The 144,179-nt window shown below is 35.0% G+C and overlaps 3 protein-coding genes across 12 annotated transcripts in view; 1 reads left to right on the top strand and 2 right to left on the bottom strand.

Annotated features, from left to right (window-relative positions):
- Positions 1-32,546, bottom strand: part of LOC138308888 (uncharacterized) — a 49,687-nt gene extending 17,141 nt beyond the window's left edge. The window contains exons 1-3 of the mRNA XM_069249933.1: positions 32,285-32,546; positions 19,742-19,850; positions 1,384-1,534 (exon numbers count right to left, since the gene is read on the bottom strand). Coding sequence (XP_069106034.1) covers positions 1,384-1,534; positions 19,742-19,850; positions 32,285-32,396 — 372 coding nt within the window. The 5' untranslated portion in view covers positions 32,397-32,546. The remainder of the gene's footprint in view (positions 1-1,383; positions 1,535-19,741; positions 19,851-32,284) is intronic.
- Positions 32,547-70,974: 38,428 nt separating this feature from the next.
- Positions 70,975-100,401, top strand: LOC138309271 (monocarboxylate transporter 12-like). 10 transcript variants are annotated; one of them, XM_069250442.1, is made up of 9 exons: positions 71,010-71,130; positions 74,067-74,190; positions 74,764-74,818; positions 75,191-75,276; positions 77,002-77,145; positions 77,772-77,915; positions 79,340-80,128; positions 86,892-86,959; positions 100,264-100,401. In XM_069250442.1, exons 4-8 carry the CDS (start codon positions 75,219-75,221, stop codon positions 86,939-86,941), a joined length of 1,185 nt encoding a protein of 394 aa, XP_069106543.1. In that variant the 5' UTR covers positions 71,010-71,130; positions 74,067-74,190; positions 74,764-74,818; positions 75,191-75,218; the 3' UTR covers positions 86,942-86,959; positions 100,264-100,401. The 10 variants fall into 10 exon arrangements, with proteins under 10 accessions (XP_069106538.1, XP_069106535.1, XP_069106542.1 ...); XM_069250437.1 differs by lacking the exons at positions 86,892-86,959; positions 100,264-100,401 and adding an exon at positions 80,821-81,579 and having other exon boundaries at positions 70,975-71,121; positions 74,067-74,182; XM_069250434.1 differs by lacking the exons at positions 86,892-86,959; positions 100,264-100,401 and adding an exon at positions 80,821-81,578 and having other exon boundaries at positions 70,975-71,121.
- Positions 82,774-143,637, bottom strand: LOC138309273 (1-phosphatidylinositol 3-phosphate 5-kinase-like). Its single transcript, XM_069250444.1, is given in 48 exon segments — positions 82,774-86,137; positions 87,118-87,177; positions 87,515-87,676; positions 96,732-96,828; positions 97,422-97,550; positions 98,441-98,544; positions 98,742-98,821; positions 99,187-99,283; positions 100,278-100,382; positions 101,697-101,843; positions 102,711-102,763; positions 103,123-103,200; positions 104,988-105,083; positions 105,841-105,952; positions 107,026-107,199; positions 109,453-109,593; positions 112,478-112,522; positions 113,371-113,509; positions 114,143-114,230; positions 115,172-115,259; positions 115,539-115,650; positions 117,777-117,885; positions 118,353-118,472; positions 118,593-118,771; positions 119,279-119,465; positions 120,449-120,520; positions 121,006-121,106; positions 121,528-121,656; positions 122,055-123,146; positions 124,871-124,959; positions 126,321-126,456; positions 127,844-127,990; positions 128,414-128,593; positions 129,158-129,338; positions 129,880-129,987; positions 132,244-132,258; positions 132,350-132,431; positions 132,872-132,988; positions 133,486-133,594; positions 136,056-136,170; positions 136,743-136,900; positions 137,529-137,649; positions 138,544-138,736; positions 139,175-139,364; positions 139,846-139,982; positions 140,544-140,675; positions 141,841-141,969; positions 143,472-143,637. Coding segments are annotated over 47 exon segments (6,537 nt in total). The 5' UTR covers positions 141,950-141,969; positions 143,472-143,637; the 3' UTR covers positions 82,774-86,015.
- Positions 143,638-144,179: the final 542 nt, after the last annotated feature.

Here is a 144,179-nt window from a genome sequence, read left to right as displayed (position 1 = left end):
GCTAAGACTCCAAATGAAAGAATCCCTGTGACTATATATAGGATTGGTATAAATGCCAACTCGGCTCTGCTCTAATTAGGCACCGAAACTTCTTAAGAGTACATTGGAATGGTTTCATTTACACGTGCAGCAAACCAAGAAAAAGAGGAGAATGAATGCATGTATGGTAGGCTGGGGCTTACAATAATCCTTTCTATTATCGTGTATACTATATTTTCTTTAATTTGTAACACTTTCGTAAATGCATTAATTCCCAATTAAGAACATGATATTATATCAACATTTTGTAAATACGTTTTACACAACTATTCATGAAACATTTGAATTCGGGTTCGAGCGTTTGAGCTCTCTAGCGAAATCATGTGAATTCTTGCATCTAAAAGTAGTTTGTAGCATCTAATGAAGATTTTCTTTAGGGAGAGAACTCATATAGGCTATGCCTGTCGTTCAATCCTTTTTCAAATAAAATTTGTTGAAATTGAAATTGAATGAAGAATGTAACCTTAACAAAGAACATTAAAATTAGCTCTATTCAATAGTATCCCCTCTGTTGGTTAACACACTACGTACGTGTATATATATAATCATAATTTTGTCTATGCCCACAGCAACACTACGATTTTAGGCTCAGGAGATACTAATCTACCTATCAGTGTCAATATGATATGAAACATTATGAATGATATTCACATTCTTCAACAGATAAAGATATGCTGATGTTATTTTTTAAATCAAATATGATGGGGATTAAATTACTTCGTGTTTAAATGCTTAACTAAATCACTATCCGATATGTAGGAATATTGTTTCCATCCTGAATGTGCATAATGTTGGATTGTAGCGCCTGCATGTCTATTGGCCAACAGGAATGAGCTAATATCAGTGTGTTTTCCTCTTGTTACTGGAAAACACTATGATGTTTTTGGTACTTACAAAGGCTGTTCAGAGATAATTCTTAACGTCAATTGCTTGCATCACGTTTTTATTTCTTCCTGTGAAAGACTAACTTGACTGGAATCTATTGTATGATGTTTTGGTACTTACAAAGGCTGCCTAAAGAGAGTTGTTGACCTCAAATGTTTGCATCACGTTTTTATTTCTCTAGTGAAAGACCAACTGACTGGAATGTACTGTATGATATTCTTGGTACTTTCAAAGGCTGACTGGAGAGAGACATGTTAAAATCACGATTGCTTGCATCACGTTTTTATTTCTTCTTGTGAAAGACCAACCTAACTGGAAAAATTATATGATATTTTTGGAACTTACAAAGCCTGCCCAGAGAGACATGTTAACGTCACAATTGCTTGCATCACGTTTTTATTTCTTGTTGTGAAAGACAAACCTGGCTGGAATATATTTTATGATGTTTTTGGTACTTACAAAAGCTGCCCAGAGAGGCTTATGCACGTCCATTGCTCGCATCATGGCCAGGCAAACTTCTGCTAGTTCATCCATGCCCCTGGTTTCTACACACTTCCTGTCCACGCTGACGTCAGCATACAGGCTGTAGGCTAGGTGGTATCCGTCAATTCTGTACCAACATATCAACATTAGAATTTTTTGCCATTCTTATATCAGTCATAAGATGAAGCTACTTAATTAGTATATGGTATTGTCCAACACTTTGAAATCTTTTGTGTTTTCTAATATAACAAAGTATATCGTGTTGAAAATTCAAATCCATTCAACTGCAAGTTCTTAGTTAGGTTTTTGGGCAAAGTATTATTTTTATGTATGTTTGGATTTGGAAAGTTCCCAAACATGATTGCCTAACGTAACATTAAACAGACCCATACAAAGAAATATTGACTGTCATTCTCATCATTGAGAAAGTACATGATATGTTGATTTTTATTTCATGAACATTTTAACAGCTTAATTAATAAGTATTTAGTAAATGAAATGTTCATAAAATGAAAAAGATATGCAGTGGACCCACGATAATACAGACGCTGACAGTCCGGAAAACGCACAATCCAAATGCAAATATCAGAGAATGAATTTGATTATTGATTTAGTAAATGAAATCACGAGTACGTCAAATTTACAATTTGGTTTGGTTCTGTTTGGAATTGGAATCCATTAAAGTATTCCCCATTAAAGTATTCAGATTGCTGAATGTCCATTGTAGTCCATCAATACTTATATAATTAATGAACAAGCAATTGAAGAGGAAAGTAGGCTCATCTAGACAAATGTGGACATTCACAAGAAAGGTCTACTTTAAACTAAATACAGATAAAACCTATCATTAATTCATTTTTTCCAGAAAACGCCAGTAATATCTTTGCTATTTAAGATTTATTGTTGTCTGTCTGTAAGGCGCCCTGCCATATATATCAATATCAGACAAAGAGCTTTCTGGGGGACCAATATTGTATGGGTACAATTCCATTAGCCCAGATAACTAATGGTTAGAGGTTATAGAAAACAGAAACCCCATAATGATGACATGTTGACAGCTTAAATCCCTTACATATAGATAAAGAAGAGCTACAAGGAAAACGCACAGATCAGCATCACCTGGGTTCCGTAAGTTTATGGATTGTTTTGTCCGTACGAACTGTCTACTTATCTGGCAGTGATTTTAGACCGCTGTGTCTATAGATCGCACAGGCTGAGATAATAGAAGGTTATACAGAAGTCAACAACGGAATCGTGGCTCCTAAAGGTTTTATAACATATCGGTACTTTCTTAAATAGTTTAATCATTGCTCTTAAGCTCAGGTTTTTATTTAACTGTATAACATGCAATATTCATGAATACTTTCTTTCGCATTATTTCTCGCTCCTAAAGGTTAAGGATTTAAGTGTGGTTACTTACATTCATGTAGATAGGAATATTAAAAACATTATTAAAATTTGGAATATGGCTTGGTTATTTTTGTCTCTACTATATTTTATATATGTCTGATAACTAAGTGGTATTAAATCTAGTATATAACTGAGAAAGTACTATGCCTTGCTTCTTAGGTTAAGTTTTTATTCAAGCATTGATGTTTATTTTTTAACTTCACCGGGGTATGAAAGAAATTTGTTTGGAAACTGTGTGAATCTGCGTTGCTTATAATTAATATTTCAGACAATTTGACACACAAAATATATATCTTTAAACGTACGATTCCATTGATTTTCCAATGAATTGTTTTATTTTGCAACGTTGTCATCTCTTATGTGATGTCATGATAACGTCGGGGTTTCGTGCCATTCTCTGAATTTTTTCTTCATAGTATATAAAGTATTTCGTTGGTAAAAATACATGTATTCCTGGTTGGCTTATAAGAGAGCAATTTCAACAACCTAAAACAACAATTTGTTGATTCGGATAACTTTTTTGAAATGTGTTAATTGAAATGTTCCCTATTGCAAACAGGAAGTCATTAAACTTATTTCTGTAGGCATACCTCATTTTTATCTCAATTCTGACTGACGCAATATGTTTTTAATTTGTCCTTCGATTCACCTTTCTGTGAAATACATTAAGGAAATGCGTAGACACTTCATTTGATGGACTCTATTTCACTACAGATCTATTAAAAGCTGTGTGCAAATCAACAAGGTATTTAATATTTATTTTCTGTGTTTTATCACGGAAAACTACACTCTGATCTAGTGGTCCATTACAAACATTCATCCCTGAAATTGCATAATGGACTGGTCCAGTCTTTCATTTAGAATACTTCAAATTGATCTTTAGGGATTAATGAGAGAATAACATCAAGAAATACCACTTCCCAAAGGTATGAAACTATCAATAGCAGGAAATAACACCTCCCAAAGGTATGAAACTATCAGTAGATTTGTCCGGAAACACATTGATTATTACCGCCAATCCAATTGAATTTTTTTCTACGTGTAATATCAGATCGCCGCACAAACAATGCTGATGTTTGTACATGATTACTGTGTATGTCAATATCAATGTCTAAAATTTAGGTCTCTTACTTTATCAGACCCTTTTCTAAAATACATAACACATGGAAATTCTATTAGGCCTATATAACCATTTAATGTCACATGCAATTCCGTTCTGCCAACGGAATATTTGATGTCACAGGCAATCACATTGGTCCTGCGGAATATCTGATGTTGCCACAAACATGGCAATATCTCAAGGACAATATTGTGAGCTCGTGATTACCACTACAAATCTGGGATTGCCCCATGCACAACTGATATGAATAGCGTACAGCAAGGCATGGTCAACGACAAGGGAAAGAGTAATTCAGAATAATGTATGTTACCTCATTCTTTCCCGTCATTTAATTTATATCAACTTCTATAGCATTCAAAGTCAAGTTTATAACAAGTGCTGATTGTACTGTGTTACATATGTTTCCCCAAACGACCGCACAGTCGTAGTAATGTGTTCAGTATCCCTCGTAACAGAACAATATCGCGTGCTCTTGATTTTCATTAAACATCTGGGACTACCATGGGCAACTGATATGAATAGTAATGTTTATATTATATGGTTTGCTGCATTTACTGAATTTCTCATTTTGTAATAATGACGTGAAAATTGTGAGTCAGACCAACAATACAGCAATGTATGCATGGTATGGCCACCAGCAAGGGAATTTGAAACGGTAAACACACTTAGTCTAACCTGCCTTAGTTACCACCTCTGTATAAAGACCAACTGCTTCATAAGACCACTCGTGGCCCCAAATGGTCAATTTCAACAGATTTTGCCCTGTGAGTAAATATCATTTGTTGTTCTTGGTCCCTTTGGTGGTTTTTATAGACAGCCTTTACTACATCATTGGTTCCTTTCGTTGATTTACACAAATGAAACACGTCTACACAGGCAAAAAGAACAGACTATTTACTGACTTTTACATAGCCTGCATACAACAAATCCCTGTCACTGAATGTAAGTATATACAAATGGGCCGTATCTCGAGTAAGAACCTCCTATATGGAACACATGCCATGGAAATATTTCCCATTACGTGTTGTCTAGGTTCTGGCACATGTCTCTGTGTGGCTGCCAGATCTAGATGTAAGTGACATGCACCAAAATACCGTGTTTCTGGTTCCTTTCTAAAGAGAGAAAAGGCCAACTACATGAACTCACAAATGAAATATGCCTGGACAGCGATGGCCTACTGATTATATAATTACCACAAGACCTCAGCTACTCGGTTGTGAGCTTGAATCCCCTGACGTTGGGCAGTTGTCATATGCATGTACCAAGCTTTAAGGTATACATATATAGTTTTCGCACTGACCCAAGGTTGCTCATTACGCGTTATCGTCAGTTTATGTAAAGTATACATGCCACGAAAATGCTTCACGTTACATGTTTGTCTGGCACATGTATTTTGTAGATGACAAATCTAGATGTACATGTACCATATTTAATCTAGTAGTAACTCTTGATGTACAGTGGATGCCATGAAATTTTGGATGTCTTTACCGGAATACACAAAAAGTCAAAATCATCACTCATTATTACTTCATATATTAGCACAGTCAAATCTGTCTATAAAGACCGCCCATGGGACAAAGGGGTCCTTATGGCCAAGTGGTCTTTATACATATAGATCACGTTGTGTGAAAATTAGCCATTTGGGAAATTACGAAAGTGGTCTGAAAGTGGTCTTATTAATTTAGAAGGTAGTCTTTTACCGAGGTGATGGCTAAGGCAAGTTAGAATGATTCTGCAAGATTGTGAACATTCATAATAGTTGGATAATTCCACTTCATTGTTAGTCATGTAATCGACTCCTGGGTGACTGCCAGGGTTTGAATTTTACTCATTTAAATTCTACACTTCATGTTGATGCTGTACCCCATACCAAGTTGCTGATTGAATTGAACACAGGCTGGCTTCAGAATTGATTCAATGATAAATCATTTCTATGAATCATCCATTCTTTCGATGAAAACCTGTGCATTTTGTGCCATGATGATGTAATATTTCATTCTATAATAATGTTTACGCCTGCCGACTTCCTGATAAGCCCCTCATCATCCATCATTGTAACAGAAGAAATGGACCAAGACTAATGGACCTAAGCCTTATCACCCACAAGCCTTCCCGGAGTGACCTTGACATTTCTTGGCAGTCTGTCAGAAGGCCCTCATTCATGCATTATGAATAACAAGCACATGTGTTCAGGCTGTTGAATAGCAGCACATCACAAGACATACCACAAACAAAATGTTTTGCACACTCCAAACTGACATTTTTTACAACTACCTTAATATCTTGATATATGTAATTTGTCTCCTGGTGGTAATGTAAGTTAAGAAACGACCACTTCAGCCCACAAGAGAAGAGACTTAACACAGCCTACACACAAGACAAGGGAGCAGAGTAATTATAGATATGGTACCGCCAGGTGCTTCTGTAACGTTAACTCCAGTTCACTTGACATAAAATATATATAACAAGTAATGGAAAAAAGAAACACGTTTTTCTGGAAATTAAATTCTAATATTTTAAGCTATTTCAAGAACAGGATGCTGTTAGGGCCGGCCTAATTTGTCAAAGTCACAATTCATACTTAATCTGTTATATTTTCCCCTAGAATATGAACCTTACCAGCATTTGGTGTAAATCTATGCAGTACTTTATGACAAGTAGCAATTTAACTGACTTGCCTCAATTTTCTCTATTAGGTCCAGATCCAAGCCACCCTGAAGGGTCAAATGAAGAGTCACCATTATAGAAAATCTGTTCCCTCCTCCCCTCCCATAATGATCTTTCCAACCAAACTTGGTGTAAATTCATCCCATACTTTTGATAAGCAGTGATCTAAAAGAAATGTTGATGATAGGGTACATACCGTATATCATGTTTATCAAGACCCAGATAGCTTTCATTGCTTTCACTCATTTACCCCTGAAATTTCATAATGGACAGTTCTAGTCCTTGATTTAGAAGAGTCTAAATGTGTCTTCAGGGGTGAATAGATTGATATCCTTTCTCATTTTTATGTTTTCAGCGATATTATCTTATTATTGAAAACATGTTATGTATCATATATACAATTCATGTTAATGACTTGAAGGTAAGGTTTGAGTTTCCTGGTGACGTTGTATTCTGTTGATGTACTTTAGCTTTAAAAACATTAAGCTGCATATATCAAGTTACATATATATCAGATTTCCACGTCACATTATATATACAACTAGAACACTGACCTCCCTAGTCCCTACACTAACAGAACCTACATATTTACTCTCAAATGAATACAACTAGATATAAATAACTCTAACATTCATTCACTGAAAGGACCTAGATATTTTCAAATCACAACCCAATTACGCAATTTGGGTTTAAAGGATCTGTATTTTAATCAGATTGACCATATATTTACATATACAGGTGCAAAATCTGTTTATCTGACAAAGTATACGTACACCTGAGGCTGTAATTACATGACTATCCATGCAATACAGCCTTTTGACGTCAGAGTGTCAACAAAATCACTTTTTTCTCTGTGAAGTTTTAACATTTATTTTTTCAGCAACTGAGCTGGGTTTACTACAAAAAGATGCAAACAGGATTTAATTTGTGTTGAATTTATCATGCAAATTTTATGTATGGAGAGCTGAATTGCAGTCAATTTTTTTTCTAACATTTTGTGGGTCTTGGGTAGAATATTCCTATCGATCCTTCACAGTGATTTACAGGACTCATCTAGATGAGTCCTGGACTCATGATTTTCCTGTGGGACTCACCAAAAGATTGAGAACTCTCTTTATTTTTTTGTATTGGGACTCATCAAAATTTGATAATTAGTCTTCTGGACTTGCCTTAATATAATCCTATGTAAATTGCTGCCTTCATATATCCACATATAAAAAGAGTCTTGTATAACCTTCATACGTTGAATGAGCCTATATATACATGTACATGTACTCTCAAATCACTACGACTAGATCAGCAATTTAGGTTTATCATATATAGACATTTTTAGCCTTCATACACCAAAAGAAAAAATCTACACTCATTTTTAACCAGATTACACAATTTGGGTTTATACCATATATCATAGATAGATAATTCTAATATTCATACATCATAGATTTGTAATATATACTCTCAAATGACTACATCATTACACAATGTCTGTTTACCAAGACACACATATTACAATCCTCAGGTACAGAACCAGATTACACAATTCATGCCATTTCATAATAACCTACAAAATATACAAGCTCCTCTCTTTTCATAACAGTAGAAACTGTACACTGTATTATCTGAGACAAAAAATTGTACATAAACACTACAGCAGACACTGGCTATGCATTAACTGTTGGGCAGGTGTGATATGAGGCTTATATAAATGCTAATTGATTGGTATGTCATCATCGACTACATTCTCTCGTTAATACCAAGCTCATGTAAACAGCTGTGCGACTCTGTTTACACCATCCCTAGATGATTCCTCTAAGCTGATTTGGTCACTCACTACAGCAGTCCTTTAATATTGGAAAACTGTCATCGTCAAATGAAGCTATTTGATATAGGAGCACACTATAATGAACTACAACTGAGCTGGGTCAGTCAGAACACATTAATAAATATAAGCAAACTTAAAATTGAACATTTCATAATAGAATTTCGGGGGTGAATGAGTTTTTTAGGCTAAAGATGGAGAACGCATGTATTGATCATTGCAGAAATACTAATTTACAGCTTACCGGAATGCCTGCAGGGCTCAGTTTCATGAAAATTTCTGAACTTTAAGGAATCCCTTAATTCAAATTTCCCATAGGAAAGCATTACAGATTTTAAGGAAGGTTCCCTGACCTAAGTTTTTTCCTCAACTTTTGTAATGCTTTAAATTTTCCATGGGTATTTTTAATTTACCCAGTAAGGAATTCCTTAAAGTTAAGGGATGTTCATGAAAGTAGGCCCAAGGACACCAGACTAGCAAGGATATCTTAGGTATAAAAGTACAATGAAAAATTATAACACGTTAATGTATTAAATATGCATATATAGTAAAGATTAATACTTCCATTTCTTGTACCTCATGGCTTGGACATAATAAATATATATACATGTATTGACAATTTTAGAGAGAAGCAGCCATCTAGCATTGGACTGTGAAGAAAGGACAGCAAGTTTCAGCAATAACTGTCTAGATACGAAAGAACATGGAAAAGGCAATTCAGTAAATGAATTGAAGACTCAGGTTTGACATTGTGGAAATCTATAAGAGTGAGCAGTGCAGGCTTAGCTAGGCCTAAAGATGCCCTATATAGCTATATCTAATGTAGTTGAAAACCAAGAAGTTTTGCAGACAACACTGGCTAATATGTTTAACTCCAAGGCCATCTAGCTGGAAGGCATTACTGAAAGTGTACCACAATACATATAAACATGCATGCTTTCAGACGATCATGATGAAATGGCTGCATTTTCATCTCAATAACTATCTATTTGGATTCATTTAATGCTCTGTCTCAATCATGAAATGAATTTTAGAGTCTATTTTTGTATAAGAGACAAACAGTGGGAGATATCTTCTATCTGAATTCTTCATGACGTCAAATAAAATAGGATAGGGGAACACATTTTTAGTGTTCTATTTACAGCTGCTTTTATCAAACTGGCAGAGCTCCAAACAATTTCACAACAATAAGATTAATCTTTCAGAGATGGAGGCTGACATCAGATGTTCAGAGATCCTACACAGATCAAGGATTTATACCGCTGGTAACATCACCATGCTTTTCCATCAGGGGTCCTCTGCCTTCGCAGTCACCCAGTTCAACGCCAGTCCGACAATCAATCGGAATCAAATCTATCGTTTGATTTCAACTCAACTGATAGCAGATTGGAAATCATTCGAGTGTAATGCAATAGCAGGAAGAAGATTAGGTGGTGATTTTTGTTTGTGATGAATTGCTCGGTTGGCTGAGGAAGCTGATGTAAAAGTGATGACTTCATTTTGATTTATAATGTGTGGACCGTTATGGAATATTGATTAATACTGTTTGACAGAAATATTCCAATTGAAAGCACTACACATAGGTATATGATTATAAAATGTGGTTCCATATATAGTCATCCATAAAAGTTATCAGTTTTCTGATAGAACAAGATTTTTTTGGCTGCAATATTCTGATTTAATATCAAAACCATTCCATGTGAAGAGATTTCAAGAGATTGCAAAATTAAACGTGGGATTGAATATTTAATATCAGACGTTAACCTCGCTGATACATCATGTTACAATCTTATATATATAGCACTACTCCTTCTTTTGGTATAAGCAGTTCACATTACCGTTATATTAACCTGGACACTGTAAATCAATTAAATGTTATCACTTGCTTTCACATTAAATCTGCTTCATCTATAACTGGCATTACTTAACTATATTTTGATAAATATGTTTTTCATTTTGAAAAATTTGTTTTTCATTTTGATAAATATGGTTTTTCATTTTGATAAATATGTTTTTCAAATACCATATTCAACCCAATAAGTGTACAAGACACTTTAAAAATGTATAAATGAAAAAACGCTAAATAGGACGTAATTTTAACTTAAAAAAAAAAAGAAAAAGAAAAAAACCACCATTAATCATGACCAATTGGCAGAAGAAGCTGCGACTTTTTTACCTTTAAATTTGGCGGGAGACTTAATATACTATTATGGTACACAGTTTCATATTTTCAATTGGCAATTTATCTGAAAAAGTAAATCAGAGGCCTTCAAAAAGGGGGAGGAACACTTACTGTAAACGTACTTAGTTTAGAGCAGGCAGATTTAAGAGCAAAACACATAAAAAATGTGATTTATGTTTTATTTTAGTGCAATTTAGTGGTTCAATATTGGAAATAATCTTTTAAAAAGGGGGAGGTCAACACTTACTGTAAACGTACTTAGTTTAGAGCAGTCAGATTTAAGAGCAAAACACACAAAAAATGTTATTTATGTTTTATTTTAGTGCAATTTAGTGGTTCAATATTGGAAATAATCTTTTACAAAATTTAGCTATTTACATATAATAGTGCTTCAGTGACCGGGCAAATACCACTAAAATAAATATATTTACAGTATTAAGGGATATGCCTTCAACTTAACTTGAACTTAGGACCTTTGACTTTAGTGGGATTCTCTACTGTTTATGCTAAAGAGAAATTTGCTCTAGCCCAGGGGTATATTCTCCAGCGGAGAAGTGTATTCTGTTTAGTATTCACTACAGTTACAAAGCTATTGACAGCTGTCTTACTCTCTTCCTGGCACCTCCATGAGTTGTTTACATCAGAAAGCCCTATATCCTAGGTTCTCAACTATATGTTCCAGATCGTGATAACTTCACACCTGTATATGAAATAACAGACCATCTATTAAGCTAGGCTAGGCTTCTGAAAAGATTTACTGGACTCAAATACATGAACACATGATTTTGCTATGGGACTGGCCAAAATTTTGAAAACTCTATATTTCTTTGTACTAATTGGGACTCATCAAAATTTGAAAATTAGTATTCTGGACTCGCTATAAAAAAATCCCACATAAATTTCTGCTTCTGGTTTTCCAACCTTGAATACCTGAATTATGCAAATATGTCTTTTTATTACAGAAAAATGAGTACACAACTACACTCAGAGTAGATAGTACCCACATATAGAGGCTTACAAAAATAGTATGACGTTGTATTCAGTATACTACAACACCACTATACACAGCTACTAATATTCAAAGGCTTAGATGAAATTCCTTATCATCATAAATACATGAACTTAATTTGCCGGCTTATCTTTCTATAATATTACGGCTTATCTTTCTATAATATTACGGTACAGTACTAGAGTTCAGCTGAAGGTAGATCCTAATGTTTTATTTATATATCTGTTTTTAATCTGTTTTTAACAGGCTTCGTTCAAAGACCCACTATACATAAGCCCAATTTTCAAGGGAGAAGTCTCATCCTTAATAATGCTGATATATATGCGCTATATATATAAACTGAGTGAAATGTACCTGGTATTGTATTTAATAAACACTTAAGGCTGGATTATCACTCAAAATCTTACAGCAGGTTGAAATTGTAAATATATATTGGGCCTTCCAATAAGTAATCGACATACTGTAATGTACTTTTCTTAGCCGTAGCAAATTTAGTCAAATTTTAGCGCAAATACGGATCGAAAACTGTAAATTATGATTGATTGGCATGAATATAAATCCGCCCCATTCAGTATTTCAATACTCAAAATACCCTTTTACAAAATTTAGGAATGTACATTAACTTGTGCATCAAATTAAAGACAGCGTTGAAGGTGCTCAATTAAAACTATCACTATATTAAGTATAATATATTTACAGAATTTAATATCGTATTTGAACCCATAAGCACCCATGTCCCTATACATTGTAAGAGCCCCTCTCCATTTTAATTGAGGCCTCCATTTCAATTGCCCTTGCTTAATAACTAAAGATCAAAATTGTATAGGTATGCAAGAATTTTGTCTTATTAAGCCCCTTTTCATTTTAGCAATTTTTTTTAAGTGTCCTGGATGCTTATTGGGTCAAATATGGTACGTATAATAATATGTATAATGACTTTAATACAGTATTATGGAGGTTTTTTTACTTAACTATATGTATAGTAAACTTCCACACAAACCTATTAATTGATATATGAGAGCTGCATATATACCTCACCTTGTAGCGAAGGTTAAGTATATACTTTGATCTATAAATGTTACCTTATAAATATGTTTTTAATAAATGAGGGTTACTTCGTGCAAATTATAATTGAAATTTGTGCTGAGATATTCTAATGGTACATTCATGCAAATTATGATAATTATGTAAAATAGATCAGATCAGATATCCCCGCCCTCTTAATTTTAATCACTGTTAATAATGATATCTGGAGAAACTGAAGAAAGTGATCAGAATTATATAACACCAAGAAAATTTGAAACAATTTCTTAAAATATCAAAGTTAAGAATTGACAAATTGCCTGGGGCAGTATGTACATATATATGATCCCATGTAAAAGACTCACAAGTTCATGTAATATGGGAATATACTGATGTTAGAGTCATCAAATGTAAAACGTTGTTGAAACCATGGGATAAGGATGTTTATAATACAACTTCTCATGTTCTCCAGAGAAGGGGAGGGGCACTTATAGGGGGAGAGGCACTAATTACGTCAAATACGGTAGCAGGAATGCGAGAGATCCTACAACATAGGGGAGGAATCCTTCTTCTAGTGTTTAAAAATGGTCATTTTAGAATGTTTTAGATCACATCTGACATGATTTGTTTCTCCCAAACATGGATCAATCAGAGAGAATCCCCTGATCAGAGGAAGAATCACATCCCTTATATAGCCCTCCTCTGTTTTCATGATCACACATTGATTTTTACCAATTCAACATTGGAACAAACGTTGCAGCTTATAAAATACAAAATGCAAAATCACGGACGGTTTGATTGACAGCTGGTGATCCAACAATTAATATGCCATAACAGCAACCACGTGAATAAATTCCTCAATCTGATAATGATAGGAAAGCTTTTAGTCACAAATTACCAGGGGGAAATAAACACCTATTTTAGTACTTAATGTGCTGTGAAAATAGACCGAGACCAAATAAAAGTTATTTTTGTTTTAGTACCTTATTTTTCTCAATCAAACGACCTATAAATATGAAAATACATATAATTTCATTCATATATATATGTGTTTTATCATCCTGTTAAATGATTCATATTGTCGTGGTGTAGTGATCAAAAGGTCGCCGACATTGATATTATAAAGATACCTTAATTTCTTTGACCCCCTTTATATATATGTTATAACCCATTACTTCAGGGAAATTTAATTTTAGTCACCTGATTTTGTCATACTCTGCCTATAAAGCCTCAGCATTGATCTTATCTTATAACCCATTAGTTAATACAAACTCCATTTTATTGTCTGTGCCAGACTTAATCTGCTAAGGCAGGATCTAAAATTAGAAGGATACATCTTCTTGAACCAACCTTAAATCGTAATACACATATAGGACCATTGATACTGCCTTCAAGTAAAGTCTTGAACTGTCTGAAACCTAATGACAGATGTAGAATTTAGTAAGAGCAGAGAAGACCTTGATACTATCTGTACTGTATGGCCTTATAATTACTATTGCATGGCCGTGCTACATTTAGTTTTTCAGCCATCGATTGACACTAATGTAAGACCAGAGGTCTCCAAAAATCTTGACAAGGTCCCTTGATTTTGTGTTGGAGAGAGCCTAGCTACTAGCCCACTTTAACTGATAATTTGCCTGTTAACATACTTTTTATAATTTTGTTGCAAAACCCAATATACAATCAGTTAAGATATAATTGTATTTCAATGGTGTTCATTTTAGACACATGATCAAACTCATTGTCATTATTACGATTGAATTTTATCACCAGATAAATGTGATCACTTGCCTGATACATCTATAAGTTAATTTGGTGTCAGGATATTTGGCTCCAAGGTTTTTGCCAGGGCTCTGGATAATTTTCTTTCTTTAGTAGAACCAGTACTAGTATAGTGGTCTTACTTTCTTTACATGATGAAGGACATCTATATACTGTAGACAATATATAAACACAAGATCTCTACCACACTTTTAGTTTGTGGTGATTGGAGATTATTTTTCATGACTGTAAGCTATAATAACATAAAGAAATAAATGGTTTCTTCTAATTTTTTTTTATCTTTTATTATTTGTTTTTGCATTATTTTGTTCCACTGTCATTACATGTACATATTGTCATATTTTAATCATCCAAGTACATGCACAAACTCTTAATTTGTTATCAATAGGAGAGTACATTAAATGAATATCATAGCTGAAATTCATGTGTCATGTTATTTGTTGATATATATATATAACTTAACAGAAAAATTATCGTAGGATACGTCCAATGCTTTCCCATTTCTGGAAAGTCAATGGCGTCTTGATATCTCTTCAAATTAAAAAATTCTGGCCTTTTGCCACAAAGAGCTACCATTAAAGAGTACAAAAATCTTGCTTTTAGCTCCAAGAAGCAATTGCTATAATACGTACCAGTATACCCACCAGAACATTAAACATGTTAATATGTTAGACTGGCATGGTTTTGATTACCTTTTTAAACTACGGCAAAGTTTAATGTCTTAATAAACTGATAACAAGAGCTGTTGCAGAACAGCAAAGCTCGCCTATGCAGAAGAAGTTGTATTATCACATTCAGCATCCATACACATTAGGAAAATAAAATCATAAACATTTATGATGACTTATGCTTAAACAATTGACAAAATAGAAACTTGCTCAAAAACTTTAACATGGAAATATGACAAATTAATAGACTCAAAAACCCCCTAATGGGCCCCAAATTGGTTGTATTATCACGTTCAGCATCCATACACATTTGGAAAATAAAATCGTAAACATTTATGATGACTTAAGCTTAAACAATTGACAAAATAGAAACTTGCTCAAAAACTTTAACATGGAAATATGACAAATTAACAGACTCAAAAAACCCCTAAAGGGCCCCAAATTGTTTGTATTATCACGTTCAGTATCCATACACATTAGGAAAATAAAATCATAACCATTTGTGATGACTTAAGCTTAAACAATTGACGAAACAGAAACTTGCTCAAAAACTTTAACTTGAAATGGGACGCGAACGCTGACGCCGACGCCGGGGTGACAACATTAGCTCCCCCTATCGCATATATATTCTTCGAATAGGCGAGCTAAAAACTACTTTAAGGTTATTGTAAATGTGAGAGCAAGGTCGTTACAGGGAAAGGTCAACAGGTACAAGTATATCAAGATGTCCTGACATATTACCACAAGCCCTCCACCTCTGGGATGCGGGTTTGAATCCCATGTTGGGCAGTTGCTAGGTACTTACCGCTTGTTTATGGTTTTCTTCCGAGTTGAATAACTCTGGCCTAATTTCTCCCGAGTGAGAGCTTTATAATTTGTGTACAATCTTGATTAATCATGCAATATGAAATGACTGTCGTCAAAGCTCTGCCATCTATGTTGACCATATAGATCTCACAAAAGATAGTTTAATGCTTCCATTTACATTATTTACTATTTCAGGGGATCGCTCTTGATAAGTTAAGATAAAACAGTTACACATTGGCAATGATATATCCATCAGGTGAAACAGCTATTTAGACAGTGATCAATTTATGTTGCCATGTCCACATCATAGTCACGTTTTGGACATTTATATAGCCTGATATATAGAGCTGAATCTAGAGTTCACTTTGGCTTTAATTGGTATACGTGTATGTAAACATTGTAACACAAGATGAAATAGACGACCATGCTGCATAATGATTAAGTACCGATCAGGAAGTTGACCTAGCAGTGTTTATGCAATTATTCTACAGGTGTGCCCTGATCATGACTGACCACATATATATATATAGGTCGGAGATCTTGAGTACATGATGACCATGTATCTGTCTGTCTGCTTGGTAGCTGCTGCTAGGAACTACTTACATAATATAAAATATAATCATTATTTATTTTCAGAGTGGATGTGATTGGGCGGGTGACCTCTGACCTTTTCACATACGTGTCAGGTATCCAACCCCTGGTCAGCTAAATGAAAGGCGATTGTGAGTGGCTTAACCACTATACTAAGCGTTAAATCCTGAGGTTTAGACTCCTGAGGCTTCCACTCTTTCTCTAGCTACTGGTGTTCACCCATTAGATAGACAAATTATTCTGATTTTGGTCCAAAACTATATCTATTTTGACGAAAAAGTACGATAAACAACTAATTTTATTTATAGATTTAGCAAAGCAAGTTCAATATAATTAAAAGTTTGAATTATCATAAAATATGGAGTAGCTATAATATGATATGAAGAAATTTGCAAACAAAAGTCTACAAATTAATGAAAAGTAAGTCACAGGGGAAATTGTCAATGTGTTACAAAAACGGTCATTTTTCGCTTCAAATGGGGGAATTTTTAAATCTTCTAGGGAATATTAGACCAGAGGGGAATTAATTCCTTGAGGGGAAACTACACATAAACGGTAGTAATTCAAAGCTAGATTGATCCCTGAATATGCCAACTCTGAAACCAAGGCTTCTTCATATCTTATTACGGCATGTTTAAGCTAAGTTGTTTAAAACGTGATTATTCTCTATATCTATACATATTCTGTCTTTGAACATTACAGAGTTATCTCCCTCCCAAATAGGTATCGTTTGTTATGTCATTATTTTGTGAGTGCAACTTGCATCGTTTTCTCTATATAAAAATTATGATGTCACAATCAATGCCTACCTGAAAGGGCAGACAACTGATTAATTTGTACAGACGAAATACAATTTTAATAGAAGTTTTACTTTTGAACCACATGTTCAGTGAAAACTCCATTTCTCATTTGCTGTAAAAAAAAACCCAGAGATAATATCTTTTCTAAAATTGGCAAGTAGGTAAATATAATAGTTTTGTCATGTTTGTTTTACAAAAATTATATTCTTATCCAGAAGATCTTAAGTACATGCAAATGCTACATTCAGGCCCTCACTGGTAGATACATGTACAAAACTTGTAAAATATGTATATAATTATATGCATGAGATATAATTATAATATAATGTATCATGCATTAATCATTGAGGTGACAAATTGACATTTCATGATTTTGTCATAAATGGATGTTTTATTTTTATCTGTTTTATACCATTTTTATGGATCAAACGTTTGAGATTGATCATTTAATATCACAGGAGGTTCAAAACTGCCTACCGTATTTCACCCAATAAGCGCCCAGGGCATTTTAAAATTTGAAAAAAGAAATGAAAAGAGATAAAATTACAGCAAATCTATACAGTTTTGTGTAGTTTTGGTCTTTATTTATGCCTGGGCAATTGAAATTGAGGCCTCAAAAAGGGGGAGGGGTGCTTATAGGGACATGGGCACTTATTGGGTTAAATACGGTTATTAATTATAGCTGAAATATCACCATCATGATACATGCATATATGCATTCAATTACAGGCACCTTTTGAACTATCAAATTTTTTGAGTATTAAAAGCCTTGCTTTTTCCATCTCTATAAATGCACAGTTATATATATACCATATTCGACCAAATAAGCAATCAGGACATTTAAAAAAAATGAAAAAGTGTACAGGTGCTTAATAAGACAAAATTATTGCAATGCCAAGTGCAAACCTATGCAGTTTTGATAGTTTTTGTACCAAAGCAAAGTGCAAACCTATACAGTTTTGATAGTTTTGGTCTTAAATTTTGCCCGGGCAAATGAAATTGTGGCCTCAAAAGGTGGAAGGCCGCTATTGGGACATGCCCACTAACTGGGTCAAATACAGTATGCATAGACATATCAAGACATATATTAACCTGACAAGGTTAAACTTTGCTTTTTCAAGCTCTTTAAAACTGCTTATATTAGCCAGAATTAAAGTTACTTCTTGATAGACTTGGTACACATGTTCATAAGCCAGCCTACAAAACCACCTATTATATAAAAGCCTAAGCTTTCACACACAGCCTAGCTAGCTAACATAAGATATACACACTGCAGGCAGCCTAAGTTAGATTAGAGCCAATTCTATCTATCCTCGCTATACACAGTAATCATGACTCTTAAATTACAAAGGATTTAGTCCCGACATACAGCTGTCCTTGAGAACAAAGAAGACAAAGAATCTGTTAACATTGGTGTCCTTGGGAACAATGAAGAAAAAGAATTTCTATTTTTGGCCATGGAATTTAAGGATGTTGTTGGTTTATTGATATCTTCTATGTCCTTTTGAAATCCAGATATCACTAAAAACCTGTTTTACATATACAGTATTTCTGACATTTTCTGTGTATGTCTGTATTTAACTGTGATCCAAAATCTAAATTTATAATCATTATATGTATAAACCTTCAGATTCAAAGTACCGTATGTTCCATTCCATTTGCTTTTTACCAAGTTGCATGTACAATACTTTTTTGTGAAAATTAAATTTTTGTGCAAATAATTGTTTTTCATTCTTAAGAAAAATTACCTACAAATATATATATACCAATCCAGCTTGTCTAGAAAGGGTTTGGAAAAGAGAAAAAAACAACATGTTTTTATAGATGGCCTTTTCAGATGTAGCTCAGATCTAGTTATGGTTAGGCTGATCAAATTAATCATTTTATTAACAGCCAGACTCTTATAAGGAGACAGACTAATACCCTGTGTTATGTTTTGGGAGATTGCGATATATTACTGTTAACTGTGTCTCCTTGTGATAGTGGAGCTCTTTTCCTTATTACAGTGCTATCTCACTGAAGCATGCCACCAAAGACCAAGAACAGCACATCCCACAATAGCTAGAATATCTATAACTTAATACCTGTCAAGACATAATGATATTCTTACTCCGACTCATTCTCCGATACTTTTGAAAATCAAAGGCCTTTTGTGTCTCCTTGTGATATTGGAGCTCTTTTCTTTATTAGAGTGCTATCTCAATGAAGCATACCACCAAAGACCAAGAACAGCACACCCAACAATAGCTAGAATATCTATGACTTAATAGGTATTCTTACTCTGACTCATTCTCCGAGACTTTTGAAAATCAAAGGCCTTTTGTTTAAGGACAGAAAACAGTTAAGAAATGCGGCACATGTGCTGATACATTGACCTAATACATGTATACTTGTTGTTTGATGATAGGACATTTTTGCAACATTGTTGACATTTTTAGCTTAAACTATGTACTCACCTCGCATCAGCACATGTCCAGGTCTGTGAGGGGAATTTTAGACCCGGCTGGATTTTCCCACATGTTATATTTTTATTATACACCATAGTCCAAGGTGGGAAGGAATGATCTGTAACAGAAAAATCAGTTTTATAGATCAAGTCTGATGAAAATATTGCCGAAATGACAACTATTCATATAAATATTTAAGGATTAACTTGAATAGATTTTTTATGTTATGGAGATATATAACACAAAAATCTGAGTGTACTCTAAATAAACCGTGAAGCGGTTTATGATGCGAGTACACTCAGATTTTTGTGTTATATCTCCATAACATAAAAAATCTATTCAAATTAATCCTTATAATTCAATTTACTAAAGATAATCTCTTCAATATTCTAAATTTGTATTGGGACTCTTTTGTCGATGAAATCATTACACCGTATTATCAGCCAATCAGAAGCAACATTACAAACGGCAACGCCATTTTTTCCATTATGGGCTGATAAGGTAAATTTTTAAGCCAATGAAAATGCTCGTAACAAGCAAAATTGAATTATTTACTTACAAAGAACTCCTGTAATTATCAAGGGTCATTCATATAGATACATTTTAGATATTGTATAAGTTCATGGGACTACATTATGCAATTACATATAACATATATTCGAACCAATAAGCACCCTAGCCTCATCCCTTTTTTTGGCTTCAATTTCACTTACTTCAAATTTAATTCAAACAGAAAATATGAAAACTGTGGGTTACTTACTTATTTTTTTTTGCAAAATGATTAATTGCTTATACCTAGTGCAATAATATGCCATATTTGGTTCTATTAAGCCAATGAAAATGCTTGTAACAAAACATCTCCTAGTGCAATAATTCAACATGCCATATTTGGTTCTATTAAGCACCCCCTTACCTGTTTCTGGGCATTGGACGCTTATTGGGTCGAATATCGTATAATTGATTGCAAATCTCTTGATCAAATCTCAACAGGTCTAGATTATGATTATCAACTTTGATTTTTTGTTAATTTACCTCGCAACCACTGACCTAACGATCAAGGAAGTCTTCTTGCATTAGACGATTACCTTATTTAAGTAACGACATGTATAATTAATCCTTAAAAAGTACATCAGTACCAATTTGATACATTTTATGTGTATCATAATATAAGCAGCACAATGATTTGAATTTTCTGATTGATTATGAACCACATTGTTTGTTTCCCATATATATATTTAGTACAAAATGTGACTTTTTCGTCACGTTTTCATTGGCTCAGTCCCCGGGAACTATTTAGCCCTAGTCTCGGGACTATGCTTTCCCGCTGGACTATGGTTTGGCACGCATTTTGTTACGTACGTCTGTCGTCATATTGACAAAAATGATGTCAAGGTTACAATTTGCGCTATTTACTGGCAAACAAGCTGTGTGCTTACGACATATTGCAAAACACAAATGTGACAGTTTGGAAACTTGAATGCAGACAAATTTACAAAACAAAGTAGGAAAAGAACTGAGTAAGCAATGAAAATATGCAGTGAATACAAACATTTCTGCCTGGAAAATTGTATCTATAATATAAAGACGTCATTACTACCATGACTTTAGACGTGGCCGTACTCGTTGAAATAAATAAACCGTTAATGTTAATGGTTCATTATTGTTTCTCCTATCATTTATATATTTTCTTCACTTCATTATGTACTAAAAACATCATGGGGCCGCGGTGGCCGAGTGGTTAAGATGTCCCGACATATTACCACAAGCCCTCCACCTCTGGGATGCGGGTTCGAATCCTATGTGGGGCAGTTGCCAGGTACTGACTGTTGGCTGGTGGTTTTTCTCCGGGTACTCCGGCTTTCCTCCACCAACAAACCTGGCACGTCCTTACATGACCCTGGCTGTTAATAGGACGTAAAACTAAACAAACCAAACCAAACCAAACTAAAAACATTATTATGGTACATTCTTTTGAGGGCACTATGGTCTTGTAGTGTTGTCTTGTGATGGCTTATATATATATTAGTACGTACCCTTGCCTCCAACTTGGGTGCTAATTAGTATGCCATTCCTCAACAACACTATTAGACCATAGTGCCCTCAAGAGAAGGCAATAATATATAAACATATATACTATCATACTGGGTAACCTAACCATAATGTTTTTGACTGGTGTTTAATGCTTAACTCATTCGCCCCTGAAGACACATTTAGACTCTCCTTAATCAAGTACTAGACTAGTCCATCATGAAATGTCAGGGGTGTATGAGTTACGAGAGGTAAAATATTTCATTCCGATGTAGAACTAGCAAGATCACTATTTAGCGTTTGTACAGATCAGGGCGTCTCGTTGATTCAGTCAAATACCTACTAGCAGGATATAGGTATGTATATAGGCCTATAAAATTAGGCGGTACAGAAAGCGCAAGTGGTTTGGATGGAAAAAAAAAACACCACAGATTATTGGCTATAAATTATAGTCAAACACATTTTCTGAGACATAGGTCTGGGTATGGTAAATATTTAATATGGAACATGTTATTTTAGGCCTTAGGCCAAGAAAAGTTTATGAACTCCACAAATTCTTGCTAAAGCGCTTTCACCCATCTGTAGTGACTGGACACTAGCTGAGACTGAAGCTTGTGACATACCAATTATAGTCAGAATTGAGTCAAATAAAACAAAAACAACTGAAAAATTTATTTCAAGCAATTCATTTCAGTTTAACTTTTGGACTAGTTTTTTAGTAGAGGACTTGAGGAATCGTGAAAAAACATGGGTATTTTAGATAGGGAATGGGGCCGAAAATCAACCTACAGCATATTATATATACGGTATTAAACTAAATTTGGCAGTGCCACTGTAGGGTGGTCCTATATTTCCTTTTCCCATTCGATTGCCTCCCCGGAAACACGAGATTATACAGATGAAAGACCACTTTATATTTATCTGATTATGTGTGCTCACCAGTCAACTATCAAGTAAACAAGTTATAAATGTAGTATGTGTACTCACTGGTCGGATTAAAACATGAACTGAATACAAAGAATGTCGTTCATGGTTGAATAACTCTCGGACATTAATGCATTATCATGATCCAGTTGTTCAACAAATGTAACAATATTCTGATAGAAGTAACGATATACAACGAACAATATGTGAACACCTTTATATAGAAAATTCCATTTCTCATTATCCATCTATCTTTTCATAGGGATATGTTGTGATGGCCAGAGCAAGCTTATACAATAGTTTCAATAGGCCTTGTTGATACGCTAGTAACTGCGACTCAGATTTCTGTAGTCGAGAGGAAATCATTAATTCAATGACTTTGAGTTGTATTTTATATATATATACATCACCTGATCTCAGCAAATTTTTGTTTAGTCCCAGGCAAATTAAGATTTAGGTTAAGCCAAGGATTTATAAGTGAGAAGGATTCGTGACTGTCTCTTTAGATTACTAAACACTACGCGAGACGCCTATGAACCGGGAATAAAAAACATTTTTCTCAACAAATACTTATCTTATTGAGTCAAACAAAACACCGATGTCAAGTTTATTAAATTTCACAACGTTTATTACTTGCTTTTAGGATGGAATATTTAAGAGGATATGTCTTAAATTTTCGTTAAAAAAATACGACAGCTCATGAAATGATGGCCCGCTTCAGAAAGTAAGACGGTAACCTTCGCATCCGCAAGCTACATCAAAGGCTGCGCCGGCGGATATCAAAGGAAAATCAGTCGTCGCCCAACGTCACGGTCAGTGCACAAACACAAAAGCTCCTGCCTTGTACTACCCCAAAACCCAGTGTGACTTATCCTTCTCAGATACGTCCTTGGTTAAGCCTTATATTTAGCCACTATGCTGTTGTCCATGGCCAATAGAAAACATGCTATTGATTCTATTGATGGTGATGAAGTTTTAAAATGCCAGCAATATGTACATACAAATGCCATCAATATGTACATATATAGCAATCTGAGTAGCACGGCTGCACCTCAAGGCATTGAGACATTATTTTGGTTGATTGAGCTTTATATAAATGCCTAGCTGCAATATTAATATTGTAGCTCAAAAGACTTTTAGACAGAAAATGGTGTCGTCTTTAGAGCTACAATTGGTGCCTATTACTGCTAATGGAGCAAAGTAATTATATAAATACAAACCATTATAAAACGTTTCTTTGCATTTTATCATACTTTTTTGATATCGCTTACCTACTAGGGAATAAAACTGAACTATATAAAATATCAAATTCTCATCGATCATTATTTTTTTATATAATACATATATGAAGGTCATTCTGAAGGGAATTTATATGGCAAGTCCACAAGTTTTGAATTTTACGTCTTGTGAGCGGTACTGTATATATTAAGAATGGTAGTTATGTTTGTTTTAGACAAAAATAATATGTAAATGCATGTACAGTACGCTTAAAATAATTGGAAACCTACAAAAAAGTATAGAAATTAAACTGTGCCCGAGTGATTTTTGGAGGCAGTGCTCCACTACGACACATAGGGACCAATTTGTACCCGGCCAAAGGTATAGTAGGCCGGGTACGTATATTTGTTCTAATAAATGCCCTATGTTTAACTGTGAAGGTCATTTTAGGATGGTCTCCAGTACGTGTATGCAATTACTGTTGTGTGTGAACATCTGAATGTTTTGGGAGGCGGTGGTATATATTCATGCTTTGTCTCCTTTTAGAACTCTGGCCCACTTTATTTTACAGTGCTATCTCACATAATCATGTCTACAAAGACAGCACACCCATCTGGTCACTTACATTATACTGAGAGCATGAGGCATTAAATTGTGTCCTAGGCTCGGTTATAACCGGAACAAGGACACTTAAGTCCCATTAATCAATCGAAGGCAATAAATTAAACCAATCAAAGATACCGAACAGCACACCCAACCCAGTACAAATTACTTGAATGTACATGTATAGTAACCATCCCTTGCTCTTTGTATCTAATATATACAAATGAAAGACTACAGTATAATGTTTCTCTGGTATTAATAAAGTCTCAGTAATTATAAGATCAAATGACCTATCCTTGTTTTAAAAGATAGATTTTATAAATTACAATTTTCCCCAAATCCACCAATTCTTACAACAGAAACATAGTGGATCAAGGTACATGGACTCTTCCACAATCTTTGTCGGCTGCGTTCTGGATCTGCTGGATGCAAAGATTAATTACTTCAAGCCAATTAAGTTCCACTATAATTGCAATGAACAATTTTCACAATCCAATACCGACAAATTCTAAATCTTTAATTTTAGCCTTAAGACGTACACCACATCTAGAGCAGAGTTTGAAAATCTTAATCTTTGTCCACAAGTTCTGACTTAATACAAAAAATATAACATAACCAAGTTTCAATTAAGTTAAATGCAACTGATGCTGTCAATAAAGGATTTTAATGCAAATTCTAAAAATTCTCCTATTCTTAAAACAATAAATCATACCAATTGCACCATGTGTTCTGACTTCTGACTGCAACAATCTTCGTCGATCAATATTTGATCAATATTTTCGGAGTTGTGACATGCAAAGAGTAAATTGATCATGGAAATATGTCTGGTATAGTAGTAATTATATAATATAGCCATAGAGTTGAGTGAAAAATGTGTATTTTTCTGGACCCACATTGGACTGAACTCCAAGTAAGTCTAGTTTGTTTTTTCAGCTCCACGCAGTGCAGGGGTTCCAGCTGCAGGTCTGATTATAATCGAGTTTTCAATTTCTGGGAATTTCTCTCACGACAGATCTGCAATTTCCCTGGGAAAGAGAACCACTACACGTGTATTGATCAACAGTACGCTCCCAAGTGTACCTAGCTAGCTATGCAGGCACAATGTAGCTTAATGAATTATACAATCTTTAAATTATAACTCTGTACCAAAATGAAGACTACACATAGCTTTCCAATAGATTCAATTTGGTTGAATCTGTTTATGAGGATGTAAAAACTTTGACATGTAAAATCAGTTATTTCATCAAAATGGCAGACATAATTGAAAAATATTCACACATTTGCATGTACGTACATATATAACAGTTAATGGTTAACAGCGAATTCTGAGGATTAGTCAGACACTGTGAATTGAATGAAATACTGCAGTAAATTCTCTGTAATTAGCATCCCTCCCCCCGAGTATGCGCGCCCCTTGAAGCTACATATGTATCAATCTAGTTGAAGTTATATAAACGCCCCCACCCCCATCACCATTCCATGGATTATACGACGACTATCAAATGCTCCTGACATGTGCATTATAAAAATGTGTTATGTCATGATCAGGAGTACAGAAAATGTTGACAATTACAATTTTTTTAAACGTCCTGAGTGCTAAATTATGGCAAATACACTGTACTATAATTTTGTAGATTCCAAAATATTTTTTTTTAATTGCAATTTTTTAACTTCTCAATATTTATAAAAGAAATAATAATATATAAATCTCAGAAACACAAATGAAGGAGAAAGCCTATTTTATGACTCAGGTCATATCGCGACCACAAAATCACAATCACCATCATTTGAAATGATGTATATGATATGAATTTATTGATTACCATTCAAAGCTATGATTAATACATGAAGTTTATTTAATGTGTTTTCTGGCAGTGCTAATCTTGTCGCGATCATATGATTATGAACAATACAAAATATTGAGGCGAGAATTTTTGCAGCTTTGATCATTTAACCACTGTGATCATGAATAGGCATGATTTTTGACGGTTGGTTTCCCTTTTAACTTATTGCTTTCAGAAATGATTTTTAGAATTGATTTATTAAATAAAAATCAATGTAGGTCTGATGTTTCTTACAATTGTACTAATGGGCTCAACAAATGGCCATTTTTCTTTTTTGGTAAAAGTGATAATGACTTTATGGTTTTGATCTAGATTATTTCATTCATTATAGAGGAAAAGATATATAGTTCAAGATCCCAAAACAATGTGAGTTAAGAACCATGTACCGTCAATTAGTCCTACCTTTCGGTGATTATGATGTCGCAAAACTCACATCAAATAATGATGAGGATTAATTCATCAATTTTTATTCCAGAAATTTGACACTTCCTATCAAAATACTATTAACATTATTCATATAACTGGGGCACAATATGGGATTGACAAATACATGTTTTTTATTTGAAATACCGGTTTTATTGTCAAACGAAAAATATTGCCATGTTGACTGTGGCTGAAATGTTATTGCATGGCTACCCATGGTTGTCTTGCTATAGCTGAAAAGTTATTACTGCATGGCCGCCCATGCAAGCATCAAAGTCGCATGAAAATTGATGAAAATCAGTTTTATACCTTCAAATTACAGACAATGAATCAAATTTTTATCTGAAAATTATACACAGCGAATCAAACATGTCATTGTTGCTGCAGGTACAGAAAATTCATCATCCCGGTGAAAATATCCAACTATATAAACAGCTTTATATGGCACAAACCTGGAATATATATTTTATAATAAGATATTATTTCAAATTGTATATCTCATCATCACAAGTGATATAGAGTTGGGATTTTTTTGGACTCTAATTGGTTCAAGGTATGTGTGCATTTTTGATGGAATTTTAATTACACAACTGCTTTTTTTATAACCCATTATCATCATGACTGTTGACAAGCCTATAGCTATCTATCCTGCAGAAAGGTTGAGTTGAATATGTCAATCAGAAATTTTATTTAGAATAAATTGCTATTTACAGGAGATCTGATCGGAGATGGAGAGACATTGTCAGCAGGATAACATCTGCATACAAACACGTGCACCGAGTTTTAGGATGACAAAGACTTAATAACTAGTATTAATAATAAATCCTTCACCCCTGTAGACATATTTGAATGCTCCCAATTCAAATGATGGAATAGTTCATTATACATTTTCAGGGGGGGATGATTTTCCTTGTTAAATGATTGAAGGAAAAGAGGTGTGAATAATTATATACCTGTAAATTTGTGTAATTAACCTGCTCAGTGGCAATGCATGCACATGACAAGGTAAAAGTGTACGTAACTCAGTGTGCCTGACAAGGAGCAAACTCCTCCTAGATCGCTATAATATTATACATAGACATATTCGATGGGACCAAGTCAACAATACTAAATTTATTGTGAAAATGGTTACCAACAATTTATAAACCTTCTAGTAGTAGAGTAAACACCATTGCATTCATGCATTTAGGTATATGTAACAGGAGAGGAAAAAATGTGTTAGCCAGATATGTAGAAACTGATTGAGCTATATAGCTACCTCGATATCAGCTCCGGATCCTCACTTTCCCAAAATGAGGTAAAAAGGCCCATTCCAAATTAAGTAAGAATAAGCCCTTCATGCCAGTCTAATCCTACTATACACTCCTTCCTCCTAGCTAGACCTTCACCAAGTTTGTAACATGAAGATCAAGAAGAAAACATGTTAATGAAGTGACCAGCTAGACCATGGCTCAAACCCAGAACCTCCGAACACTAGCCAGATGCTCTAACCTGGCCATTGATAATGAGTTACCTCGAACCAGGCCGCTGATGATTGACCCAGTCCATTCTCTTTACATGTACACTAGTACGTATACTAGCTCCTCCCTCTTTTTTTCAAAGTTTTCTATCCTTGAAGACACACAAGACCCGATGATGGTTATTTAGTTAGGTGCCAGCTGCAGGTTGTAACAAGAGAGGAGAAAATGTAGTGGCAAGACTGGGGTTTGAACTCAGGACCTCCAAACACCCAGGATTCTCTACTGATTTACCTTCAATATTGTATGTAGCTCATTGCTGACAATCAACCCACTCCTTTCTCAAATTCTTTACCTTCAAAGACACACAAGACCCTTAAATACCAAGTCCCATCGTGAATATTTATTAGTTGGGCGCCAAGTTTGTAGCAATATAGGAAGAATTATGCATCGGCTTGTTCAGAGTTCAATCTGGGACCCCCAAACACTTGGTAGATGCCCATGCTCTAGATCTACAGATTGATCTTAAGCTAGCTAGTACCTCAGGGTGTCGAGTTACTGACGTTCGACCCAGTTCAGCCAAAGGTTACCTAGTTATTTACTTTAAAAAACATTTTGTAAAGTACATTATGCTATCTAATTATAGTACAAAGCTAGTAGCTATCAGTAGTAATATTAAAGCTTTAAAAATGACACTTACTAAATATACAATAATTCAACCTTGAAATGATATCCCGAGACAACATTAACATATGTAGCAATCTATAGCGTTAAAAATTCCTCATGGTCATTAATTATAATACATGTCATAATATATTTCAAATTAGATATGATATTATCATTACAAGAGGCATTTAAAGGCCCTGGTCCCATTCATATAGTCTGCTTTTCAGAAGCACATGTTAAAATTTATTAACAGGTCAGTGAAACTGTATCAACTTCTGTACATGGAAACTATATCAACTTGTGTATAGGGAAACAGTATCAACTTGTGTGTAGGGAAACCGTATCAACTTGTGTACAGGGAAACTGTATCAACTTGTGTAGAGGGAAACTGTATCAACTTGTGTACAGAGAAACCATATCAACTTGTGTACAGGCCTAGGGAAACTGTATCAACTTGTATACAGGGAAACTGTATCAACTTGTGTACAGGGAAACTGTACAGGGAAACTGTATCAACTTGTGTACAGGGAAACCGTATCAACTTGTGTAAAGGGGAACCGTATGTATCAACTTGTGTACAGGGAAACCGTACCAACTTGTGTACAGGGAAACTGTATCAACTTGTGTACAGGTAAACCGTATCAACTTGTGTATTGTATGTACATATAATAATCTAGTTTATCATGATCAATTTTACCCCAATTCATTGGAATATGGATTTATAATTATAACTAAAAATTACTATATTCAACCCAAAAAGCACCCCATGCCTAAGTGCCACTCCCTCTTTTTTAGGCTTACTAATAAAAACAGTGTATTTAAGAAGTAGCAACAAAGTTTGTATTGCAAAATTTACTTATTTAAATGTATATTATTTTCATATTTTGGTACAAATTATACAATTTTGAAAAGAAGAAATAATAAAACTTTGAGTTTGCAGGGATTTAGGGTTGTTAAATTGCATACAGTATGCTTTACAGGCCCGGGTTTTGAGATACCAAAATGATGGGATTATCATTACAACAGGTAATATATATATGATTTTATATATATCTTATTTTCTCCATTTATTATCCAATAGGATAAACAACCAAAACACAAGAAATGTATTTTCACGGCGACAGAGGCACTGGCTTTATTACAAAACCACCATTTATATACATTCATCTATAATTAGTGCAAATGCTTAGAAAAATCTCATTCGACACAACAAAATTTTATTCTTTATGAATGTTCACCCCAAAACTCAAAACTCACAAAAAACAATTAACATGTGTATATATATCCCGCTACATACCTGAGTCGCCTGAATGACCAACCCAGGTATACCGACACGTGTATGTTCCCGTATTTGCACAACCTGCACATGCAAATAGGCGCCACCTATTGGCGTAACATATCACGGAGAAAACAATTTCAACCTAATTCCCCAGTCAGACGGTTGAAATTATATGTATAAAAATGTGCATATATTTGGATCAAAGAAGTACAATGTAATAGCAATAGTTGTATTCCAGATAACAATGGATCCATATTAACATATGTCTATCGGCTGATACTAATTACTTGAATTAGTAATTATATATTGGGCAAAGAAGTAATTCAAACAGTCGCATTGGACAAAATATTGTCAAATTCTGTAAACATTTATTGTGACCTTCCTAAAATATATAGTTTTATTTATTCTTTTTGTGTCTTGATAAAGGGGCAGATCACATAAAAAATTCCGCTATATTTTGTCAACACTGTTGATTTTAATTCTTTGCCCCATAATATAAACAGAATTTATTTAAATAATTCATTGTTCAAAACTTTCACATGCAGGTATATGGGAACATATATGAAGAAATAAGGCGCCAGTAAGAACTTTTACTGAAGTTCTCAGATTATTATAGTGTTTATCAAACATGTAACCTGAGCTGTTTTTTTTCACCAAAATGAATAAACTGTACTCATGGATCAACGTTAACCCCTAAGTCTAGGAATGTCATTATTTTGTATGAAATGATTTCAACAAAAGCAATACCATGAATATGAATGGAGGGAAGTACAAGGAAATTCTATACAAACACTCATGTATAGCGCTTTATACAGGTGACAATAGCTGTACCACTGTGTGACGGCTTATTGGTTCTGTTTTGGGGAAAACAAATTTTCAAGTAAACTTTTAAAATTTAGTGTCAATTAATGTTCAAACATCCGCACTTCCTGTATGTGCGGGTGACCACTTTCTTTGACAATCTGTAAGTGGATTTTTTTTTTACTTTCCACATAAAATTGAGTTCCTTGATGTGGAATAAAAAAAAAATTCTTTAAAATGCAGGTTTTTTTTTAAATGTCACAAACAGGTAATGATAGTATTGACATCTCATTTAAAGATGCTCCACCGCCGACAGAGCATAAATGATATTCATCATTTGAACAATAATTGGTTTTTATTCGTATAGATATATGTCTACTTAACACAAAAAATGATATAAAATAATTTGTTTCGCCTTTGGTGCATGCGCAATCAGTACTTCATTCTATATAGGATATAGTGACACGGAATTTTTTCGGGATGCAATTAATTATTTTTCATATTTTTAACTTGAAGTAAAATTAGAAGCTCAAACTTTACAATGGTGGTAATGGTGTAAAGTAAGTAACTTTTGTAACTGAAGAAAAATACTAAATCGTCTGCTCCTATTTTTGAAAGTGAAAAAATACCATTTGTCAGCGGTGGAGCATCTTTAAGGAATAATATTATAATTATATCTTAATAGCTGAAAATACTGTAAAATGCATCAATATGACTGACCTTTAATATTTTTAAAATGTTAAATGGTACATGGAATCCATTGTAAGATATTTCAAAGTTGGGAGTCCTTTTCAATAATTTTATTTCTCATTCTCGTGTCTACATGAACATGTACAGGTACAGCGTACCACTCTGGTGTAGCACGACATTATATGTAACGTTATTCAGTACAGTAGAATAGAAAAATCAAGACCTTGGATGATACTGTTTCATAATATTGAGATCTTAAAATTGCCAAGGTTTTTTTTTAAATTCATTTTAAATATAATCGTGTCTGTTGTTTTATCCTAATTTAGTTTTTTTTTTAATTTTGTTTATTCATTTGAGGAGGAGTGGGGGTATGGGGCACGTGATTTAATTATTTCGAGAATGAATGACCAATCATTCTGGAACAGTTACCGACAGACTCACAGTTCCAAACTTCTGAGAGCTGAGTGACTCAGTGCAATATGTAGGATCAACCAAAGATCAGTTCAATGTTATGGTGTATATTAATAGCACTGCACTACCGCTGAAGGTGTCAGAATGTTAAATGGCAACAACAGAAACGTGTTAACAGATACGGTCTATCGTGATCTTATATATTTACCTGGGACATCAGTGTCTTCTTCGGTCTCCAACTCTAGCACATCAGATAAACAAAGCGAAAGTGCCAGAAGAAACACACACAACGTTATAACTATAAATCCGTTAGTATCCATAATGCTTGTAAACAACTTTCACATTTCAACGTAGTTATTTAACACTATCCGATGTCGTACGAGTCCACAACACCCATAATTTACACAAGAACTCTCTGTTATGACTGAAATACGTGTGTACAGTTTGATGACTAGCCAATTGCGCTGCATTTCGAATGACCTTGACATTCTTCCCTGTCGACCAATCAAAAGAATCAAAACAAAGGGTCTAGTGAATGGGTATAGTCTATTCCAGATTAATACACAGAGGCTCGTCGTATCGAAGCGATCGCGAGTCGTGTATCGATTGACAGTTTCTCCAAATACCGTATACGTATTACTGTTATATTAGATTCATGGCCGGAATATTGTGAATACAAACTAAATGTTTCTTCGGGGGACGAGGGACCGATCGCGAGTGCATGTGATGAATATATCACGTCAGGAAAACGCGCTTTAAATAATAGAATTATATCTATATTAGATCTATTAAAACCCTGATAGTCCAACCTTAATTATATATTTCTGATTCTTTATAGAAAATATTGTGTAAATATATCTTTCTCACCATCATATCACTATGGTTGGAAAATAAATTCAATATGATTGATAAAAGATATTTTTAATTATAGTTGATTATTAATTAGCATATAATTATAACTACAGATACGCACATGCATACATGTATGCATGCGCAGTGATTAGCAACGTACGTAACAGGTGTGAACAATATAAAATGATAAACAATAATGATCACAAATGATTTCATACAGTAATATTATTATATAACCATATACACTATATGAAATATTACACAGTCTTCCCTGTTCATTGCAAGTTGCTCCTCATTGGACTCAGAAACATATATACATATGTTTCTGTTGGACTCAAAAGCGATAATTATATCAATTAAATAAAAATACTAGTTAACTTTCGTAAGATCAAGGATATACGTCCTCGCTAAGATGTTTTACATGAATGTCAAACACGTGTCAGGCCTACAACACATTTTTTTTTAAACAGATTTAAGCAGAAATATCAATTACCATTACATGCGTTCGAGCTGATTTAAGATAACGCAGAACGTTAATTAATCAAACAAACTAGCAAACAAACAAATACTATTAATTAAAGATGCTCAACCGCTGACAAATGGTATTTTTTCATTATCAAAAACAGGAGCAGACGATTTAGCATTTTTCTTCAGTTACAAAAGTTACTTACTTTACACAAGGCATTACCATCGTTGAAAAGTTTGAGCTTCTAATATTACTTAAAGTTAAAAATATGAAAAATAATTAATGGCATCCCGAAAAAATTCCGTGGCACTATATCCTACATGGAATGATGTACTGATTGCGCATGCACCAAAGGAAAATAAATTATTTTTTAATTATTTTTTGTGTTAATTAGACATATATATACACGATAAAACACCAATTATTGTTCCAATGATGAATATCATTTATGCTCTGTCGGCGGTGGAGCATCTTTAATATACAGAGAGCCAAACTCTGTGTATTTGATTTTCAGTATACATGTATGTAATTAAGACTTAACCCAACTCAATATGCTTACTACAAGTAACGTTTAGAAATTATGAATATTCAAGACATTTGCAATAATATATGAAACGAACACTCCTAGTATTAAAATCATTGCAACAAGTGTAAATGCAAAATCTCACTTACTAAAACTACAAAAATGTAGTTTATATCAAACCTGTCTTACATGTAGCTACCACTTCTTTTAAAGACTTAACAAGACCACTTTGTCATAGTCCCAAATGGTCAATTTTCAACGCAATTTCTAAGTGTATAAAGACCAGAGGATAGTTTCGTTTCTATAGATTTTGCATCTATGAGGATGGCAGGAAGCATATCACTTTTTACATCCGCGATACTCCAGTGGTTGTTTTTACTGTCATCATGACAATTCTTTTCTCTACATAAAAAACTATCTGCTTATCGAATATCACACACAGAGCTTCTATGACATACACATTTCAGGGATGTTGAGATCTACGTAAAACTCGGTAGTCAAAAAAAAAAATGACTGAACCCATATGGTATCTAACGATATTACATTTCTCACATAATTTACCCGACATTTGTTATCTTCGATAATCCAGGGGTTACTATCACTGCCGTTATCTTCACAGTATAATTGTAATGACAGTAACCTTTGGCGTATCGCGTATGAGAAAAAAAGACGTTTTTAATTAGAGATTTGATACGTATTACATGATCTAATAAACCACATTCTTTTCATTTTCTGAGTAGCGCATATAAAGATTTGCTCTCTCGACGCATCCAAAACATTAAATCATATACTGCGGAATGAAATGCAATAAATGTATCATATTTGAGTATATCGTCTTTTCATTATGTTATTGTCACGACAGTCGTTCAGCTAATCAATATATTCCCAAAAATTGTCGCTACTTAAAAGCCGTTGTAATATCTGATACCGTCATCAAAGGAATTCAATCACCATAAATTGTCTGTGCATGGTCTTAAGACGGCTTCATAAGAAACTATAGATTAGAAATATGACACTCAACAAGGAAATTTCTATCTAGCCAACATAATCAATCGTATTCATGTAAAGATAAATTAGCGATATTCTTAAATCACACGAGACGTCTTTTGCCCGTCGTCGTCCATCGTGTGTCCGTCGACCATTTACATTTTAGCATTCCTCTCAAAAACAGCTGACGCATATTCAATGTAACTTTGCAGAACCTTCTATATGGATAAATGGTGAATCATATATACCTCACTCCCAAGGGATAATGGGAGAAGCCAAACGGGATAAAATTGACTAAAATTTTAAAATCTTCTTCTTACATGTAATTCAGATATGATGGAATAAATACGATCACAGATTGAAGAGTCTTCATGATTTCAGAAGTACATTATGTACTTCTCTGCCCGATATATTCCGAAATAAGAGTAACATACATCAAAAAGGTGTTTTTATCGTCGACAGAATGTGCATACAATGTAAGTATATCGAATTATTCTCTTGTAAATATGTTAAAATTTTGAATATGTTGGGTAAATATTTGTTTCGTGCTCGCAAGTAAATAAAAGATTTTATCTAACCACACACCTCATTCGGTAACATTATAAAGTGAGGATCTTAAGTAGGAAGATAACAGCTTTACTCGCCTTTTACGATCATGCAGTGGCGACAGCTGGTACAATTATAATTTATAACTCCCTACCTGCAGAACAAGGTTTAGTTTTGTGTTATGTTTAACGAATTTTGCAATGCTCCATTATTCCGGAGGAATCCGTCTTTTTAGAAACAGTTTATAGGGTAAAAAAAAATAATTGCCAACCGTGCTAACATTGTGAACAAATAACTGCTTTAAGCGATCGCAACATCTCGCAGAATTGTTCGTCAATCTTAGGAATTATAACACTGATATGATTTCCGAACCTTGCCGGAAATTTCTGTAAGATGTTGCCATTGATAAAGATGGTAGAGAAACACATAGAAGAAAGCAATCAGAATGTTGTCAGATTACAGGGCTAAATGTGTGATTTTACCAAGCCTTTGGGAATGAGGTTCAACAATGGTGCGATGATCGACACTTGCTGGCGCATCCTCGTTACTGCAGGAGTTACTGTCAATGTTGTAACACCCACCCGTTGAATAAGTCATGGCAAAACCGGAGGCTCCGTGAACAGCAACAGAATGAGAAGGTAGATTGGTAATTTACATATAACTAGGCGTATAAAGTTAAAATGTTTTGCTTTAAAGTTAGGCGTCCTCCAAAGGAAGTCTCTGCGGGCATGTGCCCGGAATATCGAGGATGGTGATCGGGAAATATGAACTTTTTCTGAACTGTTTTACTATCAGATAGTCTAGGGGTGAATATAACGATAATGAAAGTATATCTAGGAGTGCGATGATTTATCTGGAAAGTATGTCCGGACACGAGGCACTATATCCTTAGAAAATAACAAAACTTTTAAGATATTATCAGAAATTACGGTGGCTGGGAAAGGACATAAAATAAAAGGTTATTGCACGAGTGCGAAAGCAATACTATTGCGTGCGAACACAATACTATTGCGTGCGAACGCAAAAGTATTGCGTATGAACGCAAAAGTATTGCATGCGAACTCAATAGTATTACGTTCACACGAAATAGTACGACTGACACATTATGACAGATAGATGTTTGGTTTAGGGGCCCTGAACCAGACATCTATTTGTCATAATGTCTAAGTCTGGTGTCAGGGCCAGAGTATCTCGGGCTAATCCTTTCCCAGCCACAGTAAGAAATGTTGATGTATAATGAAAATGAAATACAGTACATAATATGTTAATTCTTTCTGATCATCAGTCATTCGTTATAATTTACGGTTAGTGTGCCATGTCAATAATCGTTAGCGGTCATCAGCGTAAAAAAGATCGCGTTCACAGAACCCAGACAAACCGACCGGTTATTGGAGTCTTTTCCTTTTTAGTTTGAAGCACGGGGACCTGACATAAATTTCCAATATATATTATTGAATATGCAATATGATGTCTTCAATATACTATGATATATGTGTGTGTATAGCTGTATTGACTGTTGATTTAAAATTCATGACAAGTCCCTGTGGTTAGAAGTCGTAATAACGAAATGGCACACAAAAAGAAATTGTGAACAATAAACTCAGGCCTTGCAGAAAAAAGATTCATTAATAAATCATCCGGAAGTATAACAATTTGTTTGATTAAAATGTCGACAATTTTGTTATGTCACACTTAACTACTGTTTCCGCCTTATGCCCTTTGATAGTCTAATTGAATGCAGTCAGAGAATCAATATATCTTTGATCTGTCCCGTTACGTTTACATATTAAAACGTTATAAGTAATCAATACATTTACATTTCGAAACTCAAAGACCACATTTACATAATATCCTGGTTTGAAACTCGCCTTCCGTGTATTCACGTTAACACAAACGATGTATCAAATAGCTTACAAAATACGGTCACAAAGAAAACAAACGTGTGTAATTAAGGTTGCTTCCGTGGGCTATAAAGTACAGACACAAGGTTCTCATGATATATAAGTGCATTCACGCTGATACAGACTGTGAGTAGGAAATCAGGTATCCTTCAATCAAGGCGGAGAATAATTACCTCCCAGCTATAGGTATTACATGTATATTTATCTATTTCGTATACCGTCACGATCATTTTAAGCTCCCAGGTCAGAAACGTATACCGAGCTATTGAATGAGATATAGTATTACATGGATATGAAAATTAGTTACGGATTATATATGTATTTGGAGTGTTCTTGATAGACTATTTTAGAAATTTTAGGCGGCTAGATAAAAAATCGGTAAAAAAACCCATCATACTTTGTAGGGGTCCATCTGCCAATCGCAAATATGGCGGGGTTGACGATTTATCAGCTACAATTTACATATATAATGGACCTACCAGATCGTCCCTATCATACTAGACGTATATGTCGGCGTTTAAAGATGCTCCACCGCCGACAGAGCATAAATGATATTCATCATTTGAACAATAATTGGTGTGTATATATGTCTAATTAACACAAAAAATGATATAAGATAATGTATTTTGCTTTTGGTGCACGCGCAATCAGAACTTTGTTCCATATAGCATATAGTGCCACGGATTTTTTTCGGGATGCAATTAATTATTTTTCATATTTTGAACTTGAAGTAAAATTAGAAGCTCAAACTTTTCAATGGTGGTAATGGTGTAAAGTAAGTAACTTTTGTAACTGTAGAAAAATACTAAATCGTCTGCTCATGTTTTTGATAGTGAAAAAATATCATTTGTCAGCGGTGGAGCATCTTTAAAGGTCTGGATTAAAAAAGGTTAAAATAGTATTATATTGGTTGTCACATGTACATACACATAAAACGCCTAAAATAGTCTATGGAAACATTGATATTTTCAGATATATATGTTACAACTGTAATTATTTCTCCTATCTCTGTGACCACAAGAAATCAATAAATAAACAAACCTTCGCTTGAAGTTGTGCATTTGCAAAACCTTGGCATATCATGTAGCCAAACCATCTGCAAGCAACGTCCGTCCATTTATTTGTACCTGTTTATTAGCACATCGGATTGGAACAACACAACAGTGATGATAAATTGACATTTTCAATAACTTTTAAAAATAATGACTATATGTATGACTGTGTCTTACTGTACTTATTCTCTCTCACATTCTAACTCACATTTCGATTTCATTACCACTCATCACCCAGGCTCTCTCCAGCTTACTCGTTAGCTCTACAAATCACTCATTTTACAGCCAAAAGGGGACCCCCAATGAAGCAAACAGCATAGGCGTATACTTAATGGAGGTACCTACCGTACAGGTTGGAACCTCCAATACACCTCCAACCAACTTTGGCTCTATCTAGACATAAGAAAGATATACTTCTATCTAAATTATCGAAACATTATCAAAAGGGAATTATGTGTATGCAGGTGTAAATGCAATTTACATTTGCAAGAGGGAAAATATACAGGAAGGTCAATCAGGCTTTAGGGGAGCTTTGATTACACGTTGGTACATTTTGCACCTGTGTTTGACAGACGTAAGGTAACAAACATATTTTACCTGTATCATATATAACAATCTCGATGACTATCATATCTTTGATACATATATTTGAAGTTCCATCCAAGTTTGATGTTTAACTTTTTTAACAGAACATACATATAAGAAAGATTAGAACATTCATAAATTCATTTGGAATGTTATTGCTACTAATAATGTGGGTATTTTGTTAAGTTCGTTTTATAATATTTCTCTGTGAAGACTATCCCATTATCGATATATTTGCATGGACACTTTACAGTTACTTCCCCTTACAAGTCACACTGCCCCCTGTAGTTATCGAATAGCAGCAATAGATTACACCACATTCGTATTCTTCGATGGATCCATTGACATCAAATCCATCTGTTTCATCTACTGTATGTAACCCTGATCACTGAATACTAGCCGCAATATACCTGTCGGCTCTGTTCGATTCCTGACAGAGACAGTAGTGATTGTGTGTTTATCAAATCATGCGCTTTGTTACATTTATAAAAGACATTTGAAAATTAAAAAATACAATAAATGTACTTTAAAATCAGGAGTACAAACCCTTTTTAGGCATTTCAATTTTGAAAATAAAGATCACATTTTTTCTGTGTGTTAAACAAGGTAATAACACAAGGAAAATCACCAATAGAATCGCTACTTCATTCTCGACACTCTAGGGGTTACTTTCACTGTCGTTATATCAAACCTGGATTATCTCATAATAACACTGAAAGCAACTCAGGAGAAAAAAAAACTGACCAACCAAATGCCTTCAGAGACTTCCTTTGAAGATTACAAAGAGCGATGCCCATCTCCAAACGAATAACTAGTTGTTCAATTCTTTTGATGAATATCAAAGGACCAATTTACCAATGTCGTCTATTTGCCTTCAGTCTTGCTGTGGCATATAATATTCTAGGGGTGAATATGCATGTAACGACAGTGATAGTATCTCATAGAATATTGAGGATGCGCAACGTCTAGATCTTCGATAAAACATATTTTTTGTATTTTATATGATTGAAGAAAAAGGATCTTATCAAACGTGTTTCATGTTATTGCCGAAAACGATAAAGATATATATATATGTGAAGATTACGAATTCAGCACTAGACTTGGAAGCGTTTGTTCATAGACTTCTAAAACATATTGCATAGAACATCTGATTTCATATTCAAAATGATAAATCACAATTTTGATATTTTTTTCAAATACCAAATTTTGAGATGGCTTATGGCTAATTTCATCAAATTAAATGATGTAACTTGATACGTGGGCTGAAAATCACATCACAGGATAAATTACTTTTTTCTTATTTCGCGATAAAAGTCAGCTGCAATGGCAGTAACGTCCCCTGGTTTGAAAGTAATTACTCAAATGTTTCAACAAAGTAAAACCTATGGAGCAGGTGATATTTTGAAAGCCCTTTAAGGCCAAAGAAATCCGTCACCACACGTAATCTGTATTGCAATGAAAAATATATCAAATTATTTTCAAATGCGATTAAAATTTATCTTTTTCATTAGTTTAATGTCCTATTAACAAATTTAATCCTTTTGGCATCGCCTTCAGGCTTCCGGACGGTCACCCTTACCTTTTGACATCGCCTCTCAGGCTTCTGGACGGTCACCCCAACCTTTTGACATCGCCTCTCAGGCTTCTGGACGGTCACCCCAACCTTTTGGCGTCACCTCTCAGGCTTCCAGACGGTCACCCCAACCCTTTGGCGTTGCCTCTCAGGCTTCTGGACGGTCACCCCAACCTTTTGGCATCGCCTAACACGCTTCCGGACGGTCACCCTTACCTTTTGGCATCGCCTCTCAGGCTTTCGGACGGTCACCCTTACCTTTTGGTATGCTTTCAGGCTTCCGGACGGTCACCCAAACGTTTGACATCGCCTCTAAGGCTCCCAGGCGGTCACCCCAACCTTTTGACATCGCATTCAGGCTCCCAGACCGTCACGCCAACCATTTAGCATCGCCTCCTAGGCTCCCGGACGGTCAGCCTTACCTTTTGACCTCGCCTCCCAGGCTTCTGGGCGGTCAGCCTTACCTTTTGACATCGCCTGTCAGGCTTCCGGGCGGTCACCCTTACCTTTTGGCATCGCCTCTCAGGCTTCTGGACGGTCACCCTTACCTTTTGGCATTGCCTCTTAGGCTTCCGGACGGTCACCCTTACCTTTTGGCATCGCCTCTCAGGCTCCCGCGCGGTCATTCCAACCTTTTGACATCGCCTCTCAGGCTTCCGGACGGTCATCCCAACCCCCAACCTTTTGGCATCGCCTCTCAGGCTTCCGGGCGATCATTTCAACCTTTTGACATCGCCTATCAGGCTTCCGGACGGTCACCCTTACCTTTTGGCATCGCCTCTCAGGCTTCCGGACGGTCATTCCAACCTTTTGACATCGCCTATCAGGCTTCCGGACGGTCACCCTTACCTTTTGGCATCGCCTCTCAGGCTCCCGGGCGGTCATTCCAACCTTTTGACATCGCCTCTCAGGCTTCCGGACGGTCACCCCAACCTTTTGGCATCGCCTCTCAGGCTTCCAGGCGGTCATTCCAACCTTTTGACATCGCTTCCCAGGCTCTCGGGCGGTTACCCAAACCTTTTGGCATCGCCTCTTAGGCTCCCAGACGGTCACCCCAACCTTTTGGTATCGCCTCTCAGGCTCCCAGACGGTCACCTAACCTTTTTTTATACAATTTTGAATCCACAATCCATAAAGATATTTCCAGCCAAATTGTACAAATTCCGAGAATTGGTTTTCAAGAAGAAGCCAATATGATGAATTGTTAACCTTCGAATGCAAATGGCTGTCGTAAACTGAGGCGTTAAAATAACCACATCGGGGACATAATGGGAGTATGTTTTTAACCGTGCGTTCCATTTGCGAATCCGTACCAGTTCACTAAATTGATACGGCACTGCCAAATGGAATGCTGGATTGTTCCATGATGGCGGCACCCATGAAAGACACACTTCAAATATAAAAGCCAAGTAATTTCGGTGTTAACAGCAGTAATACTTAAATAGTTTAGGCAAACATTGAAATAAGTAATCCATGTAATTCCACAGGACTTAAGTACTCTCTGTCTTGTTTTCAATAAAGAAAACTTTTCGATGACAATGAAATATCGAGTCTGCCACCTTGAATTCAAGTGGTCTGAAAACAAACCACTTGTACCAGTTCGGTGCAGCTGGTACAGCGCGTTCCAGTGCACGACTGGTACGAATCTGCAAATGAACGCACGTTGAGCACACCGATAAAGCACAGTTGTATCGAAGGTATTTTATTTTAAAAACCTGTATGTTCCAAAATAAAAAAAAAAGAAAAAAAAGACACAAAAAAAGACGAAATTCCATCGATAATATTCGGAAACACTCCTTCTTACCGCGAGTAAATGTTTTGTATGATGCATTCTTACCGGACGACGGACGACAAAACATGGCAATAGGAAAACTAGAATGTAGTAGGAAATATGCCTAATTATTGAATTATTTACAGATACAGACGCTGCCGTAACCATTGTTATTATCACTGTTATGATGACAATGCAGACAATATTTTATTTTAATTTTCACAGAAAATAAATATTGCTCCAGAACATGTAATGAAGGTCGGAGCCTTGACGTGAGATGATATTAATGATGCTGGTGCCAGTACAGAAGTTCTGTAACCGACTTCGTGTAATAAAACCCAAGCCTCTTTCTACACAGGTTTGTCATGATAAAAATGATTTAATAATAAAAATTTGATTTACACGTGATGGAGTAGAGTATATTTATATGTGGGGATAGGTTTAACATTTAATTAACGCATAAGGTAATTTCAGTGACGGCCTAAATGTCATTTAATGTAACATTTTCTTATTTCTAACGTCTCTCTTGACACTGCTTCATTTTTGGCCATGGGTTGAACTCTCACCTATGTTTCTGGATTCGCCAGTCTCTTTCCATACAGACGTATCGTGATCAATATTTTTGTCAAAGTCTGATAAAGTACATTATATGGTTTCTCTGTTGTTAGATTTTGGCATTTAAAACACATATCATTTTAGGACGACCCCCCATGTAGAGTATGTAATGTGATGTAAGTGTGTGCATATCTTTTATTTTGGGAGGCTGCGGTATATTACTGTTGTGTCTCCTTGTGATAGTGGAACTCTTGTCCTTATCATAGTGCTATCTCACTGAAGCATGCCGCCAAAGACTAAGAACAGCACATCCCACCCGGTCATATCATACTGACAAAGGGCAAATAAACCGTCTTATTATCTTTATCAGCACTAAACAGGAGCAGAAACCTATGGTGTGTCTCTCACATGGTACACAAACCGCAATATTTCTTACCTTTGGGTGCAACCAGCTGAAAGCCAAAAATGAGGCAGTGTTTAAGTATTTATGTGCCATAACTGGGCAAACATTTAGACATGTTTTCCGTTTTACAGTAATCTATTGCAAACTATAAGGTTTGATAGATGAAGCTGTGAAAATCATTCAAATGGACAGATAAACATGTATGGTGTCTTATAAACGTAAGTTAAAATACATCACTTATGAACTGTAAAATTCTAGCTTTTCATGCCATATTTATTTTTAGATGGAACTGTACCTGCAGAAATCACTGTACAATTACTTATTACACTGTGAGAATGTGAAGCGAAATAGTATACCATAGTACTGCCAATACTCAGCTTTATTTGTACTTCTAAAATTAAAACCATGCATGCTAAGTATTGAAATGTTCAAAATGTTTGTAAGGTTTGGTGATAAATAATACATTAAAAGCTGTTCTTGATTCGTGGGCATGAAAATTATGGCACATATAACTTTGATGGAGACTTTAGGACGATAGTGTATATTGATTATATGTTGTGGGCGATCGATCCAGCATCAGATGAATATAATGGCTTTCACCAAGATATGGCGAAAACATGCTGAATGATTCAGTGTTTTAAATGGATGGGGACGAGGCTAAGGGTTTTCTTTTTAATTTTTAATAAGAATGTTATCCATCATCCGTCTCTCATTGTGATAGAACAAGTTATTTATGGGAATAATAAGCAAAGGCTTTCACTGTGAACTGACCGGCTACACACATCTTTCCAACCGGGCAACATTTCATATGAATGAAGAGTTTAGTAGTAATTATGTTCGGTATGAATATAGAAACAAACATTGCCAGCGTCCGCCACAATTCCTCCAATCAATCATTTACTAGCTATAAGACTTAGGCTTGAAGATACACAACAAGTCTACATGTAAATAAATACATTTGTAAATAATCTTAGTTTAGACAGGAACAATACACATTCGCTGTTCTGTATTATAACTGTACCTCGAATTTAACAAAAATCAATTAGAAAGAATTTTCGCATATTAATAAGATGAAAACCATGCTCCAATTGTAGCACTATATAGTATTTATAACCATTGTAAATATCACCATTTTTTCCTACGAATCTTATATAAATATTACTCTGTAAACTCCACTTTAGCTGTTTGGTTTATTACTTTACTTCAAATATGTTTTATATGTATTTCCCATACGTTTTGCCATGTATTATATTGGAATATCATTTGTTGTTGAATTAATAAATACTCTAACACCCTCTGTGAGATTGGCCTTATTCATTCAATATGGCTGTTGTGTTGTTAATTTTAAATGTGTAGATCCACAAATAATGTTTTTATATATCGAATCGATTCTTGCTACAGTTTACCTCAGTTAATTTGTAATTTCATATTGAATGTTCAAATTAAAAGATTATAAAGTATGCATTGAAAGTGATAATACAACTAGGTATGTCCAGAATAACACACCTTGTATGAAAAGACATACAGATCTATTTATTTAACAGTTTCTTCTCTCTAAACTCTTCTCTGACACGTTTGACCATAGGTTGATCGCTCGCTACTGTGAGGAAGGTTCTGGATCCCCCCCCCCCTTGTTTCTGCTCCTGCTTAACGCTCATTATAAAGGGAGTGGGACGTCTGGTTTTGGCGGTATAATGTACAGGCGGGGTGTCCTTTTTTTGTTTTCGTACCTCAGTGCGATAGCACTATACAAAAAAGCAGGAGTATCACTATCACAAAAAGACACAACACGGATACACTTTGAACAGACTTTCATAAAACACAGCAATTCACACACCACAAACCAATACATACATGGGAGGACGTCCTTAAATGACCAATGCTGTTAATGGACGTCTAGCCCAATCAACCAACAAACAAACCATATTCTCCATCAGATTTTAATAAAACTTTCAACCATGACATACTAACGTAGAAAGAGTCTGCCGATTTATGCACCGAGTCAGAACGAATAAGTAGTAATTGCACTGGTACCAGCATCATCAATATTACATGCATTTGTCACTGTAACAACTACAAGGACGTTCAATACGATCAGTAAGATTCCATACGTTTTCTTTCCGAATAATCTCGATCCAACTTTTACTGTTCAAGACTTTTTAATCTCAGAATGAGACACATGCCATACATGTAACGTTATTCTAATGGAAGCTTATGCTTAGCGCTCTATTGTCATATAACCACAACCTTCTTTTAACCTTTTAGTGCAACCAATGTCTCCATGCAATTGTAAAATTTTCGCTTTTATAGCGCTATTTCACCGAAGCATACTGAAAGAGAAAGGTAAAAACAACACAACCCACTCGGTCACGCACTCACAACGGGTCATTAATTCTGCACGATGAGCAGCATCATAAACTGCCAATTAAATATGGAAAAGTAAAAAAATAATGCTTTCCAATTACAGCCATTGCCTTTTACGACCATGCTAGTGTAGATGCAACATGTACAAAATTCAATATTCTAACGCTCTACGTTCAGGACATTTAGCTGATGCCCTGAAGACTGAATATGGACTTGAGATATTAACTTATTTTCCCCTGAAGATACATGTGAACTCTTCCAATTTCAATGCTGGAATAGTTCATTATGACATCACGGGGGTGAATGAGTTAAATCAAGCACTCCCATCTCGAATCAATATGGTTTGAAATTTTTAGTACCGGTTGAAATCCCATTGGTGTCATATGGTGAGTGCGATTTGAAAGAAATGTACCAAAATGTTTGTATTTGGTTTTGAGTTTACTCAGAATAGTTGAACGTTCCTCTTTGTCAGGAAGGCTCTCGGTTCTTTACTCTGGCAGAGATACACCATAGTCTATACAAGTAAATGTTTTTACTGCTACTTAACACTCATGAAATATCCATACCATTGTGCTGACTGTCTGATGTCTAAAAGCGAATACTTCCACCACTTCAATGATAAAATGCTCCTTTTTCATCCGCACCGAATCATTTAAAAAGTCTCCGTTGACGTCATATTTCCTTAATAAAATTTACGACCACCATTTGCATTCCAACGTCAAAAAGGAATCGATATTTATGTTTAAGTAAAGTAAATTATGGTGAAACAAATAATGCCAATATCTGCTTTAGATACAAAATAAACATACCGGCATGGTTATTTGGTGACAGAAATATGATACGAAATAGCTGCATCTTTTCCTGAATCACATATTTCAAACATATGTTGTTTTTTCTTTCAGAATTCATAAGTGGCTCAACAAATTACTCGTTAAAACGAAAGACATATGGTTAGCTATGATGCAAACGAACTTTCGAATTGTTTTATAGTTGGTGTTTAATTTGTCACCTGCTCCTACGAAGTGATTTAGAGCAATGCAAAATATCACTGCATTTAACAGGGGTTGATGCCCTGAAACAGTTTTCTTTCATACCTACGGGTGTAATACTGGCTGGTCTAGGGCAATACACTCATGTCGCCTGAGGCTGTATTGCATGGCTACCCATGCAATAAAGCCCCGTGACGTCACGGCGTCAACAAAATTCCTATTCCCTCGATAAAATTTTAATATTTTTCCCACAAACTTGACAGGTTTTACTACAAAAGATGCAAACAACGGATTTTTTGTTGAAAATATCACGTAATTTTTAATATATGGAAAATGACTTATATAGTCGTGGATTTCTTCGAATTTATTTCAAAATGGCGAGATATTATACCTGTGAAATTGCAATAAAACGTTGAGGTATGAAAGAAAAATACTCTCTCATAAGTGGATATTAAGGATAGGGATATGCTACCCTCGGGATTACAAAATGTTGCAAAACCCTCGGCAAGCGTCGGGTTTTACTACATTTTGTGACCCTCGGGTAGAATATCCCTATCCTTCTTATCCAAATATGAAAAGAGTTTCTCATATAAATAATAAGTTTAGTTCACCACTGTCAGGTGTAATCTGTAATCTACCCATGTATCAGATTTCATTTCAAATCTATTATTTGCCTTACACAACTGTTACGGCGCGTCCACATCCGGTGTTTAACCTATACAAACTCGTCTGTTTAAACTGCTGCTATCGTGCCAGCAACAGCTTTAATCCACCTCCCAAGAGGTCTCTCCACTTTATAAATCAGGATGATAATATTGATCGATAGCTTTGTTCTTCTATGTATTAACTTAATTATACGTATGATGGACGGCACATAATTGTATTATAGACATCTTAACTTCATCATAACTGATTCAATAGCGTTTACGTCTATAACTCTGAAGTATATTCAGCTATATTGATTATTCCGTCTAGGAGTTACGAAGATAGACTTGAATAAGATATATCTCTAAAAGACATTTAATGTCATTAACATGTACGCATATAACAATCTGCTCTCTTCAAAGGTTGTAATGAATTGGGTTATGTGTGTTGACTGCAAATATGACAAACAAGTAAATAAGAACTGAACTTGCTGCCACCATTGCAAGGAGCGTTAAAGTAGAGCGGCTACTTAATCTTGGCTACCCCCGTAAATTGGGACATTTTGGCGTCTGGATAGTCTTGGCGTTTTTCTATCAAAATAAGGTGGTTAAATGGTGTTGTGTTTGAATTTGGCGTTTTGCTGTGATCTTTCATTGGCGCATAACTATTACATGATCGAAAGATAAAAATTCTGCAGATTTAATTGCTACACTGGTCCTTTTGTTGCATTAATCCCTCGGTCAACAATGAAAAGCTTTTGAATTGAAGCCATATCGACACTTAGACAACCCTTTCAGATATTGATCTTCAATAGAAGTGATTAAAATCACTTACCTATTTTAAGCTAGTGTTTACAAAAAAAAAAAAAAAAAAAAAACAAAAAATCATTTGACCAGAGCAAATGATCAATAGATGATGTATTGGACGTAATATATAAACAAACGAATACTTGAATACATTTTGGCGTGTTAAGTTTTAGCGCTTTCATGTCAAACGCCAAATACGCCAAAATATGACCAAATTCAAACTATCCCAATTTCAGGTATTATATCTATAGTAAAGTATAAAGTTTATATACTTTACATTGATTGCGAAACAAGTTATACAAATTGCTTTCGATGGCCTCAATATGAACGGGCGAGAGGTCTTAGAGTGGGAGGAAAATGGAGTATCCGGAAAACCCCAGAGTGATTAGGTAAGTGACCCTGAAGTTCTCACGTCCGTATCGGGGATCGAACCCCGGTCGTGTAGGTAAAAGACGAGTGAATTAACCACTTCACCACCCAAAAACATACATTTGTTCTTACTTACCGACTTTCTTCATCCTAACCTCTCCCTAGACACCGCCTCACAAGACCGGTTTTCGGTTTATCTAATGTGACCAATTGAAATATGCAGTTCAGTAAGTATTTTAAACTCCATGCGTCAGTGGGATTACATAATTAGAATGGGTAAGAATTCCGCTATCGCAAGGAGACACAACACGAACTTACCGCTTTGCACGTCGTAGAACAGGACATGTAAAAAGGACTCTAAATCTAATAAAACAGATGTTTGTTGTACGTCAGATTTTTTCAATAAGTTTTGTTGTTGATGTTTGCCATGCATATGGTTTGGCTTGTTTAGTGCTTTGACCTTTGAAGAGATTCAAAAAAGACAACTTCCCCAGTGTGAAATATAATGTGTGTTGAGTCAGTGTTTATCTGTGTGGATGGCTGCATACTGTTAACTTTTTTTATCTCTCTGTTTCTTTCTGCTATTTCATTGAGGCGTACTGCCGAAAATACCGAACAGCATGTCCGCCATTAAACGAAATTAGAGTTACGTCACATGACTAACATAAAAGTATATAACTGAAACGATAACAGGGATTGTCCTCTCTGTTTCATAGTTCATATGAAGATATAAACGAATTGTTTAACCAGCATTTGTATTGTGTTCACTGTGTGTAGTGAAGTGGAGTATGGACATATGAAATTGGCGGATTATGTTGTCTTTTATTCCTTATTTAAAACCTCTCTATCATTTATAGTACCGTTTTCGGCTTATCTCAATAATTTAGCTGTTGATAGGAAGTTGAAGATAGTTCCCGAGTTTTCATTCTCAAAGTTCAATCCTCATAAACATTTTTTTTAATTATATAATTTATGAGCTTTTGATCAATACCAAAATTATAGGGTATATATAACTAGAATGACAAGTTACTAATAATACAAGATTTATGTCTTTCTTGAAATTATTTCAAACCCAAATTTTTTTTTTGTGAATAAATAGAAAATGCCCACCACATATCATTCTTAGTTTTTAATGTACTATCTCAGAAGTTTAAACCTTGAAGACATTAACTTGTTTGGTTTCGATATATTAGTCAGGGGAACCCACGCTGAACCAGAATATCCAGATCTTCAGTTTGCAAATACATCAAAGACACAAATCGAAAAGGAATGCAATAAGAGAAGATACCAAAGCCTGCCGTGTTCTGTACATGATATCAATACACTTGTCTTTAGTTTAAGTTATAATTTACCGAAATTCGAATTAGTCAATAATGTCTTGTGATAGCGGAATTCATCCTTACTTAATACCATATGATAGCCAAAAGGTTTATCCGTCAATGTTGTGTAGTTATACCCCCGAATTGCCGCAAGCACAGATCGATAGACTGCCGGAGAAATATTTATCAGTCAATTGTAAATGGCCTGTTCTTTGTCTGGAATTGATTTCGTTTTTTTGTTGTATTATTTGTTATATTTCCATGCATTTGTAAGTGGCATAACTATCATTTATTGATAACAAATATTGGAATTGTTTTCCAATGGTACTTTTATATATCCCACGATAGAATTATACCTAAACTCTCATTCCGATTGATTGTATGAATATTATCGCCAAATGGTATCCCTACTCACTGCCAACGAATAGAGGCATACAATCGCAGGTTTCCTTTCGTTTTCAATGTCATTTCCAACTTGGTGTACTTAAACCAGTACGAATCGACTGCATCTGTAAAGAAATTGGATCCAAGATGGTTGACCCGATGTTTTCATTTGTCACAAGAATTGGCATATTTATATTCTTTGAAATTTGATTTATTATGTATTTAAATGCTTATTGCTAACATAGAAACTAAATAGGTTCGTCATTTAAAATGTATATTCCACATGAGCGCCACCATATTGGAAAAATTGAAACGCGTTCCATTAAGTGATTCCGTATCAAAGCAGTACAACTGGCACGAACCCGCAAATGGAATGCACGGTAATAAGCTTCATTTAAAGAAGTTTATTATATAAAACATGCCTTCAAATCTGTAGAAAATATCTAGAAATAAAAGAAATAAAAAAAAACATTTAGTATTTACACTATCCATTACGTGAAATAGACAGTTACAGCCTTTTTACTTTATACTCTTCAATTGTAGCTTTTGATCAGGAAGATGGAGTTGGCCTTGGCTGTTAATTCGACAAGCCAAATAAGGGAAAGTTATTACCCATACCGATGTAGTAGACAGAACTATATGACTTTTCGTAGCTTTCTAGTTTAATGAAGAAGGTGAAATGTCTGGAGATTTACGCTATTTCATTTAAAATAAAAATAAAAATCTTAACGCGTTCCATTAGATGGTGCCGTCTTCATTCAGTACATATGGCACGAACCTGCAAATGAATCTCACGGAAAGCTACCATTAAAACTAATTATCATCTTCTTTGATTTATTGTAGATAATATCACACTATGTAATGATATTGTTCTACACCCAGTGAAGATTTCATCTGTGATGTATCCGTGACTAATTCGATGTGTACCCGGTCACCTGGCAAATGAGTTGAATTTCAGCATATTGCTCCTGCTGATTTCGGAATAGGTGAATGCAAATTGAACAGCTTGCATTCTATGCAGACATCACTGAAGTTCTTTCAACTACGATCTTGTTCGTGTAAATAATCTAGTTTGTTCTTATAGGCACCCATGTGACAATGTCATTCACTATATATATATATAATTTGTTAGACTGTCGCCTTTACTCAAATGAACGGAGCATTTTGAATTCTGATTTTAACACTTTAAATATTGCACTTTACTTAGAAAAAAACTGTTGGGAAATACAAGTCTTGGTGAAGACCATATTTCAAACATGGACAATTTTATGATTGAAGTCATATTTTTTATGAGAACAGATTGTGAAAATTATAAGTATAATAACATGGAGTGTAATTTTTATTTGCAATGCTATACTTTTGAAAATAGCTTATTATATATTCTAGGAGAAGGTGTTGAAAAGTTGTAATAACTGTGCCTAATCATTTGTTGTCTCTAATTTCAACAAGTACGTAAAGGTGTAAAAATGTACGCGTTGTCTTCAAAATGAATATTGAAGATTATATATATATCAGATTTTTTATCTTTAGAAAATACAAATGTACATGAATTTGATATAAACTTTATTTCGTTTTCTTTGAGAGACATACAGCAATTACAATTCTAAGGTTTGGATTCGGAAACAAGTTTTACAACTTATATAAATCCGTCTCCAGAAATAGAAAAAGCATTAGATTATGGACGAGGCATGATGATGTGTGGAATATTTGATATATTTTCACATAATTGAAACAATAAATAACTGGATAATAATTATAATTCGGGAATGGGGAGGAAGGGGTGGGGTGGGGGGGGGGAGAGGTTGTTGCCCAACATGCAAGTGAAATAATTCATAATTAATTAAAAGTAAAAGTTATGAAAGGATCTGTACAGGATGCGGAAAGCTGTGCAAATGGGACAAAGAATATGAAATAGCATACATAAAACTACATGTTACAGTAAATGGAAATTTAGTTAAATCTCTTAGTGCTTATTATAAAACTTTGAACACACGTGAATATTCGGACATTTTCATTATATGACAATTCATCATTTCCGAACAATAATATTTGAGTTGAAATTGGACATGTTATTTCATTATAAGCACGTGTACGAAGTTGAGAGAAGAGGCGACAGTGTAATAAGAAATGTTCATTGGTTTCATCTCCATCATTGCATGGACATGAAGGACTGTTTACAAGATTTCTGCGGAACAGGTAGAAATTAAGAGAGCTGCACTCCATCCTTAATCTAGCATGATGGATTTGGCCAATTCTGCTACCACAATAATAGAAAGAGGGAATTTTAATATTGGATTCGTTTAGATGTCCTTTTAGTCTAGATATAGAAGGGTCTCGTTTTATCAATTCGGGTAGGGAGTTCCAAAGGCTGATTACGGAAGGCAAAAAAGATTTCTAATATAAACTGGAGCGACAGGCAATAGGACGGAAGTTATTACAAACACGAGTATTGTGGTCATGTATTCTACTGTTTCGCGGAGGAAGTATATCATGAAGGAATTGAGGGACCAGTCCATGGACCATTTTGTGAAACTGGATTATTTTATGTTGTTCGCGTCTTCGCTGGAGGGGAAGCCAGCCAGTTTCGGTATAAAGTTTTACTCTACTTGTCAGCTTAGTGGCACCAGTAACAATACGTGCTGCTTCCAACTGTATGTCTTCCAAAAGGTCGGATTGAGCCTTTGTAAGACAATCCCAGACAATATCACTATATTCGAGAATAGGTCTTATTAGGGTAAAATATAATGTTTGTAGACAAAAACGGTCTAATGTAAATTTAAATGACCGCAAGATATTTATTTTAGGTGACGTTTTAGTTATTAAATAGTTGATATGGTCTTTCCAATCCCCATTACTCGATAGAAATACACCTAGGTGCTTATGTGTTTTGACTTCAGTAATGATAGTGTTATTCATAGTCAAGGGGGGATGAATGGGATTCGGAATTTTTCTACTTATTAGTAAAGTTTCAGTTTTACCGGGATTGAAGTTGACCAACCACTTCTGTGACCACTCGTGGATCTTATTTAGATCAGTGTTCAAAATTTCTGCGCTTATCCTGGGAGAATCAATAATAAACATACAAAGAGGTATCATCAGCAAAAAGCTTGATAATAGAGTTGATATTTTTTACAATGTCATTAATGAAGATTAAGAATAAAAGTGGGCCAAGTATAGAACCTTGTGGAACACCTGCCTTGACTTCTGACCAATCAGATTTTTTACCATTAATTACAACTCTTTGCTTTCGGTTACGAAGATAATCCTCAAACCATAAAAGCAGAGAACCCCGGATTCCAAAACTAGATAGTTTACAGAGAAGACCCTTGTGCCAAACACGATCAAAGGCCTTGCTAATGTCGCAAAAGACCAATCGTATTTCTTTACCTTTATCTAAAGAAGAGTATATGTCATAAATGATTGAAAGAAGCTGGTAGGTCGGTGAGTCGCCGTGTTTAAACCCTGACTGATAGGGTGACAGAAGGGAATGGGTAAATAAGAAATTATATACGTGTTTGAAAACACACCTTTCCATCAATTTACCTACAATGGACAACAAAGAAATTGGTCTATAATTAGTCAAAATAGACTTGCTATCTTTTTTATGTACTGGAGTAACATTCGCAGCTTTCCAGTCACAAGGAAATACACTTGAATTAAGAGATTTATTAAATAGAGAACTTAATGGGATACATAAAACATCTACTGCTTCTTTAAGTAAGCGAGGATTCACAAGGTCTGGACCAATAGCTTTGGAACAGTCAAGAGATAGTATAGCGTCTTTAACGTCAGCAGCTGTTATATTTATAGTGGACAAAAATAGCTTTAGTTTCGTTATTAATAGTTGGGAGGTTAGCATTAGTTTCATCAATCTGTGATTGGGAACAGAAAAAGTCATTAAACAAATTAGCTTTCAGAAAGTCATCTGTGACTACAGTGTCATTAATGGTCAGTGGAGGTATACAGAATTTGCCAGAGTTTGGTAATAAAAGATTAACAGTTTTCCACCAATCTTTTGCACTAAGATTCGAGGGTCTTTTTATTTTTCCACATAAGTTATCAATATACTGAATTTTAGCCTTCTTTATAGTATTTACACATTTATTTCGAATCTGGCGGAATGCTAACCAATGAGTGTTGTTCATGGTACGTTTAGCTCTCTTATGAGTGCGTTTCCGTTTGCGAATAAGTCTACGTATATCATTAGACATCCAGGGAGGGTCGTCAGATCTGACTGTTACAGTTTTATTAGGAATACAAGATTTAGCAATGGCTAGTAAAGTACCTATGAAATGTTCTACCGAGAAATTAATGTCATCGACATCAATAAAATTTTCCCAATTAACTGCACTCAGTTTCTCCCTAAATAATGGATAGTTACCATGGTCAAAAAGCCATATGTTACGTTTAAATGTGTGCTGCTCTGGCTTAACAATATTAAAGGAACAATACGTTGGGCAATGGTATCTTAACGGCTGGTCGAGAAAACTTTCGCCAACAGTACATTTACTTATTATATTAGCGTCATTAGTACAAACTATATCAAGTAGAGATGTAGAAGCCTCCGTATAGAATGTTGGGTCTTCTACTAGTTGTGTTAAATTAAACGAAAAAAGTATATCACGCAAGTAAGATGATTGACGATCGACTAACAAATTAGCATTGAGGTCGCCTGTTATTACAATTTTAGATATACCAGTATTAAACGCATTTTCAATAGACTGTGAGATATGGGACCAAATGATTACAGGGGAGTTAGAGAAGTTGTTCATAGAATGTACCATATAGGTATTTCTCTCCATCCAAAACAAGTTCAAGCCAAACACTTTCAACAGTAGGCAGCTCCAGATCACGCCTACGTTTAGCAGATATATTTACTTTCACATAGACAGATATTCCACCACCCACTCGATCGGGCCTACAGTGGTAGAAAGGGTCTGAGTAACCGTGTAAATTTAAGTTGGAAGAGATGTCATCGTCACTTAACCAAGTTTCGGTAAATGATAATATAGAAAAAGTATTGAGCTCAGTATACAGGACATCGAGCTTATGTTTGATAAGTCCCCCATGTTAAAACTATAATAGATTCGTCCGGAAAAAATATTTAAAAGTAAATTCGTTCGATATAAATCTAATAACACAAATAGGGTTTATAGCCGCCTCCTCCTTGTCACGGGAAAGATTGTAAACATCACAATAAACTAAAGAGATCTTATTTATTGTCATTGTTTAATCTCATTTAAATGAAATCCGTAGGAGGAAAAGCAAACCAGATTACGATTACAGCGATAATTAATGCAAATAGCGTTAGGGTTGACATGCAAGGAATATGAACCCACTGGAATTGGTGATTGAAAAACCAATCCTTTTCTTCGATGCTGAAAGCAAACCTTCAGGAGTTATGTTCTATACATATATCAGATAGTGAAAATTCAATTACTTGCTTTCAGACTCCAATGATACACTTATTAATAACTTCTAAACGTGTCTTTGTGGGAAGTGACTTTGAAAAAAAATAACGTCTAAAGGTCATTTAAATTTAAATGTGCCACAATTTTCAAATAGACAAAAAAAAACCCTTTAAATATATAACTAAGAATATCAATATTTTTAGAACTACAATGCAAAATATTATGCAAACATATTACATGCATAATATTTCTTTACCAAATTTATTCGAGAAATCACACGTGCTAAATTACATCACGTTTCCAGTGAATTCTTGTTATATTTTATTATCAATAGCTATGGCTATTTAAGACAGGCCTCCTTTGTGTGTGAATGTCTTGTTTTGGGAGGCTGTGGTATATTCTTGTTATACCTTGTTATCAATAGCTATGGCTATTTAAGACAGACCTCCTTTGCGTGTGAATGTCTTGTTTTGGGAGGCTGTGGTATATTCTTGTTATACCTTGTTATCAATAGCTATGGCTATTTAAGACAGACCTCCTTTGTGTTTGAATGTCTTGTTTTGGGAGGCTGTGGTATATTCTTGTTATACATGATGATGTTGCTGTGGTATATTCTTGTTATACATGATGATGTAGCTTGTTATCAATAGCTATGGCTATTTAAGTCAGGCCTCCTTTGTGTGTGAGTGTCTTGGTTTGGGAGGCTGTGGTATATTCTTCATAGTGTTATCTAACGGATGCTGCCCAAGACGCTGCACAGGACTAGTCCATCCCATCAGGTCACATTATACTTACAACGGGAAACCAGTCGTCCTATTTCCTTTATGTTGAACCCTAAACGGAAGTAGCAACTACCTTTTTATACACTATAGTGAGTCTTGACCAGTATTCAAACACAAGGTCTTCATCACAGGAGCAAACGCTCAACCGGCAGCTTGAAATGTTGCAGTGTTACGGGAGAGATTAAGAAGAGGCTTCCATATGGTAATGAAATATACACGGACTTCGTGTTGAAACTATTGCAACTATTAATCCAATTGATGGCTTTTCTTTTATAACTATTTTACTACCTTTGAAAGTTCTGCTGACTAAACATAAGTACATGAACAAGAAATCTGCTTATTAAAGATTAACCATTAGCAACAAATGAGTTATTCAGTTTAAAAGCTTTGCACTTTACTAAAGGATTTCATAGCTGTTGACAGAGCACTGTGGAGACAGGAAACAATTCAAACCTAATCCGCTTAAAAACGCACAATCAATCAGCTCTATAGTACAACCAACCCGGATTTTTTTTCTCAAAATTCCGGATTTATCCCAAACTCAAAGCTCTTTTTTTTCTCCATATTTATACTTTTACAGCAATTTTAAATTTAAAAATATAAGATCCGTCTTAAATGCGCTGCATGGCGTTAATATGATTAAACAAGTACAAACTTGATTAATTTCTGTCTAATATTCAGATTTCAATAATTAATTTTAGTTATCGGCTGAAACGCAAGAATTTGATAATCAAAGAAAATATGGTTAAATACTGTATAATATAGAATAGCAGTGGGATGGAGATTTTCTTTCATTTCGTGGCTAGAAATATTTGTGTTCAACACAGCGACATTTCATATCATAGAGTTAATTACTAGTAAGCACTAGGCAACATTCAGGGCGCTCGTAAACCTAACAAAACTATAAAGAAAACCCGAAAATTTGCAAGTTACTTTTTTTTTAAGTTTCGAAACTTTGTGAAGTGGTATTTTGGACAAAAGAACATATTGATTGCCTTTGAAATTAAATTATAAGTTGTTTTGTACATTTATAGCCGAACTGCTCTTTGCAACATTCAAGGCGCTCAAAAAACTAATAAAACTAAAAAAAACCGTAAGTTACATTTTTTTTGAATTTGTGTAACTTTGTAAAACGGTTCTTTGCATTAGACGACATGTTAATTGCATTCGATTCGTAAATTTACAACAAAATTCAACATGTATGGTTGTTGTATCATCACAGAAATCAACAATGCGATGTGCACTCAAGAAATGTCCAAGACAACAACTACACAAGCCGATCCTAAATCTGACTAACTCCAAAATTATAAAAATATGTTAGTGTGTTTTTGAAGTTCAAAACTTTGTGAAATAGTTCTCTGCATTAGAGAAAAAGCTGCTCGCTTTCGATTTGGATATATTTATAGCCGAACTGAACAATGCAACATTCATGGTTTTACCATCACAAAAATAAACATGGCATCGCGCTTTCCAGAAATTTCCAAGACAACAACTACACAAGTCGCTCATAAATTTAACTTACTCAAAAGTTACAAACATCGTTAAGTTTTTTTCATTTAGTTTTGAAATTTTGTGAACAGGTTCTCTACACTAAAGAAAACACCAATTGCCTTCGATTTGGAGATTTATGGCCGTACTTCACAATGCAGCATTCAATATATTACCATCACAGAAATTAACAATATGACGTCCTCTCCAGAAATTACCAAGGCAACAACTACACAACTCGCGCGTAACCCAGCTTATGATGGAAACTCAATCATAATGGCCTGTTGATAAAACGATTTAGAATATCTAACAAATATCACCAAATCGAACCTAATGGCTGAGTTGTTGCATTCACCGAGACGTGTGTCATTTAATATCCACAAAGCAAGACAGGGACACCGTAATATGAAAATAATATGCAACCGATCTCCATTCAGGCAATAAGGGCATTAGTTGAGGGCGTGAGTATAAGCGCAAAAAGGTGAATCCTAAAAGGAAAGGGCGTAGAAGCAATTATCATTGGCTTAGTCCGTGTCATCTATGGTGTGGAACTCTTATATTGGATAGACAATATATTTAACGTCCTTGTTTTATACCTTAACTGATTTAAGGCCTACTTCAGTATATAGATTGGTCTAGATTTCGCCTCAAGAACATTATTGCCGTCGCTGATTTACAGATTCGAATTAGATAATTAACTTAGCTAAGGATGTGGGCCGATAATGCATTACTTAGATAGGCAGAATAAGTCTTGCCACTTGGTCGAAGTACGATCCCGTATAGAACGTAGGAAGGAAAAATCAAGGTCTTATATGTCTTAATTATCACAGTGACCTGGCATATTTTTCGTAAATTTCCCCATTTATCAGGCCCTAATTTTGTCAATGCTTGGTCAATTTTGTTCATCAACCACTCATTGGAAAGATATATCAATTCCCTTTCAGGTAAGATATGCTCCATGGGTGTATAGAGCCTATTTATTAAAAAATCACGGTTTTAAAACAATAGATCCGTTTTTCTCTACCGCTGAGTTCATACCCTTGATACTTAATATATATATGTATACTGTTGGTTAAAAATCGTGTCAGGTCCCTGTGCTGTATACAACTTTATTTTCGCGCCTAAAATATTTTGCGTAATCGGTATTTTCTACATATTCGCAAATACATAAATTCGCGATCAAGAGTTCTAATCGACAATCGTGCATTCATATATATTATACTTTTTATACAATCATTTGCGTTATATTTGAATTCGCGTTCGAAATATTTCGCACATTTTCATGAAAATAAGTATTTCGTAAAAACGGCGATTTTCTTGTTCTTGTTTAAAATCGCGAAAGGTGTGACCGCGCAGATAATCGGTTATGCGGTATATACAGTGTATTACTGAAATGTTTTGTTTTCATAATTTTTTTTTCTCACCTTGATCAATCAGTTTTAAGCATCAGAACTATAAATGAAGAAAAAAAAATATGTGGATTAATTACTTCTTTTGTAAAACCCGGAACATTCAGGCTAACGATGTTTACTTCCAATACAATCGAGCACACGAAACAATTGCTTTGTTTATCGACTTGACGCAATGTGAATTCTCAGAGGATTAATTAAGGATTTGCTGGTGCCAATCTGACGGGTTATATTCTTGCGTTGCTTTCCCCTGTTTAAAATGCAAAGCTATAAATTCCAACGCTACTACTCTGTCTTCAAGGCATTATTAATTACCAGATAATAGCATATATTTATGTTGCAGATGACGACAATTGAAATATGAGTATTACTAACAAGTCGGGTTTTATTGTTTACTAAATGAAAACCAAGGTAATCAAAGACATGTCACGCCTCTGTGCAGAAGTATTTGGGTTCAGTATGTCACATGAAGGAGCCGCAGTGGCCGTGTGGTTAAGATGTTTCGACATATTACTACAAGCCCTCCACCTCTGAGTCGTGAGTTTCTCTTCCTGCTTCGTGTTCCTCAGTGAGAGAAGGTGGCTGGGTGGGATGTGCTGCTCGATGTCTTCGTAGATATGATTTAGTGTGAAATATTAGATAAAAACATACATTATCATAAGCACAGGACGAGAATACCGTAAAATAATAACCGTGAAAATTGTTCGTCGCGAAAACATGTCTACAGTTGAATTATAAGACTCTAGGCAGCGGAATTAAATTTCCGTGAAAAAGTAGTAAGACATGAAAACACGAAATGAATTTGCCGTGAAAAAGTAGTAACATATGAAAACGCGAAATGAAATTGCCATGAAAAGGTAGAAAGATATGAAAACGCGAATTTAAATTGCCATGAAAAGGTAGAAAGATATGAAAACGCGAATTTAAATTGCCCTGTAAAAGTAGTAAGATATGAAAACGCGAAATCAAATTGCCGTGAAACAGTAGCATGACATGAAAACGCGAAATTAAATTGCCTTTAAAATATAGTAAGAAATGAAAACGCGAAATTAAGTCGTCTCGAAAATAAATCGATTAAAAGTATTCCATTCAATACGTCACACAAATCACATCATTACAGTCGTAGCATGATCTTTTCTAGTACTTATAATACAAAAACTTACAAATAACGACTTCAAAAATATAATAGGATTGAAAAAAGGTCACGTTCATGACTAAGCCAAGGATTTATTGAAAACAAATTGCCTTGGTTAATGATGAAACATTCCGGATACGTTTTTCAGAGTTAGACTTCAGTTGTTTCCTGATCAATAAATTGATAAAAATATTAACAAAAAAACACAATTTGAATTCAGTATAACGAGAGATTGGTGAAGTAATTAAAGACCGATAATTAAATTCTCCTGAACTCAGTTTAAACGCTTTCTTATGATTATTTTGAATCTAAACATCAAATATTAAAATCTGTATAACGAGAGATTGACTGAACAATCAATTAAGAATTATACTTAAAATATTCTCGAATAACTGATTCATGTCGAAATTGGTTTCAAGTGTTACATCGTTTAATTATCAGAATATAAAATAATTTAATGATGGTACCGATGATGAAAGGTCTTCAAACAATTAATTCACGTCATGACGGAATTCGTTTCAAGTGTTACCGATTTTATTATCGGCATATTAAATAATTTAATGATGGTAAAGAATGTGCACAGTGGTATTGATTTTTGACAAATATTTTGCATGGCACAGAACATGACTGACAGCACAGAATATATTGTGCTGTTTCATTTCAAGATGACTGTGAAGGAAAGGAACACACAGTTGATCGATATAATTTGCGTTCAGCGGATAGGTATCGAATACAACAGGATTCAATGTCTCTCATTATCAAATGTTATGTATATAACATCTTTTGCAAGAATAGTACATTCTAAATTAAGTCCTTGAGAGAAACACTTGCATTCTATAGTCCATATATATTTCCAAATGCCATAGTTGTATTATATTCAGTTTTGCGTGCTGGTAGGTGTTAGGTACCATGAAAAATAAACAATTCAATGAACTGAGCGGTAGACAAGGTGCGACAGGAAACATAAAACATCCTACCTTTTTCAAAGATATTTAATCCGTAAAAAAGAACATTTGTTTTTTAATTTGATCGGTTGCTGCAAAGATCGCCAGGCAGAACATGTATGTAGCAAAATTTAGACAACGGGGCCATAAAGAAATGTGCAACACAAAATGAATGCTTTCTACCCTTATTTAAAGAGTTTAAATCTGTTAAAAAAAACTAAAAACAAAAACAACAAAAATAAACAAAATAAATTTGATCGTTTGTTGCATTTTTCCTATCGCCAGCCAAATATGACGCTAAGCCTTGTGCTTCTAAACGCACGTGTACCTATACAATGTTGTAGCAAATGTCGTAGCAATGCAAGGTCACATGCGGTACTCGGCTGGCTTGTGTTACGATGCTTCTTTTTTGAGTTTGTGTACATAACTAGCTTTTGTTATACAACAAAATACAAATGACAACTTTAAAAATAAAATAGGATTGAAAAATAGACCAAGGATTTATTGAAAACAAATTGCCTTTATCAATAATCAAGCATTCACGGTATATGCTTCAGAATTAAAATTCAGATGCTCTCTGATCGATAATTTGATAAAAATATTAAATATCAAAATTTGAAATCTGAATACCGAAAGATTGGTTAAGCAAATAAGGAACGAAGATTAAAATCTCATCTAAAAATCAACCCAGTTGAATTGTTTTCTGATGAATATTTGGATCTTATCATCAAATATCAAAATTGAAATCTGTATAAGGAGAGATTGTCTTACCAATCAATCAAAAATGAAAAACTCGAAAAACTAATTCACGTCATGACGGAATTGCCTTTATGTGTTACTGCGTTTAATTATCCGCATATCTAACAATTTAATGATGGTAACAATAATTAAGGATTTTCAAACAATTAATTCACGTCATGACGGAATTGCCTTTATGTGTTACTGCGTTTAATTATCCGCATATCTAACAATTTAATGATGGTAACAATAATTAAGGATTTTCAAACAATTAATTCACGTCATGACGGAATTTTATGTGTTACTGCGTATAATCATCGGCAGATGCAGTGGTATTGATTTTTGACAAATACTTTCCATGACAAATATACTGTGTGTATATATTTGTTGTCCTCCAGTGTGAAAAATGACTTTGAATATACTCAAGAAATAAAAAAAAAAGTTAGATTTGTATGGTTGTGTGCGTGATTGTTGATAGTATGTCAAAATTTCATTTAAGCTTTAAAATCTTGGAAAAAAATATAAAAAGGGACCATGCCTGACAATATACTACAGAATCTATTGCGCTAATGCATTCCAAGATATCTGTGAAGGAAACATACACACAGTTAATCGATATGATTTGTGTTCAGCTTTCTGAGTATTTGCATACGTATCGAATACATTATGATTCAATGTCTCCTTTTCATGAAAAGTTATGTAAACTTCATTTTTGTAAGAATAGAGCATCGCAATCTAAACTACGGCTATGACTTGAGATAAAATATTCCATTCCATATTCCATACATACTTCCAAAATACTTCAAAATATGTGTTTTGTTCTGTTCTGTTTTACATGCAGGCAGGCTGTAGGTCCCACAAGTGAAAACAAACACAAATATTTTATAAAAACTCAACAACAAAATATATGTGGAACAAGAAAAGAACATTTTAAAGATGCTGAAGCTGTAAAAAATAAATACAAAAAACTGATTTGGATCGTTTGTTGCAATTGACCGATTGACAGACAGTGTGTGACAGCACGCATCGTGCTTACAAACGCACGTGTACCTATATGAATTCTGTATAACGAGAGATTTGTTAAGCAATTAAAAAAAGATAATTAATATATCTTCTGTAAGTTCTTTCACATTAGCTGCATTCTAATCAATGTTCCAGATCTAAGTATCAAATATCAAAATCTGTATAACGAGATATTGGCTAAACAATCAATTAAAAATAATGATTAAAATATCTTCAAATAACTAATTCACGTCATACCGAAATTGGTTTCGAGTGTTACAGCGTTTCATTATCATAATATCAAACAAATTAATGATGAAAGGTCTTCAGACAATTAAATCACTTCATGCCGAAATAAGTTTTAAAGTGTTACTGTGTTTATTAATCAGCATATCCAATGATGATTAAGATGCAGTGGTATTCATTTTTGACACATATTATGCAAGACAAGGAGACTATGCCGTTGCTATCCTTCATTATGACAGATGACTTTGAATGTCCCTGAGAAATTAGAATGTTAGATTTATATGGATAAAAAAATGAATGAAAAATGAAAAATAAAAAAGAGACTATTACTCTACAGAATTTGTCGTTCTAATTCATTTCAAGATAACTGTGAAGGAAGCAATCACACAGTCGATCGATATGATTGCGTTCAGCTTTCGGAGTATTTGCATACGTATCGAATGAATTAGGATCCACTGTCTTCTTGTAAATTTAAATGTATGGTAACAACATTATTTGCAAGTATAGAGCATTCTCACCTAAATTAAGGTATTGAATTTAGGACTTTCATTCTATAATTGTGGGTTTTTTTTTAGTTTTGCATCGACGTGCTGGTTGGTGTTAGATATCAAGAGTAATAAACATTTTAAGGATTAAGTTCTGAAAGATATGTGCAACAGGAAACTCATTGTTTCCTACTTTTTTCAAAGATTTTAAATCAGTACAAAAATGATCGTTTGTTGTAATTGGTCGTTCGACAGGCAATATGTAGCAAAGCCTCGTGTTTGTAAACGCAAGTTTACCTATTCAATGTGGTAACAAATGTCGAAGTAATGCAAGGTCACGTACGATACCCGGATGGTTTGTTTTTCGATGTTTGTTTTTGAGAATTGTGTACATACATAACCTGTAACCATTGGAACCTTTCAAAATCTCAAGGTCTTAAAGGATAAAAATATGTTTATTATCTTGTCTGTGTTATAGGACTTCGTTGACTTGTAGGCTTCAGAATATCAAAACGACACAAAATAGGACAAAAAATCGGAACTGCATTGTATGGGCTTACTATGTTATATCCTCCATTCATGACTCTTATTACCGTGACTAGTACGGATGTTTAGAAGACACATGGCCCACAAAACCAACAAAACAAGGAAGTAAATTGGTTTGATATAATTATTGCAAATTTGATACGTCAAAAGGAAGTTCGATCAATATCTCAACGGTTCCTATAGTGCACTTCCTGACCTAACCTGGCATTGATTTCGGCACATCGAAGCTAACGAAATACAAAATGAATTAGTTACTGCGTGTGACCTTTTACACGGCCCTGATTTATTATGGTCGGTTTATATATCGACCCTTCCATCCCGCTCGCAAGTAATAATGCAATATAGCACTACAATGTACAGTAATGTTATTAGGACTAGTTCGTCTGAAAGACATCAATGCCGCAACCTTCATATGAAAGCTGAACGCCAGTCCCCGGATAACACTACATTCCCTGCCCCTTTTTTCTTCGATAGTGCTAAAAAGTCAATTATTTTATCAAATCCTGATTAGTTTTTCCTTTGGTATAATAACCCTAACATTCCTATCAACAGCCAGACCATTTATATGATCGGTTTGTCTGCAATTTATTGTAGTTGTGGTATGTTAATGTAGTTTTTCCTTGTTATAGTGAAAATCTTGTCCTTTTTATAGAGATATCTCAGTGAAGAATAATGCCGAAGACACCGAGCAAGCAAATCCCATCCGGTCACATTATACTGATAACGGACAATCCAGTCGTCGTGCTTCCTTTTTGCTGAGCGCTAGACAGAAGCAAATTGTAACACTTTTTATAGACTGCGGTATATGTCTGTCAGAGAAAAAAGAGATGAACCCAATTTTAGTCACTTTATACGATCATGCAATAAAAATAGCAGTCCCAATGCTCATGTTCTACCTGCAGGGCAGATATACCCAAATTTACACCCAAAACACACCACTAGAACGGACATTGTTCTAAAATGACCTTAGGTGTTCAAATAATGCTGTAAGGCATATTCAACGAACTAATTATGAGTCTTATAAATCCAGTTGTTGTTCTTTATGTTTTGTATTCCATCTGTCTGTCCACACACCATTACTGATCTTACCGCTTTGTCTGAGAAAAAAAATGATAGGGTCTTTCTCTCAAAGTTTTTATTTCAGGTTCCCTTTTCCCCCTTATTGTTCAGTTGGGATCATCTCATTCTCCATTGTCACCTGACAGATATACCGCAGTCTATATGATGGGTTTCCTTTTTTCTCTTATAGTTCAGCTCGGACAACAAATGTTGTTACCATTAATCCTAGTACTGTTGGGAGCCCAATTTTTTTGATATTCGAATCTGACCTGGGACAACATCAATCTCACGAAACACACATAGGTTCTACATCCAAATATATCTCCATGCTTTGAGGAACATTGTTAATTTTTGTTGGGGATAAACAGAAAATAATAAAATTATCTTATAACTGACCATTAAAGTTGACTACATAGCCTAAAGTGCATTGCATGTTTTACGTACTTTTGACAAAAGTATACGTATGTTTACCGGGAGTTTAACGTACCTTTTGGCCACCATGTGGCGTACACAACATGCATAAAACTGATGTTTATAAACGTTTCGTACCTATGTTTCACAGATAATGCATGGTCCTCAACATGCGTTTTAGATCTCATGATGTTAAGTATATATAAACAAAAATGTTTTTAAGCTTTAGCATTTATACGAAAATTTGTGTTTTCTTTATGTGGTTTCCGCCTGGCTGGATGGTAGAAGAGAAATAACGATACAATGTATGTCTGTCTAACGGCCTAAGGAACACAACTCTTACAAACCGCTCGTATCATCTATGTTGGCTTGGTTAAACCTCATATCGCTGAAAGTGATATCGATAAGTCAATTTTATTTGTTTTATCTGAAATTATATAGAATGTAATGTAGGTCTCCGAAACAAATCCGATTATTTCATTGTCAGTTTGGTTAGTTAGTTGATAAGGCTGTTCTATGAACATCTAGGAACATTGAAGGATAGCTTCCCATGTATGCCATATGTTATAGTGTGCTAAAGCCTGTATAGTTTGGGAGCTGTGGTATTTGCATGTAGTGCTTCTTTTTATAGCGGTACCACCTTTACGCATACCGACAGAAACACCCGACAACACTCCCGCCCTGTTTCATTATACTGACCAGTCGTTCCATTCTCTTGATGCTGCATGCTTAGCAGGAGCAGAAACTACTACTTCTGTAGACTATAGCGTGTCTCCACCAGGGGACATCATTCAGAGCCTTCCTCACAGGGGCGAGTGCGCGATCGAAGGGCAAAAGTAAGGTGATGTCATGGCAGAAGTTCGGGGGTTCAGTTAGAAAAGATAAAATCACAAGTTTGGTGGCCTCGTAATATCATGCAACACAGTAGCAGGAACAATTTTAACATGCATATTCAAAGGCATATAGAGTTTAAAAGATATCTTCAGAAGAAGAGAAACCAGCTCTATTAAAACAAAAACCTTGAGAAGAGGGTACATAAGCTATCCACATGTTGAAGTAGCTTACAACATATATTACGTATACTGTCTCTAAATTCAGTCCACATTTTTGTTTGTTTGTTTGTTTGATTTATTAACGTCGTATTAACAGCTATTGTCAAGTAAGGACGGCCTCCCATGTATGCAGTGTGTTGCGTAGTCCGCTAAACCTACCTATATTATTAGGCTTTTTTAATCTAATTTTTTTTGCCCAATATATGGCAGGTTTAGCGGACTATGTGTTGCGTGAATGTCCACATTAACAAATAATCCGCATTTGGTATCTTCTCGTGTTAGAATAATTGTAAAGTCCGCGGACACTGCACAGGAAATTAAGGTAACTACAAGCAAAACAAATATTACGTGCTAAGAACATTTCTAGATAAAATGTATCGACTTTAGTCTAACATGTGCAATCATCACAGTATATACTCTAGTTTGACAACAAATATCTGAATTACCAGGTATATTATCTCACAGATACCTTCATGAACTATTCACAGCGTGATGCTGACGGGAACGATTCGGTTACCTGGTGATTAAATTACCGATGGTATAGACTTATTTTGTCTGCAACCCCTTTATTCATGCTATGGCAACTAATCAGTTGTGGCAGTTGTGCAATCGAACATATGCCCTGCAATCGGAGTGTTAAAATTGTGCCTGCTGCCCCTAGTACATCATGGTAAAAAGTCGACTTGGTAAGGGATATTTTCTTATCTTTTCTCCTCACTAACTTTCTTCTTCCTAACGTCTGGGACACCGCCTCACTTTCGGCCATGAGTTGAGCGTTCGTCCTGGGAGGAAAGGCTATGGATCCCGTCATCTGGTGGATACATATCATAGTGGTAGATTCGCATTCTGCTTAGCGGTCAGTAAAAAGGAAGTTGTTTGGAAGTTATTTTTAATCAGTATAATGTGACTGGGCGGAGTGTACTTGCTTTGTATCTCTAGCGGTATGCTTCAGTTAGATAGCACTACAAAAGGGTGAGTTCTACTATTAAAAAGAGTCCCAGCATGAAAATATACCGCATCATCACAAAACACACTTAAGACACTGCATATATTTTGTTATTCTTATGACTGTTGAAAAGACTTAAATCATTTACATCATATTTAACCAACAACTTGCTTACAAATTAAGTCATTCCTTCAATATATTCGAGACTCTACTTCCTTCGTTTAAAAGAAAAAAGTAAAGAAAATTTCATAATTATGTACACTAACTAAGGCACATACATTTTCGTAGCCTAACGATGCTACGTAGCGTTCAGCGACAAAGGAGTGGAACGACTGGAGAGCCCGTTGTCAGTATAATGTGACCGGGTGGGATGTGTTGCTAGGTTTTATCTGCGACATACTTTAGTGATATAGCAAAAAGGGGCAAGAATTACACTATAAAAGGGCCACAACACGAATATACTGCACCACACAGATTCTCTCACACAGCACATTCCATACACAGGAGGCCGTCCTTTAATCGATGAAGCTTTGAATAAAACGTTAAACCTAATCAGTCAACCAACAACTAACCTTTCGTTTCATAGCTAACTATTAAAAGTACAATATTTATAGTCATTCATTAACTAAAGCACACATGTCTTAGCTAATCTCTAACAATGAAATTTGTACTTTATGTCTGTTTTATACCTAAACAATGGGCGATAGTGTATTGTTAAACTGATGAATGTCCGTCACAAACATATAGATATTACCGTTTATCGAGCAAAAAAATGAATGGAAAAAATGACAAAATGACAAAAAAAAAAATGTAGATTTTCACCATGCTTACTGAACTACGTTTTTATATTTTTATATTTATTGTTATCTCTGGGGTTTTTTGTTGGTTTTTTTTTTGTTTTTTGTTTTTTAAATTCTTTTCTTTTTTTCTTCTTATTCTGCGACAAACCTCTAAACATTTAATAATAGCTAAAATTATCTTTTTTTAAGTTTCTAACATTTTGTTTAATTTGTTATTTTGGGACTCAATCAGTTAATGATTTAATGTACAATTTAATTTCTAACCACAATGAAATAGCTTTAACCTTATAACATGACAACTTTAAGTAAGTTCCATTAGGATATACCACACAACTAATGTCACGGTCTATATCTATGATCTCCATCATGATACAATTCAGGAATATATCAATGTAAATCTTGAAATGACAAAATGCATATATCACTCAGAAACACAGATAGTGCGTCAAGTTTTCACATTAAATTTAGTGGCACAGGTATGAATACTTTGATTGATTGAGACATATTTAAAAGGAACGACACACTGTTTGGTTTTTAAAGGTCCGCTGTCTTTCCGAAATGGCTTTTAATTTCAAAATGAAAATGTAAAAAGAAATTCATCATTTTGTAGACTCGCAAAAATGATCAGTTTGATGTTACTACTACACCTATCGCCTTCTGAAAAAGTAAAAATAAAAAAATCCTAGCGCGGATCGTCTTATGTTTCCAGCCGTCGTCAAAATTACTGCGCGGTATAGTTGACTATCACTGCTCCAGACGGCAAAACATGGAAATGAATCTTTACTCTAAGCAGGAAATCTTGCATTCCTTTGGTGTTGTAACATCATTTTAGGCCATGATATATATTTCCTGATGTTTTTGTTTGCAGGAAGGGTTTTTTTTCTTCGGAAGGATAGAAGGCCTTTAAAGAAAAATGTATGTAATTCATCTCAATTTAACTCAGTCGACGTCAACAAAAGTATCAAAAGGGTTTCCATTGAATGAAAATCAACACCTGTCCTTCAATATACAATGTAGGTCAACTCAGGGCAGGTGGGATATCAGATCTATTCAAGGAATATCAAAAGAACACAGTAGACCTCTTACTTGATACTGAAGAAAATTATTAGGTGAATTTATAGTATCATCGTTGTGGGTCATCGCAGACACGATGCCATGCGATCGCTTTTTTCAGTCGTCTGCTCGTAAACAATTCTAACTTCTTTTCTAAAACTGCTGAACCACTTTGACTGGAAATTTGCAGAAACTCTACATGGTTTAAACCACAATGTCGATTAGATTATCTTTATCTACAGAGGCCAAATAGGCGATATCAAAAGGATTAAAACCACTGAAAATCTTCTTACAAATATGGAGGAATAAAATATTCGTCATATATGGAAGGATATTAAGGTTTTTTTTACTCTATGTAGGGTATCATAGGTTGTCTCCCAAAGAGGGAGCCCCAGTTTAAAGGTTATATCTTCCACGTTTAAGATGTACCAACATATAGTAGGATCTAAATGAGTGTCCATTTTGTACGATATTGGTACATTGGACTTGTTAGCATACTCCCTGAAATAGACTCAATGCAGTGGTATACCAATCACTCTACGAATGCAAATAAACTTGACATTTGTATATATTCATTAAAACGACCTATTTCCGTTGAGTTGTGATTTCGTTGATTTTGATCAAAAAATGAAATTCACTACAATTAAACAAACAAGTAAAATAATAATTTTACAGTATTCTATAAAACGAGTTATTTTTCTTTGCGAGCCTCGATTATAGCTGAACTATTACTTTTGTGTTAATGCACACATTTTAACCTAACTGATACATCAAATAACATAAGTGCTAACTTCCTTCCGTAAACATTTTGGTACTAATATAAACCTATCAGGATCCGTTCAATGTGGATTTAAATATTCTAAAATCAACATATAAATCTTCACCAATATCCTATATCACATTGAAAATGTTTCTTTTTTTCTATGTTGCAATATCTTTAAAGTTTAAAAGTCTCTTCAGATATCAAAAAGGTAATTTCTTCATTGATTATCGGTAAATGCTATAGTCTATGGTCAATTATTTAAAATAATCATGAAAAATTTACCGTCAATTTATCTTAAATCATACCTTGTAACTAGAAAATCGAAAAATTACTCGCAGTTCGAAAAGGTTAACCAGAAACCTGAGACTCAACAAAAGGATTCTTCATGTGTAGTACATACGGTAAAACATGGCTGTTTGTATATATATACACAAACGCGACCACTTGACTGAACTTAAAATATAGCTATCAGAAATTTGCATTACAATTCGGAAATATCAATAGCCATATCCGCATGACATCATTTCAAGTTGACCGATGTGATCTAAACACTCGTAAAGAAACATAAAAATAGACCCGTGTGCTTTAAAAAACATAAATATAGAAATCAATGGGAGCAGTTATCGGGTGTTTTTTGATAGCACACCGCTGTCGGCAATTATGGGTGGCAATTCCGTGTTCTTAGGTAAGTGAGGTAGGTCTAAATTGATTGATTTGTAAAATATGAAATTTACTAGCCATCCTCGATGCATACTAGCTAACGTTAACATTATATTTTGTAGGGTGCCAAGTCTTAACTGTAATTATAGGCAGTGTTGATTATATCTGTAGCTACCACAATCAAACTACGTAGACTATGTCGTATACGATGTTTGGTAATGTGCGTTTTAGCTATAGCATGAATAGCAACACTCTATGTAATATATAAAGTGTTCACGCCATAGTGTGTCTTCGGTATTTTGTGACCAGAATTTAAGTTCCGTAATACATTTGCTCCCGACATCTTATATTTTAAGGTAATTCTTAGTTTAAGTGATAATGTTAGGCTAGCAATCAACAACATACATTAACAGTATTTTATACATGTACTTATATATAGAGCTGCATTATACTGATATTCATATCAAGTTTTATATTCAGTAAATATCTACTTTTTAGATTATAAGCATTAACCTTAAACCAATAACTCACTCCCCTCAACTTTCATAATGGACTATTCTAGGCTTTGTTTTAGATGCGTTTATATGTGTCTTCATGGATGCAAATATCAGTTTTGTTAGCTAGGTCACTTATGGACGATATTCATTGCATGTAAATGTACAACGCATTACGTGTGTGGATGTCTTAATGTTTTGGGAAGCTGCGGTATATTTGAGTTGTGTCTTGTCATAGTTGGATTCTTGTCCTTTTTTCGGTGTTATCTTATTGAAACACACCCTGAACCGATCACACTATACTGCCAACTTGAAGACCAGTCACACAACTCCCTTTATATCCAGCATTAAGCAGGAGCAGAAAAGTTAGGCGATGTAAAGGGAGATGTTAGGAAAGGGAAACTTACTAAAGTAGAAAGAACATTCAAGATAACACCTCACATTAAGTCGCATTTTGCTATCATACAATGGATAACAGGTAGAACTCTAACGTCCTGCCTGCAGGTAAGATATCAGTAGCTTATCTCCATAGATGATAGCATTGTAACTAGTAAATGGTTTTATATTTTCTCACCATTCTTATTTTCTCAGTATGTAATAGTAGGCAATCTCTATAGATGATAGCGTTAACTAGTGGATAGTTTTATATTTTCTCAACTTTCTTTCGTTCTCCGTTGATAAATTAATCACATGTCAAGTACAACATATAAAGTATAAAGGTTTGCTGAAGTCTGATAACAGAAAAATAAAACCAAGCAAATGCTTCCATTATCCTATCGCAGCCACTTGACTATTAAATGAGTGACTATAAAATAAATAATATTTGCTACTACTGCAAAGAGACACAAATGGTTTGTAAGTGTTGTCAATATAATGTGACTAGGTGATGTTTTTGTCGGCTAGCTATAGTGTGGGCAAGAGATCCACTTTTACAAGGAGACCCAACACGATTATTCTACAGACTCCTGCAATATGCAGCTATCCACACACGCAACTCATTTTATACAGAATAGGCCTTCTTTAAATGACCATAGTTTTATTGGGATATTAAACCCAGCCACCAAAAACCCCTGTAATGTGTGTGTGTGTGTGTTCTGTGACATTTCGATACCAGAACGTTTACTTACATTCAAGTGCTATCTCACTGAAACGTACCGCCAAAGACACCGATCAGCACACCTCAACTGGTCACATTTTACTGAGACCTGATCAAACCAGTCGTCCCATCCTCACCCCTTGTACAAGGAGTGTGAAGTAGGAGTAAGAAATCTTTATTGCAGATTATGGCGGTCAGCTCCGTACGAGTCTTAATAAGAGTAAACTGAATCGAATGCATATAAAGCAAATCAGTTTATTAAATGTAAAATATTTCGAAATAAGTAGGAAGTAAAAATGAATTCTAGATGTACATAGTACGTGTATATATTTTTATATTTCCACTAAAAGCAGACTCCGTGATTCAACTATCAATATGAAGTGGGAGTATTGTCATTTTTGTATAGAAGGGGCTTTATCCACGTGTTTGAATAATTATTTCACCATTTCTCATTGATATGTTATTTTCATTAAAAACAAATAAAAATATATATTTCAAAATCATAAAAAATATATGTAAATATCATAATTTATAAATTAATTAAATAAAATTAATACACTTCGGCTTTCTGTGGTAGCCTTGCAAAGTTCTTATTTGTGAAGAACATATGTGATTATACAAAAATACAGGTTTATAGGGTTATAAGCCTCAACAGGCCTTAAGACAGATTCCAAGTGAAATTTATCTCAAGACCTATTGAGGTTATACCTCATAAACCTATATAATTGTAGTCAATCATTAAACGCCCACTACCTTTCCGGAGCAAAACATAAAGGTTTCTTCAAAACATTAATAACGTCAGAAAATATATACCGATGGCCTAAGATGAGGTTACAACACCAAACATATGCAAGATTTCCTGCGTAATATATGATAACATTGGAGAGAGATTTCAATGTTTTGCCGTTTGGTGCAGTGATAATCAACTACCGCGCGGTATTTGGGACGACGTCGGGGAACATAAGACGACCTGCGCTATAGAAATTAACATTTTATTTATTTAAATCAAATTGTTCAGAAGGTGATGATACGTGTAGTATTAACGGTAAGTTAATGACTTTTTCGACTCCACAAAATTAGTAATCTCGTTTTACATTCCTATTTTAAAGCCGTTTCGGAAAGGAAGTGGGCCTTGAATTACAGAATAAATTACTTGATACACACGTACCTAACAAATTAAATCACACAAATTTTGCTTCAAACTCAAAGGAAATTCGCTCGAAATTAAATCTGCATACATATACAGGTATATACATTATCATTACTGATACCGCACGTTTATTTGATTGATAGCTATCATTCAGGCGATGTTGGATGTACTAATTTACATATTAAAGCACGAGTTTATCGCCACACATGATTGATTTTTTTATAATCCAGCCATGCATCAGGTTCATCCCGGATACGTCTGTGACACCTACAGTGGTAAATAATTACAAGGACATTATCATATAGCGATGCGGAGGCACTAGGAGGCGTTTACAAACGTGTGGACTGTAAGTCTGTAAGTAAAAATATATACTATGACCATTATATTATAATAAGTTGTTAGGCCTATTCTTGTTAGTAGACATTCATAATCTAATGAAGATGTCAATTGTGAAATGGTTTGGTAAAATGGTTACTTCAACGTGAGTCTACATCAATATCAGTTAATAGTAATAATACGGGAAACAATAACTGTGATGGGTCGTGAGAGCGGTGAAAGCCGATGATATATGACCTCGACGACAGGTAACAGGTAGGTAATACGTTGTTAGCTATTCCTGTTAGAATACTTTAACATGAGTATGAAACATCGATGATCAGTATGATAATGATAATAAATTGTTAACTATTCCTGTTTGTAGACTTACATAAAATAATGACGATTTATATTTAAAATGGATTGATGAGATCACTCTAACGGGAGTGTCATATATCGATGATCGTTATATCTATGTACATCTTTAGATGACTAACAGTTTAAGGCTAAAATGACCTCAGATGTACAAGTATTGATATCATGATTATTTATTATATATAATGATACTTTGGTTTTGAAGGTTGGTTTAATTTCCCGACCTTTTATTAACAGAGCTATGATCATTTAAGGACATACATTGTGTGGATGGTGGAGGAAGCCGGAATAGGTATGTAACCCCGACTCGCGACCTAGAGGTGAAGGACATTTGGTAATGAACATCATTAAAAGATAGAGCGATATGAACAAAAAGTTTGTGACATTTTGTCATTGGGGCGATCCGTCTTTAATACATTTGTGGGTAATATGTCAGGACATCGTAAACCACTCGGACCAGTGATGGAAGACTTGTAGTAATATGTCGGGAAAGGTAACCCCATTTATTTAATGACTTGAATCTGTTGAGTTATTATCATGTTTAAATATTTACGCTTTGATAGTTTGTTAATTCATTAAAATCTGTATGTATCCTAGTAGCATATGTGTAAATGTATTTATGAATTCAAATACGTGGAGAATATAATCAATAATTTGTGTTCAGGTCGGGGAATATTGAAGAGATACAGTGAATGATGGCTGCCAATCGACAACCCGTAGATAGTGGCTACGCATGGGTGATCCTCATAGGTAAAACTCCACCTTTATATACTCATAAAAAAGCAATAACTCAATTCAAAAGGCGATTAGTTTATAATAATACAAAATGTAACTTGTTATTCACTTGATAAGTAAAATTTTCACTTCTCATGTGCCGCAAAACCGGTGAGTATATCTTTACTACAATCACGGAGTAGGTCAACCTCGATACTCCAGGGGTTCCGATCACATAGGATCTCTACAACCCTGGACTATTTCATAGTAAAACTGATGAAGGCAGTTCAGGGGAACAGATCTGAACCGATTAAAGGCTTGCAAACTGAAGATTACAGAGGGAGCGACACCCAACTTCAAAGCCACACAGTTTACCCTATACGGTATGAACATCAAATGACTTGACTACTTGTTCTGTTCTGTTGCCTCCCGTTTTACTATGAGATACTCCAGGGGCCCTGGAGTATCGAGGGTGACAAGAAATTATTTTATCCTGATTTGAAAATTATCACTAAACCATGGTTGGCCTAACAACCCCTTGAATAACTGGGCCTAGATGTTAAAATCAGAGAAAAAAAGTTATTGTATATCCATTTTATTTATTTATTTATTTACTTAATTCATTTTTTGCAAATTAAAGAAACATATTAACGTTATACGGTATGAACATCAAATGATCTGTTCTGTTGCCTCCCGTTTTACTATGAGATAGTCCAGTGGTGCAGAGAGAGTCCGCTAAACCTGCCTATATTATTAGGCTTTTTTATTATTATTTTTTTGCCTAATACTAGTGCAGAGATTTTAAGGTATCGGAACCCCTAGAGTATCGAGGGTGACAAGAAATTATTTTATCCTGATTTGAAAATTATCACTAAACCATGGTTGGCCTTACAACACCTTGCATAACTGGGCCCGAATGTTAAAATCAGAGAAAACAAGTTATTGTATATCCATTTTATTCATCTATTTAATTCATTTTTTTTTTGCAAATTGAAGAAACATATAGAATATCATTGAAGGATTATAACCTGAATATATGTTTTATGTTATGGAGATATAACACAAAAAACTGACTGTACTTCAAAGTACATTCTGAATTTTACATTAATTGTTTCACAACATAAAATATATTAAAAATAATCCTTATACCTCAATTTACTAGACAATAAAGACAATATCTGCAATTCCAAATTAATTCAGGGAGTCATTTCATATGTAATCATCATGCCATCTTATCGTCCAATCAGAAGCGACGTTACAGATCGCAACATGATACAACAGCCGGTATTGGCTTTTGACGTTTAACACCCTGACTTCCATTTACTGTAAATCTTATTTTCGAGACGACCCAATTTCGCGTTTCATTACATAGCACGGCGATTTCATTTCGTGATGTTGAGTACATATGCTTCTATTGTGTAGTGCCCAGAACATTACCGCGACGATTAATTTTCGTGGTTTTTATTCATTCGCTAAAATCCGTTTATCTGCAGTATTTTCAAGGAAATGTATAAGTACATAATCATTAATGTATACCAGCTTTCTTTTGCATTTGATTTACTTTCGCGATTTTCTCGATTCAAGTAAATTCGCGTAAATTAAATTACCATTTACATCTTATGTATTAATAGGAATTTCCATTTAATTTTTCAATCCGCGACTTTTAATCTTTGCGAACGTGTTTTGAAATGAAAATCGCGAAATTCAATACCCTCGATGATTTACAATATATATAGAACTTACTTAAAAATAATTTTGTAGCATGCACCCTTCTATACATGACACTGGTTGGAACATGTAAGGCGTTTGGGATCATCTACAGTGAGTTTCTACAGAAATACGACGCGGGGGCTGGTAACACCGCCTGGATAAGTAGTCTCATGTTCTTCCTGTGCTTCGCCTTAGGTAAGTCATGGAAGGTCACACAATGGGATAACTTTAAAGATACATAACTAAGCCGAAACGACTTTTCCTTTTGAGAACTTAATGGAAACGAGTTTGATAATTTTGTACAATTCAAATATCATTACATCCTAAACAATTGTAAAATGGTACTGAAGTAAGGTTGCTGAATTAAACATCAGATCATTGACGTCCTTAATACTCCATGGGTTACTATCATTGTGATTGTATCTACCCCTGCCATAGCAAAACTTAAGACACTGTATCACTTTGACGTTGACGCCCTTCTATGTAATCTTCAAGGGCGAAGTCTCTGTATTTTTCTTCTTCTGAAATGTATTCAATTTCACTGTGAAATATCTCAGGGGTGGGTGTTAGGACAGTGATAGTAACCCCCGTAATAACGAGGATGCATAAGTAATAGTGAGTTCGTGAAAACAAACTGTTGACGTATGTTAATAGGTACCACTCGCTAACTTCTTATTATTATGATATACAAGTTCGTAATTACAATGTTCGTAATAACAAAATGTTGACTTGTGTTCTGGAACCTCGCTAGTTACTTATTATTGAGATATACAAGTTCGTAATATAATGTTCGTGATAACATAATGTTGACTTATGTTTAGGACCACTCGCTAACTACCTCGTAGGAGTATTTTCCTTCCGTTCCGTGGTCATGTCCGGTGGACTTCTGGTATCCATTGGTTACTTCATCAGCGCCTTTGTTCCCCGGATGGAGTGGATGTTCCTCACTATAGGTGTTGTATGTGGTAAGTGTTTCAATGTGTTCAAAATATTTTTTTATTTATTATAACCGACTTTTTTCTTCCGAATATCACCCTTGACACTGCCTTCCTTCGCTCTTGTGTTTAGTGTTCGCCCCAGTGAGGAGAGGTCCGGTTTCTGTCTCTTGGCACGCGACATGGTCTTTGAAAGTGGTAGTTTGTGCTCTTTTGGTTTGCCCTTTCTCAGTGTAGAGTGACCGGATGAGGTGTGGTGTTTCAAGCTTAAACTTTTGATATTTTTATGCCTGTATATCACCTCAAAAGTGTACTTGGGCATAACTAAGTTGATTAAGAGCGTGGATACATCGGGTCGAACATTTGTTATTACTTTTGACAAGTAAAATGTTTTTTAGCTTACAATATTTTGCAAAATATTTAAACAAATGTACCTTCCAGGAAAGCAAGTCCATGAGGTTCGGTGTATACTTTTATCACCTAATAGCAATACTATTATGTTTACTAGTGTTTATAGCAGGTACAAGCAAATAGCGGTTTATCCGAGTCTCGAAATCCCGATCTACGGCACCCAATCACCTAGCCAAACATAGGGTTGTACCTGCAGCCTGCACCATTGCGCTACATACACGTCCTTGTATTTTATGATGATATCTTTTAAAAGTGCATTACATGTACACTGCCCTCCAATTGTGCTGTTACATATAAGTTTAACTTTGCTGACAATTTACCTCTAAGGAAGCTCTAAAAATGCAATTGATGAGTTAGAGAAGATAGATAAGTTGATAAATAATAAATAATGATACCATTTAATAACAAAGTTAATATATTTCCGTACTTTATGTATAGTTGTTAAAATGCACAGGTAACAGATCTTTTGGAGGGCAGTGAATATTGACTTTTGAATATAATTATTTTTGAAAAGAAAGATGTCCCGTCATATAACCACAAGACCTCCACTGGTGGGGCTGAGGAAGAAATAAGATCGTAAAACTAGGTTTTAATGTATAGCACGATATTTATACATGCTTTATATTACAACGGTCGGCTGCTCGGACATTTCGACATTTGATGACCAGTCTTCCCTTGAGATTTCTTAAATGGTTGTGAGGTGCTAAAGAATAGATATGAAAAAAAGATACTACTGGCTTCAGCTTCTCTCATGACTTTTCCGTTACCTTATCTATTCATCGTGTTTCGCTTTGCCTAATCAAATGTTCATTACGCAAAATCTATCTTTAACCCGAGACGACAAATACACCACAGGTATTCATTGCATGTATGATGAAATATTCATTCTCACCAATCCAGAAGAGTGTGTTTTTTTTAATATTATTCATCACCAAAAATTAACATTAACAAGCACCAAAACAATCTACGAGTCACCAGTAATACCTGAAGTTAGGCCATACGTTTTTATGAACAGGTAATGAAAATGACATTTCATTTTTCAGGATTTGGGAGCGGGCTTGCCTTTGCGCCATGCGGAGCGATAGTGAGTTTCTACTTTGTGAAGAGACGAGCACTTGCCAATGGGATAGTGGTATCGGGTAGTGGCCTGAGTAGTTTTATTTTTCCGTACTTATATCGGTATGTGATCGACCAGTACACTGTCACTGGTGCAATGATTATTATAAGCGGTCTGGTTCTCCACATGTGTGTTGCAGGCGCCCTTTTACGTCAACCTCAAGTACTGTCGGCTGTTTCAGAAAATCAGGATGACACAGAGAAACAAGGAGTCCCTGCATCCAAGTCAAACAAACCAAATATTTGTTATGTGTACATGAAACTACTAGGAAACAAACGTTTAGCGATGTTCATAGCGGTCTTTACAATCAACATTATGGCTTATGCTGCGAACTTTACAGCGTTTCCAGCGCATATGCAATCTCTTGGATTCAAGCAAGGACAGGTAGCCACAGGATTCAGTATGATAGGAGCAGCTGAGGTGTTCACCAGAGCAATGTTTGGGTGGTTCGCTGATAAGAGACTCGTGTCGTACAGCACAATAATGATATCCGCATCCATAATTAGTGGAGCTGCTGCCATATTGTTGCCGTTTTTCAAGACCTTTCCGTTCATGATTATTTATGGCCTGGTGATCGGGATATTTCCGGGTGCCTTCTGGAGTTTAATGGCTGTAGTACTTCTAGATTGTGTGCCTCTAGTGGAACTAACATCAGCATTCGGTCTCCTCTATATATTCATGTCTTCAGCTATTGCTCTAAGTCAACCAGGAATGGGTAAGTCTATTTCAGCATTGAACTGAAGTCAGTTGGAAATTATGGTAGTATGAATGCTAAATGGACAGCGGCTAATTTAATACTCCCATAAATGCCAATTAAATGTAGTACAATGCTTATATCAGTATTTACATTACCAAATTTATAACATTTCAAGAGATTTGGCATCTATAATGAAGAAAGAGTGCATTATCGTCAAAGATGGAGCAGCCATTTAAATAGACATGCATCTTCCGTGAACGCTCACACGGCACTTGTGACGTCACATTGACAATGACGTCAAAATAAGCGGATGACAGTTCATTTGCTGATGGATGTCAACTGCTTTTGGTAAGATTCAATATTTGGGGTTGTAGTTTCCGTCCCGACAAAATATATATAATTGTCTTATTGTACTCCAGCAACGAAGAAGCAATGGTAGGTGTTGTTGTCTATGCAATGGAACCCGGTTATAGATCTCTTCAAATTATTCAGATTTCAATATCACAAAGGAGAAAGGCAATGGATATATGTGAATAGGAATCATTTCAAATTGAGCAGTATTTCAATATAACTGATTTCAAATTAAGTGGGTTCCCCTGTATATTGCTGAAAACAAATATTTATCAAACTTAACGTGTTATTACAGACAGTTTATAATTCAGCTGTGATTCGTCATTTCGTGGCATAAAACTTTAGTTTAAAATTTTCAGGTTGGATTGAAGATGCGACGGGAAACTGGGATCTATCCTTCCGAATAATGGGATCATTTAACCTCCTAACAGCTGTAATTCTTTTGTCAGAACCTTTGATTTTAAAGTGCTTTCATCGGCCTGAAGAAAATGAGAAGGAAAAAAGCGCCAATGCGCTATTGCATAGTAATAATATAGAACAAACTGTTCCTGTTATCCAGAATAATACTAATTGTGATCAAAGTATTGCTGCGCCTGTTAAAAATCAAAATACGACAGCTGAACGGTTAGAACTTCTAGCTCCCATGGCAACCCAAGATAACTTTGATATTCAAGACAATTGAAAGAATTAACAATTCATGGGTTTTCATAATCATCACTATTATTAGCGATAACGAACTAAGAATAAACAAAATTAAGCGATTTTTATCTTACACTTATTTACCGTGTTGACCTTTAAATGTAATGTTTTACACAATAAATGTATTTAAGTTATATGTGCCTTATTTTTCATACCGACGAATCAAGATAAGCTTTAAATATGCTATTCATCACCAAAAGTTACTAACATTTTGAAAATTACAGTTCTTCCAATGCATTGGTTTTCATTTAAAAAATACAAATAAGAGCAGAAAATGATTTTCAGCAGTACTGCCAAAAATCATTACATGTACATCTAAAGTGAAGCGATATGGCTACCTACGGTCTGACCATAAAGCCAATTTGTAGTCTACATTTTCATTTCATATTTTTACAGTGTTACATGTATTAGAAATTGTGAAGTGATTTATGCAAGGAAGTTTCCATCCTAACATACATAAGGCATAAAAACAACAATTTTACAGTACATAAATATCAAATGATGACAACTCAGAAAGGAGTACTTCGAAATGGCAGACAAATACTTCTATATGGACATGTCTTATTACAAAATTACCGTATTCAACCCAATAAGCACCTTTCTCCCTAATTGAGACCTCAGTTTTACTGACCTCGAATTTATTTCATAAATACAGACTGAAAATATGAAAACCTAAAGTTTATTTATTTGATTTCATTTTTTGTAAACTGACTTATGGCTAACTTTGAGCAATAATGTTATGAAAGATAAATCCACATTTGGTTCTATTTGCCGTCCCTACTGTCGGGAAATATATGTGCATTATATTATTGTTGATGACGTAACGTTTACCGTGACGTCATAATAAAGTAACGTTGAGATTAAACGATGTAGTTGAACAAAGCAGACGTACTTTTGTCGTCAATATATTGCGTTACATTTGGACCACGGTTATTGAAGCGCCCATGGCAATTATTTGGTGTGATACGAAAAATGAGAGAAATTTGGTTCAAATTAAGGTACTTTTCTAGACAGCAAAACACGCCTAAAATTAATTCATGGCTATAACGCAGTCATTTTCATTTCAGTCAATGTTATTATAATATATCTGCCATTTGTATATAATGAACTATGTTTATATTGAAGTAATTTTGTTGGTCCCGTTATAACCGGTTTTATTGTAGGTGGTTATTAAAGAATTGTTATTTTTATTTTTAAGTTTTGTTTATATTTATTGGTGTGTTGTAGCACACAGTAGGGTATTAAATAAGTTCTAAGACTTATCGATACTTGTCGATATGTTACAACGTATACACCAATAAATATAAAGATCCCCCGACCATATAACACATTAACGACAAGTATAGATAGGCTCAGAACTATTTTGTTTGATATGTAGAAACGTCTGGCAGCCATGATGTTCATTTCTCTGATGGTTCATGGTAGTATTACATTAAAATCGTTCTTTTTTTTCAAAGAAGAAAGAGGGAAACAGAAAAGCAGAGAAAAGATCCTGACCGAAACAGATCTTTCATGGCGGACAGTGGTGGTCTTCTCAATTGTATGAAATGGTACAAAGAATAAACGTGAAAAGGCAATCATGTTACATTTCAAATACAACAGCACAATCTTCATTCTTAAAAAGGACCTTATTTAATTTGATAAAAATATCGGACATAATGCATACTACTGTATAGCTGGTCATTTTCGCGGGGATGATATTTTCGCAATTTCGTGGGAAATTGCAATCATCGCGCAAATCTGTGATAACTGAAATTTTGAAAAATGATTGAATTCATTTTTTAGCTAAAATCACGAAAAATTTGACCAGCATTAACGCCCCCCTATAGAATATATATCGCACCTACCAGCCATTCATACCAAACTCATTCATTCTCTCATACCTACGTGTGTAATACTGGCTTATCTCGTGCAATACTATAAGACTCTTTCATAGGTGGATTTGAATGATAGGGATATTCTACCCGAGGGTCACAAAATGTAGTAAAACCCAAGGCTTGCCGAGGGTTTTACAACATTTTGTGATCCCGAGGGTAGAATATCCCTATCCTTCATATCCACTTATGAACGAGTATTTTTCTTTCATACCTCGAAGTTTTATTGCAATTTTACAACTATAATATCCCGCCATTTTGAAATAAATTCGAAGAAATCCATGGCTGAAAGTCAATTTTTCATACAAACTCGTGTAATGTATGTCTACCCATGAAATAAAGTGACGTGTTATCGTCAAATTTTTTTTTTATTTTTCTAAGTACAATTTAACCGGTTTTTTTCCAAAACCCTGCCTGGCTTTACTTTAAAAGATACAAACTTGAAAATATTACGCAATTTGCATGCATGGAGAATTTACTTGCAGTCGCGTTTTTTTTCGAAATTGTTTTTTTTTAAATGGCGGAAAATAATAGTAACAAAATTGCAATAAAACGTCGAGGTATGAGGGAAAAATACCCTTTCATATGTGGATATGAAGGTTGGGATATTTTACCTTTGGAGTCTGAAAATATTGTAAAACCCTCGACAAGCTAGTCTTATATTATAACCTCACATAAATAAATACTGTATGGTAGCTTTATTCGCGCGGGATTCAATTTCGGTATATATTCGTTAAATATTTTCACTGAACGTAAATAACGGCGAATACTTGGTTTCGTTTTTTATTAGATCAATGTCCTTTTAACAGCTAAGGTCATAACAAAAAAGATGGCACAATTAAGATCACCTATATAGCGCATTACAGTTAGGAACTAAAACGGAGCGAAAATCTCGAGTATGCATATCAATTGAACAAAGGAAATCGCAAAATTTTCTCCTCGCGAATTGGAACAGCTATACAGTATTATAAACGTACATATTTTAGTGGGTTTTGACGTACATATACATTGTATTTAAATATCACAATTCATGATTTACATTTGAAAACCATAAACTAGTATATGGAGTTTTCTATGGCATATATTTATCGAGTGCCAACGATACATCATTATGCTTATACAGTAATAGATTATATTTTATAGCCAATGGTGGCTGTTATAAGTACATTCACAGTAATCATAAATATTGTAAATATATACATGATGCTATTAATATCTCTACTATGTTAAAATTCTTGGTCCAGTTGTCGAAAAATTGATTGGCTTAATCCCTTGATTTAGTGAGTGGTTTTTTTTGTTGTTGTTTTTTTTGCTGCAAATCCTTTGATTATATTTTCTCTAAAATCAGAACTTATGTACAGAATATCGTTTTTATTAATAAGAACTTTATCAAAATTTGTGAAATTAGGATTTACAAGAAATTGTTTTACATTAATATGAAAACTCTCGTAAAACTGTGATTAGCGTAAACATTTTTGAACAACTCGGTCCTGTTCAAGAAATAAATAGCATCTTCTCAATATCACATTATTGCACAGTACCCATACATCGTTCAGTACTTTTACTATAAGGTTAACCTCGATACATCAGCAGTTCCTATCACTTACGATATCTAGGCAGCTCAGATGAAATCTGAACCAATCACAGGCCTGCAAAGATTTCCTTTAAAGACTAAAGAGAGAGCGACGCCCAACTTCAAATGTACATCAAAGGACTAATTAAAAATTACCTGTTCTGTTGGCTCCAATTTTACTATGAGATAGTCCAGGGGTGTAGATATCGTAGGTGATCGTAACCCCTAGAGTATCGTGGATGCTATAATGATAAAGTATATCAAACACACCTAAAGGTATCCAAACATGTCAGTTTTAGCAGATAAAAGTGCTTACTTATTCTCTCTGCTCTAACATGGAACATTTGCTTGATAATCACTTATTATCAAACATTTCAACACAACCAGCGCAACAAAATGTAATTCCTATTTACATGATTTGATGACCTTTCTTTATCCTCTCTGCTTTAACATGGAGAATTTGCATGATAATCACTTAATATCAAACATCTGTAACACACCATGATTCCAAACAAAACATAATTCTTAATCCCTGATTTTACGTTCTTTGAATTATTTATCCTCTCTTCTCAAGCATGGATCATTTGCCTGATAATCACTTAGTATAAAACATTTGCGACACAGCATGCAAATCAAAGCATAATTTCAATTAACCTGATTTGATTTAAACTATCCGTGCGTTCCATTTGCAGATTTGTACCAGTTGTATCGATACGATTCTGCTGTATCTTAAATGGAACGCGGCGTACCAGAAGAACTGTACAGGTACAAGTGGTTCGTTTTCAGCAGCGTAACACTTGTATCCAAGGTGGCGGACCCGAGATTTTTCATTTGTCACCGGACTATTTTTTTTGTTGAAAACAAGGTAGAGCGTATTTAAAATCCGATAAAATTACATGGATTTTTTATTTCAATGTATGCCGAAACTATTAAGAAATTATTTTAATATCAATTTTATTGTTAACACCGAAAATACTTGGCTTTTATATTCGAAGCGTATTTTTCATATGGGTGCCGCCATCATAGAAAAATCCAAACGCGTTCCATTTGGCGGTGCCGTATCACTTTAGTACAACTGGTACGATTACGCAAATGGAACGCACGGTAAGTCATCCTGGTCGATGTGACCCGAGTGTTCAGGTAAGGATACTGTAAACCAACTTATTTTTGTGTACAATTAAATTTCGCGGGCGACAAGAATTCGCGAAAATAAATAAAATGTTTCAATATTACTTTTTACATGTAAAGTAGAACCAGAGAGGTTTTTTTAAATCGTGGTGGAAATGCCGTTATGTGTGAAAACGTTGGTTTACAGTATGACAATATCGATAAAATGAGGAATCGTTGCCGGTCATTATTGACCACTGGTCATAATTCTGTGTCTCTCCCGGTCATTATTGACCACTGCTCATAATTCTGTGTCTCTCCCTAGTCCGTACCATTGGTCAGGGACCGGAAGGAAGTATCGTCCCATCGCCTCCATAAAACGTGTCCGATAGATCTCAGGAGAAACCACTGTCGGCATCTTACCTACAATGAAAGTACAAAATAATATTATCAAAACTGATTGCTATAATGCTGATTGAATTAACAGTAACCATCTTCAAATTGCAAGAATTCAACATGACCATCCATGTATAACGAGAAAGATTTACATGTTGGACTTTGCTTTAATCATGGTTCCTACACATACATTCTTATTGTAACCCATTCACTCCCCTAAAGACTTATTTAGACTCTACGAAATCAAATAGTAGGCCAGTCCATTATGAAAATTTAGGGGCAAACAAGTTAAGACTGATCTGTAACAAAAACGATTGATGGGAGTATTTATTTTTATTTTATAGTATTTGTTGGCGGTACCATTATTTTTTGGGACAGTCTAGTGATCTGAAAGTATCTTTCAAACATGTAGTTCTTTCTCCATGTACATGGACAGTCTGGCAAGTTAGAGATGGTTACTGTTATTGCGCTTAGCATAGGGACGAAACCTCACTCAAATTTCATAGGTAGGTTATCCATTCTCACTATCAGTGTGTGTATTGTATTTTGAAGTTGGTTATAAGAAGTTACTGCTGAAAGTACTGGAAATGAAATGAGGCTTCTTCATCTTTAGTTGCAGTTTTCACCTAGCTGGCTCCTTGTATTCTGCTTTTTGATTGATGTAAAACACGATGCCAATGAGGTTTGTTATCAGGATTTCCCTCCAATTTGGTTACCGATACTTCTAAATTGATTTTATCATGGATGTAATTTTGTAAATGTCCATAAATTTGCATTTCAGATGAACAGTCAATGCAGTGTTTTGAAATACTGATGAAATGGACAGCATGATGTAACAAACACTTGAAGGTAAGACTAATCATACGATCAAGGAAATCTACAATATGTCAACTACGTGTAAATCTTACGACTACTTATTAATGATTTTTTCCATTCTGTAATGTTTAATTAGTAAAATGCAATACAACCACAGGATATACAATGTATAGTCTATGTATGGTATTTACCTCCCGTGGATTTGATCAATGTCTCGATTTTCTTGTCCCAAGTGAATGTCCTAATGTAATCTACAAAACAATTAATGTAATATTTCAAACTTTGTTTGACGTAACCCGACCAATTTTTCATCATCTTAACATCAAATTGACATATATCAATTTCAGTTGTAATATTTTTTCTAACAGGTAAATACAACAATGTAATAATAGAAATATCCCTCAAAATATTATGAATGGGTAGAAATTAGACTGTTGAGTAAAAATAGATTCAATAATTGATAAAATGCAAAAAATAACTTTTAATAAATTAATTTCATTTTCGTCCTTCTTTCTATGTAAAACATATACATAATTATATCGTAGTTCCGTATTACCCGAGTGCGTACATGAATGGCTATAAACCTACCTATGATTCCGACCACAAGTTCATTTCGCTTCTCATCCAGCCCGACCAGCAGCGAGTAGTCCATAACCATATTTGTGGACAGGAACTCCGAATCTGCTTTTATGGCCATATTGAGGACTGTCTTGGAGTGTGGGTAGACATACAGAGGAGACTCAACACTCACTGGGGAAATATAAAAAATATCATGTCAATAGAGGCGACTCAACACTCACTGGGGAAATATCAAATATATCATGTCAATAGAGGCGACTCAACACTCACTGGGGAAATATCAAATATATCATGTCAATAGAGGCGACTCAACACTCACTGGGGAGATATCAAATATATCATGTCAATAGAGGCGACTCAACACTCACTGGGGAAATATCAAATATATCATGTCAATAGAGGCGACTCAACACTCACTGGGGAAATATCAAATATATCATGTCAATAGAGGCGACTCAACACTCACTGGGGAATATCAAATATATCATGTCAATAGAGGCGACTCAACACTCACTGGGGAAATATCAAATATATCATGTCAATAGAGGCGACTCAACACTCACTGGGGAAATATCAAATATATCATGTCAATAGAGGCGACTCAACACTCACTGGGGAGATATCAAATATATCATGTCAATAGAGGCGACTCAACACTCACTGGGGAAATATCAAATATATCATGTCAATCGAGGCGACTCAACACTCACTGGGGAAATATCAAATATATCATGTCAATAGAGGCGACTCAACACTCACTGGGGAAATATCAAATATATCATGTCAATAGAGGCGACTCAACACTCACTGGGGAAATATCAAATATATCATGTCAATAGAGGCGACTCAACACTCACTGGGGAAATATCAAATATATCATGTCAATAGAGGCGACTCAACACTCACTGGGGAAATATCAAATATATCATGTCAATAGAGGCGACTCAGTACCCACTGGGTAAATATCAAATATATCATGTCAATAGAGGCGACTCAACACCCACTGGGGAAATATCAAATATATCATGTCAATAGAGGCGACTCAACACTCACTGGGGAAATATCAAATATATCATGTCAATAGAGGCGACTCAACACTCACTGGGGAAATATCAAATATATCATGTCAATAGAGGCGACTCAACACCCACTGGGGAGATATCAAATATATCATGTCAATAGAGGCGACTCAACACTCACTGGGGAAATATCAAATATATCATGTCAATAGAGGCGACTCAACACTCACTGGGGAAATATCAAATATATCATGTCAATAGAGGCGACTCAACACTCACTGGGGAAATATCAAATATATCATGTCAATAGAGGCGACTCAACACTCACTTGCGAAATATCAAATATATCATGTCAATAGAGGCGACTCAACACTCACTGGGGAAATATCAAAATATATCATGTCAATAGAGGCGACTCAACACTCACTGGGGAAATATCAAATATATCATGTCAATAGAGGCGACTCAACACTCACTGGGGAAATATCAAATATATCATGTCAATAGAGGCGACTCAACACTCACTGGGGAAATATCAAATATATCATGTCAATAGAGGCGACTCAACACTCACTGGGGAAATATCAAATATATCATGTCAATAGAGGCGACTCAACACTCACTGGGGAAATATCAAATATATCATGTCAATAGAGGCGACTCAACACTCACTGGGGAAATATCAAATATATCATGTCAATAGAGGCGACTCAACACTCACTGGGGAAATATCAAATATATCATGTCAATAGAGGCGACTCAACACTCACTGGGGAAATATCAAATATATCATGTCAATAGAGGCGACTCAACACTCACTGGGGAAATATCAAATATATCATGTCAATAGAGGCGACTCAACACTCACTGGGGAAATATCAAATATATCATGTCAATAGAGGCGACTCAACACTCACTGGGGAAAATATCAAATATATCATGTCAATAGAGGCGACTCAACACTCACTGGGGAAATATCAAATATATCATGTCAATAGAGGCGACTCAACACTCACTGGGGAATTATCAAATATATCATGTCAATAGAGGCGACTCAACACCCACTGGGTAAATATCAAATATATCATATCAATAGAGGCGACTCAGTACCCACTGGGGAAATATCAAATATATCATGTCAATAGAGGCGACTCAACACTCACTGGGGAGATATCAAATATATCATGTCAATAGAGGCGACTCAACACCCACTGGGTAAATATCAAATATATCATGTCAATAGAGGCGACTCAACACTCACTGGGTAAATATCAAATATATCATGTCAATAGAGGCGACTCAACACTCACTGGGGAAATATCAAATATATCATGTCAATAGAGGCGACTCAACACTCACTGGGGAAATATCAAATATATCATGTCAATAGAGGCGACTCAACACTCACTGGGGAAATATCAAATATATCATGTCAATAGAGGCGACTCAACACTCACTGGGGAGATATCAAATATATCATGTCAATAGAGGCGACTCAACACTCACTGGGGAAATATCAAATATATCATGTCAATAGAGGCGACTCAACACTCACTGGGGAAATATCAAATATATCATGTCAATAGAGGCGACTCAACACTCACTGGGGAAATATCAAATATATCATGTCAATAGAGGCGACTCAACACTCACTGGGGAAATATCAAATATATCATGTCAATAGAGGCGACTCAACACTCACTGGGGAATATCAAATATATCATGTCAATAGAGGCGACTCAACACTCACTGGGGAAATATCAAATATATCATTTCAATAGAGGCGACTCAACACTCACTGGGGAAATATCAAATATATCATGTCAATAGAGGCGACTCAACACTCACTGGGGAAATATCAAATATATCATGTCAATAGAGGCGACTCAACACCCACTGGGGAGATATCAAATATATCATGTCAATAGAGGCGACTCAACACTCACTGGGGAAATATCAAATATATCATGTCAATAGAGGCGACTCAACACTCACTGGGGAATATCAAATATATCATGTCAATAGAGGCGACTCAACACTCACTGGGGAAATATCAAATATATCATGTCAATAGAGGCGACTCAACACTCACTGGGGAAATATCAAATATATCATGTCAATAGAGGCGACTCAACACCACTGGGAATATCAAATATATCATGTCAATAGAGGCGACTCAACACTCACTGGGGAAATATCAAATATATCATGTCAATAGAGGCGACTCAACACTCACTGGGGAAATATCAAATATATCATGTCAATAGAGGCGACTCAACACTCACTGGGGAAATATCAAATATATCATGTCAATAGAGGCGACTCAACACTCACTGGGGAAATATCAAATATATCATGTCAATAGAGGCGACTCAACACTCACTGGGGAAATATCAAATATATCATGTCAATAGAGGCGACTCAACACTCACTGGGGAAATATCAAATATATCATGTCAATAGAGGCGACTCAACACTCACTGGGGGAAATATCAAATATATCATGTCAATAGAGGCGACTCAACACCCACTGGGGAAATATCAAATATATCATGTCAATAGAGGCGACTCAACACCACTGGGGAAATATCAAATATATCATGTCAATAGAGGCGACTCAACACTCACTGGGTAAATATCAAATATATCATGTCAATAGAGGCGACTCAACACTCACTGGGGAAATATCAAATATATCATGTCAATAGAGGCGACTCAACACTCACTGGGGAAATATCAAATATATCATGTCAATAGAGGCGACTCAACACTCACTGGGGAAATATCAAATATATCATGTCAATAGAGGCGACTCAACACTCACTGGGGAAATATCAAATATATCATGTCAATAGAGGCGACTCAACACTCACTGGGGAAATATCAAATATATCATGTCAATAGAGGCGACTCAACACTCACTGGGGAAATATCAAATATATCATGTCAATAGAGGCGACTCAACACTCACTGGGGAAATATCAAATATATCATGTCAATAGAGGCGACTCAACACTCACTGGGGAAATATCAAATATATCATGTCAATAGAGGCGACTCAACACTCACTGGGGAAATATCAAATATATCATGTCAATAGAGGCGACTCAACACTCACTGGGGAAATATCAAATATATCATGTCAATAGAGGCGACTCAACACTCACTGGGGAGATATCAAATATATCATGTCAATAGAGGCGACTCAACACTCACTGGGGAATATCAAATATATCATGTCAATAGAGGCGACTCAACACTCACTGGGGAGATATCAAATATATCATGTCAATAGAGGCGACTCAACACTCACTGGGGAAATATCAAATATATCATGTCAATAGAGGCGACTCAACACTCACTGGGGAAATATCAAATATATCATGTCAATAGAGGCGACTCAACACTCACTGGGGAGATATCAAATATATCATGTCAATAGAGGCGACTCAACACTCACTGGGGAATATCAAATATATCATGTCAATAGAGGCGACTCAACACTCACTGGGGAAATATCAAATATATCATGTCAATAGAGGCGACTCAACACTCACTGGGGAAATATCAAATATATCATGTCAATAGAGGCGACTCAACACTCACTGGGGAAATATCAAAATATATCATGTCAATAGAGGCGACTCAACACTCACTGGGGAAATATCAAATATATCATGTCAATAGAGGCGACTCAACACTCACTGGGGAAATATCAAATATATCATGTCAATAGAGGCGACTCAACACTCACTGGGGAAATATCAAATATATCATGTCAATAGAGGCGACTCAACACCACTGGGAATATCAAATATATCACAATGCGATCAATGGGGAAATATCAAATATATCATGTCAATAGAGGCGACTCAACACTCACTGGGGAAATATCAAATATATCATGTCAATAGAGGCGACTCAACACCCACTGGGGAAATATCAAATATATCATGTCAATAGAGGCGACTCAGTACCCACTGGGTAAATATCAAATATATCATGTCAATAGAGGCGACTCAACACACACTGGGTAAATATCAATTAAATATATCATGTCAATAGAGGCGACTCAACACCCACTGGGTAAATATCAAATATATCATGTCAATAGAGGCGACTCAACACTCACTGGGTAAATATCAAATATATCATGTCAATAGAGGCGACTCAACACTCACTGGGGAAATATCAAATATATCATGTCAATAGAGGCGACTCAACACTCACTGGGGAAATATCAAATATATCATGTCAATAGAGGCGACTCAACACTCACTGGGGAAATATCAAATATATCATGTCAATAGAGGCGACTCAACACTCACTGGGGAAATATCAAATATATCATGTCAATAGAGGCGACTCAACACTCACTGGGTAAATATCAAATATATCATGTCAATAGAGGCGACTCAGAACACTCACTGGGAAATATCAAATATATCATGTCAATAGAGGCGACTCAACACTCACTGGGGAAATATCAAATATATCATGTCAATAGAGGCGACTCAACACTCACTGGGAAATATCAAATATATCATGTCAATAGAGGCGACTCAACACTCACTGGGGAAATATCAAATATATCATGTCAATAGAGGCGACTCAACACTCACTGGGGAAATATCAAATATATCATTTCAATCGAGGCGACTCAACACTCACTGGGGAGATATCAAATATATCATGTCAATAGAGGCGACTCAACACCCACTGGGGAGATATCAAATATATCATGTCAATAGAGGCGACTCAACACCCACTGGGGAGATATCAAATATATCATGTCAATAGAGGCGACACAACACTCACTGGGGAATTATCAAATATATCATGTCAATAGAGGCGACTCAACACTCACTGGGGAGATATCAAATATATCATTTCAATCGAGGCGACTCAACACTCACTGGGGAAATATCAAATATATCATGTCAATAGAGGCGACTCAACACTCACTGGGGAAATATCAAAAATATCATGTCAATAAAGGCGACTCAACACCCACTGGGGAGATATCAAATATATCATGTCGATAGAGGCGACTCAACACTCACTGGGGAAATATCAAATATATCATGTCAATAGAGGCGACTCAACACTCACTGGGGAAATATCAAATATATCATGTCATAGAGACGACTCAACACTCACTGGGGAAATATCAAATATATCATGTCAATAGAGGCGACTCAACACTCACTGGGGAAATATCAAATATATCATTTCAATCGAGGCGACTCAACACCCACTGGGGAGATATCAAATATATCATGTCAATAGAGGCGACTCAACACCCACTGGGGAGATATCAAATATATCATGTCAATAGAGGCGACTCAACACCCACTGGGGAGATATCAAATATATCATATCAATAGAGGCGACTCAGTACCCACTGGGTAAATATCAAATATATCATGTCAATAGAGGCGACTCAACACCCACTGGGGAGATATCAAATATATCATGTCAATAGAGGCGACTCAATACCCACTGGGTAAATATCAAATATATCATGTCAATAGAGGCGACTCAACACCCACTGGGGAGATATCAAATATATCATGTCAATAGAGGCGACTCAATACCCACTGGGTAAATATCAAATATATCATGTCAATAGAGGCGACTCAACACTCACTGGGTAAATATCAAATATATCATGTCAATAGAGGCGACTCAATAACTCACTGGGGAAATATCAAATATATCATGTCAATAGAGGCGACTCAACACTCACTGGGGAAATATCAAATATATCATGTCAATAGAGGCGACTCAACACTCACTGGGGAAATATCAAATATATCATGTCAATAGAGGCGACTCAACACTCACTGGGAAATAAAATATATCATTCAATAGAGGCGACTCAACACTCACTGGGAAATCAATATATCATGTCAATAGAGGCGACTCAACACTCACTGGGGAGATATCAAATATATCATGTCAATAGAGGCGACTCAACACTCACTGGGGAAATATCAAATATATCATTTCAATCGAGGCGACTCAACACTCACTGGGGATATATCAAATATATCATTTCAATCGAGGCGACTCAACACCCACTGGGGAGATATCAAATATATCATGTCAATAGAGGCGACTCAACACCCACTGGGGAGATATCAAATATATCATGTCAATAGAGGCGACACAACACTCACTGGGGAATTATCAAATATCAAATATATCATGTCAATAGAGGCGACTCAACACTCACTGGGGAGATATCAAATATATCATGTCAATAGAGGCGACTCAACACTCACTGGGGAAATATCAAATATATCATGTCAATAGAGGCGACTCAACACTCACTGGGAAATATAAAATATATCATGTCAATAGAGGCGACTCAACACTCACTGGGGAGATATCAAATATATCATGTCAATAGAGGCGACTCAACACTCACTGGGGAAATATCAAATATATCATGTCAATAGAGGCGACTCAACACTCACTGGGGAAATATCAAATATATCATGTCATAGAGACGACTCAACACTCACTGGGGAAATATCAAATATATCATGTCAATAGAGGCGACTCAACACTCACTGGGGAATTATCAAATATATCATGTCAATAGAGGCGACTCAACACTCACTGAGGAAATATCAAATATATCATGTCAATAGAGGCGACTCAACACTCACTGGGGAAATATCAAATATATCATGTCAATAGAGGCGACTCAACACTCACTGGGGAAATATCAAATATATCATGTCAATAGAGGCGACTCAACACTCACTGGGGAAATATCAAATATATCATGTCAATAGAGGCGACTCAACACTCACTGGGGAAATATCAAATATATCATGTCAATAGAGGCGACTCAACACTCACTGGGGAAATATCAAATATATCATGTCAATAGAGGCGACTCAACACTCACTGGGGAAATATCAAATATATCATGTCAATAGAGGCGACTCAACACTCACTGGGGAAATATCAAATATATCATGTCAATAGAGGCGACTCAACACTCACTGGGGAAATATCAAATATATCATGTCAATAGAGGCGACTCAACACTCACTGGGGAAATATCAAATATATCATGTCAATAGAGGCGACTCACTCATATAGAGGGACTCAACACTCACTGGGGAAATATCAAATATATCATGTCAATAGAGGCGACTCAACACTCACTGGGGAAATATCAAATATATCATGTCAATAGAGGCGACTCAACACTCACTGGGGAAATATCAAATATATCATGTCAATAGAGGCGACTCAACACTCACTGGGGAAATATCAAATATATCATGTCAATAGAGGCGACTCAACACTCACTGGGGAAATATCAAATATATCATGTCAATAGAGGCGACTCAACACTCACTGGGAAATATCAAATATATCATGTCAATAGAGGCGACTCAACACTCACTGGGTAAATATCAAATATATCATGTCAATAGAGGACTCAACATCACTGGGGAAATATCAAATATATCATGTCAATAGAGGCGACTCAACACTCACAGGGTAAATATCAAATATATCATGTCAATAGAGGCGACTCAACACTCACAGGGGAAATAACAAATATATCATGTTAATAGAGGCGACTCAATGCCCACTGGGGAAATATCATATCGGTGAGTCCACACACTGTGTAGATCCATATGACTTAATCAAAAATTAATGTAAAATTTATGATAATAAAATAAAAGTCCATGTAAATTGCGCTCCATTGTGCTGTATAGTTAAATATTTGTCTACTTTGTATCGCATTACTGTTCATATCCTATTATATAATCGTGCGCTCCATTGTGCTGTATAGTTAAATATTTGTCTACATTGTATCGCATTACTGTTCGTATCCTATTATGTAATCGTGTTCGTTTTGTATGTCTTGATAAAGGGGCACACGTTTGGAATTACTTCCTTGTCCCATATTTACCATTTGAAGTAATTTGTATCCAACCAACCTATAGTTTGATTGGATCCTGTGTCATCTGGAAAATCCTGTTGATATTAATTCTTTGTCCCTTATGCTCAACATGTACTAACATTAAGGTTAGAGCATCAAAATAAAATCAGAGCAATTCATTGATCTTACTCCTTTATCACCAGAAAGCTAATCTGAAATTAAATCTTCAATGTATTTTCAATAAAACTGTTTCCCAGATATGAGATTTACCAGGCAAACATAAAAAACCTACGTTTCATGAGGTTTTCATCCAACAGTACGACCTCCTCTTCCCGTTTACCAGAGGTGTTCACCAGGCGGTTCCTGTTAGAGCCCTTCAGGTCAAACGTCTGCAAAATGGTAGTTTATATATATTATTTTAATTATCCACTGAAAATGAAAATAGACAAGATCACTATACTAAACACTGAAATCTTTGAAGTATAAAATAACCAAATTTTGATATTTGTTTTTGATTGATCTCCCCCTAAAAGGTTAAAAAAAATTGATTTTATTTTGAATGTCCGCTCCCAGCTAAAATGACCTACCAGTCCTTCTTATTTCACTGATGATTTAACACACGCAATACTTGATATATCCAATCTCAATGATTAAATTCATTAAAATCATATTTCATGACTTGTTTGTTACATCTGTTGCCTTAACAGCTAAAAGAGGCAAGTTTCATAATCATCATTCCTTAACTTTAAGAAGTTAGTTAACAACTTAAAATTTTCCATAGGAAAGTATTACAATAAAACTGTACAGTAGTTGGGGGAAAACAATCTTAGTAAGTTATTAATTACGGAACTTTCTTTAGTTTTTCAAATGCTTATATATCTATAATGAAAAAGTTTGAGTGAAAGAATTTGCTAAAGTTAAGAATTTTTATAATGAACTTGGCAAAGACACGTTACACTGTGTCTGATTAACGGAGACATACCTGTGAGATTTTCCTGTTATAGAAGAGGTTCTCCATAATCAGCACGTCTTGTTTGAGGGCCCTGTTAGTTTGTGTGTTACGGAATCCAATTCTGTAGACCCCTACAATCTTTGCTAAAGCGGTCGGTTTCTGTAAAGAAAAACCATGTTGAACTGCATAAGATAATAAGCAAAAGGTGATTGCAATATGCATTTAGTTCAACTAATTAATTTCTGCCTAAAACCTTGCTTTATTTGAGAATAAAAACATTTTGGCATTACTGTGGATGACGTCTTAAGTATTTTGATGTCATTAGCAATATAGTAACTTGAAGAGTAAGCTCCAGTGTTTTCATTTGGAATAGAGATGTTTTATATTATGTATAAGTCGCAATGGTGTATAAGTCGCACTCCCAATTTTCAGGGAGAAAGTTGTGACTTAAACTCTGGAAAATACGGTACACAAATTGTTAAAGTTGTATTTTTTGTAATCTTCACCATAACAAACTGTCATAAAACATACAATGTGGGAGTATGGGTGCTTGTATAATGATGGTTCAGATCGATAAATACACCAATATACTACTGACATAGTGATAAATGTCGCATGAAAGATCAAACGTTTTAAAAGAACCGCGACAGTCTTCCCCATGTTTCAAACTTTCGGGTAATATCGGAAAACCGAGTTGCATAATATGACAGACATCGGCGATACCCCTATAGATCATAATCTTCCGAGTCGTCTCTGGTGGCCAACATCGGCAATACCTGTACAGATCTGATTAGATCGGAATAGTTCGGAGACTTCCGAGCTATGTTAAACGCGTACAGGTTAAAAATCAATATTTGAACTTAATTATTTAATAAGCTTGCAGATATAAACTTTACAAAAGTCGGTAAATATGGAAAATTTTTAACTTAGAGAAGCAGAGAAAAATATGTACAACACTTTGAATACTTTTCCTTTGCCAAAAATACAGCAAGTCACAGACCTTACAACTTTAAAAAAATTATTAAAAAATCAAAGTAAAATTCCAGTACCTGTTCCATATAACATTTGCTAACATGCTGGAAGTATTCTGGTCCAAACTTCTCAAATATGTCCACCTCTATACCAGACATCTGTTTCAGGATAAATCTGTCGTCTGAAATACAGGTAAAATAGATACAGGTAAAATAGAGTAGGATAAATATCACGTCATTAATGGTAATAGTTTTATTTTCAAACCGTCTCTGACAAAAGTTCAAAACAATATTAGTTTCCAAGAATTATTTCTATTTTGTTTTTAATTTGAAATCAATCTCTTGGTGCAGGGAACATCTATCTTAAAGCAAGCCTTACCGTCTGTTTTACTGAAAGCAGATCCTGATTTACCTCCCTTGGCTTCCCACACTTTACATCGACTCAGGGATCGGATAAACCTATATAAACAAACAACACACGTAATCAGATGTACTACATCAAGATGTAACAGATCTGTCCTTAGAATTCATGAACAAGGACATTATTTTTTCATTTTGAATATTGTCAAATATTTTAAATCTTAATATGTTAAAATATGCACCAACCCAATTAATTATGAAAAAATATTTTGCATGATGATAACTTTGTGATGTTGATGTGATATTTTCTCTTCTGCTCATGAAGTTTTGCTATGGTCATGACCCCACCTTGACATGTCTATCATCACCTTGACCCTAAATTTAATATGTTAGCCATCACCATGACCTTCAGCTGACTTACCAGCTGTGACCTTGACATATTACATGACGACCTTGACACTTACATGTCCTCTCCACCCGGGAAGATGAGTTTCCTCAGCTGTTGAAACTGCTCAGCAAAGTACACTTTACAATAGAACCGAGCGGCCTGGTCAGAGAACTCTACAAAAACAAAACCTTGTTAAGCAAACATATATCAGATGAATTGGCTAATAAAAAAACATATTACCATATTCGACCAAATAAGTGCTCAGGGTGTTTAGAAAATTGAAAAAAAAAGATGCTTACTAAGACAAAATTATTACAAAAACAAAGTGGAAACCTATACAGTTTTGATAGTTTAAGTCTTTATTTATGCCTGGGAAATTGAAATTGAGGAATCAAAAGGGGGAGGGGCACTAGTAGGGAGTGGGATTGGACGCTTATTGGATCGAATAAATCAATGTGCTATTTATATGCTGTTCAATTTCATGGCACTGTTGGTCATTTTATTTTGATTTGGTATAGCATGATACTGGACATCTTACAACATCATAATTTGTTAATTGCCATTTTATAATTTTTATCATGCATGCTTTACTGATAACTTAGATTTTTTTTTAAATCAAATGTAAAATAACACCATTTCTTTAAACCCAGAAAACAATGTATTTTCTTGGATAACTTGGTAGTATTATATGTCACATTAAAAATCTAATCAGCTTCAATACTGTATACATGTATGTTCATCTTAACTAATGATATTTAACAATGACATCTTATAATCAAAACCATAATTAATAGCAATGAATCACAGAAAAGCTTAAATCAATCTGAATATATTTCATAGACACTCTGAGTATATTTCAAAAAGCATTTTCAGGCATTGTATAACAGTGCATTTATACAAGGAAACACTGAACTGAAAACCAACTAATTTTAAACATGATTTAATTTTGTGTACATGTACATGTATATTGTATTTCATGGGCAAAATGAATGCAAAGGTAAAATCATTGAGAAAAAAGTTAAACTACATGTACAATGTATATGACTTAGAGCAGAAGAAATTTTTTAACTGTTCATCTCAAAGTAAAATCAATGAAAAAAAAAAAGGGCATAACACGAAAATTAAGTTGCCATGGTAACCAGTTTGTTTACAGGGATGTAGCCTTACGCAGTTCCAGATGTGGACTAGTGCCCTGCTTCCCTCCCTTGGATTTGTCTGTGTCTGATCCTCCAAGCAAAAGCGAAGATGACATCAGAAAGTTCCTCTCCTCCTCTGCTAGGCATAATTTTCATGGATAACGGTTTAAACACAGAATGAACCAAGGGGAGAATGAAAAGGAAATTTGTGAAAATCTGTGAGATTAGTATTTTCTGAGAAAAAGTGACAACTGGCCAACACGAATTAAATGTTGACAGTAAAAAAAGAATTTTGTTGATTTAATTTAGGTAGCTTGTAAGTTATCAGTATTATAAAATACAGCAATGTCATTACATAATTAAACTTTTCGGCCCAGTAGGCCTCTTGAAATTATCCAAATCCAGCATTTTCCTTTTGTAAATGATTGTACACACCGATAACAACAATTATAATTCAAAGTCATTGTAAAAATCAACATCACTTGAGACAGATAACAGCATTAGAACACTTACACCAAAACCGAAACCAGATTATTTTGGTCAATTAGGCCTCTTAAAATTCGCAAAATCCAGCACATTACTCTTTTAAATAATTGTCTATACCCATCACAATTATAATAATAATTCAAAATCATTGTAAAAATCAACATCACTTGAAACAGATAACAGTATTAACCAAAACCGAAACCTGGTTATTTCTTCGAGAGGCGAGCTTAGTCTATGAATGTTGATGTTGATTTTTATCGTTTAAATGCTTTGTTGTTATTTTAATTCAAATTAGTTGCTTTCGATTGTCTACATAGAGAAACATTCTCTGTATAAATAAATATATATATAAATAGATTGCAACACACGGATGAAAAGCTTATATATACAATTGTGCGACATAATTGAGTCCACTAAAGTTGATTTAAATATATTATCAAAAAAAAGTATGTACAGAATACGGGAGTTTCGAGATCTCAAAACGACGTGGGTAAAGTACAATTTACAGTCGATTAGTCCCACCTTCCGGTGATTATGACGTCACGAAACTCACGTCAAATGATGACGTCATAATCACCAGATGGTGGGACTAATTGACAATAAATTGTGCTATACCCATGTCGTTTTGGGATCTCAAATCCCCCGTATTGAGCCTGGTGTAGAATTAGAAGTTCAAACTTTTCAATGGTGGTGATGGTGTAAAGTAAGTAACTTTTGGTACTGAAGAAAAATACTTAATCGTCTGCCCCTGTTTTTGATAGTGAAAAAATCATTTGTCAGCGATGGAGCTTCTTTAAAATCCACCAATGAATGAAGATAAAAATAATGAAAATATTGTAAAGTTTAGAATTGTGAACTCAGTTATTACAAGCAACTGTAGAAATGAAGCTACACAAATCAAAGGAGACAATCCAGGTCCATACAGAATGGACCAGAGAAGCACCAGGGGAGATAGCCAACATACCGATATCTACACTCTCTGTGCCCTGCTTTGGGGTATACTTCACAGAATCCATTGCACTGTCTAGAGTCTTTCTCGGTAACACTGGGCTCGCCTCCTTGCTCCCTCCACGGAAATATGCCAGCATTCCAGACCCTCCTTTACGGGGCCCTGAAATGGCACAGATAATGTTACTAATGGATATAAACACTGCATACTGTATAGTACTTTTAAACTTGATTTATATCTATGAAATATTCGCGGAAGTTAAATTTCGTGTTTAATGTTATTAGTGAATTATACGATAAAACTGTTGTTAATTTCACTGGTGTTTAAAATTCCCTAAACTTTCAGTTTAAATGCGAATATAGCAAAAATAAACCATCCGTGAAATTATTTGCTACATGTATACAGTAGAAAATGTTACTAGTCCCTATATCTTTACATCATATACCATTACAGGCCCAGACATAGTTGTTACATAACACAAAGCTGGTCATTTACATGGGCCAAAATTTTCCTGGTTTAAATTTAAAACAAGGGAAATTGAAGATGCTCCACCACTGACAAATGGTATTTTTTCTCTATCAAAAACAGCAGCAGACGATTTAGTATTTTTCTTCAGTTACAAAAGTTACTAACTTTACACAATTACCACCATTAAAATGTTTGAGCTCCTAATTTTATTTCAACATAAAAATATTTAAAATAATTAATCGCATCCCGAAAAAATTCCATGGCACTATGTCATATATGGAATGAAGTACTGGTTGTGCATGCACCAAAAACAAAGCAAATTTTTTCATAACAATCATTGTGTTATTTAGACATATATATACACAATTTAACACCATTTATTGTTAAAATAATCAGTAACTTTTATGCTCTGTCTGCGGTGGAGCATCTTTAACTTTTAGCGTTTTTACATCTTCATGGCGTGGCTTTGACAGATTATCAGACCATGTGAGTGAATGAGTCCTCTATTACTATTGGACCATACTAGCAACACATCAGCATGAGACAGACTTTTCTTCTTACCTTTATCAATGTCAGAGGGATCAATATCTCCTGGCTTTGTTCCTTTGTGTATGCTGTACAACATAAAGAGTTATCTCCCTTTAATACTTTTTTTTTCATTATCGTTGATAGAATCTTAATACCAGTGATATATGGAAGTGCTAGCCTAAGATTTTTATTGAGTTTACTACTCAAATCGCATGGGAGGAAGTTAATTGGCAGGAAGTGACCACTGGTCTGTGTTTTTTCTTTAGGTACTCTGGCTTTGCTCATTAACGACCCTAGCTATTCAATAAACAAAACCTTTATTCATGTGCACTTCCCTTTAGAAGAGACAACAAATATTGAGTGATTTAAATCTGTAACTCAAAAGCTCGGTAAACTTCATCAAATTTTAAAAAGGATATATAATACAGAATTCATTTGGTCATACCTTTGAGCAGAAGCCTCTCTTTGAGACATGTTGTTGGTTGACTGGATTTCCTGTAATTTCTGATGGTAGTCATGGCAACTGTAAACATCAAAGAGAACAATTATAGTTGTATTTCTTGTAATTTTCACCGTCACAATGTCATGAACAATGTGTGGCTATGGATGCTTATATACCGTAAATTGGGATATTTTGGATGTAGTCATATTTTGGCTTATTTGGCGTTTGGCATAAAAAACACCAAAATTTAACACACCAAAATTTGACCTTATTGTTTATATCTAAAAATTAATACATCAATACATCATTAATCTATGTAAACATATATACATTTAAGGTATGATTGATAAACCAGAAAAACACTGTTACCTGTACGAGTCTTACTTTTGTGAAAATCTGTACATGTATGCATATACAGGTAATAAATATTTGATTATTAACGACTTCTATTGAAGGCCAATAATTCAAAGGGTTATCGTTGTATCAATATGGCTTTAGAATTTCTAATCATGTCGGTTTTCACTTTTGTGGGATATATGAATAAAGACAAAAGGACTGTCAGTTATGCAATACAGTATTTTGATCATCCGTTCAGTTCAAGTTATGCGCCAAAATGTAAAAAATATAGGAAAACCCCAAATTTAAATGCACCAATATTTTAACACCCTATTTTGATACAAAAACACCAAAATATCTCAATTTATGGTATGGTGGTTCCGATTCATCAAATCATCAGTCAATATACTATTTACATAGTGGTAAATATCGCATGAAATATCATACGTTTTGAAAGAACTGCCACAGTCAACATCATGTTTCAAACTTTTAGATAACATCGGTAAAAAAAAGTTGCATCACATGACCGACAACATTGACAATACCCGTATAGATAGGAACCCCCCAAATCACACCTCATGACCAGCAGTGGCAAAACCCATACAGATCAGAATAGATCGAAACAGTACAGAGATTTCTGGGCTATTTTAAATGTGTTCACAATGTCATGGAAAATCAATTTCAAATTTAATAATTTAATAACTTTGCGAATTCATACGAACTTTACAAACTCGGTAATTATGGAAAGTCAAAAACTTAGAGATGCAAAGAAAAATATGTAGAACATTATAAATGTTTTTTCTATGACAAAATGAAAAACGTTATAGATCATACAACTTTAATGCTCATGTCACATATTATCTCAATCTAAGATGTCATTCTATATACCTACAACTTTCACATGTAAATCATGACTTTTTTTTTGTTCAAAACATCATCTGCGTTTTAGTTTTTGTCCACATGTAAGTCAAACTGGAATATAGGCTGCACTCCTGATTATCAGAGAAAAAAAAGTAGCAGCTTATACCTCAAAGAATACGGTTCAGGCATACAGTGAGATGTAGTGCTTGCACAGATTTAACATGCCATTCAGATCTCTAAAATCTAAGTGCAGTAGATGGAAAGTTGGTGGCTCTCTGTCCGTCTTTTTCAGAGGTGTGATAAGTCTACATAGAATATGTACTTTGAAGCACATAACAATGATCCTTTGTTGTTTGTTTTTAAAAAGATGTTGTTTGTAATACAATCATACAGTAGTAAATCACACATTGTTAGGCCCCCAAAAAATATATGTCTGTTTAGGGTTACCCGATCGACTCTAATTTTTTACCCCCGACCCTACTTTTTTTCCCTCTTTTCTGCAATAGAAACTTAAAACTTGGGATTTTGATCTCAGACTCTGGTTTCGGCCATTAATTTAGAGTGAAAGACACTAAATTTTTTTTTTTTTTAATCCCAACCTACTGACCCTATTTTCTTGCCAATGTAACCCTGAATAGACATATTGTTTGTTTTGGCCTTATCACTGTTACCTGAGAGCGTAGGCTATGATAGAGCTTGGTTCCTGGTCATACACTAATACAGGGACGCGGTAACAGGACGGCAGGGCAGTGTGTTCACTGGGGTCACTGAAACAGAGAAAATACTCCAATCTAGTGTTCCTTATAAATATAGCAATGAATTAGCATTATTGTATGACAAAATTACAGCAATAAACCACCACAAGGGAGATAACTCCTGGCCTGATGTCTAACATCCACAATGATTTATTTTTAACTAGGGGAGATTATCATGAGCCTGTACCCACAATGGAAAAACCAAGGGAAAAATTTATCATTTTCAGGTATCGTCAGCTGTCAATCAAACCGCACATGATTTTGCATTTTGTATTATGTATGCTGCATTGCTTGCTCCAACATTGAATAGGTCATATGCATTTGTGAGCATGAGGAATGGCTATATTACACCTGGTGATTGGTAAATACATGCTGTGGAACTAAGGGAGATAATTCAAATTATGGTGTCTAATATACACAGAGCCAGGTGTCTAAAACTCACTGTGGAACAATTAAGGGAGATAACCCTTAAGCAGATGTCAGATATTCCAAGTGCAATAACTAAGGGAGATAAATCTGGGCTTGGTATATGATACTCACAGTGAAATTACTAAGGGGAGATAATCCTAAGCAACTATTGGATACTCGCGCTGCAGTTATAAAAGTTACAAGGGAAATAACCTTCATTTTTGTTTATGTGGAACAACCGATTTGTTAGTCATAATATTTCAGGTATAAATCCGGAAAGACCATCTTTTACTCATAAACCAACACCTAGGCCAACTAGTCAAATTGCACTATCAAAAACGACCCAGGTACGTATACTTACAGTGGTATAACTAGGGGAGATAACCCTGAGCCAGAGAGAAAGTTTGTTATAGTCTTTTTCAGTCCACTTATTTTGTAACCGTCGGTCTGGTCTGGCTGATCATCACTGCTATCTGATATGAAAAATGGATAACATATAAGATTTTGAAACATGTTTCAGTAAGGAGATAAAAGATAAAGTTAAACATATAAGATTTTGAAACATGTTTCAGTAAGGAGATAAAAGATAAAGTTATTCTGATCTTATCATATTAACAGGGTTTTATTAGTTTAAAGCCTTATTAACAGCTAGGGTCATGTAAGGACATGCCAGGTTTGTTGGTGGAGAAAAACCACTGACCAGCGGTCAGTATCTAAGAGATAGTGGTAGACCTGATCCAAAAACCATTCTACTGACACTGTTACATACACAGTATCATCTCATAAGATATTCTGATCTTATCTCATCAACACCCTCTTCACTTTACACTATTGGCTAATAATCAATTTTTAGTAGATGTTTTCTGTAGCCAGTCATTTCATTACAACATGAAGATCGCTAATATGATTCAGAATGGGATGAAATTATCTCAAAATGATTTATTCTAACTTGTACACCTTAAATTCACTTTTCTGACTTTGTAAGTGATATTTCAACAAATATTTTAACTGTTGTTAACAGAATGGACATGACATTACATTAGATATTGTGATTGTGATGTACACCAGTGTTGTCAGGCCAAATGAGACCTTTGGTTTGGTTTATTTATTTTTACGTCCTATTAACAGCCAGGGTCATGTAAGGACGTGCCAGGTTTGTTGGTGGAGGAAAGCCGGAGTACCCGGAGAAAAACCACCGACCAGCGGTCAGTACCTGGCAACTGCCCCACATGGGATTCGAACCCGCATCCCAGAGGTGAAGGGCTTGTGGTAATATGTCGGGACATCTTAACCACTCGGCCACCGCGGCCCCCCTAAATGAGACCTTATGTTATTACATCTTTGCATATTACAGAGTTAGCTCCCTTGCGAGTAGGTATCCATTGTGACGTCACTATTTTAAGAGCGCAATTCACATTGTTTTCTCCGAAAAGTATGAATTTACTGACGTTATACTGTACTTGCAACCACATGACGTCACGATCAAACCCTACAAACCCTACTCTATAATATGCAAATACAGAAAAGGTATTCGATGGATACTTACTGGAGAGCTTCTGTGAGTTCCCTGGTACAAACAATCGGTTTGAGCCTTTAACAGGCTTGTGTTTTTGACTATCTGTTTCTGGTACGGGGACACTCTCTTCCAGTTCACGAGAAGGACCACTAGCAGATCTGAACTCACCCAGACTTTTCCTCTCAATATCTGAAGAAACATTATCTGTAACAATGCAATGATTTTAAAGGTGTTCCGTAAGAATTAAATTTTACTAATAGAAAGTACATATACCAGATTGCTGGTTATTTTTATGAGTGCCAATATTTTTGCAATTCTAGATAAAAAAAAAAGACTTTTAGTGGTTTTAAATTTTTGTGATCTGATTTTCAGGTATATAATTAGTTCACCATTTCTCAATTTTGTGGAGACCTGATTTTCGCGATCATAGCAATGTCCTGCAATTTACAATCATGAAAATATCATTCCAGCAAAACGACTATAAAGTGTAAACTACTATCAATATATAGGTGAAAATGATATCCACAAACTTTTTAAGAAATTTTTTAAAAATGTAAAATTAATTAAAATAGTTATATAATTTTAAGATCATTCTATTTGATTATAGTATGATAATCTTTTTGTTTTTTTGCTGTTCACTTTAGATAAGAGCTAATTTAAAACATCTTAATGGTTAAAGTCAATTGTAAATTAAATTTTGATTGTTTGAATAATTTAACTAATGAAACATTAAAAAAATACCAGGAACATGTAAAAAGTACATTTTTATCTAAAATGGTAAGTTTTGTTACATATGACTTGATGAAAGTTGTTAACTTATCTTACATACATCTATAGTATGTGATCTTCAAGAAGGTGCAAGTTTAATTGAATGAAGATTATGAATGGATGCCTGACATTAAAATCAAGATTATATCTAAGCTTGCAGAGGAGCTCAGATTTCGACTTTAATTGTGAAGTTTACAAAATATGTATATATAATGATTATGCACTGCTAAAATTTTTGAACACCATGTCATTGATTGAGTTTTTGCATATTACAGTAGTAAAGCATACAGGAGTTGATAAATAATTATTTTCAGTAAAGGCCTTAAGCTGAAACAGTAGGAAAAAGCTAGCTGCAATAAGCACAACTTTTAGCAGAAAATGTTCAATGCAAAAGGTCAAGAAAAAAATCACTAAAATTATGAAAACCCAAATTGTCTCTAATATTCAGAGACTATTATCATTAAATATAATTATGGTAGGATAATGTTCCCTCTGAAACAGGTTTGACAAATTATTCTGTCTTTGCATATTACAGAGTTATCTCCCTTGCGGGAAGGTATCCGTTGTGATGTCATTATTTTGTGAGCACAATTAACATCGTTTTCTCTAAAAACTATGACGTTACCCTCACAGACACATGACATCACAATCAACACCTGCCTGCAAGGGCAGACAACCCTGCAATATGTAAATATAAAATAGATACCACTGAAAATTTATTAATTTAAGATATATTATAATGTAAAGTCAAACCACGCTAACTCAAAGTCTGAGATACCATGGTAACATTTAACTAGTAATGCAAGTGAATTTAATTATTATGATAATTATTAGTACATTGTGTTTTAAAATGTTGAGTCAAGACAAGAAAACTCCTAAAAAAATTTTTTTTTTTGTGAAAGATGAATTCAAGTTAATGAGGTTCAACTGTAAACTGTAATCCAACTATCCTTTGTAGTAAATAAATCTCGTAATTTCCATTTCAAAACAAGTTCACCGACATAAACTTTTAAGTAATACAAAATGATACAAAATGAATCTAAATAACAAAATAATTTTTAATCAGGACCAGTATATGTATATTTGGCTGGTATAGCCAGGTTTCTGGATTATAAGGTCTTCATTACTAATAAATAATGTTGGAATAGACAAGGATCTGTATTAGACATGGGACGGTATTGACAAGTTGTGTTGTACTGTTAAGTATAGGTGTGGTAGATATTGGTCCATTGAGATAAACTTTCAATTTAATTTGATCGTAATTTTGTCACGAAATTTGCAAAAGTGAATCGTACACAAAGAAATGTTGGTTTACAGTGAATAAAAGTATGGCAGGTGTTAAGCCAATGCAATTCCGCTCCAACGATATTCTACACTACACTCCAATACCAGATCCTACAACACTCTGTTTGGGGTCATCTCAGCATGGCCCCTGTGGTTAGCCAATCAGCGTGTGGCCTATGAAATCTTCAGTGTGGTTGATTCTTTCGGAAGTATAAATAGCTATTAGCTATTTACAGTATGGCCCAAGATGTTTGCCGATTCTATACCAGGGGTCATGCTGAGGTGACCCTGAATGGAGCGTTGCTAGATCTTGTATTGGAGCATAATGTAGAGCATCATAGTGGAGTGGAATTACAAGTCTAATTTTTTAACTAATTGGGTGTTAAGCTGTTAGACGGCGAATACCTTTATTAACCTGAAGCACTACGTATGAGTTAGAGCTGCTAAGTTCTGGGTTAGTGGGAGGGGTGCTGTCCTGTGTTATACCAGCCGCCATGCCCGGGGATAGCCCCAGTACCACCCCGGGGGTGGGGCTCATCACATACTCTGAAACACACAGGACTGGGTCATCACATATGTGTAGTTATACACACATGTATTGAGTCACATCAAATCACATAATACTATGTAACACAAATCAGATAATAGGTCACAAATATGTATAGAGTCACAAATGTTCCACTCTTGTAATGTCATATAGGTCATGTACATGTACAGAATTATATAGGAAACACACATGTAAAGTCGTATTATAGTTTTCACATATAAAGTCACATGTCACACATATATAAAATTCTAAAGGTCAAAACATATGTAAAATTATAATGGTCACACACATATAAAATCATATAGGTCACACACATGTAAAGTCATATAAGTAACACTGATATGTAAAGTCATATAGGTCACATACATGTAAAGTTGATATGTAAAGTCATATAGGTCACACACATGTAAAGTCATATGAGTAACACTGCTATGTAAAGTCATATTGGTCACACACATATAAAGTCATATTGGCCACACACATATTAAGTCATATAGGTCACACACATGTAAAGTCATATAGGTCACACACATGTAAAGTCATATAGGTCACACACATGTAAAGTCATATAGGTCACACACATGTAAAGTCATATAGGTCACACACATGTAAAGTCATATAGGTCACACACATGTAAAGTCATATAGGTCACACACATGTAAAGTCATACATGTGTATGAGTAACACTGCTATGTAAAGTCATATAGGTCACACACATAAAATCATATTGGTGTCACACATATTAAGTCATATAGGTCACACACATGTAAAGTCATATAGGTCACACACATGTAAAGTCATATAGGTCACACACATATAAAATCATATTGGTCACACACATGTAAAGTCATATAGGTCACACACATGTAAAGTCATATAGGTCACACACATGTAAAGTCATATAGGTCACACACATGTAAAGTCATATAGGTCACACACATGTAAAGTCATATAGGTCACACACATGTAAAATCATATTGGTCACACACATGTAAAGTCATATAGGTCACACACATGTAAAGTCATGTAAAGTCATATAGGTCACACACATGTAAAGTCATATTGGTCACACACATGTAAAGTCATATAGGTCACACACATGTAAAGTCATACATGTGTATGAGTAACACTGCTATGTAAAGTCATATAGGTCACACACATGTAAAGTCATATAGGTCACACACATGTAAAGTCATATAGGTCACACACATGTAAAGTCATATAGGTCACACACATGTAAAGTCATATTGGTCACACACATGTAAAGTCATATAGGTCACACGCATATAAAATCATATAGGTCACACACATGTAAAGTTTACATCATATAGGCATCACACAGTCACCTATACACACATGTTACTGAGTAACATAGAAGTCTAATAGATACATGATCTTAGTAACACAAACAACCTATACAGGAACAGCTGGGTGGCATGGAGGTCGATGGGCAACAGTTTACATGGCATGGACATAGGCAAAGCCCTCTATTTCATAGTAAACATTTAAAAGAGGAATGTTTCTAAACACACTAACTTGAAGAAAGCACTATCTATGAGCAAGATTGAAACAATATAAATGTGATTAAGTGTTAACTAAAGCATTAGTAATAGTTACTTGTGACAAAACTGCACATTATGAAGATTCAAATAATTAGTATATTCAACACATGTTTACATCATTTTGTTAATTCAAAGCTATCTTCTGAAAACATGCAGATATTTCAATAATTAATGTACGGGACACACATTAAATTATGTAATTTCAGATGAAAAAGGAGCTGGTTATCAAATGTCTTGTAATCAACCTCTTAGTCATGCAAGTATTAATAAACCATATTAATATTTTGCCAACTATCTAACTATAATCATAATTCATAATCAAAGTCTTTTCGTTTAAGACTTGTAATTTGACGAGAACTGTACTTTTTTAAGGTTAAGAACTGCATAGATTTCATATTCAGGTCTGAATGTATTAGAATAAGCATGATTGTCATTAAATAACTGAATAAACTGGTGTTTTAATTATTATATAATTGATTAATTAATGCTTGTCAAAGCTAAAGCACAAGGCTTAGCATAAAAGTGTTGTGTGTATATAGAGGGAGATAACTCTAGTTGGTACCTGTATCTGTATAAGACTCGGATACCAACAAAAATTCACCAGTGTTTTCCTCAACAAATACATCACATGCTTCTGTAAAAAATATATTTATCACTTTTCTTTACTCTGTATATACTGATTAAAATCTAGGAAATCAATTTTCACTGAATACTATGAATTATAAATTGGGTAAATTAATTCTTAGGTGAAAAGGTTGCAATTTGAAATAAACTGAATTTACTTCCCTTTTCAATATTTTCGTTAAATTAAATAATTCACTAAGGAAAGTTTGGGTAAAATTTGGAAGCTGAAAGTTTTAAGACCTTTTTTTATCAAAATAAGAGGCCTTGTGCCACATGACTACCTTGCAGCACAAACTCAATCATATAAAGCAATGTAAAACTGAAAATAAAGTACTAGAAATTTAAAACTTTATTTGTAGCCGTTTGTTTTCGAAATACCTTTACTTGTTAAATATCAGACTTCTGGGCTTTTCAGTTTTTGAGAAGAAAATATTAAAATGAAAACTTTACCAGAAAGTTTTATTAATTTTTTTCTACAGTAATAATCAAATCATTTTTTGAAGTTTGCGAAGTATTAGGTTTAGGCCTGTTGGAATTCATACGTAAAATGTGATTTGTGTTACGTAATCCAACTGTTGTCTGTATTTAGTAACTCAACAAAGGGAGAAAACTGTGTCACTTGAAGCATGGCCTAAATCTAAATAGCATTATGTAAACTAATACTATTAAGAGTAACTTTGTGCTAATTCATACTCACGAGTTTCAGTTATATTTGCTTCTATAGGAACTGGCTCAGAAGACACTGAAAAATGCAGAAAGCACTTTGTGAAATTATTAAAGGTTTGCTGTTTTGTCATCCGACGCAGAGATTATCAACCGACGTGCTGTAATTAGGACAACTGTCGGCAACATAAACGACCCGCGTTATGAAAGAAAGCATTTAAATTAAAATATTAAAAAGGTGATGGTAAGTGTAGTATTAACAGTAAATTAATCACTTTTGTGACTCTATAGAATTATAAATTTCATTTTACATCAAAATTTTAAAAGTTAAAAGCCGCTTGGGAAAGGTAGTGGCCCTTTAAAATCATATACAGTTACTGTATTAAAATATAAAACACTTTTGATAGGAAGACTGAATTGTATTTATGTATATACTGCACCCCTTCAATAATTGAATTATTATTGTATGTTGTTCTGACAAATAATTATAATAATAATACTTTTTTTTTCATTTTTTTTTAAAGTTATTTTTCTTTAAAACCAATTTGTAAAACAAAGCTTCAAGCTACCAGTACGTAAAATTTAATAATTTTATTAAGATCTTAAAAATATTTTGATGATGGAGGGCTAAAAACAAAATGGTGGTAATTTTATATGCATCATAGGCTGATTACCCAGTTCCTTTGAAAAAGCATCAGATTTGGCTGAGGAAATAATGCTCTTAAATTGGAAAAGTAGATGTCTGATGATTAAACATCCATTTAATATCTGAAGTAACACCATTCTCACTAGAGTACAAATTGAGCAAAAATAATTGATCTACTTAAGTCATTAACCCCTGAGGACACATTTAGGCTCTTCTAAATAAATGACTAGACCAGTCCATTATGAAATTTTAGGGGTGAATGAGTTAAATTGAATTCCAACCATGTGTAATAGACTTTGAGTTTCCTGTCTCTCCATTATTTGGGTGTCTGGTATCCAAGGCGATGACCGGGCTGACATTACCAGGGTAACTGCCGTCTTCTGATGCAGAACTTGATTTAGCATATTTGGCCTGGGAACTCTAAAATCAAAATGTCACATAACGTTAGTGTCTTTAATGAATTCTGATTTGGAAATATTTGCATTTATTATAAAATCTATTTTTAAACCATGCTTTCAATTAAAAATAAAAATATGCAATTCTTAAACAGTAAAACATGGCTATAATGAACCTCAGGGGACAAACAAATTTAAAATTACTATAAATTTGTTCAAAACATATTTTTTTTTTTACACTTATTACAAAAACAGCTTGACAAGGAATGGAAAACACTATGATTACATAAATGTTATATCTATGAATTAATGTTTGTTACTGTACAAACATTTCCTTTGTATTTCCTGAAAATCTTGAGTATGCAAATGGAAAACTAGCTTATGACCACAGAAACAGCGTCTAAACCAATTCATTTTCGATTTAATTTTAGGTATTTCGGGGGCAATACAAAAATCGTGCAAATAACTCACCACAAAAATGTTACAAATAAAGGTAAAGTAGAACAAAGAGGATTTAACTAAGAATAAAAGTTTCTTGAAAAAGTCATTATGCATGAAAACGCAAAATAAAATCACCACAAAAATAACCTGGTTTACAGTAATTGAATGTGAAAGCTAAAAACTCTAAAAAAAAATTGTAAATGTGTTTATTAGTTACCTCCTCTGCAGGCAGTGTGGTCAACTCTCTCTCCTTTTTAGTGAGAACCATTTGTCTCTTCTTGTGTTGAGAATACAGCTCCTGTAGCCTGCATGGACATTAGTGTAATCAAAAACATACATATATAACATGTTTCTGATGTAATACTCATTTTCGCCATTAAAGAAACGCTACAGACGGAGTTTTCATACCTTGCATTTTAATCGTTCTACAGTCAAGACTGTCTGAGCGACCCCCTGTATGTAGCGACACCCTGTCTTATGTGACCTCACTTATAAGACCCCCCCAACGTATTTTGCTATATAATGGGTCTGTTTTCAGCGACTTCCTGTCTTCCATGACAAGCGACCATGTTTTTACAACCAACACATTATAAAAAGTCTTTCTTGACCGACTTTTCATTCGCCTGAGGCCTGAATTATGATTGATAAAGAGGTGTGAACATTGAACTAAACATTGACTGTTGACTACGATAAGAGTACATTACTTGTATAAATTACTGCTTATCTTAACAGAGAATTTTCCACTCTATATAGTAATGTAGTAAGAACATAACAATGCATGGCCAGACCGGGACTCAAACCTGGAACCTTCAAAACACTAGCCGGAGTGCTCTTCCCATTGAACAACCAGGATGAGTCATTAGTTTCCCCAGTAAAAATAATTCCCGGGGAAAAAATAACTAGGAAGGGAAGAATCAGCTAGCCTATTTTTTCCCCTGGGAAATTTTCAGCAGGGGGGGGAAGAATTGGCTGTTACACCAGCAATCACTGCGATCCAGAACTGTTACATTTAATATAATTACACTTAGTATAATTCTGCATTATATTACAGAGTTATTTGCCTTCGGGTAGGTAGTGATTGTGACGTCATGTGTTTGCATACATAACATCATACTTTTCGAATAAAACGATGTGAATAGCCCTCACAAAATAATAATGTGACAATCAATACCTATCCTCAAGGGAGTCAACTCTGTATATATGCAAAGAGGTTATAGTATTATGGGACTTGATCAGTATAACTTACTTGATATTCCAGTTATTTATAGAGTCTGAGTATGACCTCTTGACCCTGACAAGGTCATCTTGTAGGAAGTAAAAACCTCCCAATTTATCTGAAAAAAAAACCCATAGAGTCTACATCTTACTTTCTAAAAGGATTGCAAATCAAGTTCTAAAATCTGCAGAATTAAAATTTTATTTATTGTTTTAAGTCTTTGAAAGGATTTAAATCACATCTTACTTTTTCTCAAATTTAATTTTCTAGCTGTTTATATAATATACAGTCGACTCGAAGTAGTCCAGATGCTGATAGTCTAGAAAAGTCACAACCTGGACGGAATTATCGGAGAATGGAATTAATTATTGACTTAGTAAACGGACCCAGTTCTTACCTATTTGTCCGACATCTGTATCGAGTGAGCTCCAGATATTCAGGCTTTTCTCCAAAGCTTGAAGTTTGTCTAGAATGCTCCGTCCCTTCTCTCTTATATCACTTTTATCACTCTGTAAAAAATGAAAATAAAATCGTTATTGTCAAAAAAATGGACTACTAACAGTGAACTCTTTATAATCCAGATAACTTTGATCATAGCCTAAACCATACAGATTACAAATTTTCTGTACTGCCTAATATTTTGCTTTTAGTCAATATTATACAATTATCGACCTATTTTTAGGTGTATACGGTGAGTTATCAACCCGAGTAAGTAATATATCCCAAGGCCGGGGGCTGAGGGTTATATCATTTTTTGCCACTGATTTTGGGGTTGATATTGCAGTTGATGAATATTTCTGAGAAACGAATCGGCCAATCAAATTACAGCAAAAACTCCAGTCATATAATAATAACATGTAATTTGTTACAGTTATCTATTTTCTAGCAAATCCTTCTAGACTTATGAGTTTTCCAGCCTATCTGTGTCCAAATTATCAGGGATCCACTGTAATACTGTCATGTGTCCAAATTATCAGGGATCCACTGTAAAACTGTCATGTGTCCAAATTATCAGGGATCCACTGTAAAACTGTCATGTGTCCAAATTATCAGGGATCCACTGTAAAACTGTCATGTGTCCAAATTATCAGGGATCCACTGTAAAACTGTCATGTGTCCAAATTATCAGGGATCCACTGTAAAACTGTCATGTGTCCAATTATCTGGGATCCACTGTGTCATGTGTCCAAATTATCAGGGATCCACTGTAAAACTGTCATGTGTCCAAATTATCAGGGATCCACTGTAAAACTGTCATGTGTCCAAATTATCAGGGATCCACTGTAAAACTGTCATGTGTCCAAATTATCAGGGATCCACTGTAAAACTGTCATGTGTCCAAATTATCAGGGATCCACTGTAAAACTGTCATGTGTCCAAATTATCAGGGATCCACTGTAAAACTGTCATGTGTCCAAATTATCAGGGATCCACTGTAAAACTGTCATGTGTCCAAATTATCAGGGATCCACTGTAAAAACTGTCATGTGTCCAAAACTATCAGGGATCCACTGTAAAACTGTCATGTGTCCAAATTATCAGGGATCCACTGTTTATTAATATATATATATAGTAAAACTGTCATGTGTCCAAATTATCAGGGATCCACTGTAAAACTGTCATGTGTCCAAATTATCAGGGATCCACTGTAAAACTGTCATGTGTCCAAATTATCAGGGATCCACTGTAATACTGTCATGTGTCCAAATTATCAGGGATCCACTGTAATACTGTCATGTGTCCAAAATCAGGGATCCACTGTAATACTGTCATGTGTCCAAATTATCAGGGATCCACTGTAAAACTGTCATGTGTCCAAATTATCAGGGATCCACTGTAAAACTGTCATGTGTTCAAGTTATCAGGGATCCACTGTAAAACTGTCATGTGTCCAAATTATCAGGGATCCACTGTAAAACTGTCATGTGTTCAAGTTATCAGGGATCCACTGTAAAACTGTCATGTGTTCAAGTTTTCAGGGATCCACTGTAAACTGTTCATGTGTTCAAATTATCAGGGATCCATTGTAAAACTGTCATGTGTCCAAATTATCAGGGATCCACTGTAAAACTGTCATGTGTCCAAATTATCAGGGATCCACTGTAAAACTGTCATGTGTCCAAATTATCAGGGATCCACTGTAAAACTGTCATGTGTCCAAATTATCAGGGATCCACTGTAAAACTGTCATGTGTCCAAATTATCAGGGATCCACTGTAAAACTGTCATGTGTCCAAATTATCAGGGATCCACTGTAAAACTGTCATGTGTCCAAATTATCAGGGATCCACTGTAAAACTGTCATGCATCGCTTGCTGCACATATTTGAATGGTTACTGTAAATATGGATATTTAGTCTTTGTATACAGAGTAATATATAGACTATGGCGATTGCAACTAATTATTGAAAGGATCATCAAGACATATGCATCACCCTTGTCCTTACATATAATCAATTTATCTATATGTTCTAGAAGTATTCATTGTTTATGCTTTTGTGTATGTCCGTGACCTTCCTTAATATGTAATTTTATTTGTGCTTTTTTGTCTTGAAAAAGAGATAGATCGCCTCTAGAATTCGACAATATTTTTTCCACACTGCTGGAATTACTTCTTTATCCCATATGATAAATACCTGTATCATAGTAATATAGTCGCCCACCATCCGTGACAGGAGTTCATTTTGACTTTCAGCGTTGATCCGCAACACATACTCTAGTACATTACTGTACATGTCTGTCCCTCTGAAATAAATTTTCCTTATAAGTCTGTGAAACTTCTATCAAATTCTACTAATTTTCTACTCAACTTTAGCCAATCAAAATTCAGTAATTTGACTTCATCTTTACATAATATTATATTACAGAGAATACATGATTAGTAACATACGATACAAATTTTATTTTGGTGTTCGAAACAGAGTTACCTGCCCTTGCGAATAGATATTGATTGTGATGTAGAGTGTTTGCGTCATACTTTTCTATATACATGAAATATATGTGAAATTTGCTCACAAAATAATACTGTCACAATGGATACTATGCCGACCTGCAAGCTTTAAGGGAGACAACTCTGTAATATGCAAATATGGAATACAATTCAACCAGTTCTTAATATTTCATGGATTAAAATTTTGTGACCATGGCGATTACATAGCAAATAGGTATTTGGCCTCCTCCCTGAGTCATGAACTTTAAATTATTATAATTACCTGGCGACTAGATGCTTCGCCTCCTCCCGGAGTCGTGTACAATGTTGTTGGTAAGATCCGGTCTCCAGTGTAATGACTGAGTGAGGCAGAGCTATCTTCAGCTTGGTTACACCGTAATACCTACAACACAACCAGCATACAAAATGGTGGACTCTACTTAAGCCTTCAGCTAAATGTTTCACATGACGTTATGGATCTAAAACAGATATCATATGTTTTTGATAACTTCCTTAAACTTACTTGAAAGTTGCGACAATATTTTTGTGCCCAAAGTACTGGCTGAAGGTTTGGTGTAAGGAATGTGTACATGTCTCAGACTTCACACGGCGCATGAAGCTGTTACCATAGAAATGAAGCTCGAGGTACTTCGCAAAGGAGATGTTCCACGTATCCTGGCTCATCGGCATCAGGGGAGTAGCCTGAAATGGAAATTTCAGTTAATACAACAATGGCAGGAGTGTTGTAACAAAAGCTGAATCTGAACAATTTTTAGCCATTTTGATTTGGTTTGTTTAGTAAAACACGCTGTCAACAGGCATGGAATTTGAAATATATTAGCTAGGTGGAGAAAAGCCAGACCATCTGGAGAAAAACTACCAACCCACATGAGATTGAAACTCACGACTTTGAAGTTGTGGGCTAGGGGTTATATATGATGGCATCTAACCACTCTGCTACCGCAGCTCCCTAACTATTTAGATTAAAATTATAATGGATTTCAATATCCACCACTGGACGAGAAATCATTAAAACTTTAATGTCAAATTAATGAATGCACATCAATTTTTTTTTATTTTTACTGAGTTTAGCATTATTGTATCCAATATTTTAAGACTATGGTGTAAAGAATGAGGAAATTTTAACATAACAAATCCAAGATGGTGGCACTTCCTGTCAGTCATTTTTTTTGTTCTGAACATAATTACCTGTCTACATTTCCTGCACCAATTCCACATCATAATGGCACTCTCTCCTCCGGGGACACAGTTCTTCAACTTCCGCAGAGAAATATAGATGGCGCCACTATTGTGTACGATTCTGCGTACATGGTCCAACATCGGAATGTCACAGGCTTCAGAGGGGCAAGTATAAGGTTGTAGGGAGTAGGACTCTCTGTAAATTTTCAAATTAAACTGATTTCACAAGTATAATTTATTACACATTTATAGCTGTATAATCATCTCTTAACCATCTTTTTTCTTTTTTTTTTGTTCTAAGGTTAGTTTATACATAATTTACTATCATTATACCACAAGACCTTGTGAATATAATAGAATCTTATATGGGTCTGTCAAGTGGACAGGGATATCTCCATCACAGTGACAGATTTTAGCTGGTCAACCCGAGGCTTGCCGAGGGTTGGTGGGCAATATCTTTCACGAGGGTTGAGATATCCCTGTCCACTTGACAGATCCATGTTTGATTCTTTTTCTCCCATACTTTCACGAGCATTGTGAAAATGCAGCTTTTTAGAAACAGTTCCAAAGCACCACCATCATAGGAATGTCGCAGTGTGTCAAAATTAATGACATCGTCGACAATAGACACTGCATGAATTGATGACGTCATGACATTGTCTACTGCATTTGAGCTGTCTTTTCTCTGACCCCGGTAAAATATACAGAGTTATCTTTTCCCTAACAAACGCAGGATCACCCTGTCAAGTATGGAAGAATCATGTATTCTAGTTGGTCGAGGAATATGCCATTTCACATGGTCACATGACAGCTAAAATTGTGACAATGGGGTACTGTAAATATTCATAGCTCCACCTTCACCCTAGCAACTGGTAACAGTATATATTTTTATATTGCAAAATGTCAAAACACACAGAATTTCATCTTTTTTTTTTTAAGTAGCAATGTACAATATTTTACTCCTTCCTTATTTTTGACGTATTTTTGAATCGAAAAATTTGTAAACAGAGCCTCTTAATGACAACCGTCATTCATGTTTTTGTCAATTGATTGTAATACATTTGAATTTCATACATTATGCAAAACTTTGTACCTTACAAAAATTCAATGATCTGTTGTAGCTAGACCATCATATCTCTTAAAACTAAGTTATCATATGTCAACTTTCCTGCTACATACCTGAAGCAGAACTTCTCTAGAAATCCGCCCAGAGTGATATCCTGGTTACCATAGAATTCCATGGTAACAATCCTAATAAACAAAACATTATCTGTCAGTACCATAAAGATCAAAATGATGCAGTTAAGCATTAGACATCATATAGGGCATTACAACCATTTTTCTTAAATCTGTTTTTTTTTTTTTTTTTTTAATTAAAAAATAAAACAGTGATGAAGATAAACTAACTATGTCATATATTGTATTTTTCACACAGGGTCATGAAACTGTATGCTTCCCTGGTCTGAAATGTAAGAGGAAGTTTTTACAGCTGTTTTCTCCTACATCATCTGGATTGATTTTGTTTTTACTTTCGACGATTTAAATACCAGTGGTACCTGGTGATTATAAATTACCTAGTTAAAAACAACTTGATAAAAAGGGGCGGGGGTTTATTGCTGAGTGGAGGTTTATTGTTGGTAGATGATATTAGTACATGTAAAATATAAATATGATGTTTCACTTTTGACTATATGAACATCTATGTAATAAGTAACAGCCATCCCCCAGGGACTTACTGTGGTGGAAGACAAGGGAAGGGGTGATTGGCTGATTTCTCCGAGTGACTGCTAAGTAGTACAGCCAATCGCTGGTGTCGATGGAAATCCAGACAGTCACGCTGAAAGTTCACGGAAAATATTTACATTAACTACATTACAGTGAACCATAACAAACATTTTGTATAATTTTGCTAAGTTCACAACCTACTTCCTATGGAAAATTGAAATTTTTAGAAAATCATAAAAATCAATTGATTAAGAATGTTTTGGGAATCCATCAAAAGTAAGATTTGGTTCCAAACCTTGATAAATTGAATGTTAAAAACCACGTTTCAATATCATTTAGCCATAACAATATACAATGTATTAAATAGATCTTGAAAAGATAGCAACTGCTTTTATCAATTAATGATTAAGGCTATAATCAAACTTCAACTTGATATGAAATCTCAGTATTTGACTATCAGATGTTGACCTTGCTGGTGAGATGTTATATAGAATATCAATATAAGCTCTAAAGATTTGATTATTGGTACTGACCCGTCTGTCCTTTTTCCCTGAGATAGATGTACGGGAGACTGGTTGGTCAGTTTTATTGTTCCGGTCTTTGAGTCCTGTAGGCTTTAGAACTATCCGTCCTCCTCGAGCCCGAAAGTCAGCTAACATGCTCTGTAAATATCATTCACACAGAACAACAATGTAAAACATTATTGTCTAAATCATGTAATAGCTAAATTTACCGGTAGTACATAGCTATAATTAGGGCTATACATCTAATATCAATACAAATGTTGACAGTATACAAAATCTCAGTACTGTATGTATATTTACTTAAATTAATATATAACATTTAAGATTTCACCAAACAGTATTCCCATCCTAAATATAAATTAATACATTAATTTTCTATTTATACTTCTTTACATCTAGTCAATATTACAGGTAATTATCATTAAGAGTTCTAAGACTTTAACTTTTAATAAACAATCCAAGTGGTCTTTTTATGTTTTTGCAAATTACAGAGTTGTCTGCCCTTGCAGGTAGGTATTGATGATGATGCAACTTACCTCAGTTTTATTCCTATTCATGGAAGTGAGTTCGGTCAGTATAAATGGATGTGCCTCCACTACCTCCACATCCGACCAAGACATCAATGGCTTCCGGGGATGTTCTCCCTCATGGTATTTCTGTGACCTCTTCGAATCATATTTACTCGGATCGAACCGACATGACCAGTACAACTCGTCGATGTGAGCAAAGTACTTCCGGGAACAGCAATCACTTCCGAGTTCAGATTCCAGAAAAGGCACATCGTATTTCACAAACGGGGACGTACTTAATAACACCTCGTTTAAGAGTTTTCTAAATTTTTGATAACGCTTTTGAGATTTCTCTTGAAGGGTAATGGAGCTTTGAAAAATTGAGTCATCTTGATTTTTTTCAAAATTGTGTAGAGGATCGGATTGGTCTGTGATAATCTCAGAGGAAGACGTTTTCCGACCAATCATATCACTGTTTAATAAGTCCATTTTTTTGTTCACATTTTCAATGTTTTTCTGTTGTTCATTCTCGTTTCTTTCCTCCTCGTCATCGTTCATTTCTCCTAAAGTAAAAGTTATTTTTCCCTCTTGCACTAAAGCTTTTAAGTCTTTTTCTAATAATGGGAGATTTTCTGCAGTCGATTCCAAGTTGTGAGATTTATTACTTTCAGAACAATCGTCTATATTGTTTTCTAAACAATCAATTTTTACCATCTGGGGATAGCGATCACTTGTCTCATCATTATTAGACAATCCAGGATTTTCCTCAACATTGTTAGCCACACCCACTTCTGTTTTGTCTCCTCCCACATTTTCATTAGCCACACCCATTTCTATGTTTCCACCCTCATTGTCATTGTCCCCTCCCTCGGACACGCCTATTTCTGTAATGTCTCTCTCTAACGTTTCGTTAGCTCTTCCCTCAGGTATAGTTGACTCCACCCATTCCTGTATGGGATCACTATTGTCTCCGCCCCCTGAGCCTGTGCTGTCAATCTCACCCGTGTGTACTGAATCATCAAGATGGCCAGGAGGCATAGCAAACTCGTCCATACAGAGAGAGATCTCTAACTGGGCGGTATACGCTGCATAGATAATGTGACGCATGATCTTTTTAATCTGAAAACAAACAGAATCTGACTAAGTTTATGTTCTTATGACATAGGTGGAAATATGTGGTTTATCGATCAAAAAATTGATAGTAATATTCATATAAAACATGATTCATTGTTTTTATATTTGTGGTTCCACAGAAACATCGTAAATTCTGACCAGTAAATAAATATGATTTTAGGAGATGTGTCCCAGTATAATTGGGTATGTTTAATGCCAAGTAAATGTTGACTGGTACATGTTTCAGCCACAAGCGAGTCTGATATTGACTTTATTGTATGAATAGTCAAAACAATTTTCGGAATTCAACATACCCGAGTATATTGTGTAGGACAAATTTTTTTTAATAATCTTCTTTATTTTGGTACTTAATTAAAGATGCTTCACCGCTGACAAATAGTATTTTTTTACCACCATTGAAAAAATTGAGCTTCTAAGTTAAAAATATAAAAAATAATTAATTGCATCCCGAAAAAAATCTGTGGCACTATATCCTATATGGAATGAAGTATTAATTGTGCGAGCACCAAAGGCAAAATAAATTATTGATATTATTTTTTGTTTTAATTAGACATATATTTACACGATTAAACACCAATTATTGTTCAAATGATGTACAGTCAAACCTCGATGATTCGAACTTTGATGAAACGAATTTCTCGCTGTATCGAACTTTTTGCTTGGTCCCGAATTTATTCACTATATAACATTACTAACAAACCCATGTATGAATTGAAGTTTTATGAATCGAAGTTCTCGATGTATCGAACTTTTTTCATGGGCCATTTGTTATAGAATCATAGGTAACTGACACTCGATGATTCGAATAAAAATTTACCTGTACCGATCAGGTGTTCGCCGATGCCCTGCGGCGTGCTGTCACACCTCTCTCGCGACGGCCCTTCGCCGGACAATTGGGATTATGACAGCTTGTGTTACTTACTTGATATCATCAAGTTATTAATATCACTGATCAGGCCGATACCAGGTGCTTTGTTTTTACAAGCTACGTCGTTATTAAAATCATTAGTACGACAAAGATACTGTTAGTCGAGTTTGATGATCGCCGCCGCCATTGGTAGCGGTTTGTAGAATTTACGGAATGGTACATATGTAAATAGCGTGCCACATAATATAGTAACTCATACTCAAAATTGTTACATTCTATCGGAGCATTCGCAGATGGGAACCAGACTATCCAAAACTTAGGCATAAATACTGGAGCAAATCGATCATTCTAAATCGAAGTATTTTTGTAGGTGTTGTAGCGCTTTCGGTTCCTCCTTTTTAGATTCGTTTTTACAACGTGTTTTCGTTTTTATATTCATTCCGTAATATTAACCATCGCTTCAATAGGCACCACATGTATGTACATATGGGTTAGGCCTAGTACACGTAAGTCTTGTTTATAATATATTGCTTACGATAGCAATACACGTGATTTATTACATACTTTGTGTTTTTGGTGTTTAATAGAATGATAATAAAGTGTACGGAATGGAGACGACATGTACACAACTACCACAGTTGGTAATGGTAAAAAAACTCGGTTTAATTCCAACCATGAATAATTTGAAGTCTCGATGTTTCGAAGTTTTTCTGTCGGTCCCTTGAACTTCGATACATCAAAGTTTGACTGTACATCATTTATACTCTGTTGGCGGTGGAGCATCTTTAATATAATATTCTTAACAGTCTGAACAAAATAGTTAGGATGCTGTGTGTCTTACACGCTTCAGTTCACTACTTGATCCCCCTCTCAGAGAAATGGTACAGCCCAGATGAGTGGCACATCCATCAAAACAGAGCATCGTTTGTTCTCACCTAAAACAAAGTCATCAACAATTACTTCTCCCCTATTAAATACAGTAAACATACTTATCTTAATAGCGGTAGTTCTATTTATTAACACTTTTTGCCTTATTTTCTTTTAAACGCTAATTCATGTACAGCGCTTAATTTTATATGGGCCTTAACGGTCACCTGACATCCGATAGTAATTTGTCATTTAAGGGCCAACATAATAGCTATGAGGGACAGTGACCTTGACCTTAGTCTTCGTGCTCGTCTGAGATCTTGTTAATATTAAGCTACATACAAAGTTTCATCAATCTCGGTTCACATTTACTCAAGTTATCGTGTTCACAACAAAAAGTTAACGCACAATACAACGACGGTAAAAGGCTATCGCAATACGTCACCATGACTTATGGTCAGGTGACCTAAAAAACCAAAAGTATTTCCAGTTTTGAATCACCAACTGATTGCGCTACTTTATATCTGCGCTAATAAATCATAACTTACAGTTTCTGCCTTTGTAATAAAATCTGACTGCTCTAAATAAAGTATATTAATAGTTTGGTTATTTCATTAATATCTTTTCTTTTAAAGGGACAATTCAGTCTAAGAAAACATTAAAATTTGTACATATATCGAAAAAAAAACCAGTTCTAATGGAAATTAGATCAGTCAGTTTTACTGTGATATGCCAGAAAAGCCCATGGTGGTGAAATGTGTATGAAATGTTCAAACTCGCTCGCTGGCCGCAATTACACATTGTGGTCGAACATCTTGTATGCCGAACCCTGTCCCTTGCTCGTAGAGTAATGCTACTTTTGTCTACAACTGTTCAAATCGCTCTGACAGTAGTGTGTTTACCTTATTAGGTGAATTGTCTTGCCTAAAAAATCATTTTATCACCTCCACAGTGGTTATGTAGTTCATTTGTTTAACTTGCGTGACTTTGGCTCGGATATGGGTATAGCGTACAGATTGTACCTGCTAAATCGTATTGATCAATGATTTGTAATTACAGCAGTATCAATTAGAATACTAAACAATGACGTGGAATTTGTCAATATCTTATGTTATATGTTCCATAAGAAATGTAGAACAATACATTTATGCCATATTTTGCTTCTTGGTTATTTAAAAGAATTAGCCTGAGTGAATTGTCCCTTTAAATATTTAATTTTCATTGTTGTAATAGGCTAATATATTTTAACACAGAATGTCAAGATCCTACACCAGTATGGTGGATAAATAAAGGTACTAGAATGGGACACTACAATCTCCATAGATGTTAATCCCACCTTTAATTGGATTTGGTAGAAGAAAAGCTTTACCTTGATGAGAAGTAAGTCAAGGAATTTGGAATGAGAATTTCCCAAAGACAACTACATATACCTGAAGGTAGACTGAAGTTACAGGCCTTGAAGTTATGACAGAAGCCTAGGTTGATGGGTCCACTGACAATGCCATCGATAGAACTAATGATTGTTCCTTGTGTAAACCGCTCCAGTCTCTCCATCACAGCCTAAACATACAACAGATTAATGAGGTGAGAACACTTAAGTAGTTAGTGTTAATTGGTTTGGTTTATTAGGGGATTGAGAGCTAGTACTAGTGGTAATGTGTCATGACACCTTAACCACTCAGCCACAATTTCTCTGGTCAGAACATCGTTAAAAGTATTTGTCATGTGGGACGTTCAAGAACAGCTGAATGTGTTCACAGAATTAGCCCATAGTTGTGTTATTTTCTGTTTTGCGTCATTTTGATTTTCTTAAACCTTCCAGCCAGCAAGGTATAAAAAACACACACAAGAAAATAAACACAATATTTTGCTGAGGAATTAAAGTTTTTTGGGGATTCAAATTGATACGGTTTTGTACATTTTTCTACAAAAATAAGTTATTTCATTTCAAATGATCAAATTTAGAAAAGAGTTTTCTTTTCATAGATTTTACATCTACGGAAATTGTAGGAAACATTACTTACTATGTTACCCACCTCTTTTATTGCCCAGTTCAGAAAAAAATGTTTGTGGTTTTTATTCCACTCAAGAGATCTAAAACCTACCAGCATGTAGAGACAAAACGGGGGAAAAAAACATACTATGGTCTTATTTCAATGAAAACAATAATGAAAATTATGATCTTGTTAACAAACTCTGAAAAGTGCACATTTAGCTGACATACAGTAAAACCCTATTTTATGTTTAATTCTGAAAGTAATTGCTGTAAGTGATTGTTTGAGAAAAGAGGCTTGCATGGCCTGTATAGCTCACCACATCAAGAGAGAAATAAAATCAGCATTTATCAATTGTAATGATTCAGAACAATTTTCATCACAACTTAAGATGCTCAATCGATGACAGAGCATAAATGATATTTATCATTTGAACAATAATTGGTGTTTAATTGTATATTTTGTATGTCTAATTAACACAAAAAAATATATAAAATAATTTATTTTGCCTTTGGTGCATGCGCAATCAGTACTTCATATATATAGGATATAGTGACACAGAATATTTTTGGGATGCAATTAATAATTTTTTTATGTTTTTAACTTTGAAAAGTGTAAAGTAAGTAAATTTTGTATCTAGAGAAAAATACTAAATGGTCTGCTCCTGTTTTTGATAGTGAAAAAATACCATTTGTCAGCGGTGGAGCATCTTTAACACAATAATTATTATGATCAATCTGGATAACAATTCAATATACAAATGTAATTTACAAATAAATAATTATGGAATTTAAATATTATAGCAACAATCAATGACATGGTTAGCCTTGACATTAAAAATGACAGTTATTAATTATGCTTAATCAGGTGTATCTAACAGAAGAACCTATCACATAAATAAAATAAAGAATTCCTGTATCATGTATATAACATACTATTAAAATATTACACACCAACTTGACATTGTACAACAATGTAATCCCTGAGGCCAACAGGAAGTTCTGAGCGAGGCGGGACACCGATTTCTCTACCACGACGATATCAGGCTTAGGCTTCATGGACGATATCTTTGACACATTTTTTCTCAAAAACTCTTCTTCCTGTTGATAAAAATAGAAAAAAAAGAGTGCAATTATTATAAGGCCAAAAAAATAATATGTCTGTTTAGGGTTACCTGACCGACCCTAATTTTTAACTCCGACCCTAATTTTCCCACTTTTCTACGAAAATAAAATTAAAAGTCGGGATTTCGAACTCAGACTCCGGTTCTGGCCATTATTTTAGAGTGGAAGACACTAAAAAAATAAAATCCTCCCGACCTACCGACCCTACTTTTTTTGCCAATGTAACCCTAAACAGACATATTATCTTTTTTGGCCTTATAGCACGTGCACAAGGACAAGTATTTAAATCTCAAAAAATAGAGACAGATTAAATTAAATGAATATCACAGTAGCTTTAATTTCCACCACTTCCTAGGTAAATGGAGGTATATGTGCATGTTGCTCCAGAGGGGGATTTACCTGCAGGATTTGAGGTTCCAGGGAGGAGAATTTACTCTCCACACGTTGGTACTCGATGGAGCCTTTGAGAAGGAGGATTTTTGGATTGGTCAGCTGATGTGCCATCTTTTTGTGAGCCACATTCTTGGTGAAAAGTAGGCCGTGTATCACGCAGGTCTTTTCCTTAGTTCCGCCGGGGATCTGGTCAGACAATTTAAGTTCAACAAATTAGTATTTTACACAGAAAAACTTAAAAATGACATACTATTAATAAATAAATTTAATATACCTGTATACCAGTTAAAGAGGCCACCAAATTATATTCAAATCTTGGCTGGATATTCTTTTAACTCGCTGTAATAATACCACTAATTAGCATCAACAGTGGTAATTAGTTAATTTGGTAATAGAATCTCTAATATGTACATCAATAAACAATTTGAAATAGTTTTAACTGTTAATACCGGTATTTAAAGAGTAAGCATTGAATTTTAATTGAAATTTAAGGAATAGAATATCTTTAATTGCTATGTGCAAAATTTAATACCCTCACTCATTATACTTTATCATCATTAATCATATCTGAGTAGTTGTATGATTTTGGTATGAAGTTACAATTGAAAAACAAATTCAGTCTGACTGCATTATTTAGACTTTTAATCCAATGACAATTACACATTAACCACTGTACTAGTCCATATCCCATGCCATACAAATATCAAGACTACCAGTAAAAATCATAACTGAGAACTAAAATCAAAGCACCTTCTTGAACTTGATGTATCTTCTGATGTCCATATGGTCACCTGAATGTTTGATGTCTGGGTGGACGTATGTACTGACTCTCTGGGCAGTCCCTAGGATGATGTCCATCCAGGATTTGGACAATCCTTCATCACACAGCATCTGACTGACCAGCCCACGTAAGTGGTCATCATGTAGTGACCTGTACATATCATATCACCAAATATACAGATCTGTAACTTAAAGAATAGTAATGATACGTCACCTAATATGTCAGGATTCATTAAATCTCAAAATAACTGTCATTTCAAGACGAGTTATCATCAAAATACACTATGACCGTTCACAGATCCCAAAACCACTTGAGTAAAGTACAATTTACCATTGATTAGTCCTACTTTCCGGTGATTGTGAAATCATTATTTGACGTGATATTTGTGACGTCATATTTGTGACGTCATAAGCAGCAAAAGGTTGGAATAATCAACGGAAAATTGCACTTTACCCACATTGTTTTGGGAACTTGAAACCCCCATATTATTATACTGTGAAGCAACTTATCTCACAAGACTTGTGTTTCCAAGATTTAGATCTCTTTCCAAGTGATTTATTTTCCATTTAAAATTTCTACTGCACTTTCATCTCCACATTTCTACACAAATGCACTTGCATTTGAATTGAATCAATATGACAAGCTTTTTAAAAAACCCAAACCCTAGGGCTAAAATTCATAATACACAAACCGTAATGTAACATAGGATGTTTTCTCATCGTTTTCATCCTTGACCTGCTCTAATGTCCGCCAACCTCGACATGAGCTTAGTAATTGACTCCCACTCTGTGTCTGAGAGCTGGTAAACACAGAATCTGCAAATAAAATAATTATATTTTGTTAAATTTCAAAAAGAACCGTATATGGTGGCTGGTTATTTACAAGATTCCAAACTTCCACGACGATTTTAATAACTTATTGAAACAAGAAAATTAAACTTCTGCGACCTGGCTTTCACAGTCTATTCCGTCTTTGCATATTACAGATTTAGCTCCCTTGAGGTTAGGTATCAATTGTTACGTCATTATTTTGTGAGCGCAATTCACGTCATTTTCTCTGAAAAGTATGACATTACCCTCGCAAACAAATGACGTCACAATCAATACCTACCCGCAAGGGTAGATAACTCTGTAATATGCAAATACGGAATATGACTAAATCATTTCTCAATATTTTGAAAATCAATTTTTTTCTATCATAGCATGTTCATTATCCCACAAAATCATAAATTTAAGCAGTTTTAGATTTCCGCAATCTGAATTTTCGGGGTCTATATGACTGGAGTCATTTCTCACTATTTCTGTTGATCAATTTTTTCTATAATAGCATTTGTAATCTCTCACAAAATCAATAAAATATCATCCTTGTATGAATTACCAGCTACATTTATATACGGTATCAATATATAGCATCCTCTTATATAACTAATGATATTTTTAGATAATTTATTATACCAAACAGGGAAGTAACTATGATAACCCCGGCTGTTGACTGGACTTGAAACTAAGACAAGAGGCCCATGGGCCTTAACGGTCATCTGACTATTAGTACCATGCAACATAATCGTTTAAAGATTTTAGACCTATTTGCACCACTGTGACCTTGATATGAAGTTCAAAGGTAATTCATTGAATAAAAAAAAAACTGTAAGTCCTTCATCCGAGGCATGCTAACATGCCAAATAACAGTACCCTGGAGCCTTCTGAGTTCTTAGATGAAGAATTCATTTAAAGATTTTAGCCTATTTGTCCCCTGTGACCTTGAATGAGGCTCACAGGTCAATGCATTTGGACTCAAACTTGGTAGCAAGTCATAACAGCAGCCCACAGGCCTAATTTCATGTCTATTGGCCTCATAGTTATTCACAAGACTTGTTTAAATATTTTTTTAGCCTATTTGACCCTTTTCTGTGACCTTGGAATGAAGGTCTAAGGGTTCATTTAGTTGAACTAACTTTGTTAGCCCTTCATCCCAGCACCCTACAGGCCAAATTTCAGTACCCTGGGCCTTATGGTTATTGAGAAGAATGAAGTCGTTTCAAGTTTATTTAGCCTTTTTTTTGGACCCCTGTGACCTTGATTGAAGGTTTAAGGTAATTCTATTTGATCAACCTGGGTTAGTCCTTCATCCAAGCTGTCACAGTCCCAATATTCAGTACCCTGGCATTATGGATCTTGAGAAGATGTCAGGTATTAAAGAATTTTAGCTTATTTGACCCTCTTCGTAGACCTTGAATGCAGGTCATTGGTCATTTATTTGAACAAACATGGTAGCCCTTCATCCCTGCATCCTACCGGGCAAATATCAGTACCCTGGGGCTTCCTGGTTCTTGAGAAGATGTTATTTAAAAACTTTAGGCACATTTTGACCCCTAGTGACCTTGAATTGAATTCCAAGGGCATTCAATTGAACATACTTGGTAGCCCTCCATCCTCAGCAAACCTACACCCTAAATATGAATTACCCTTGGCCTTCTGGTTCCTTGAAAGGAAAAAGAAAAGTAGGTTTGGATTAACAGAGGCCCAAAGGCTTCACCGTGTCATACTGACTACCTTGGCTATAGTTAAATTAATTAAAAACTGTGTCACTTTGTCAGGACCAATTCCAGGATCTCTTTCCATAATTTCATTCATACAAATAAAAATAATTTTCTTTCAAACAAGTGTGCCCAAGGCCCTTAACATATAGCAATTAATTTAGGATATTAGTGTCGATTTACCCGCCGCAACCATCTCGATTTTGGACATTGACCTCAATAAAATAATCAAAACTGTTGTCGCAAACATGTCCGGGATCATTTCATGCAAGTGTTCAGCCAAATCGGCATCCAGTTAGAACTTGAGATGTTCACATTTGTTTTCATGGATGGCGGCTGCAGCGGCCATCTTGGGTTTTCAGATCGTCCTAATATATTAACACTTGTTCGGGTCCATGGTCAGGATCATTTCATGCATGTTTCAGCCAAATAGCAACGGGTATAGTAATTCGAGAAGAATTTCATAAATGTGTTTCCAAGAAAGCCGGCTGTGGCGGCCATCTTGGATTACGGATCGACCCGGAAAAATAACAACTCTTTGTCGGGACCATGTCCAGATCATTTCATGCAATTTCATCCGGAAAAACCATACCAAGCCCACAGGTGTGTTTTCTTCCAATCTTACCTGTGAATGATGTCATCTTGTCCACCTGTACCGTGGTTATCTTGTCTAGGAAGTGGTTCAAAGTCCATAACCTCCTCCTCATCTTAAAACACAAAACATCAATCATAAAGTCAAGAGATATATTTTAAATTGATTATTTTTCAATTTATCCTTTAATCAATCCTGAAGTTAACCTTAAATTCTCCCACCAACCCCAATTTAGAACTGGGTTGTGTTAATTAATAGGACATGGTCAGACAAAATAAAAAACAAGATTCAAGAGAATAACACAACATATACAGTCAAACCACATCCGTATAAAGCCCACTTTCTCAGGATCCCTAATGGTCAATTTCGACACAATTTACCCTGTGTATAACAACCATCTTTTGTCCCTTGGGTGGTCTTTATAGACAGATCTGGCAGCTGTTCACTGTATGATTTAACTGACAGATTTTTCATTTGAGCTTTTTATACGCTCTGCTGTTACATGATTGTTAAATTTTCATGTAAGTGCCACCATGGCAATGGTATAATTATTACCACAATTACCTCCTGTTGTTTTGTCCCTTGAACTAGCCAGAGATATACCATCTTTGTATTTGCGACCCGAGGCCTGGAACGAGTCCAGCTTCTCAACATGCTCCTCCGATACAGAGTCTACAACCCAAACATTTCTGAATAGTAACATACATTGGGAAAATGTTATCATTATTAATCAGTCAGATAGTATTGTGTCATTAATCAGTGCCAAATGTGTCAAAAATATTTATTATTGACAGTTAACAAATGTTTACCTCAGTTTATATCCTTGATATTGATGCCGTGATATTAACCTCTGGAATATGACAACAGATAAGACAGATAGGTTATTTTTTCCTTTGAGAATTGAATAATAATACATTGTAAGGCTTTGAAGTTAAGTGTCGCTCTCTGTAAATCTTAAAAGGAAGTCTTTAAAAAGGCATGTGATTGGTCAGGTTTTTTCCTGAAATGCCTTCAGTTTCACTATGACATAGTCCAGGGATCAACATAATAACAGTGAAAGTAACCCCTGGAATATTTAGGGTGTCAATTATAATGCAGTAAGAATATTTTGATATTGTGATGACTAATGGTCACCTAGAATGACTGGATTTGTCCATAATAAAACATACCACCATCACTATCCATCTCTATCTGTTGTAACCATTCTGGTTCTGTGTTCTCTATACTAGAGTCGTCTCCCCCTGGTAAGAACTCTTCAGGCTGGTCCATAGGGGAAGTCTGAAAAGATATCAATGTTAACTTTATAATTATCACTCATCAATTATGAATCATCAAGCCATTGTCAGATCTGATACCTAAATTGTTTTATGAACATGATATTAACATAAAATAAAATTTCAGGTGAAAGCAAACATCCTATGATGGTTTGGTTAAAAATGCAAATCACCTTAACGGTCATCTGACTACCTTGGCAAAAGCTGTATAGGAAATTAATTAGATATGGTGTCATGGTTAAAAATAAAAACACTTGCTCATGACCATGTAAGGATCATTTAATGCAAGTTTCAGTCAAACTGCATGGGTAGAACTTCAAGAAGTTCAAAATGTGTTTTCAAGATGGCGGCTTTGGTGGTCATCTTGGTTTTCGGGTCAACCCGACAAATAACAACACTTTGTTGGGGCAATGTCAGTATCCTTAAAATTATTCAGACAAGTTCCAGCAAAATCCCACTGGTAGAACTTGAGAATAAAGTCAAACTATATTTTCAAGATGGCAGGAGTGGTGTCCATCTTGGATTTCAGATCAACATAAGATATAAAAACAGTTGGTCACGACCATGACAAGGATCATTAATGCGAGTATCAGCTAAATCACACTGGCAGAATTTGAGAAGAAGTTCAAAATTCAAGATTTTAGAATATTTGACCCCCCCTGAACTTAGGTCATTCATTTTCATAACTTTGGTAGCCCTTTTTCCCCGCATGGTACAGGCCAAATATGAGTACTCTGGGCCTTATGGTTATTTTGAAAAGAAGTCGTTGAAAGATTTTAGCCTATTTGTCCCCTGTGACCTTGAAAGTAGATCAAGGTCATTTATTTTCACAACTTTGATAGCCCTTCATCCCCGCATGCAACAGGCCAAATATGAGTACTCTGGGCCTTAAGGTTATGGAGAAGAAGTCGTTCAAAGATTTTAGTCTATTTGACCCCTGTGACCTTGAAAGTAGTTCAAGGTAATTTATTTTAACAACTTTGGTAGCCCTTCATCCCCGCATGCTACAGGCCAAATATGAGTACTCTGGGCTATATGGTTATTGAGAAGAAGTCGTTGAAAGATTTTAGCCTATTTGTCCCCTGTGACCTTGAAAGTTGGTTAAGGTCATTTATTTTTACAACTTTGATAGCCTTTCATCCCCGCATGCAACAGGCCAAATATGAGTACTCTAGCCTATATGGTTATTGAGAAGAAGTCATTCAAAGATTTAAGCCTATTTGACCCCTGTGACCTTGAAAGTAGGTCATGGTCATTCATTTTCACAACTTTGGTAGCCCTTCATTCCAGCATGCTACAGGCCAAATATGAGTACTCTGGGCCTTATGGTTATTGAGAAGAAGTCGTTCAAAGATTTAAGCCTATTTGACCCCTGTGACCTTGAAAGTAGGTCAAGGTCATTAATTTTCACAACTTTGGTAGCCCTTCATCCCAGCATGCTACAGGCCAAATATGAGTACTCTTGGCCTTATGGTTATTGAGAAGAAGTCGTTCAAAGATTTCAGCCTATTTGACCCCTGTGACCTTGAAAGTAGGTCAAGGTCATTAATTTTCACAACTTTGGTAGCCCTTCATCCCAGCATGCTACAGGCCAAATATGAGTACTCTGGGCCTTATGGTTATTGAGAAGAAGTCGTTCAAAGATTTCAGCCTATTTGACCCCTGTGACCTTGAAAGTAGGTCAAGGTCATTCATTTTCACATCTTTGGTAGCCCTTCATCCCAGCATGCTACAGGCCAAATATGAGTACTCTTGGCCTTATGGTTATTGAGAAGAAGTCGTTCAAAGATTTCAGCCTATTTGACCCCTGTGACCTTGAAAGTAAGTCAAGGTCATTAATTTTCACAACTTTGGTAGCCCTTCATCCCAGCATGCTACAGGCCAAATATGAGTACTCTGGGCCTTATGGTTATTGAGAAGAAGTCGTTCAAAGATTTCAGCCTATTTGACCCCTGTGACATTGAAAGAAGGTCAAGGTCATTAATTTTCACATCTTTGGTAGCCCTTCATCCCAGCATGCTACAGGCCAAATATGAGTACTCTAGGCCTTATGGTTATTGAGATGAAGTTGTTCAAAGATTGCAGCCTATTTGACCCCTGTGACCTTGAAAGTAAGTCAAGGTCATTAATTTTCACAACTTTGATAGCCCTTCATCCCAGCATGCTACAGGCCAAATATGAGTACTCTTGGCCTTATGGTTATTGAGAAGAAGTTGTTTTAAATTTCAATAATTTACCAAGGTGCGCACCCGAAGTAGAGAAGGTCATTTATTTTCACAAGGTCATGCTTTGGTAGCCCTTCATCCCAGCATGCTACAGGCCAAATATGAGTACTGGAAATCACTATTTCAACTGAAATTTCATTAACTACATTGTCAACATAATTTTTTAAAACCTAAAGGTAACCCTTAAATATAAAGTAAATTTAATAAAACCAGGTTTTTTTCAAATGTACAGAATTTTACCTCTGACGGTTTATACAACGTGAAGTCGTCATGAAACACTAATGGTTGCTGACCACTGGCCGGTTCTAGGTAACCGGCATCTAGTAGGGCTTGACCAATCACCACCGCCTGTACCCTGTAACCATGACAACAATATAATATTCATAACAATTAGTACAATGAAGTAAATTACTATTATATTGGCAATAGAAAACATGGCCAAGTAAATTCTGGTGATTTTAGAAAGACTTTTAGTTTTAAATCTTTCTGACTAATGAAAGCAGTTTGGTCTGGATTCCAGAAAGAACTAATCTGGTAAACCTCATACCATATTCAACCTTATAAGGGCCCAGGGTGAAAAATTATAAAAAAAAATATAAGGGGGAACCTTTGGACTAATTCTTCAACAAAAAACTACTACTGGGGTAATTAAGACCAAAATCAATTTGCATGCAGAAGAAATACATGTAAAAATGAAATAAAGAAACTGGCTTATAATTAAGGTATCACTTTTCTTTTCTGTAAATTAAATTTAATTATCCTAACATGTAGCTTATACTCTTGAAATTAGAGTACAAATTGGGGTCTCAAACAGCTAGGAGGAAATATGCTGATAATGATAATGAGTGTGCTGATTGGATTAAATACAATAGAATAAATGTTATAAACAGACTTAATCATGCCCTATTAAAATGTTAATAATCATACCGTCTCACGGCTCGGTCATTCTTGATCAGCCAGTCGACCAGTTTGTTTCCCACAATGCACTTGTGATAAGTACGGAGACGAATTCTGTGACTCTGCATCTCGACTCCTTTGTCAAGGTCAGCAATGTGTTTCCACAACTCCCGAAGCGGGACGGACTCCTGGAGAAGAAACAGGAACAGTTTTATTTTATGTACTATAATAGATTTCCTAGCAAAAATATACTTATAATCGATCGGTTTGAATAGAAATATTTGGAATGTGCATTAACTGTCTCTCTTATCTCCCTAATCTAATCACAATAACTTCAGACTATGATATTCAGATATGAATTATCTAAATTTCTAGGGACAGACTGACTTGAAAATTCAACAATATGTACTGTAAACCAACTTTCTTTCGCAGCTATTTACATGTAATTTCACGATTTCCATTTCAAAACAAGTTCACGAAAATGAACAAAAACTGATTTTTAAATTGAATGAAAAGCAAGCAATAAGTGATGTACATATTAATTTACAGTTATTAATTTTTGTGAATTCACATGAATCACAAAATTCATGAAGTAAACAGTAGCCTAACACGGTTTGAATTATTTCCTGGTCCCAAATTTATCATTTGAGAGTAATTTGTATCCTACAGACATAAGTTTATAAGGATCTCGATGGTGTTACCTGAAACATATCATTGACATTACTTCCTTGACCATTATTTTCTAGACTATATAATGCCAACAACTAAGCCTATTTTGGTGAGTACATCCTGAAAACATAGAATGTGAAAACAAACCTCCAGAAACTTCCTGTCCATGTAGAGGTTTTCAAAGTTCTGGTAGTCTGTCTGGGGTGTGAGGTCAAATGGAGCCATCTGGTCCAAACTGGTGCTACTACTTGTCATAGACAATCGACTCCTACATGACAGGTCAGAAATCAGAACATTACAAAATACATGTACTATAAAAACTTGTGTAATTTGCGCACTTTTTTGCATTAAATTAAAATTTTAAAATAAGGGATGCAAAAATTACACTCTAATGTAAATATTTGTCAAGTTTTTTTTCAGGATAACATTGACGATTTCTGACTGCTTCCCATATATTGGTTTATTTCAATTGCTAACATTCTCATGTCATATTATGGGCTGATGTATGGTAAACTTTTCACTATTTGGGTAATTATCAACCTAAATTATTTCAAAATAAGATACTGATATCAGAAAAGAGTTTTTAAGGATAGATTATTTTGTAATGATAAAGAAGGATAAAAAACCAATTAAAACTTCTCTAGTAGTAAATGCTCAGTATAGTGTAGGACAAAAATACTAATGATATACAATGTAGTAATTTTATTATACAGTAGTATACGCTAGTTAAAAACATCTAAGAGTAAAACAAGACATTTCCATATGAAATACTTAAAGATGCTCCACCACTGACAGAGCATAAATGATATTCATCATTTGAACAATGATTGGTGTTGAATCGTGTATGTATATGTCTAATTAACATGAAAAATAATATAAAATAATTTATTTCGTCTTTTGTACATGGGCAATCTGTACTTTATTCCATATAGGATATAGTGCCACAGAATTTTTTCAGGATGCAATCAATTATTTTTCCTATTTTTAACTTGAATTAAAATTAGAAGCTCAAACTTTTCAATTGTGATAACAGTGTAAAGTAAGTAACTTTTGTAACTGAGGAAAAATACTAAATCGTCTTCTTCTGTATTTGATAGTGAAAAAATACCATTTGTTGGCTGTGAAGCATCTTTAATCTTATCATTAATCTTATAGTTATTACCTGTGCTTGTTGACAGCCCCTTGTTTTTTGCTGGAGCCCCATATACTGTTGGCCCCCACGGGACCCCCAGAGTCAGAGTACTCCATCGATAGACGGAGATCTTCTCTCTCCACCCTCAGGTCTCCGGTCGACGGTTCATTCTGAAGAGCGCTCATAGCAACCTTCCCGCAATAGGTACACACTCGGATCCCACCTTTACAAGAATATTAATATTAAGACATAAAGTTTAGTGAAAATGATTGTAGATAATGATTTTTGTAAGGATCAGATATTGATGGTAATATTTGGGTGTAAAACTTGGTTTTTAATAAACATTACACAGTCGATGTTCTCATCAGCATAATACTTTGCGCTATAAAAAATATCCATTTGAATTGAAAAATAGCAAAATGTGTTTGATTGATTTTTACTCTTATAGCTAATTTGCAAAATCAATATTCATCATCAAAATTAAAGTTGATTTTTTTTTCTTTTTCTTTTGGAGGATAAAAATAACAAAGGATATAAATTCCAATTAATTCTGTTATTGTATATACATAAATTCAAATTAAACTACAAAATACAAGTGATTTACCAGCTTATAATGGAAAACATCTTTCAGTAAAGAAATGATCAGATATGCTATAATAACCTTTGTAACCAATGATCTTTCCCGGGAGTTCTTGATTGCAGCATTTACTACAGAAGATCTGGCCGCAGATACGGCAGTGGTGACGTCGCCGGAACGTCGTGAATTTGTCGCCACAGTCGTAACACTCTTTACAGCTACTGTCAGGCATCCAGAACTGTTTGAAGTCGCTGTCTCGGTACGCCTGGGGTGTCTGAAATTACAAAATCCATGTGTCTCATCTAACAGATGATTCAACAGTTAGAAATAACATGACAGGAAAAAGATTGCAAAACTCCATGTTGGACATAATCCACTTCAAAAATTATATGACTTGTTGTGTTATTATTTTCAAAAAAAAATATACTGGTACAGTGTAAATGTATATAATAGTTTTAGTGTAAATCCTATTTTAGCAGTTTTCATATGAGAAATCTTTTGTTACTGTTTATAGAAATACTAGGCCTATTAGTACAATATATACATTGACAGTTTATTGATAAACTAAATGAGTTAATTATCATAACCCTGGTATTTAAATTTAATAGTAAAAATTAATAAAATCCCCCAGTTCATTATGTTAACCGATAAGCATTTTGACAGATTTGTCAGTGCATTCTATAAAAGGTTTTTTGACCACAAAGGCTTCAATGCAATTGTCATATTTGAATTCTTCTATCAATTGTGTCCTCTACCGTGGGTCGTCGCTCCAGAATATTGCTGAGTCGATTAAGCACACTAGATAAAGTTCTGTCAGCGTCACCATGCTGCTGCTGTTCCACCTCGGGTACGACATTGTTCTCCCTCAAACTCTCATTAGACACGTCTGTAACTATGGAGAGAAAAAATGTTTATTTTTACCTTTACAAAAAATAGTCTTTGTCATTTTAAAAATATAGTCTAATGTTCTACCCAAACCCTCATTGGACATCATAACTATATATAAATATATATATAGAGAGAGAGAGAGAGAGAGAAGAGAGAGAGAGAGAGAGAGAGAGAGGAGAGAGAGGAGAGAGAGGGAGAGGAGAGAGAGAGAGAGAGAGAGAGAGAGAGAGAGAGAGAAACAATTTTTTATTTTATCTTTTCAAAAATTAGTCTAATGTTCTCCCTCAAACTCTCATTGAACACATCTGTACACATGTAACTATTGGTAGAAAAAAAAAGAGAAAAATGTTTATTAATTTAGTCTTTTCACAAAATAATGACAAAAATAAATAATCAAGACTCCTTGATGATATCATCTTCTATTAATATTTTGGATGTATAACCTGCAGAACCAGATTTCTGGAAACAAAATGTTTTAAAAGCAAATGATTGTAGCAATGACTCGCCGAATCCATAAATTACTATTTTTTGTAAAAATAACCAGTACAATAGTATATCTACTTACCACCAGTAGCACTTGTTACATCCTGTAGGGCTGACCGCGGTGTGACAGACAGGCGACGGTTACTGACCTCGCGATCCACAGACGGGTCCCGGGACGACTTCTGACTACTGCCGCGTGACGACGAAGAGTCATCTGACAAAAGAAAGAGAAATTTTTCACTACTGTTTTGTGTATCCTCTCAACAGATAGTCATTTATATAATAAGTCCTTGGTATGTATATGTGGTGTAGCTGTTGTACAACTTTTCCTTATAGTGTTGTCATAGTGAACCATACTGTTGGGGAGATCATAGCTGGATAGCTCTCCAAGTCATCATTCACACAAAGGAAAAACTAGTTATCTCATTATATCTACAGTCAAACTAACCTGAGTGACCACCTCTGTTTAAAGAACTAGAGCACCTGCTTATTAAGACTACTTCCTCCAGGAGAAAAATGGTAAATTTCAACACAATTTTTCCTGTGTATAATGACTACATGGCAGCTGTAAAGGGTCTAAAGACCTTTTTTGTCCCTAGGGTGGTCTTTATAGAATAATTTTGATTGCATCACAATACATCTATCTGGTATCTGTCTAAGTGACCATCTCTGTATACCACCTGCTAAATAAAACCAATTTCTCAGGGTGATGAAAGGTCAATTTCAACACAATTTGCCCTGTGTATATATATGACTGAATACACATGCAGAGTGATAAGCAGATATTTGATTTGTCAGGTTCTGAGAAGTATCTTGGCTAGCTGGGAACAGAACTCAAAAATTTCCTGACAGGGTCAGCCACTCCACTAAAGGTCAAGGTCAGACAGTGTAAGGACTGATATAACCAGGAAATCAATTTTAGATCTATCTCAGAAAAGATAATGCCTAAAAAATATATAGTATCCTGTATTTACAGGGAAGGATATGAAGACACATAGAGAATGATTAACAACTCTTAAAAAATTATTGTCTCAATCAAAGATGGGGCTTCTACTTTCAATTCATGTGGCATTTGATATTATGCTGAATTAAAATATATGACAGTGTATATATATATATGGCAAGATACAAAATCAGAGCATGTTTTTAAGCAAATTTCAAAATTAATAAAAAGTATGAGAATCAAGCCTTAAAGATTTTTAATCAGACTTAGTGCTAGACTAAGAATACATTCCTGTTAATATCTATACCTGATTTTACTGGTTACATATTTGTTATAACAATTATGAAACTTATTTATCTGTTTTAATTTAATTCTTCATTATGTAAAAGTTAGCATGTCCAAATATAGTTACATATTTAAACATAATATAAATTACCTTTGCTTCTTTTCCAGAGTCTGGTGAAAAGATTTCCTCCCTCTGACACCTCCGAACTCAGTGGTCCGAACACGGTCAGGGTCGTGGGAGTGTCATCCCACATAGACATATCCTACAGCTGCATCCTGTCTGATCAAACCATGTACAGAGTTACATTGATTTCATGAATGTACATAATTTTTTTGGATATCAATAAATATGTATGTATACAATATAAAAAACATTTGTCAGCTACAGTGATAAACTCCATATAGCTAGCAGACTGCTTATGTAAATGTAAAAGGAGCGGGTCGGTGTGACTTGTACATAGTGCTAAATACGGTCTCTGTCACTCAGCTGACGGAGCATGCTTCTTTGGCTCAGTCGGTAGAGCCGTAGATTTCCACGCCGGAGACCCGGGTTCGATTCCTGGTCGGGGCACTCGACAGAAATGTGTATTTTCCCAGTTCTTCTACATAAACATCAACAGTTTCTCTCATTGGACAACTCCAACGTTTATGACTAAGGTAATAAATAAGCCCATTCATACAGTAAATAGTGACATCTAATGGCCAGTTCAGCTCCGCCCACTGGTGGTCTAACTTTAGTGGTTTGGCTTTGAATTACTGTGCACTGTAAATCTTTAGTTAACAATTTCTTCCTTATTTTTCGAGCTATCTTTAAATGTCATACCAGGTACACCAAAATGGAGATGGGATTACTCCCTTTCCAATGATGTCTTCCAATTTTCGCAGACATATATATTTTTCAATAGATTATAGTTATCAAGTTACCTCCATTTTTCTCACTATATGTCTCTACTAAACCCAAAGCCAATTCAGACCTCGTGACCAGTTAGCGTGGCCTAATCTATTGTTCTGACCAGTGTGATGTCAGCCTGTTAAATGTTTTGAAATGAAAATATGCAGACATCTAATTAAGGGATCATTAAAGATGGTCGGATTCCTGCGTACAGTATTAATTTTCTTCAGGTTACCTCCAGATATCTAGATCATCTGATTGCAAAAATTGTGCATCTCTAGTGTGCTTCTGCAGCAGATTAAGTTAGTTACTATATTGTATACTGCATTTTTTAGCGTGCATTTCAAAGCTAAATTGCATATGTAAATCTAAATATAGGCCAGTATTATTACTCATTTACTGTAATATATGATAGATTTGTAAATCTAGACAGACAATGTTAAATATATTATAGCAACTTTCTTATTTCTAAAGGGTGTTATAGTCAATATTAAGTATAATTTTCAAGGACTCTATAGTGTGAAAATTGTATGTCAATAATATAAATTGTGGTAAACCCTCATAAATTATTATGGTTCCTCAATCTATAGATTATGATAGTTAATGGAATATGAACTTAATTTTGTGAATGCAAATATCATATCAGCTATTCTGTCAAAATAAGGTATCACTCGATGTGTGTGTGTGTTTTTTGTTTTTGTTTTTATATATATATGGCTACTTCGTCCCCCATCGATTTGAAACCGGTGGGATCAGCTGATCTCTTCAAGGCAGATTTGCCGATCTCCATCATTTGATTAAAAATATGATTGCCCACCAACGTTCACTTACAAACAATATTTCCGATATCATTTGACAGAAAGTTGAACGTCCGCGTCCTTTTTACTTACCCTCGCGGATGATAGACTTGTGTCATGCGACCATCTTTTCATTTATTTACAATTTGTTTACTTCCGGGTCATGACCAGGGTTATCCCCCTTTGAATACAGGTGGTTGTACGCCGTGCCCGGACCCGGACCAAAGACGCAGTTTCATAATTTTTAGTCAGCCTTGACCTAAGATCACCTTTAATCTTGCCTATACTGAAGTCATTTTTTGTTGTACTGATATCAACCCCGGGAAATGACAGGTTTTTTTTTTAATTCAAATGCGGATGGTAAAATTTTATGACACTATTACTTTTTTAGCGTTATTGTATTCAATATTATTTCTCTAATTGATATTTAGCTTTTTCAATGGTTGGTCTCTTGTCTTGATAATGTGAAAAAATCTTAAATACACATGGTTTAAATCGGCTTAACAAAGAATTGTTTTGTGTAATTAAAAATACAAATATCACAAAATATGTTCCATCATTGATAATCGATATGGATATAACAAAATTTTCATGAATAACAATTTAATAGTGTGGAGATCGATGAATTCATGGTAAAACTGAATGTTCTTTGTGCGACAATGGATGAGCGGGCACGTAGTTTGGTCCTTTGATGTACATATTGTATTCTTAAAATATTGAATAACAATACTTTGTGGTTGACAGTATGAATTTGAAGCTGAACGTCATTGATTTTTTTCTCCCAAACTGACTTCAGTTTTG

Source organism: Argopecten irradians, chromosome 15 (assembly GCF_041381155.1).
Source record: "Argopecten irradians isolate NY chromosome 15, Ai_NY, whole genome shotgun sequence".
NCBI lineage: Eukaryota > Metazoa > Mollusca > Bivalvia > Pectinida > Pectinidae > Argopecten > Argopecten irradians.
The sequence above is the reverse complement of the archived record's forward strand: the minus strand, read 5'-3'. Positions and strand labels throughout refer to the sequence as shown.

Bases quoted from the DNA above. Each gene is read 5' to 3' on its own strand.
- LOC138309271 (XM_069250441.1), top strand. From the start codon at position 75,219: ATGATGGCTGCCAATCGACAACCCGTAGATAGTGGCTACGCATGGGTG. The intron at 75,277-77,001 runs GTAAAACTCCAC...ATAATTTTGTAG, and splicing joins CGCATGGGTGATCCTCATAG to CATGCACCCTTCTATACATG. The intron at 77,146-77,771 runs GTAAGTCATGGA...ACTTATGTTTAG, and splicing joins CTTCCTGTGCTTCGCCTTAG to GACCACTCGCTAACTACCTC.